Genomic DNA, 144,179 nt, shown 5'->3' with positions numbered 1-144,179 from the left:
TTCCCTTGGAATCCAGTTTGTTACCCTGAGCGACCATCGGTTATCCTCTCTTCGCACTAGATGTCCTGCCCATGTCCATTTCTTCTTAATTTCTACTAGAATGTCGGTAACTTGAGTTATTTCTCTGACCCACTCTGCATGCTTTCTATCTCTTGAGGGATGCACTCAATGCCCATCAGCAACTTACTGTGGAACGCGGTGAGCTGCATTCTATGTATGACTGCACATCATTCAACATCCACTCTTAGTTCGTGTCCCGCATATACGATAGTGAACAAAACAGATAAGATGATTCAGTGTTTTTTTTTCTTTCAGTTTTCTTTACTGCTCCAAAATTTGAGCATGAGCTCAATGCGAATACAGTGGCACAGTTTTTACAAAATAGCCCAGCAAATTTATCACCATATTACGCCACAGTTTCCTCCCACCAGCAAGCGTAGTCAAGTACTTTTTTTTTTTTCACTACGTAAAACTAACACCGACAACGTTGCTTTTCATAACTGAATGGGGTGGGTTTCATTACTGAATCGGGAAGAAATTTTAAAATTCGAATTTTTGAAATAATTCACCGCCGTCAGTACTAGTGTTCAAGCCCTTTTTGCTGAACCACGGCCGCTCGATGGAAGAGTGCGCTTCCATCGAGCGGCCGTGATTGATTGACAATTGATTGAAACTGATTGACAAAACCGAGTCATGGAGTCCGGAAAGCTATCGAAAACAGTCTATAGTATGTTTCCAAATTCTCTCACCAACTGGTCAAAGTTCTACTCCGATATGCGCTTTTTGTCTCTTGGACGACGGACGAAGCCTATACAAATTTAATTTGAATATTTCAGCAGACTGACTGGCCGCTTCTTCAGCCAGTTCTCCTTTTCTTCAAAATTTTTTCACAAACATATAAGAGCGCTTAGGATCGCCGCCTTTTTTAAACTCTAGCCCAAAGCCAGAATTCTTACGTCTCCATTGCATCGTAATTTCGTATCAATTTTCTCATAGAATTATTTGCTTATTACGCCATGAATTTGGCGAAAGAAGCCAACTCCATGAAAGAAGAACCAGCCATGCGCCGTTATGTTCTCGCTTCTATGATTAAATGAGAGAAGTTGATTACAAGGTTTAAATAAATGTGTTTAGGGCAAGATGTAACTCAATGTCTACCAAAGACACTATTCTTCTTACGCCGCCTGTCTATGATAGGTGTTCGTTTTCCTATAAAATACTAGAATCTCGATATTTTTAACACGGTGTGGGTGTATTGAGCTGCGTTTCTCTTATTTTCGTCAACACCTAGCAATTCACGTTTCACAGTACATAGGAGCCACTTTATTGATACCAGAGAAGATGGAATCTTCGTCAATGCCGATTACAGAGAGACGTCCTGCCCGCCGCTTATAAATATATGCCTGAATATAGGCACGCGCAGAACATGTCACTTGAAGTGACAGCAAGTCAACTATAATTCACAACTATCAGAAAAGTAATCCAGCAGAAATCGCGCATGATAGATGAAATATAAAAACGCGAACTATATTGAATGAATGAAGCCCCAGACAACTCCCGGGAGAATAAAAATGACATTATTGGACCAAAATATATTAACATAAATCACAATGGAAGTTTATGTTTTGAATACGTTGCGCATTTGTGCGAATATTTGCAAGATATCGAATGTTTTTTGTTCACTGCTCTAGCTCCCAGCGCCGTTACTCGACTACCGGACAAATATCGACCCTTTCAAGCTGTTTGTGTGCGCCTTGCTGCCAACATGGTCTTTTTTAGGGCAGCTTTGTTTCTATGCGGCCGAAAGTGAATTGTTATACTGAAGTGAAGGTCAAAATTTTCCGTCTTACTGCGTCGTCAGCTCTCTGAGCGGCACCATGATTGTGTCCCACAAAAGAATTTTTAGCAGACATTTTTTCCCTATTTCATGGATTATGCACGGCTCATTCATTACCTTCGTTTATAAAGAAAATACAACTTATTTATTTATTCCTTCCTTGATTGATTGATTGATTGATTGATTAATTGATTGATTGATTGATTGATTGATTGATTGATTGATTGATTGATTGATTGATTGATTGATTGATTGATTGATTGATTGATTGATTGATTGATTGATTGATTGATTGATTGATTGATTGATTGTACCTTTATTACCCCTGGTATATTTATTTATTTATTGTTTGTACCTCAAATATCCCTGGTTGAGGTATTACATTAAGAATGGTCATAATGTCCAAATGAAGAGTGATTCAATTGCAAATAATAACGTATTTATAACGACAAAATATCAACATGATCACAAACACCAAAGAAAATCAGACGTGAGATTCTAATTTGGAGCCACATAGCATGAAGTGCGCACTCTTACGACTAGAGTACAAATCTGGACGTTGAGCAACGCCATTACTGGTGCTTGATTACAATTTTGATTCAGGCAAATGATGGAAACGTATAAATTGGAGCATTATGCGCATGCAACATTCATGTGATATCTCTCATTTAATCTTATGGTGCATAAGCTATGTTATATATAACACGTCAGGCTGCGCCCACTGGGCTTTTTAAACGTGGTATTTGAGGCAAGACACAAATCGCTTCCCTCTCGAAGGCTGGTGGGCAAATTATTCAATATCGGGCAACCATATTCCTCTGCTGATGTCACCAATGGATTTGCAGGCACGCATAATGGAACGCGGATAACAGTTTTAACGCGATAACGTTGAAGTCCCCGTTCACTGAAAACCCGCAGGCAACGACAGCTGTCCGCCTGCGCTGGCGATGTGAACGAAAAATCAGAACCATGGCTGGCAGTCGGTAGATGGTAGTTGGCATGGTAGAACACTAACTGGTACTACACAGCCAACGCAGTAGCACTGTTGAAGTCAACCTCAATGGTGACCCAATACCACAGAAGGACACCATCCGGGTTCTAGGCCTTTACATCAACGACAGGGGCCGAAATGGGTACACCCCCACTCAGCTCAAAAACACCAGTCTGCAGGTTGCGCGTATGATAGCCAGGGTCACTACCAACGACAGGGGTATGCTCGAACAAGACACCCTGCGCCTGGTTCAAGCATTCATCATTACCAGAATTATGTATTCGACACCGTATTTGCACCTCAACACTGGAAACTGTAAGAAAATTGACGTCATAATACGAAACGCAGTTAAAAAAGTGCTGAGCCTGCCCCAAAGCACATCCACGGAGCGCCTTTTGCAATTAGGGGTCCAAAATACATCCGAAGAACTCCTTGCCGCCTAACGCGTCACCCAGGTTAATCGACTAGCAGCAACCCGCACGCGCCAGATCGTTCTTATGGACCTTACCCTGACTAGCCCGCAAGGTCTACTCGTACGCTCGTGTAAAAGCGGTACGCTTGTACAAAAACGGGCTATACCACCCGGGTGGTCACACTCGTTCATGACCTCACCCCGCAATATGCATCCTCTATTTTACCAAGAGCGCCGGAGGGTACCGGAAAGACACTGAGTCCTACTGAGTAGACGCAGCAAAGTCATAATTGGGCTACATGGTAGCAGTTGTGATTAAACAACAACTGGTTGATGCCCTCACCGTCCGCGATGACTATATAGAAACGGCGTAGGAGGTGGCCATTGCTTCAGCCGCCACGCATACCACCTGCGCCTATTTAATCACAGATTCTATGGCTACCTACCGCAACTACATCAAAAGACGAATATGTCCCCAGGCTGCCAGAATATTGAAAAATTCATGGACACCTCGAACATGACATATGCCTCGTCTGTACACCGGGACATCAAGGCGTAGAAAGGACTCGACCCCGGGACTCAACCCCTCCATCCCCCCCCCCCTATATCGGCCCTCTGGCGATGTACGCGGATGAGGTTACAGCACTGCAGACTCTCACAGAAAATATCCACTCCCAGCCAAGGGGCTCTCCAAAGCGAGGGAAGTTAGATGGTGACGCCTACAGACAGGTACATATAGCACACCAGCCCGTTCAAACACAATACACCCCGGGTTCTGCGACCCCAAATGCAAATATTGCGGGGAGAAGGCAGGCCTGCACCACATGGTGTGGATCTGCCCACACAATCCGCCTGCATGATGTCCCAAATGCAGTGCCAAATATTGAGGCGTAGGAGGTTGCCCTATTCAGCTCTGAACTAGCGGCCCAACGGACCGCCGTGACACTCACGCGGATAGCGGCGGCAGCCGCTGGAGTCCCGGACTAAGGACCCCCCCTACACATCCCCCTCCATTATCTCTGCTCAATAAAATTTTTCACTCAGTCAGTCAACTGGATGTAGGCTTCCAGACATTACGTTTAGCAGGATCTGGCAACTCGGACCTCTCCTTTCATGCGGAAGGGTGATACTAGAATCAGTCGGTCAGGACCGTTGCGTTCACGTTACACCTAGGGTACGCAAGCACGTTCTTATGACGTGGCTGGAGCGGGGCTACGCATTTGCGTCATGGTACGCAAGCACGTTCTTATGACGTGGCTGGAGCGGGGCTACGCATTTGCGTCATACCCTGAATAGCGCAATCGATAACTCAAAATAATGAAAAAATCCACCGAAATTGCCCTTAAGTGTTCGCCATAATTTTTTTACTGTATTCCGCACGCGACACGTACCTATAGTGAAATTGGCGAAACTACAAATTTTGTACATACATGCAGGCACACCTACGTAAAAAATACATACATACATACATACATACATACATACATACATACATACATACATACATACATACATACATACATACATACATACATACATACATACATACATACATACATACATACATACATACATACATACATACATACATACATACATACATACATACATACATACATACATACATACATACATACATACATACACACATACACACATACATACATACATACATACATACATACATACATACATACATACATACATACATACATACATACATACATACATACATACATACATACATACATACATACATACATACATACATACATACTGCCAGCCCTAGGACGTACCAGATTGCAAGCATGGTCCTCCGGCTGGCAAAACTCCCCTTCTTGCCATACGCGGTAATCACCTACTGCGTATCCGTGAGTGCACAAGTAGAGGACATCCCGCAGAATCTCAACTTTAGGGTAGTATTAAGCGTAACTCCGTATCAATGAATAGAAAACCACAACTAATGGCTGCTAAGCTCTTTTCTATAGTTTTGCGCGGCTGTTTGCACATTTCACAAGGAGAACTGGGCCCGCTTGCACAAAACAATCTTAAGACTGTCTTAGCTAAGTCCAGACTTAACTGGAGTCTAAAGAATAGGCCACTAGCATGGCCGCTTAAGACTGGAGTTAAGACTGGGCTTCAGTCCTGACTTGAATAAGTCGCTTGTATGATTACGACTCTAGTGCTGTCTTGGTTAAGACACAAGGACGCCAGGTGTCTTAGTAGAGAAATTAGGGAAATACGGGGATGCGATGGCACTGTCTCTGCTGTAAGATGTACACATTCCGTCAATTTTGCGTTGTGTAAAATCCGTGCCATTGCTTTTTGCGGCTTAAGATTGTATTACGAGGAAAAATGCCCCAAGTGGTTGCTGAGGCCGTTCTGGGAAGCCACTCTGGTGAACATGAACCCGAAGCGTTCGACGTTCGGAACACGAGCCGTCTTAAATAAGCTTGGTCTTTCTAAAGACACCATTTAAGTCTGGACTTAGCTCGGACTTTATCGTGCAAGCCGGCCCTGGTATCATCTGGGCGCCTCGTCTGATTTCAACTTCTAATCTCTTCTTTTACAGAAAAGAAATCGATGGTCTGTGTTTTATTCACTAAGTCCATGAAGAAGCTAACCAAGGCGATTATGACAAGGATCAACAACACCTTGAAAAGGGCCGGGTACAAGGGCAACACCACTTGGTTTCGCACTGCTTGCCTGAGCAAGCATGATTACTACGATGTTCTAGGAGACGACCCCCTTCTTTCCCTGTCAACGGATAGCGAGCCCGTGTAAATAAAGCAGCAGAGAAAAATGGCCCCACGCCGATTTTCTTCTGGTCCTCAGCTTTGTCCATCAATAGTAAAGTGCAGTGAGGGACAAAAGTTTGCGGGACGGGAGTTCGTGGAAAAATATTTGATCCTGTGTGACAGGGCAAACATGGTAAATAAAATATGCTGAATCATGAGGGGTCGTACATGCCCCAATCAGAGAAAAACTATCAAAGGAAAAACCAGCAAGGCAATGAAGAAATAAATACTTTTCCACAAATCCGCGTCCCACAAACTTTTGTCCCCGACTGTACATGTTTCACCTAGGACCCTTACGACTTTCTTCTAGGGGATTTCAGCCCTCACGTGGCAGTTTTGCTCCAAACATTGAAACGTCCTGAACTGATTCTTCGGTACTAGGTGTTTCCCTTTTATGTTCATTTCATTTGCTGACCAGACGAGTTTCCGCTTATGGCCTAATTTTGCGGTGCAATATTTGTTTACAATAAAAAATTTAGCGGTGCATTTCTTTTCGTATCTTTAACAAAAAACTGCACACGTGTTATCCATGGACTGGCTTCGGGAACATCTCGTTGATAGCGATAATCCGACACTTCAGACAAATCTTTTACTTGTGAGAATTGTGATCAATAATAAGGGATGGGCTGAACTTGAACTGTCACGTAAAAATTGCTGACTTTAACCAGAGTTCTTCAATGCTTCCCTAACGTAGCCCTTTTCTGAAAAACAGTGTGGGACTCAGGCACCTCAGTGCTTTTCTCACGAGCGTGGTGATTGGACAACGGGAAAGGCAACCATTCGTCAAAGGAGTTGGGACATCAAACTATTATGCTATAAAAAGCTGTTATGTGCCTTTTCTATAAGCAAGGTCACCAGAAACCAAGTATTTTACTGTTACGAAGACGGTTAAAATTGATTTTAATTCCGCTCCAATGAGCCGTTAAATGTTTTTTCTCATGATCGAGAGCCATCGCTAATACAAAAGTCAGTGATGTATGGAGCTAGGAACGATGTCAGTGAATACTTGTGACGTCACAGCACAGTGGCGTGACGTACTATATATCAACGATGACGCGATGCGCGACATCGGCCATCCGCTGCACCAGTGGTCAGTGGGTTAACCTGCAGGCGTCGTCGCCGATGAGACTAACTGACTAGCTTTCCTTCGTGCTTTATTCAAATTACAAATATGTGAAATGATACTAAATTTGGCATATTTACACTGGGATGTTCAGCTTAAACAACGATCGAACTTTAGCGGTCGCCAACGCCCTCCGCGAAGAGTAGGCCTAACGAGTCTGCGAGGTTCGTATGCGCTATGTGCGATTGTGCCGAGAGTGTTCGGACGTTTTAACGAATGCAGATTATTATCTTGTATAGTTCGAACAGCAGTGATCTGAAATCAATGATTCTTTACATCCTCGGATAAACATATAATTAACTCAAAGCGCCTCTCTATGGCTCCGTGGGCCGATGAATGTCAGATGTCCATCAGCCTTTGTCGACTCGTCGATATTACTTATTTGTGGACATATTAGACCGTTTTAATTACTACGCTTATGCTCTGAACCTCTCAATAAACCAATTTAACGTTGAGTATACTCGTGAAATCCGAAAAGAGCAAAAGCAAACCAAGAATGAGTGCGAAACGCCGGCCCACGCTTTCTGAAAAACCGGCTAGAAGAGGCCTCCAGCCGCGCTCGCATTCATATTTTCCCGCCCAGTTAACCCACCGGGTAAACAACTAAACTTACAAACGTTGTGAAAAAAAAAAAAAATCGTGATACGTAAGCGGAATGCAACATCAATTTCAGACCAAACGATCCCGCGCAAAGTTACTGCGTACAGTTGCAGTCGGAGAACCCGAGAGAGTCAGATTTATCCGGAGCTATCCACTACGCCTCTCTCATTGCCTTAGTCTCCTCGGCACGTATACGCACGACCTTTTGCCTGGCGCGTCTACTGAAAGGCCACCATTTCGGTCATAATTGGGATTATAGAAATCGGCTTTAGTTTAAAAAACTGCCATGCCATCCCACCGACTGAAAGGATGCTCTAATATTTTGATATTGCTGGCCGTAATGTATGAATGGCAAAGTTTTGAAGAAATCCGCAGTAGTTTATTACTAAAACTTCCCATCCTTCTCATTGGTTGTAAAACGGCTGTTTGGCCGAGTTGGTTATGCATGTCTTATGAAAGAGCGCATGGAAACGGTTATAAGAAAAGCGAAAAGACCCACCGTCAGACTACGACGCAATGAGTCAACACTTTTCGATTTTCTTTTATTTTTAAATTTCCTCTTGCTCCCTTGTCCATGCGCTGTTTTATAAGAAACTTCCCATTTGGCTGGGGGAACTATCCAGCCCCTCTTTTTTATCTTCGCGTATCTACAAGATCACTAGCTCGTCAAGAAATCGACAGGGCAAAACACTTTTCATTTTCGCTTCATTTTGTGTTCAAGAATATTATTTTGGTATTACTGTGATTTGGGCATCATTTTCTATCAGTTATTAGAGTAGCAAGGAGTATACTTGCTCGAGCAATTCGTTTTATAAGTTATGATCACAAGAGGCCCGGGTCGTGCCTTGGTAGCGCCCGGGCTGGGCTTCACCCCGATCTTTACGGACTGGGGGCAAACTCAGCAGAGGGATAATTCTGCGGGCCCCAGGCCAGGCTGCGGGTATGACCTGGCCCGCATATTTAGGACTGTGCAGGTGTTCACTGCACCCACGCCAGATTTTTCTGCGTAACATGGCATTTATCGCTGTCGCGTTAAGCAAAACTGCATCGCTGAAAGCCCAATGGATGTAAAGATTCATACAAGATGCAGGTGACAAAATATCAGGAGATAAAAAGTTTGGAAATGTAACATGTTCAAAAACCACCATGCAAACAGAGGAAGCCTAATGAATGTTGCATCCTTCCTTTTTCTCTATAGTGCACCCATGAGTGAAAGAAATTTCTCTATTTTTTTAACCACATTGAATCACTATTTTTTTCTTCTCCTTATCGCTATAAGTTTTGGCGTCGTAGTGGGGAACAAGAGTTGTTTGTATTTGAGTAATAATTTCTGCACTTCCAGCTCTTTGCCAGAACATTCTTTCGGTGTGTTCATCTTCTTTGGCACACGCATAATAGTCTATGCTTAATTGCCGTGTTGTTCCGTGGATAAGGAACTTAAGGACTAGTGACGAGATAACTATTGGCAGGTCTGCAGCCACTTACACCGAAAAAACCACAAGGCACTGCAATAAAATAAATAACTGAGCAGCAACAAGTGCAGCTCTGTTGCTAGAACACCACATTCGATGTGTGGAGGCTGTGGGGTCGTTATACCATACAAATCAAACAAACCAAACTTCTTCCTCGGTAATCAATGTCCCAAAAATAATAAAACGTACATATTGATACAAAGTAGTTAGGTAAAAATTTAATTTTGTGCGCTAAACTTCGGTTCTCGGTTTTTGTATTTCAAAGTGGAGGAGCGGACAAAACATTGGCAGTGGCTTAGCTCTGCTATGACTGGATATACGTAGCGTAAAGCATTGCCAGTGATCATAGAGAACCAATCCTTGTTTCTGCTCAATACATTGATCATCTGCAAGCAAGACGTTCCCAAATTCTGTGTATTTCAGCGCGGTTGTTAAATCAGTTTGGGTTTAGCATCGGGACGATGCTTCTTTTCGAAGTGAGGCAGTGCAGCCGAAGAAGAGGAAGCGTGAACGTATTTAAAGAAAGAAGACGCTGGTGCGAGCGGTCTCGCGCATGCGCACACTCACGCGAAATTCGGCTCTGACCCGTGTAGTGTAGCTTTACGCTACAAAAAATGCAGGCCGGACAAGAGCGGAAATGCCAAAGACCACTTTAAAGGGCTGTTTTCACTAACTGCATCCTCTTTGGAATCATCATCATCACTATCGCAGCTATCATCATTACCATTATCATCATTACCATTGTCATTGTCCTCGCTACTACCGTCATTATGGTTATCGCTAACTGTAGCGTAATTATCACTGCTACTATCATCATCATTAACTGCATTATTATTGCCATCGCTATTGTCACCCTCATGCTAGACGAGGAGAAGTAGGATCGCTTTGTCACGAGCCCAGTGTGGGGTAGCGGTTTATACGCTCGGCTAGGGAACGAAAAAGTAGTCCACCTAAGGCTCCAAAATTACATCGCCGAAAACAACATCTTTCCTTCCTGCATGCTGGACTTCCGCAAGGGACTCTGCACGCAAGATGCTTTCCTCCGGATTAGGGAAGAAGTCATCAACACCATACCCCGAAAAGGCGAAAATTTCATTCTGGCACTAGATCTCAAAGGAGCATTCGACAACATTGGCCACCAAACCATATTGCACGAATTAAACAATATCAACTGCGGGGAGAAAATCTTCAAATACGTGAAGGCTTTCCTCTCAGATCGTACAGCCACCATAGGAATTGGAGAGATCCGATCACCAAAAGTGCCCATGCCGAACAAAGGTACACCGCAGGGTTCTATAATCTCTCCAATGCTATTTAACATAGCAATGATAAATTTAGCAAAAAAACTGTTGACTCGCACTGATATTGGCTTCACTTTTTACGCGGACGACATTACCATCTGGGCTACTCAGGGATCCTTGGCGCAAAAAGAAGAACCTCTGAAAGCCGCTATAGACCTAGTTGAGGAATTTGCCGGGGAGAGCGGTCTTCAATGCTCCCCAGAAAAATCCGAACTTATCAGGCTACACAGAAGAAATTACAGGTCCCCAGGAGAAATTCAGCTCTCTCTAGGAGACCAGATAATTCAAGAGAAGGACAAGATCAGAGTTTTGGGGCTGTGGTTGCAAAGCAATTTGAGAGTGGATTATACAATCAAAACACTCAAAACCACAGTCAACCAAATTTCCAGAATGATTAGAAGGGTGACCTGGCACCGGAAAGGGATGAGGGAGGAGGACACCCTCCGCCTAGTACAAGACCTAGTTGTTAGCAGGATTACCTACGGGCTCCCATATCACGAAATTAGATTCACTAATAAAAAGGCCATTGACACTATCATAAGAGGAGCCTATAAAACGGCCCTAAACCTCCCGCCAACAACATCAACGGAACGCCTTTGGGCACTCGGAGTGCACAACAACTTCGAGGAGCTCAAGGACGCGGTTCTAGAGAGTCAGAAACAACGCCTAACAACAACGCAGGCGGGTAGAGAAATACTGTCAAAACTAGGGCTATGGCAGGCACTAAGAACTTCTGAGATCAAATCACAAATTCCGACATCCACAAGAAACAACATCTATGTGAACCCGATACCCAAGCACATGCACCATGAGTTACAGAAGGGTCGAAGGAAAGCCAGAGTCAAATCATTGGAAAAACAATTGACGCGGAAGTTGTCTACTTGGACATAGAGGCTTACGGCGAACCTGGCAAGTTCACAAAAGCTGCAGTTGACCACAAGAAGAGGCCAATTATTCAGGCTTCGATCTATGCCAAGGATCCTGCGGAAGCGGAATCACTGGCAATAGCCGTCACCATAAAAACTCAAGACAACTAAGAGAAGTCATCACACGTAGTGACGGACTCCCAACCAGCTTGCAGGGACTACCTGGCCGGAAAACCTCACAAAAGAGCGTGTGCAATATTACGTTCCATCTCCCAGACGCACACAATTACATGGACACCTGGACACGAAGGCCTAGAAGGAAATGAGGTAGCGAATGATCTAGCCCGAGCTCTCACAAACCGGGCGGATCCCCATCCCTACCTCACCCCTCTCCTAGGACCCTACGGCGACAGGCTGGAACACCTACGGGTAGAAAGAAGAATTTTCTCACCACCACACAAACAACTTCCTTCCTCGGACGCTATAGACTGGAGAAAAATACAAACAAACGCATTCCCTAATCTTCAAATTTTAAATAAGATAAGCCCAACAAAATACACGAGTTACTGTCCTTGGTGCGGTGCAAGCCCCACACTCTATCACATCTCTTGGGAATGCCAGGACAAACCTGACCCAACGTTAAAAGTGCCATGCCCGACACACGAGCAGTGGGAGGCGGCCCTGACCAGCGACAACCTGGACCAGCAAGCCTGGATTATCCAGCTAGTCCGCAAGTCAGCTGCTGCCAGCGGAGCCCTGGACTAGGGGCACCGACCACCCAGCTCCTGGGAATTTTTACTGATTATTATGCTCATTAAAAGTTTTCTCTCTCTCTCTCTCTCTCTCTCTGTCGATTACCGTTGAAGAAAGATTCTTAAGTGTCAGTTCGTGCGAAGATTCCCTGCGACCCTTTACTACGGGTATTTGACCATGAGCCAAGAAAAGCATTCGCATTATAGAATCATCGGGAAAAACTCCGAGTGCACTTTGTACTAGGCCGCTAAAAACAGACCCTTATGCTTTCCCGTGGGCTGCTGCGTTTAGATTGAGGCGAAACGGGGTGGCATCCATGTCCTGTGCGTTGTCAGTGTACATTGAAATTAGTTTTAGTTTAACTCTGATTAAACCTAGTTGAATTGCGATAGCAACGGCGGAAGCTAATTATTTTGCCTGCTACATTATTCTCCTATCACGCCCAATCAATGTAAGGTGCTACATGATTGGGGACACTTAAGCTCATCCTTTAAGAATATGACGCGAAAGCGTACCTTACCAATCTTCTTCTTCTTATCCTTATTCTTACTTTTCTGCTCCTCCTCCTCCTCGGTTGTTCAAGGTCAAGCGTGGCCTCCACCTGGACCACGCGACGGCTCGAAACCTGGCGCAGTATTGCTATCGCAATAAAAGTACCAAGGTGTTCGAAATTTCCGGAGCCCTCCACTACGGCGTCTCTCATCGCCTGAGTCACTTTAGAACGTTAAACCCTACAAACCAAACTAAACCTTATGCATTCCACAGTTTCAGTGGCTGTCATTCCCACATATGCAGTAAAGATTTAAAAAGGAAAAAGGTCGCTGTGACATGCGCGTGCACATCCACCCTTCGATATATTGCATTGCTCAGGTGGCTACAAAAATACATAAAATGGTTTGGTTTGGTTTGTGGGGTTTAACGTCCCAAAGCGAGTCAGGCTATGAGAGACGCCGTAGTGGAGGACTCCGGAAATTTAGACCTCCTGGGGTTCTTTATAAGAGTACAAAAGATAAAACACTCGTTATATGCGAGCCGAATACGCCTTCTCCAACAGCTAACCAAACAGAATTAAGGGGACAAAGCAAGGTCGTCTATATATTTCACTGGCAGTAAAAGCACACAACCCATAGGGCGGAAATGAGATTCTACGCAGTCTTAGCCTCCAGCTCTAAAACTTGCACGGACATAGAGTATGTCGAACACTACTCACACCACAGTATTTTTTTGTGAGGCAGGTCTACCGCAAAATAAAGATGGCACCCGGCCAAAATACAACAGGAAATGCCAGCACCAGGTCTGAATGGTTGGCGTTCATAGCGAACAACTTCTGGAACCAACGTTGCCAAGATACGGAAAATATATCAAGACATTTTACGCAGCTTTCATTCTTGCGACAACATGGCAAACAATTCCATTAAGTTAAGTTATTAGATGACATATCTTGTTGTATCCATAGAGAAACGGTCTATATGCGTTATGTTGACTCCGTGCAAAGAAAAGGCCAGGCAATAATTGGTTCAGGAGACTCGCTATCGTGGATCCGTCGTAGGTGATATCACTTTCCTCTTTCGTCGCTTCCGTTTTCTTTGTCCTTCAGTGGGAGAGAGCGACTTTTTAAGTGCCTCCTTCCGATCCTTGTCGTTCATGGCGTTTTCAACTCGCTGAACCTGCGAAGGCGTTCGTACAAAGACCTCTGGCAGCCAGTGAATCGCCCACACGCTAAGGGCGGCCAACACCGCCGAAACTGCACAGAACGCAATGTACGTATACTCGTTGTGACCGCCGTAGGCGACGAGGATAACTCCCATAAGGGAACCGGCGGAGTTGGATGCCAGGCATAGGCTTACGCCGCCGCTGCGAATATCGGTGGGAAAGATTTCAGCCGAGTAGCAGTAGGCCAAACACATGGCAACGGTCACGGCGGTCTTCGTCCCGAGCTGAGCAAAACGAACCACTGTGCTATATCCTACGGACGTCAGAAGAATCTCCAGGGTAGATCCGACGCATACCATTATCAGGGCTAACGATAACGTATCACGGATGTTGAACTTGACCATAGCCCAGGCGGCAGCCCCCAAAACGGCGAACAATACAGCTGTGTCCAGCATTTCCCAGTAGAGGCCCCAAGCCAACCTGGTGCGGACGAGCGTGAAGTAGACAATGCTCAGAGAAAACCTGGCAAGAAACACTGAGGTCGCTCGTCGATGCGTCTTTGCGGCGTGCAGGAACTGTTCCGCAGCGGCGGCGATGGCCACTTGGGACGACCGAGAGCGGTCCATCTTTCTCAGCTGTCGTCGGATCGTCTCAAACGTGGCCTCTGCCTTGGCCTTGTCCATGCCGTTCATCTGTGCTGCTGCTATAACGGCCGCCTCAGCCAGCTTAGTGTGCCGCGTGGCGAGAAGCCACGCTGGTGATTCTTGCAGTAGAAAACACAAAGCCGCAAGCGTCGCTGTGGGAACAAGGATGAATGCCTGGGAGCGCGCCCAGTGGGGTCGCAGTGAGGCAACTGCCTCGACGACTGGGGGGACCGTTACGCTTGCAATAGCCGTGTGTGTGAGCGTGAACAGCGGCCGCCACGCATCTCCCGTGACCTCGTACAAGATTATGAAGGTGAGCAGGAAGGTTCCATTGAAGCCCACGAAGATCACAACACGGGTGCAGATGTAGAAGGTGACCGTTTCCACGGTGCTACTGGCGATGGTGCCTGCGAGGAGAAGGAACACTGCAAGCAACATTACAGGCCTTCTTCCCAATCTGTCGGACGCCCAGCCGAGGAGGGGTGACGCGATTATGGAAGCGCTAATGGCGACAAGCTCTCGAACACCGGACAGATAGAGGCGATTGCAGACGAGATTCAGCCTGCTTACGGCGCTGTCGCCTATGCTTTCAATGTCGTAGTCCCAAGCATGGCACTGCACCACCGACCTGTTGGCATCCGGACGGTCCTGCGAAAAATGTTTGAGCAGCCACAATAAGTCGGACGTGTGGTGATAGTAAGGCGACAGGTGCCACCGAAAAAGTCAATAAGAACTGAAGGCGCTAATGAAGAAGTTTAATACAGCAGGCGTCCCGCGCTCTCGTACATTTTAAAATAGCGGGTCCAGATTGCGCATGCGCTGAAAATAACCGGGTAAAAAGCATTAGCGTATTCTCGCAATTTTCAGAAGGTGTCCTTTTTACGCACTTGTCGCTAAATTATGGTCGCACGCACACGGAAGGGAGAGCCGCAACATCATTCGATACGGTGTGGACTGTGACATATGTTTACGTAAACGCAGATGGCGCAGTAATTCGCTGTGACAGCCTCGACAGCAAAGTGTAATGTATCCCAGTTATGAAGTGAATGCGTTAAACACCTCGCTGTTGAGAAACTGAGGGGTCAGCGCGCTGTGAGCAAGACATAACCGGCATAGCTCTGCCAGGTGGTAGCTGGCGGCTGTTATGGCCGAGCATTAATTGATCGTAGGGTTGTGTAACGTCACGCGACCACGTGGCATTTTAGATTTGACAGGAGCTCTAAACTTGAACTTCGGAGTTAATATCGGTTGGTTGGTTTGTGGGGTTTAACGTCCCAAAGCAACTCAGGCTATGAGAGACGCCGTAGGGGAGGACTCCGGAAATTTCGACCACCTGGGGTTCTTTAACGTGCACTGACATCGCACAGCACACGGACGCCTTGCTTTTCGCCTCCATCGAAAAGTTGCCGCCGAGGCCGGGATTCGATCCCGCGTCTTTGGGGACAGTAGTCGAGCGCCGTAACCACTGCGCCACCCCGGCGGGGGGGGGGGGGGAGTTAATATCGGAAGGTGAGTGGAATCGAATCTTCCCTTGCATTAATTCCGAGTCACACATGCTGCCCCTGAGCCATATTTCTAAACGGGGCTTCGTACCTATGTTGGACTATCTTTAACAATGTATAGCAGCTCAGGGCTGTATAATGCGCCTTAAGACTGCACGCTAAAGAGAGTTTCTGAAATAATAGATGCAAAAGTGAAGAGATTGGTGATTAAACGAGTGGCAGAGTATATGCATGCACCCGAGCGGGATCCGCAATGGGGAGAGAAATTTACTAAAGTTTGAAAAAGCACTCGAATAATAGTGATCGAATAAGCGCTCTCCTCAACTCAAAATATGGCAGTGGTTTAGCTCCGGTTAAATCTAGTTTAGTCGTGGAAGCCACGGCTGTATGGCTACGGTTAAGATTAGCTCGTGGTTGAGCAGGCAACCACCTCGGGATCGGATGAGTTTAACTTCTCTGCTCTGCTGCGCCGCTGACCAGCAGGCAGCACTCTCCTTCTCCATAGTTGGTAGATTGTTGTTGTTGCGAATGTAGGAAGAAGGAAGAGAAAATGCATGGGCCAGCTACTGGCTCTGCAGCTGAGCCATCTCCGCTGCCTCGTGCGGACAGAAGAGAAAACAGAGAAGGAAGAAAAAGAATAGGGATAGAAAGACGCACGTCGCAACAGCCGTCGTCCACAACCGAAGCGGGGGCGGGTGCAATGGCGGCCTACAACAGATAAAAATCCGGTGGCAGGCTAGCCCCCGCCGCTAGTGGCGCTGACCTACTAGTCCTAGCCCCGTAGGGCCAGGATCAGCCACCACTCCTCTATTCTGGCCGAGCGCTCCTAGGTATATATGCACCACACACACACGCACCTCTCTCCGCATAATCAACTGCGTGATGCGAAGCTGGCGCTGGCTGTGGTGATGACGTCACTTCTCCGGCACCGGCGGAGTCGTGCGACGGCAGCCCTCTGACGCCGCATGACTCCTCACGCATGCATGTGCAGCTTGGACCACGCTGTGCCACGCGAAATGGCTCGACCACCAGCATAGTGCTGCTTTCGCAATAACATTTCAGCTACCGTCACTACCAGCGAAAATATCGACGATCGAAAATGACACTCCTTCTCTTCACCCTCAATTCAACTCACGACAGCGCGCAAGAAAAAAACGAAGCCGTGACAGTGCCCCACTACGCTCTGCTCTGTCCGCGTCGCTTGGCAGCGTCCAAGGAGTGGACGCAGCCAGCAAGACCCGATGACATTACATGTCCGGTTTGCGTCCTAAGGAAAGTTTGCGCTGGGGGAACGTGTCGCCCTAACTGGTTTAACATACTCTTTAATCATCTATTAGGCATGATAACACGAACCACCTGGTCAGCTGAGTTCACGAATCGTCGTTGAAACGCACATCCTTAAACCTCAGCCCGCTAACACTTGCATCCGTCTTTGTGCTGTGGTAGGTTTCGAACCAAGCACTTCCCGGTGCCGAGGAGGGATCACCTCTCATGCTCTTTCAACCTCCCTCTCCCAGTTTGCTTTCTCTCCCTCTCCCCCGAAAACCAAAACAACGAAGTGGCGTCCGTGTGCTGTGCGATGTCAGCGCACGTTAAAGATCCCCAGGTGGTCGAAATTACTCCGTAGCCCTCCACTACGACTCCCCTTTCTCTCTTTCCACTTTCACTCCCACCTTCCTCCCTTCCCTTACGGCGTGGTTCAGGTGTCCACAGAGCAAGTGTGACAGATACTGCGCCTTACCCTTCCTGTGAACCAGCCAACCAACCATTTCCACTTCCCATTTTTTCATCAACCTCGACTGACCGATGGCAGGTGGCGCTGTTGGAGCCAATGTCATCATCAGCACCAGCAGCGTAAAACTCGCGCAAGAGCTAATAAGGGAGAGCATCCTAAAATACTGCAGACATATTCTATGCGCATTAGCTCGGTCACATTTAGCTGGGACATCCGCGTACCGCCCCACAGAATGCCTCAACTGGGAGTGTACGTACTGAGACTGAATAAATGAAAACTTCAAATATATGCGCATTCTTAGATGGAATAAATATAGTAGCTAAAGTACAGTTCGGTAGAAGCCACTCGTTCGACAGCAGCAGAAGCACAGCCTAAGCAGTGCTGGGAAGCGCAATCACATATGTTATAGATACAGAGCTGAGCGCGTGTGCATGTTTCTGGTCGGATGGAGTACTCATATAGTTCTATGGTATCACGAGCATTCGTTGATTTTTCGCACAACTGTTGATATGAATGGGGCTTCTGGCCAGAAGTACAATGTTACATTCAATCATTAGGCTCGTGACCCCTCAACCCTGTTTACAGATCGTAACCCCTCAGAAAAATGCGACACATTGTTCTCACCATAACAGCTGGGTCGTACATCGTGCACTTGCTGAACGTGCCATCAGCCTCACGAGGTACTGACATGTTCTTCCAGGCGTCAGCGGACATGTCTCTGAAGTCTTCAGGTGGACTGCACCAGTGATCCACGGGTCGCTCCAGGAGTCGACCCGAAAGGATGTGCAGCAGGGCCACCATAGTAGCTAGAACCCCACATAAGAGAACGCGGTACTGGTACGGGCCGTGGCCGATGACGATGTAGACGCTCTCCTGGACGACGGACAAGCTGTCCTGGGTCAGGAAGCCAGGCGACAGGATCCCTGAGCTTACCGCACCCGAGAGCACTGGTGATGCTTCCCCCGACATTACTTGCGACGCCGCGGCACCGCTGCTCATTACACTTTGTATGAGGTGCTGCGAAGTATCATCTCCTTGTATTATCGCAGGAGGCGGCATGGCTTCTTACAAATTATAGTGAATGACTACCGATGACCGTGTTCAGGCAGGAATCGAAACACATGGGCTTCTGATCGGCAGTTCTTCTTCTTCTCTCCTCGGTGGTGCATATGGCCCATAACCACAATGGGGCATTGGCCAGAGCTCAGTGCACGTGTAAGAATAGAATTCATGATATCCACTTGCGTATTGCCGTTCCCTAAAAACTCCAGCAACGGAAGTGCTTAGTGCGTCACTGAAAAATAAAACACAACCTTGCGTTTCGTTCAAGCATAAAGCGCAGTACGGAATCTGAAGCTTTCTGGATTGAGATTACTTACTATAATAAGCTTAATACATCGTTGGCGTCCGATGCGCCATTTTTGCTACGTTGAATAGGTTAGCTTGAATATCGGCGCGGCGTAATTCCGTTAAAAGAGTTTAAAGCGTGGTAAACGGTGGTAGTTCCTGAGAGGTGTCTCTGAACAAAACCTAAAGGTAACATACACTCACTGAAGGCAGGAATTTATTGCGGTGAAGGTAATTGTATAGTGTAACAGTTGTCATGCCGTCACATCCTCGCTGTGTTTGAAGCTGGTCTTTCTGCTCTTAGGAATAAAAAACATCGTAGTATCCAACCTAAAGGGGAACATACCCCAGGAAATTGTGTTCTGTTTCTTTAGAATTTTCTTAACAATATATGCCTGTCTTGCTTGGACCCTAAAAAGGGTCTGCAGTATGTACTAAATATAAAATAAATAAAATGTGTTCCTAATTTATTTGAATGTTGCGATTAAAAAAATTGTACATACAGGAATCGAACGTATGTTTTAGAATCAGGTACGTGGGTTATAACTTGCGAGCACGCTTTTTCAGGCTAGTTGGTGCCTAAGCAATCTATTTCTTTGCGCAAAAAACACGACACAGAAGAAACGAGGTAGACAGGACAAGCGCTTACTAACGACTCAGGTTTTTATTGACGGAACATTTGCTTAAATACAGCAGCTGCTCTTATCAACAAGGAGAAGAAAAGAAGGGACTTCGCATACATACATATCAGATCAGCACAGATCCCATCATCGCACGAGTGAATGCATGCTTTGAGTTTTTATTCCTGCGCAAGATAACTGAATTCTTCTTTTTAAAACAAAATTGAAGGATTGCTGACACACGAGCTACCCGATTTTTCTATTTCATTGGCCTCAATTGTCTCTCTTCCGAGTTGAGTCTTGCACCGGCTCAGTACTGACGTTTTTTCGAGCGCGGGAGTGCAGTTGCGGCAATTCCGAATATGGTCAATCATTTTGCTACATGAATTGTTCCTGACATCTCTAGCGTGCTCCCTCAGCCTATCATTAAGGCCCCTCCCAGACTGGCCAATATACTGCTTACCACAGGCAAGCGGTATCATGTACACAACGCTCTTTTTACAGGCCACGAAGCGCTACTGGTGACGCTTCGAACAAGCGACGCCCTCCTCCTCCGCATTCACTATCTTGCAAATCTTGGAGAGTTTTTCTGGAGCGGTAAAAACCACTCTAACACCAGCCCTAGCACCGATCTTCTTAATATTATGTGAGATTCCGTGAATGTACGGAATAACCGCCACTTTCTTCTGGTCAATTTGATCTGGGAGGTGCCTTAATGATAGGCTGAGGGAGCACGCTAGAGATGTCAGGAACAATTCAGGTAGCAAAATGATTGACCATATTCGGAATTGCCGCAACTGCACTCCCGCGCTCGAAAAAACGTCAGTACTGAGCCGGTGCAAGACTCAACTTGGAAGAGAGATAATTGAGGCTAATGAGATAGAAAAATCGGGTAACTCGTGTGTCAGCAATCCTTCAATTTTGCTTTCAAAAAAAGTATTCAGTTATCTTGCGCAGGAATAAAAACTCGAAACATGCATTCACTCGTGCGATGATGGGATCTGTGCTGATCTGATATGTATGTATGCGAAGTCCCTTCTTTTCTTCTCCTTGTTGATAAGAGCAGCTGCTGTATTTAAGCAAATGTTCCGTCAATAAAAACCTGAGTCGTTAGTAAGCGCTTGTCCTGTCTACCTCGTTTCTTCTGTGTCGTGTTTTTCTTTTTTTCCGCAAAAAAAAAAAAAAAAAAAAAACAATACGTGGGGTTAATTCATTTCGCCACAGAGGCTTTTTTTTTTCATTAAAAATGGTATTTATTACACCGAAACAATGTCGAAGGGAACAAAATGTAGCTCACCAAGACAAGGACAGAGAAAGAAGACACACACAGCGCTGCGTGTCTTCTTTCTCTTTCTCTGTTCTTGTCTTGGTGCGCTACATTTTGTTCCCTTCGATCATGTACCAACAAGCCCAAGTATCTACCCTTCTGAAACAATGTCCTATGTACATGGACTATGTACAAATGATTTAGAAAAGAGCATGAAAATAACCCCTACCCTCCCCCCTGACACTTCAAATCAAACTATAAACAAGAGCCAATGTAGAGCACATCACTAATGGCGATTTTCACTGGTCGATCGGAGCTGGGCGCCCGAACCGACCTAAAGCGCTACAGAGCGAATCAGCCTTGGACGACCAGCGGAACGTGTAGAACGCGCGGCGCAAGTAATGCTTAGCCGGTTTCGAAAGCTGTCGCCGCATCCCAGCGGCAAAATTTTTGTGGTTGATAAATAGGTAGGAGTGCGGCCCTCGACAACTTACTTTCGTGCTGCAGACAGTTTTCGATAGACGCATTTTGACATACTCGCGCAAAAAAAAAAAAAAAAAAAAAAAAAAACGGTGATGCCCAGTGTCCTCTGCCAATGTACCAATGTCGCTGAAAAGGCCAAAAACAGCCAAAAGAATCCAGCAGCCTCCGGAAGTGACCGCATCAGCGACAAGGACTTCCGGCGAGATCCGACTCTGGTCGGTAGATCGAGCTAGAGTGTCCCGAGCTGCTCCAAACGACCAGCGGAATACACGCAACCTATCTTGGTCGACCAGTGCAATTCGAAATCGTCCTCCCGGAGCAAGAAAACGTGCTCCGGAGCGACCAATGGAAATCGCCATAAGAGTGAGTGCGACTCCGGTTCAAAGTCAGCCTGTCATCGTTTGTTTCAACGTACTAAAGATGGCACGACGGTTGCAACTGGAACGATAAGAGGATTACTGCAATCAATTTTAATCCAGCAAACTATTTTATTGCGTATGCACGAAATCGGAGAATGGAGGCTTTCCGGCGAAACGAAGAGGCGTCCGTGTGCTGTGCGATGTCAGCGCACGTTCAAGATCCCCAGGTGGTCGAAATTACTCCGAAGCCCACCACTACGGCTCCCCTTTCTCTCTTTCCACTTTCACTCCCACCTTCCTCCCTACCCTTAAGGCGCGGTTCAGATGTCCACAGAAACAAGTGTGACAGATACTTCGCCTTCCCTTCCTGTGAACCAACTATTATTAACTATTTCAGGTAAGTTCCAAGTCCATTTGAAAAGTGCATCCGAAGTTGGGAGCTCCTGCGCTCCTGCCAATGGCTTCGGACAGACAGACATCGACAAAATCTGTCATTGGGAGCTGCCTCGTAAGCTGCATTCCAACAATTGATCGTCTAAAATTTTACTTCTACGTATTCTAAATAAATTACAGCACGGTCAACAGCATGTGGTTGATGTTTAAAGATAGTGTTTCAGAAGGAATTTCAAAAGTGTTGCCCAAGTCGGGAGTTCCTGCTAAAGGAATCGGACAGACTGACAACGACAAAATAGGGGAATGTGGGCTGCCCCGTAAGTTCCATTCATATTTCAAAAGTGCTGGCCAAGTTAGTAGCTCCTGCTAATGGCTTTGGACAGACAGACATCGCCAAAATAGGTGAATAGGGGCTGACCCGTAAGCCCCATTCCCATTTCAAAAGTGATGCCCGATTTGGGAGCTCCTGTAACGACTTGTACATAGAGACAGACAGACGAAAACGGGGAATGGAGGCTGCCCCGTAAGTTGCATTCACATTTCCAAAGTGCTGCCCAAGTTGGGAGCTCCTGTTAATGGTTTCGTACAGACAGAGAGACACCGACGAAAATGGTGAATGGGGCTGCCCCGCAAGTTTCATTTCCACTTCAAAAGTAATTCGAAACTCGGGAGTCCCGCTAACGGCTTCGTATAGAGAGACATCCACGAGTAATTACTCACTCATTACACCACGAAATCAGTGAAGGTGGCTGCCTCGTAAGTTCCATTCCCAAAATTGCTGCCCAATACGGGAGCTCTTGCTAATGACTTCGCGCAGACTGACAGGCATCGACGAAATCGATGAATGGGGGCTGCCCGTAAGTTCCATTCCCATATCTAAAGTGCTGCTCAAGTTGAGAGCCCCTGCTAATGGCTTTGTATACAGACAGACATAGACGAAATCAGTTAATTGCGCTGACCTGTAAGTTCCATTCCAATTTCAAAAATGCTGCCCAAGTTGAGAGTCCTGCTAATGGCTTCGTATAGACAGACATCCACGAAATCAGTGAAGGGGCTGCCCCGTAAGTTCCATCCATTTCAAAAGGGCTGCCCAAGACGGGAGTTTATTTATTTATTTATTTATTTATTTATTTATTTATTTATTTATTTATTTATTTATTTATTTATTTATTTATTTATTTATTTATTTATTTATTTATTTATTTATTTATTTATTTCAAATACTTTCCAGGCCCGAAGACATTACAGAAAGGGGTGGTACCTACAAAAACAAAATATACAGTGCATAGCTATACAATAATGAAGTTATATGATGGCGGAAGATAGCTTTCTTGAAATTTGCAGCATCAGTAATGGAGGGAGGAAGGTCGTTCCAGTCAACGCTTGTTTTAGGAATAAAAGAATAATGACACATTTTTGTTCTCGAAAATGGAACACCAACTTTAAATACATGATCGGAACGGGATGAAATGTATGAAGGGCTCGTAAAAAGATTATTCTTTAACAGAGGGTTATGATGATACATTCTCTGGAAAATACACAGTCGAAAATGCTTTCGGCGCGAAGAAAGGTCGGGTAAGGCGAGTGTGTTTTTCATGGAAGTAATGCTAGCGTGACGGGAAAAGTTAGATAAGGTGAAACGGGCCGCACGATTTTGAATGGATTCTAGTGTGTTTATCAGTGTGATTATATAAGGATCACAAACTGCAGATGCGTATTCTAACTTTGGTCGTACTAATGTTTTATAGAGGGTTAGTTTTATCGGCAGAGTCGCGGTAGAGAAATTTCGACGCAAGTATCCAAGAGTCCTGCTGACGTTATTGGTGACATGTTCGACGTGTCTATGCCATGATAAGTTACGTGAGATATGAACACCTAGGTATTTGTAAGAGTTAACAGATTCAAGGCGAATGTCGTGAAGAACATAAGTACGCTTGTTGTCAGTGATGCTAGTGCGACGCGATGCATGCATTGTTTTACATTTATTAATGTTTAGTCGCATGAGCTATTTATCACACCAGTTAGATATGCTTGTGAGATCATCCTGAAGATAAATAGAATCAGTCTGGTTAGATATTTTGCGATAGATGACGCAGTCGTCTGCGAAAAGCCTAATAGAAGCATGAGAAATGCATTCAGGAAGGTCGTTAATGTATATTAGAAAGAGAAGAGGACCCAGTACCGATCCTTGTGGTACACCCGATGTTACGGAAGTGCGAGAGGAGGAGCAGCCGTTAGCAGAGACATACTGGGTACGATTTGATAAGAAACTTTTAATCCAGTTGAGTACGTTAGGGTCAATGTTAAGCATGCTAAGTTTAAGAATTAGGAGATCATGGGAAACAGTATCAAAAGCTTTCGCAAAATCCAAAAGGCACTGTCTACGCCAATGTTCAAGTCAGTGTGGGCAAATAGGTCATTAGTAAAACATATGAGTTGTGTTTCACATGAAAATGTCTTCCTGAAATCGTGTTGTTGTGCTGAAAAGAAGGAATTCGACTCAAGGAAATCAATCAGATGAGAATATATAATATGCTCCAAAATTTTACATGGTATACTTGTGAGTGATATAGGACGATAGTTATCGGGGGAATGAGCGCTACCTGGTTTAGGTACTGGAACAAAATTGCCAACCCTCTAATCGCTTGGAAGTACCCAGGAACCTAGAGACTGGGAAAAGAGCATCGAAAGCAAAATGGAAGAATATGGGTCAGTGATTTTCAGCATTTTAGAGTTGATTGCATCTTCACCTGACGAAGAAGATATTTTCAAATTTCCAACCAGCTTTTGTATGCCAACCCAGTCTATACTGATAGAGTTCATTGGTAAAAAAGAAAAATTAGTTACAGACGGTACAATATTAGGAACACTTTTGTGGAAAATGGAAGCAAATACATCATTTAAAACCGAACAGCATTGGTTCGGAGGAATCGCGACATTATCAGAACGGGCTAGTTGAATTACCTTGTCTTGTTTGCCCCCAACAACATTCCAGAATTTACGCGGATTAGATTGCAGAAGTGATGGGAGGATGTTATCAAACAAATTCTTTTTTGCATCTTTAACAGCCATTAGATATTCAGCATGAATGCTGATGTGCCTGCTGATGTCTTCGCACAGACTTACAAACATCGACAGAATCGGTAAATGGGCCTGGGGAAAGGGGGGGGGGGCTGCCTTGTAAGTTCCATTCCCATTTCAAAAGGGCTGTCCAAGATGGGAGCTCCTGCTAACGGTTTCGTACAGAGAGGCAGGCATCGACGAAATCGGTAAATGAGGGCTGCTTCGTAAGTTAGATTGTTATTTCAAAAGTGCTGCCCAAGAGCGGAGCTGCTGCTCGCGACTTCGTATAGACAGGCATCGAAGAAAATGGTGAATGGGGCTGCCCCGTAAGTTTCATTCTCCCTTCAAAAGTGCAGCCAAAGTTGCGAGCTCTATACTGACGGCTTCGGACAGACATCGAATAATCGGTAAATGGGGGCTGGCTCATAAGTTTCACTCCCATTTGAAAAGTGTAACCCAAGTTGGGAGTTCCTGCTAATGACTTCGGTAAGACAGACATCGACAAAATCGGTGAATGAGGATGTTCCGGTAGATTTCATTCCCATCTCAAAAGTGCTGCCCGACTCGGGAGAGGCTTCACACAGATGTCAGCAAAATCGGTGAATGGGCGCTCTAATGGTAGTGCACCAAAACAGGCGCAGTAGATGGGGGTCACGAATATATATCAGCCACCTGACATTTTCAGTGCATCTTCGCTACTTTCCAATGTTTATAAATCCTTTTCAGCTCTAGAACGCGCTTCCGAAAGCAACTACGCTTTACTCCTAGGCACTAGATGGCGCGCAGTTCGTCATGGAGCATCCACCACAGGAGCATCGCTGTGAGCCAAAGTGCATGCTCTGTGGGAAAGGCCATATTCTCGGAGACAAGAAGTGCAAGGAAATGTATCGCACCCCACATCACGTTAAGAAGAAGGAATGGGACAAGCTGACTCAACAGCAACAGCAGCAACATCAACAGCCGCAAGCTCAAGACCAACCCCCGACGGGTCGGCGTAGCAGATCGAAGAGCGAGCAAGGGCGAGAGTGCAAGGCCAGGGACGAATCCTTTCCCCGGCTAGACGGCAAGAAGACGGAACTGGTGGAATGTTCCAGCTCACGGGACCCGGCGGACGCCTGGTGGCGGAGCGGCAGCCAGGAGCAGCAGGGGGTGAGTTTCTCAGATATGGTCTCCCCGAAGGAATTGGCAAAACTAAGAGATGAAAATAGACAGCTTAGAAGCATGCTACAAAATCTTAATGGGGTAGTAGATTCCCTTCTAGGTCAAATTCAAAATCTGCAACAGCAGGGGCAGTCCAAATCTGGCACAGCCGCTAATCTCAATATCAGGCTCAATACGCAGAACGCTAAAGAGGATAGCATGATCACTGACACGGCAAGCCCTCCACCTGTAAAACGGAAAGTACGCGAGGATCCCTCCGAGGAAAAGTCAGTAGAAGAAAGGGTGACCCGAATTGAGGGGGCGCTAGATTCGATGGCCGCCTCCCTAAATCAAATCACCTCCCAACTCCAGACGCTTGTGGGGGCAGTGCAAAAACAAGCTGAGGAGTCTCAAGTACTCCGGAACGAGCTGCTAGGCATCAACGCCTGGCAGCAGAACATCGAACAGACCCTTGCGAGTAAACATGGCTGGCAAGGCTAAGTATGAGATATGGCAGTGGAACTGTCGCGGATTCCGAAGGAAACGGCCGGTGCTGCAGCAGTTCCTCACAACGATAGAACATGCGCCTCTCGCATTAGCACTTCAGGAAACCGGGAGCCCGGCTAAACTGTCGGGATACCATGCATTCCACAGCGATAAGGGGGAGCGGGCGACAGTGACAACTTTAGTTAAAAAAAATATGGCAGCAGTGCAACACGACCTCGCATCGCCAGAGATAGAAAATGTTTTTGTGGAGATTATCCTGGGAACCAGTCCTAGGGCCAGTATCTTCCTCCTCAATATTTACAGCTCATCGAGGCAGCGCAAGGCCAGATTCAGGACTTTGCTCAGGAAAGCAGAGCAAGTCAGCGGGGAACATCAGTTAGTAATTATGGGAGATTTCAATGCAAGACACCCTGCGTGGGGATACTGTACGCCTTGCCCAAAAGGGAGGCAGTTGTGGGATGATATGCAAGACCTAGGGTGCACTATACATACAGATCCTACCTGTCCGACACGAATTGGGAACAGTGTTAGCGTCGATACATCCCCTGACCTCACACTATCTAGGCGCACCCTCAGTCCCCAGTGGAACAACACGCACATGAACTTCGGTAGCGATCACTACATAATCGCGCTTAAACTTGGGGGTAGCCCTGGCCCCAAACGTCATGCAAAGCCGGCGATAGTGGAATGGGACAAATTTCGGGACAACAGGACAGGTGACAATGAAGGCAAAATAACCGACCTCTACACGTGGGTTGCACACCTAAAGTCCGACGTCAAGGCAGCGACTAAATATCTCGATGACGCTAACGCGCAAGACACACTTCTGGGAAGAGGATATTAGTAATCAGGATTCCTCCACGCGTGAAGGGATCCTGTGTACAAGTTGATGTTTCCTTGTGCCAACAATGATTCCAGCAAGAGTCCCCTGTGTGAGCGCGGCTCTGAGTCGATCCAGCACAATGTTTTGTTGTAGTTGTTGTTGTTTTTTTTTTCAAGCCAATCTCGCGTTGTACTATCTCGCAGTGTACGGCCCTCGCGCTACGGTCTCTTCTCGTTTATGTGACATCCGCCTTGTGCTGTTTCCTCTGTAGGAATTTCGATCTTTTGTAGACTGAGGATAAATACTTGTGTCGTAGGACGGGTGCCATTCTTCGTTCGATTTCGCATTTCCCCCGAAATGGCTGCTGCATATCTTTGATTTCGCCGAAGGCACCCAATTCATGTCATCTTCGCTGCAGAGATGATTCATAAAAACAGAGGAAAACATAAAAACAAATAAGCAGCATACTCTGCTACGCGCATGCAATGAACGATCTACTGCGCCTTTATCCAACATCATATGTATGTGCAGTATGCATGGCACATGCCTAGACGCTCATTTTGCACATTTTATGACTTTAACAAGTGCCTACTTCTACAGCATGATGTGCTTAAAAAAAAAAAAAAGAAACGGAGCTTAAACGTATATCTTTCGCGACGGACAACGCGAATCCAACGCTGCCGTCGTTCCGTCTCCCAATGCCACGTTGGAAAGCCGTAAATTTTCGTTCCTAGTGTGTCCGACTGTTTGAGTGTGTGACAGTGGAGGTAATTTCGACCTCCTGAGACACGGACGCCTCTCCGCTTAGCCGTCAACGAAACGCAGCCGCCGGCGGTTTGGCTCGAACCCGGGTGCTCTGGCGCAGTAGTCCGGCGACTAAACCAGTGCGCCACCGCGGCGGGGCTCTCTATCAGTTTCCCAATTTTGTTTTGCTGGTGCAGTATTCGGTGGGTCTGTTTGCATCCCCATACTCGGTGAAGGCTTGGCAGCTGTTTTTAGTGCTTTTAATTGCAAGGGAGATTTTAATTTCATCGACATCCTCAGACGAGTCTGAAAAACAATAATGAATCTGAAACCGAAATTGGGGCTAGAAACCATTAAATCATAACAAATACATTTACTTTTTTTTTTCAAAATACATAAAAAAAACATGTATTTGCTTGTTTTAATTTTATGTCACTTGGTATTGAGGATTCATAATAACTAAACTGAATTTTCTTCTTTTACAGTGTGGCTATCATCATCATGCACGAAGGAGCTTGCGGCTACGGTAATGGACGCCTGCAGCTGATGCGTCTCTTTCGTTCCAGTTCGGCGAACTTCAACGTGACGGTTTCCCGCCTTTAAAGTAAGCCTCAGCGCATGGTGACAAGTCACAACATCACTCCAACAACCGTCGCAACATCTCCCGCATTCATCGGAAGCTGACATTCCGCGAGTTATTGCGAACTCGCTGCATTCGCCTTCCGATGTTCTGCAACACCATTCGTCAGTATGGAGCTTTCCGCTCTGGCTTCTGTACAAATGCGTCGATGGCTCTGGACACCGCCTTCTCGCGTTCCAGACTCGAGTCGTGCCTCGAAAACATCAAGAAGGTAAAGCTGGGCACCACTCAGCCGGCGAAGCCCGATTCCGAGCACCGCCGCTCCTCGATTCTCATTCCGCTTTGCACGAGCAATCAGGGCAAGCCATCGATACTGTTCACTTTGCGCTCGAACAGACTGCCCCGCCACAGAGGCTACGTGTGTTTCCCGGGAGGTATGGAGCACGTCGATGACATCGACCCAGTGCACACTGCGCTCAGGGAGACTGAAGAGGAACTGGGCATCAAAAGCGAGAAAGTCGAAGTGGTTGGCGCGTTCCCGACTTTCTACAACCCGCGTGACAAACTGACTATGACCGTGGTCGTGGCGTTTCTTGGCGAAGGTCGGGACATTGACCTTGCAGCAGATCTCAATGTCAATGACTCAGAAGTTCAGCTTGCCTTTTTGAGGACACTCGAAGAGCTTTGCGAGCCGACAAACCTTCGATACACGCAGTTCAGGCACCCGCGCGGCGATTATGCGATGCCGGTGTTTCTGACAGGCCAGTTCCGAGTATGGGGCCTCACAGCCATGGTGCTGAACGTCTTTCTCAGGACATTGGTACCAGATGTGTATCACCACGAAGTGAGGTGTGCGGTGCTTCCGAAGAAATTGTACATGTAGTGCGTGGGGCATGATTATATAAGCGCCGTAAAAGGCGCCCGGATATTTGCAACCTCATGTTTGCTGTTTACGTCGTTTTTGTTGGTGAGAGCACGAAAGGGCACACGGGTGATATGCACGCCGATGTTTGATAATGCGCATATATTTTCTAATAAATGGTAAGTAAAGGGACACGCTGGCGTCTTTTGCGAAATTTTGCAATTATGCCGTCATATTCCTTTCACCATAGTATTGTCATACGCTACAATTACTATCAAAATATATCTACCCTTCTACATTGCAGCGTTGTTAACTTCATCCACGTTTGATTCTCTGAAAACAGCATAGGCAACACAATTCCTCAAAACAGAACGTTCTTGTAAATTGCACTGACCGTCCGGGCGGGAGGAGTTGGTGAAAGGTGGCACTTCCTGGCCCTACGGGGCTAGGATGCTAGGTCAACGCCAATTGCGTCGGGGCCTGGCCAGCCACCGGATTTGTATCTGCTGTAGGCCGTCATTGCACCCGCCACTGCTTAGGTGGTGAACGATGGCTGTTGCGACGCGTATCTTTCTCTCCCTCTTCTTTTTCTTTCTTCTTCATTTTCTCTTCTGTCCACACGAGGCAGCGGAGGTGGCTCAGCTACAGAGCCAGTAGCAGGCCCGTGCAATTTCTTTTCCTTCTTCCTACGCCACAACAACAACTGACCGTCCCGATAATGTGATCGCGAGAAGATCGACGCAGGCTTTGGACCGGACTATTTGTAAGTCACAGATGTCACAATATGAACGATATAAACTATCATTGCGTGTTTCCATCCTCCATGCTTGCGTGCCTGACAGACACAGTAGAGTGCTTCGCTATGGTGCTTCTTGTGCGTTCGCTGGCGTGAATAAAATTGTCCGTTTGCTGGCGCCGCCTAGCGTAGTGCTAAAACAAAAAACTACAGCCAAAGACGGCAAGCCTAAAGAAGGTCCAATGAACATCGACTCGTAGACAACTGCAATGTGCTCTTGCTTTACGTGGCATCGCAGGAATCGTCGCGAAGCCCAGGCTTGAGCCCACCTCCGTGTGCGCCCGATAAATCCCAAATTCCCGCAGCGAAGCTGTGATGGCGCGCAGCATCCGCCCGGAATGATCGTCACAGCGACGGACAGCTGGCGTCGTCCGCGGACGGACCAAGCCCCCTTCAGCGTATCAGCACAAGCGTGAAATCGATCAGGTGAGGCAAGTCGGCGATCATCGTTTCGATGTATCTTAGCTCGCATATATATATTAGTACTCTTTTGTTTCTGTCGTGCGCCCTTGGGAGACGTCAGCCGCCGGCGTTGACGTCCGCCGGTCAAACGCGCAAACGTCGCGCCCCTGTGTCTACTGGCGTCCCCGATGCCACTTGGAGCTTGCGCAGTTTTGGAGGTCGTTTCCTTTCGTTTGCGTATCGCTTTCTGGTCAATCCGTGGTCGCTGAAGAACTGTTCAGTTCGAAATGGACCCCTTGTTATCGAAGTGCGAGGGTGTTTTTTTTTTTTTGCCGGCGTCAGTCCATTTGCGGGCATTGCCGCGATACTGATCCAGGCTAGTAGCTCTTGCTCCTAAGGCCACGTCGTTTTAAGCGACGTGGTCCTCCGCCGTCCTTAACTTCTTCACTGTAACCTCAATGCTGCATGTTCGTTAGTATCTCTTGCTGAAAAAGCTGTGCACAACGAAACTGTAAAAACGTCTCGTCTGACACACCGCCTAATTCTGTCTGCCCTCGACGAACTCGATAGCAGTGCGCATAACCAGTTTTCTGTGAAGGTCGCGTCTTATTTGTTTCAAACTTTCGGCGCTATCTTTGCTTTTCCTTCGCAGACAACGCTAAACAGCTAAGATGTAGACATAGACAACACCTAAAGCGGAATGCAAAGGAACGATAGCATGCGATCTTGGACGTGGCGTTTGATCTCAATCATTTATGTGTTCGTGTCGTGGGTTTTAGCGGCGGGGTTCTTATGGAATAGAGTCATAACGGGGATTACAAGCCGTACGATGGTATGAATTTACGTTTTGGCGGGATTTGTATTAACGACATGGCCAGAAACAGTTTGGTGGTAAGCATGGAAATTATGCCTCTGCAGTCCTTTTCAGTACCCTCATGTCAGCATGTTTTTGATCTGAAAAAGATTGGGTGGGAAGCTTCGTGCAACAACTCTTTTCTGTTCTGCGCAAGCAGGTGTTTCCAGATGTTTCCTTCATTTTAGTGTCAAACAGGGTGGTGGCATTTGAACTCAGTTTTAAAGGTCTATTGGTGAAGGGAAGGAGACTTGTTAGCAGACATTTTTTCATCTTTGTGAGTAAGCATTGTGCTGTGATCAGGTGTGACAAGGCTTCCATTGTGTACTGTTTACATTTCATTTTCGAAGAAGTTACTTGGTGTTACCTTCCACACAGCTTAGCATGCTGGAGCATGTTTAAGGCTTGCAGTACTTTCTAATGAAGCTCTAATTGATTCGTTCTACATGACCTAAATAAATTGATGGTTTATAGTCCCTTTTCTGTGTCATCTGGGGTCTTGAAGAGTCTAAGACAAATAATGTTGATCTTCTTCGGTACGATAACACAGTCTAATCAGGACTAGGCGACTCTCGGCGGAAACTGAAATTTTTAAATTCGGAAAAGACCACAACACCATCATTGGCCGTTTATATAAGCAAGATGCATGTGTTAACACCAGTTTTAGGCACGGGCCCCAGAAGTTACGTTCCTCCACCATTCACTTAAAAGTGGCAGCAATCTGTCATTTTCAGTAGGGACGTCATGCATTTGATTTGACTGACGGGTAGACTTTAACATAAAGTTTTCGAGGTGATAATGTTTTTTTTATTATTACTGTCGGACAACTGTCAACACAGCCAGAAATTAGAGCCAGAGAATCAGTTTTTGCTCCAAACAGTAATTGGACAGAGTCGTTCCCATTGTCCTTTTGAAAGAGCGTCTAAATTTCATAAAGGCCCCCCTGGGTATGCTCTACCTTTACTTCGGCTACTGTGCCGAAGGATGTGGGATCCAATCCTTGTCTCGGCGGCTGCTTTTCGGTAGAGGCGAAGAGCAAGGCGCCCGAGTGCAGTGCGATGTCAGTGCACGTTAAGAACCCCATAGGGTCGAAATTTGCGAAGTCCTCCACTACGCAGTCTCTTTCATAGCCTGAGTCGCTTTGGAACGTTAAACCCCACAAGTGAAACCAAACCTACATTTACTCTTTCCTGACTCACGATTGTGCTTTACAGTTGCATTTCGAGAGACACCTTTGCTGGTAGCAGGTAAGTTGTTAGAGGTGTATTCAACAGTGTAACCTGCAGCATGGAAGAGCGGTGACATCTCTGCAGCGAATCTTGCTAAAAGCGCTGTTAGCGCAGTGCATAAACACAGTCTGCTGAAATTAAAGCATTCATTTGGACATGCAGATTTCTTTTTCACACGATAGCATTAGAGCCCCATTCTGCAGGAATCTAAAAGTTCAGCTTTGGTGTTGTTGGCAATTGTGAGCATAAAATCACAGGCATTGTTCTATCAGGAAGTAATTGACAGGTGGCATGGCTGAGCACTGATTTATCGATGGGTTGTGTGGTGCGACGAGAGCACATGATGTCACAAAGTTGTAGGGAGCTGCCGGCTTGGCTTTCCATCATTAAATTGACTGCAATTCTTTTTCTTGTGTTGCTTGCTCAGTGCACTATTGATTGGCTTTGATGTCTCTTCAAGAGTGCTTTTCGTCGGGTGTGCACGTGTCTGTTGCAGATGCATTGTTAGCGACCAAGGCTGGGCGAGATGCATCTTGGCTCGAGAAGGCGGATGTGGTACCGGGCGTGGTGGTGGTCGGGACTGATGTGCTGCCTGCTGGTACTCGCCCTGCTGCCCGCTCCCTGCAGCTCTGACAGGGCTGGTGGGCACAGTGGGGACGGTACCGGCAAGCGTCACTCCGACGACTCCACGAGCAGTGGCGAGGAGAAGGAAGGGCTGCAGGTGAGGGGGCCTCTCAGCGGCCACTAGAGGTGGGGCATAGAAGAACAGTGTCTCCCTGTCATTGCATGTTTCCTGCGTTACTCACTAATATCTATCCATTTGCTGATGACTGGGTTTGCTTGGGGAGAAAACTATTTCTCTTCTTTTCTTTTTTGCATAGTCTGATATTGTGGGAAAGTTGCAGGTCTAATGTATAATTAGAGTCTAGTTATGTTAAAGGCCCCCTTTTTCAGAAAGTCCAGTTTCAGTGTTATTGACGTCAGCTTTGTGAGCAAAAAATTGCAAGCCATGTCTCTCGAAGGTGGTAGTTGGCGAATGACATGGCGGGGCACTCATTGGTCTCCAATTTGTGTGACGTCAAGAGACTACATGGCATGGTAGAGTTGGTAGGAAGGTTATGGTGATACATGGATCAAGCCATCTAGGACCCTTAGATTCCGACTCGCATGCGCTGCCCCCAATTTGTGCAGCCACGCGGTAAAGGCTTGGTTAAAGTGTGGCATCACGTCTATGTCAGCTGGTCCTCCACATATTGCCATAGCCTACGACTGTGTGTTAATGAATATGTATGGGATAGCAGATGCACTAGTCAATGGATTACTGATTATATGTGTAGGAAAGTGCTTGTATCTGAATAAGGAGTAGCAAGAGGAGCCTCAAATGGCAGCTGTTAGTGATGTCACACCATACCGTTAAAGGTGGAGTTACCTGTCCTTACTGTTGTTGTTTTGTTTTTTTTTAACACCTTGCATAGAACTGGGTCTTCACGTTGTAAGGTCGATAAGAAAGCAGGTGGTTGTACAAATTTGGCAGTAACTGAATAGAGAGCAGTGAAGTGCCGAGCATATGTAGGTAAAAATGAGAATTGAAGGAATGTGACAGCTTAGTTGCGCTGCAGCCAAGCACCTTAGATTCACATGCATTTGTTGTTCTGTTGCTTATAGATCATGTGCACTTAGCGATTAATAGTATGCTTATGTCGATCGGCAGATAATCTTCATTTCTTCTTATTTTAGCTGCAATACTGCAGGCTGTTGACAGCTTACATGTTTGTTTTTTTTTGCAATCGGGAGAGAGTGAGGTTTTTCTGGATATAGACTGTCAAGTATGTTGCTGGGCGAGTTGATTAATCATTGTCAGAGAAAGAACGCTAGCAGCCGACGGACAGTAGACTCTCAGTCATGCTTTGGAGAGGTCGGTCATCGCACTTTGACCCTCACCTCACATTCACAAATGATTGGACAGGCAATGCTGGTGTGAGTGAGCACTTTCACTGACAGGCCATCTGAGATTATTGATTGATGAGATTATTGACGAGTTACTGCGAGCAGTAAAGGTGCAGTAAAAAGTGCCTGGATTGAATTAAATATTTAACAGAATGACTTAGCCATCTCGTGTAAAGATGAATTGATTACATGAAGAACAGTTTGACCTAACATACGCACTTTTTTTAGATAAGTGGTCGCCGGCTTGCATACAAGAGTAGAGGTATGCTTGTTTGAGTCGAGAGATTTACAGCTGCATTAGATCAGAGATGCCTTTTGAACAGGAATGAAGTAACTGCTCAGTTAGCCTTAGCAATTGCTCAGTTGGCCTTTTTTTTTTTCTTCAGGCACCTGCCTCGGAAGTCCACCTGCCGCCGCTGTCCAAAACAAGGGTTGTTGGTGACGACGATGAGACGGCGTCAAAACCAGACGAAAGGGGAGCACCGGAAGCCCGCAGCAAGAACCGTTTCGAACCCATGCCTGCAACACGAACTGTACAGACAGCAAGCAGCGACACGCTCAACGAACAGGCACGAAAACTTGAGGTGGGCAGATTTTATCGTGACTCGACTTCCCACACTGCATTATCAGGATGGGTTGGCAGCTCACTTTTGAGGAACAGGGCTAGTACGCGTTGGTCACACAGACTGTGGATTAATTATTATTTCTCGCTTTCTAGAGCGCAGATGACAATAGATTTTTAACTAGACTCTTGTGAGCCTGGCGATCAAACAAGTACAAAAAACGAGAAACCCCACGTCTTTGGCGAAAAGTTGCCACCTGCCCTCACAGAGGCGCACATGCTGTACCAGCTCCAATGGCAGCCAGTGTGATGATGTGGGGCCGCGTCTAGGAAGAAAGTCCTGGTCTAATGTCGAGGAGCAAGCTTTAGCTTGGATTCTCAGTACGCGCATAGGAGCACAAAACTATTCTCTTGCATGCAGGGGCACCTTTCCAACGACGGGACATCCCATATATGTGCAATCACTGCACATCCATGGGGTGTGCACACTTGACCTTGTCTTGGGTCAAATTGCTGTAAATGGATTTTAGTTGTACAGTTCACTTTGAACTTTCTAGCTTTTCTCACAGTGAATTAAAGTCACTTTCAGCAATACTTGGGTCTTGCTGACTCTTTTTGCAACAGACTGCTGAAATCTCGTGGCACTATCACGGTCTTTTATAACTCCGCTGTATTAGGCCTGCTGTAATATGTCTTCGGCAGATGTTTGAAACCTTTGATCTGTGGTCTTGGTTTTAAAATCGATGCAGAGAAAAGAAGGTGAGATGACATCGACGGTCGATGATGTAGCCGCCGAACAGAGAGCGGTGGACGAAGCTGGTGGTGACGGTGTGCTGCCACCTGCCAAGGGCGACTCTGATCCAGATGCTACCTCTGATGCCACCGACACGCATGCCCCGGAGAAAGCGACCGGCGACGAGACGCAAGCACCACCACCTGAATCAGCTCCTAGAGAATTGACAGAGGAGGAGAAAAGAGGCAGGTTTATTTCTCTTTTGTGTGCCTTTATTTATCTAGCTTTTTCTTATGTTACTATCCCTTTCAGAGGGGCCAAAAGTCACGAAAAAGTGCAAAGTATTTAAAACATACCTATCAATTTATTCACTCCCTAGGTCATTCATTCCTTTTTATAAATTGCAAACGAGCTGAATGAATCCCGTCTCTTTTCATTTTTTCTCTTACCACAAAATTTTGTCCGTTTTCTTGTTTAGGATATCTTCGCGTTTGCAGCAGGTAAATAATAATAATAATTGGTTTACAGGAAGGGAAAGGCGCAGTAACTGTCACACTTGCTCTGTGGACACCCGACCCGCGCCATAAGGGAAGGGAGGAGGGTGGGAATGAAAGTGGAAAGAGAGAAAGAGGGGGCCGTAGTGGAGGGCTACGGAGTAATTTCGACCACCTGGGGATCTTTAACATGCGCTGACATCGCACAGCACACGGACGCCACTTCGTTTCGCCTCCATCGAAACGCAGCCGCCGCGGTCGGGTTCAAACGCGGGAACTCCGGCACAGTAGTCGGGCGTCTTACCACTGCACCACCCCGGCGGGGCTGGAGCAGGTAGAGGAATAACTTTTATTGCAGCACACTTTTAGGTGATCAAACTATGCAATTTTGGGAACAGATTTCTCTTTTTTTTTTCTTACTAATTTTTGCCTGCTTTAATTAAAATGATTCATCAGCCGCTTTTGCCACATCGAACTTGAACAAGTTGTTAAATGACGGATGTTGCCGGGATCAAAAAAAGTAGTTCGTACGTTGTGTTCCTTATACTGTACACTATCTAGCCATATGTTAATGATAGTTTTCTGACGAGTAGTTTCTTTCTTTATTGTTTCTATAAAGAGAAGAATGAAAACGTGAAATATTTTAAAAATCTAATTGACATATAATGGTTACATATTTGAAATCAGTACAAAAAAGAACTTATCAAGATTGCGCATTTTCATTGTATAGAGCCTAAAAATAAAGAGAATTGTTTCCAGAACCCTGTCCCCCCCTTCAGTCCATTTCATGCTGCAAACAAATGATAGAATGTACAACTTATCATTCAAACATTTTCATAACGCTTTATGTCAATTTAAGTGCATCTCGTAGATCTGTTAGCATACCTAGATTAAAGCCATCCCAGTCATCTATCATCTTTGGAAGGAGGATGACTTAAAACACATCTAACCCTTGGAATGCAAGCCAAAGGAGGAGGAGGAGGAAAAAACTTTATTCAAAAAAAAAATATATATATATATAAACACTCCCAGGAGGACCTCTTAGTCCAGGAGCCCTCTGGCTGTTCCTTCTAGCTTAGCCCGCTCGACCAGCCGTAACTGATCTGCAGGTTGCGTGGCTAGAAGGGCAGCCTCCCAGGAGGAGGGGGTGGGGTGTTTGACGGGAGGAACGCGGATTGGATGTGGGCATTCCCATAAGTAATGGTAGAGGGTGGGTGGGGTGGCGTTGCATGTGGTGCAGTACGGTGGGAAGTCCGTGGGGTGAAATATGTGGGCAAATTCAGGCGATGGAAACGAATGTGTTTGGAGTTGTCGCCAGTACGTGCTGTCGATGTGAGAAAGCGTGGGATGTGGTGGCGGGAACGTGGCACGGCAGCGACGATAGTACTGAACAATTGTAGTGTAGTCAAGAGGTTCAATGGTGCAAGCCAAAGCAACATAAGGATGCCGAGGATTCTCCCTCTCGTGTAATTCGCATTCACTTTCTGTGGGTAACAATAGTGGCAAAGGCTGCGAGATGGAATTCATACCAAGTTAGTAGAAGAACGAGGCAGCCCCGCCGCGGTGGTACAATGGTAAGACTCCTTACTACTGTGCCGGAGCACCCAGGTTCGCTCCTGACTGCCGGCAATGGAGGCGAAACGAAAAGGTGTCCATATGCTGTGCGAGGTCAGCACATGTTAAAAACCCCCGGTGGTCGAAATTACTCCGGAGCCCTCCACTATGGCTCCTCTTTCTCTCTTCCCACTTTATCTCCCACCTCCCTGCCTTCCCTTATGGCGCGGTTCAGGTGTCCACAGAACAAGTGTGTCAGATACTGAGTGTTTCCTTTCCTGTGAACCAATTTGAAAAAAGGAACAAGACAATCCGAGAATGCATCCCGCCCTTCCATCCCCAGCCTTGTGTGAGGGCTGCATTGGGCGCTGCTCGTGTTCCATGTTCAATCCGATTGAGTGCTCTTTGCAGGCTACCTTGTTGACATTGGAGAGTGTCTCATTATTGCCCTACTTCCAATGGAAACGATGCACAAGCAGCTAAACTAGTCCGTCCGATTTACTCCATGTAAAACCGAGGTGGCGCTTTTCATGACTGACCAGAACCAATTGGTAGAGACAGTGATGCCCACTTGCGTCTATATCATGCCAAAAAGAAAAAAAAACCTTTCAGTAAAAAAAATTGTCTCAAACAAAGATGAGCGCCTGTTTCAGATTCCTGACATAGGATGGCACTGGACGTACGGGGACGCTTTCATGTACGTCTGTCGGGTTGCCGTGGAAGTTGCCGTTTGAAACCGTTAAACTGCTTAGCAGCGATTCAAAGCCAGGGGACGGACGCCCCATAATTCAGTCTTGCACCTAACAAATGCTGCATATTTCGTCAGTGCTCATTGGTCGTCACCGCATTGGCAGAAGCCGTGCATCTTTTCAACTGCAGTGGAGAGTCTCTTGGTCTCCTTGTTCGTTATAACAGAGTAATGTGGCCATTTTCATCCGAAATGGGGCACCTTAACTACTACGTATTTTGACATTAGCCCCATCCCCGTTTGTGATAAGCAAGCATACGTTAATTATAAATGGGCTCGACTATGCACTGAAAACGAAACTTCGGTTGTTCAAATTACAAGCATGATGGTGCAGAGTGCGCAGGGGGTCTCGAAGTCATCGTTAACCCACTGATTATTCAAGTGTCATCTTTGAGAATGGTGCCTCGAGACAAGAAGAAAACTGTACACTGAAAGGAAAACTTCGGTTGTTTAATTGCATGCCAGATGGCCCAGCAACTCCGAAAGCAGTGTCAACAGGTTTCAGAATCATGCATGATGTCGTCATTAGCTGACTAACGATGCTCAGTGGGCACGGTAAGGGGAGAGTCCAGTGACCCCCATAATGTTTTCTTCATTATCTGCAGCCAGCAGCCTATACGAGGCGGCCCAGGCATTGCTAAACTCAACGGACTCAGACAGGAAAAAGTAAGTCATCACCACACACAATGCTTGTTCGTGCAGCAAGTTTCTTCTCTGCTTTTGTGATTACATTAGGCGCTTTCATGCTTGGTTGCTTCTTATTGATTGCTAAGTAACATTTGATAATTAAAAACATGTTCACTTCTAGGTACATTATTGTCTCTCATACTTCTTATTGCCCTGAAGGAACCTTCAGCTGCCTTTCGATTATGGCAACCTAAAGCAATTTCCTAGTTTATTTCATCATTGTGATCCAACTCTCCTAGAGCGAGGATGCTGCATCTGGCAACAGCGTTTTTAGCCCCAAAGCACTCGTCATGCAGCCAAACCCAACCAAAAATGTTGCGGCTTGCATCTGCCAAGCTAGATGCCTTTCGGAGCAGAATGAATTCAAACCCAGGGATTCCTCGCAAGAAACGGTTACTTAACGTTGTAGCCATCATCGCAGCTGATCACCCCACGTGGGCTACTCAGTTTAACTGCATTAACACCCTACCATCTAGGCGGGGAGGAAGAGAAGGCTGTAGGGATGGAGTGATCTTAAATCTTGCAGTTCCGCCAAATATTTTTTCTGTACTGGCACATTTGGCTCTGGTATGTCACTAATGTGTTCTCACAAATGAAGCCAGCTGTATGGGGCAGCTGGCGCCATCTGTGAAAACATCCTGCAACTAGAATGCAACTCAAATGTGCAATGACCTCCACATAGATTGCCTCCGTCACAAAAAAAGGTTTTCTTGCTACCTTAACAAAAAGCCAGCTGACATACCAATTTCTAAACTTCGGAATTTCGATGCCTCTTGCTTGTTTGATATACAGTAGAACCCCACTATAGTAAGCTCGGACATAGCAAAACCTCAGGTACAGTAAAATTAAACTGAAGTCCCTGTCATCTTCCACAGACGACTACAATTTTCCCCCTTTATAGTAGTCACATTTTTGATAAAGATAGGTTATAGTAAAGTGTGTCTGGCTTTGGTGACGAATTTCTCACGGACTGAAATAGCCGCAGGTGTGTTACCTAGGATTGTGAGGGAACTTTTTCTTTATTAAGAAATAAATAAAATTCACACCGCGCATTTTCTTTTTTTTAATGGGGCAAATTTTTGTTTATTGAAAAATAAAAAAATTTTGATGACTTCACAACCATGAGGAGCAGCCAGCTTTATGTAGGCCTTTCAGCTTTAAGGGGAAGCATGCAATTCTTAGGGAAAAAAAAAAGTAAATCTGGCTACCAGCACAGAAAGAAGGTGGCATGGTCTGTTGAAAAGGTAAAAGAGAGTAAAAGTGCTGCGAGAAATCAGGAAAAAAAGAAACGGCCGAACATTTGCAGCACGAGGCAGCGGTTGCAAGAAGTGAAGGCGCGATGTGTGCCATTTCGCAGTGCAACTGTCGCCGCATTTCTCATCTGTAACCTCTCGAGAGACAAATGGCAGAAGATGACGCAGTGTTGTTCATGCAAGGCTTTCGTTTTGCACATGAAATCAAGTTAATTTGTATTGGTAGCCACGTTGCCTTCATGCTTAGGTACTCCCACAAATTTTAACAAAAGATATTTAACTGAAAAAAAAATGGTTCGAAGAGATGATGAGAGAAATGGGAGGTGTTTGAGTTTTTTTGTTCTTTGATGAAGCAACAAGATGTGTTTAATAAGTAGCCATTTAATTGCCAGCCATCACCTTCAGGACCATGCCGTTACCAACAACTGATATAGTGAAGACCCTGATATGGTAAAGATTTCTGCCGGTTCAAGTGACTTTACTATAAAGCGGTTATACTGTAGTCGAACGTGATTGCATGGTGCAGAAATAAAGGCATAGATCATTGTTACTAACTATTGTTTTTCTAATTTGTTCCCAACTATACCAAATTTGTCGTATACAGTTTTCTTACATGGGTTATTCTGCTCAGTTGATACAGTCAAGTTGGTAATCCCTGTTTGACATCACGGTGTCCTGCGGATCTCAGTTTGGTCCATCACCTTGCCGAAATCTTTTTTCAGAGGCTACGAGTTGTTGGAGGAGGCGGCCGACCTTGGTCACGCGGCGTCCCAGGAAGCCATCGGCGAGGCGTACCTGTTTGGCGACGGGGTTGCCCAGAATGTGACCAAGGCCCGACTCTACTTTGAGGCCCTGGCTTCGATCGGCTCACCAGCTGGCCAGACGTACCTTGGCTTCATCTATGCCATCGGCTTGGGCGTCGACTCGAGCCAGGCGAAGGCGCTCATCTACTACACCTTTGGGGCCCTGGGCGGCAACCCGTTTGCCCAAATGGCACTGGGTTACCGGTACTGGTACGGGACCAGCGTGCTCACGAGCTGTGAGGCGGCACTGACCTACTACCGGAAAGTCGCCAAGAGGGGTGAGTTTTGTGACTGCTGCTAAGTCCTCCTTTTTTCCAGGGAAATGCCTTGGCCTCATCAACTTCAAATATAGTCGCAAAAAAAAAAAAAAACTATGCATAAGGGGCTAAAAAAGCGCTCGGAAAACCAGGCAGTCCGAAAAAACTAATTTGCACTAGAAACATCACTTTATCCATCGGGCAGCTTGGAAAGCTGGTCAATCTGCAGGAAAACTGCACGAGGGGCACAATGTTTATTTATTTGAGGCACCAGACACCAGCAAACCAGTTCAGGCGAAACCTTGCTGCTCCCACGTGACTCAATGTTAGCACTACTTTTTTTTTGTCTCTACGTGAGCGGTGTATTGTTCAGTATTTATCAACGCCCCCTTAATGTCGATAAGAGTCGGTAAGCTCTCCATTCAAAGCTAGTTAGGCCTTGCGCTTATCCACCAGGCAGTTCCTTGACTCCATTGCGGCTACTTCTTTTTTTTTTCCAGTGGAGCAGGACGTGAACAAGGGCGGCTCGACTGTGATCCAGCGAATCCGACTGCTCGACGAGATTGAGAACCCCGGCTCCTCGTCGGGGCTCATCGACGACGACCTGATCCAGTACTACCAGTTTCTGGCTGATAAGGGAGACGTCCAAGCTCAGGTGAGTTCCAGTGCATATCTATCATAACTTGCCGATGTATACATTTGACCTCTGATTTTTTAAAAATTTCTTCGTTAAAATAACTTCATCAACTTCTTATTCCAGTACGATAAATGAAGGGGACATCAGCGGTTCTGTGTGCGTTCCGATGGTTCACATGATTCAGCGCATGTAGTTGGCACTAACGACGGGAAGCAACCACTTTTGTAATCTCGGCTTCAGGATTCTCTGATTTTTTAAAAATTTCTTCGTTAAAATAACTTCATCAACTTCTTATTCCAGTACGATAAATGAAGGGGACATCAGCGGTTCTGTGTGCGTTCCGATGGTTCACATGATTCAGCGCATGTAGTTGGCACTAACGACGGGAAGCAACCACTTTTGTAATCTCGGCTTCAGGATTCAGATTTAATCCTGGTCATGGCAGCCACTTTTTGTTGGAAGCGAAATGCAAGGTACCCGTGTGCAAGATCGAAATTTTAGAGCTTGCCCTCCGCTACAGGGTCCCTCATAGCTGATGTCACTTTAGGACATTGAACTTCATAAACGACACTAAACTGTCGCGCCTATCTCACCGTGATTGGTCCCGTGAAGTTCGGACAAGTCAGTCAGTAAAGATCCCACAAAGAAAACCAAACCAGCTGTGCTTTGTGGTAACGAGCTACTCGCATCTTTCATTGCCATCAGTCTACGAAAGCACATGCGGTACACAGGGTTGCTTGACTTCCACAGCGCCGCTTTGTTTCGTATTCAGTGGAAGTCTCGCTCCGCAGCAGTCGTAGGCGCCAGTGTGCAAAGATTAGGATAATTTTCAGCGATGGCATTTATTTATAGTTGCAGCCAACAATAAAGATGTCGGGAGCTCTACAACTCGATCAGAAAATACTTGGAGGGCGCGTGTGGGGAGCTGCTTGGCTCCTCAGAGAGTATGGACTGAAAGCAGTGTTTTGAGATGTGCGTGATGAAGCTTTTTTGTACTGCTCTCACTGGCGTGTTGCTGACACTGCTGAGGTCGTGCACCGCCATTGTTTGGCACTGCATGTTCTGCGTGTGGTTGCCCCTACATCGTAAAACCTTGGCAATTGAGCTCAAATCTTGCATTACGGCATGCCGTAATCACCGGCCAGACATTGTTCTTTTGTTTCTCTATTACCAACTGACAGCAGCCCTTATATGAGTGCATATATGTATATGAGTGTATGTGAAGAGGATCCATTGCTTTTGCATCAAACTGCAAAAGAAACAGCAAAAGGACTAAACATAATTGAGCAGTCCAGCTTCGTGCTTGTGTGTATATGTGTGGGCGCAGTGTGTATGCGGGCATTAAATGAAGAATTCGATGAAAAATTATACAACCGTGGCGTTTTCATTCCGAAAGCAGGTGACTGTTGCCAGATTTTTTATGAAATTAATCTACCTTGATGCCAATGCTATCGGATGCCTTTTTTTCTTCAATGATTTGATAGTTAGACTTTCAGTTACCGTATAAACGCGTGTAAGGGCCGCACCCGTGTATGGGCCGCACCCTGTTTTTCCGAAGGAAATATTTGAAAAAAAAAATATCCTTGTAAGGGCCGCACCCGCACCCGACCCACGCGGGAATAGCCCTCGCAATGCATGCGCACAGGAGCTTCCACGTGCTGCCTACAGATGACGCCCGAGGCCGCGGGTCATCATCATCGTCAACTTTTTCTCCCTCGCGACCACTATCCATATCGGCATCAGTATCACCAGCTCCATTTTATTGTGGCTGTCAAGGGCACGCGAGTTGTAGCGTGGCAGTTTGTTCTAGTTGTGGCTTTCGTGCGCTGTCTGCTTTTGTTCATGAACTTGCGCCCAGCGTAGCAACTTTAGCACGATGGGCAAGTACCTGAATAGCTACACAGCTGGCTTTAAACTGAAAGTAGTGGAGTTTGCTCTTGAACACGGCAAGCGTGCGGCGGGCAGAAAATTTGACGTGGACGAGAAGTGTGTCCGACGATGGTGCCTACAAAAAGATGCATTGAAGAACTCAAGTTGCAAAAAGCGCGCCTTCCGAGGCAAACCATGCAAGTTTCCGGGACTGGAGAACGAGCTGCTCTGCTACGCCATGGAAGTGCGGAACAACGGCTACGCGTTAACCACGGACATGTTGCGGGTGAAAGCGCAAGCCTTGGCGCGTGCGAAAGGCATACCGCGCGACGACTTCAAAGCTAGTGCAGGCTGGATGCGAAGATTTTTAAAGAGGAAGGGCCTGTCCCTTCGGCGAAGGACCACGCTGTGCCAGCGGCTGCCGCAGAACTATACTGACAAGGTGCTCAGCTTTCAAAAATATGTAATCGGTCTGCGCCACGAGCACAACTACATATTGTCACAGATAGCGAACGCCGATCAGACCCCCGTGTGGTACTACTCTCCCGAGAACTGCACAGTTGACGTGAAAGGGACGAAGAGTGTCGTCGTGCGGACAACCGGCGCGGAGCGCCAACGGTGCACAGTTATGCTGTGCGTCACCGCGGACGGGCGAAAGCTGCCCCCTTATGTTGTGTTAAAAAGGAAAAGGGTTCCTAAAGACGCTTTCCCCAAGGGAGTAGTAGTTCGAGCCCAAGAAAAGGGCTGGATGGACGATGAGCTTGTGCTCGACTGGGTTAAAAGCGTATGGCAAAATCGCCCAGGCGCCATGTTGGCCAAACGGTCGCTCCTCGTCTTGGACAGCTTCCGCGGTCACTTGACGGATAGGGTTAAAGAACGCCTGCGCAGTATCGGCACAGACATGGCCGTGATTCCGGGTGGCCTCACCGGAATGCTGCAACCCCTGGATGTGAGCATTAATCGCCCTTTTAAGGTAGAATTCCGAAGACAGTACAGAGAGTGGATGGCAAGCGACGATCACGAAGAGACGCCGACCGGACGACTCAAGAGGGCACCGCTCGCAACTGTGCTTGGGTGGATTGTGTCCGCATGGAACTCCGTGTCTGCGGACATTGTATCCCGCAGTTTTAAGGTGACCGGAATATCCAACAGTTTAGATGGGACTGAAGACGATTTCTTGTGGAATGACCATGCATCAGAGCACAGCAACAGCTCGGAGTCGGAAGACTCCACGAGTGAAGATTGAGCCTAGAATAAATGCCGTACTGCTCGTTCCCTGATTGGTGTGTTTTTAGTAGAAAAAAAAAAATTTTTTTTCGTATATTCCGTGCAAGGGCCGCACCCCGAAAATTGGCCCTCGAGTCTGGAAAAAAAAGTGCGGCCCTTACACGCGTTTATACGGTAATTTGCCCTTTTTCCCCCACTTCCATCAAGTCCAAATTAATGATGTTTTACTATGCCTGCGGTCATGCACCAGTGTGTAACGTGCACCGATTTCCCACTGTAGAGACAGTGTAGTACATGTCGTTGCTGTTGGTGTGCCCCGTGGTGTTGTTGTGATGAAGGTGTGCAGAAGGCTGTTGTGCACCACTCTTTCCTCCTCCCAGGTGGGCCTGGGCCAGCTGCACTACCAGGGCGGTCGCGGAGTGGAGCAGGACCACTCGCGGGCACTCAGCTACTTCACCCAGGCTGCCAACACGGGCAATGCCAATGCCATGGCCTTCCTGGGCAAGATGTTCCTTGAGGGCGGCTCTGTGGTGCCCCAGAGCAACGACACCGCCTTCAAGTATTTTTCCATGGCCGCCGAGAAGGTGGGCACAGTTTGTAACAACACAGGCTGACCCACCGTGGTGGTGCTGCGGTTCGGACGCTTGACTACTGTGCCGAATGACGCACCATCGATTTCTCGCCGTGGCGGCCGCTTTTAGTGGAGGCGGAAAGCAGGGCGCCCGTGTGCTGTGCAATGTCGGTGCACGTTAAGGACCCCCAGGTGGTCGAAATTTCCGGAGCCCTCCACTACGCCATCTCCCATAGCCATGAGTTGCTTTGGGACGTTGAACCCCATTAAGCAAACCAAACCTTAGCATAGATGAAACATGAACTGCAAACAACAATGCGGAAAGGGTCCTGATTGAGTACATTTCTTCTTTCGCTTATCTATGCCACTGCCTTTCCTAGATTGCAGAGTAAGCTGCCTAGCCGGTTGGAACATGTTAAATTTTGATCTAGCATGTAGAGCAGGTGATCTGTAATCTTGCTTTCTCCTCCCAGGGCAATGCCGTGGGGCAGAGTGGCCTGGGCCTCATGTACCTCCATGGCAAGGGAGTGGATAAGGTAAGCGTACAAATGGCCACTAGTTCAGTACTGCTGAAAAGCACAGCAGGTCAGAGCTGTGGCCGCATGCAAACGAATGCACTGCATCGGAAACAAGTGACATGCTGAGCTTTGTTTACTTATTTTTTGTATATGACAGAGTTGGCCCTGTAGTAGTTATCGTGGCTACACGCTTGTCGCATAAATAAAACATAGTTCTGTGGCAGGTGTAGCAGGTGTGTAGGATGGGTTGCTCTGACTACCACCAGTAGCATGTGAGTGACATTGAGCCGCACTAGTATTTTGCGCATCCACCTCTGCTTTCTCTTGCTCCTGCTGTTCCTGACCCTGCTGTTTCACTCTGCTGCAGGACTACCAGAAAGCGTTCAAGTACTTCACGTTAGCCGCCAACCAAGGCTGGGTGGACGGTCAGCTGCAGCTGGGGAACATGTACTACAGTGAGTACAGCACTCTGCATCTTGTCACCGTAAAGGTGAACGATTTGACCCAAGGTTTTGTGGAAGGACCGTTTACAAAAAATCTTCTGTCAGGGAAGCTTTCAGAGGTTTGCAATGAAAGCTTTTGCATTCTTCATGGTAGCCGCGGTAATAAAGCAAAATCTCGTCAGTTTGGCCCCGTTAATTTTGAAATTTGGATAAATCTGCATGCCCACTCCTTCTCTTCAAAAATGTGCATAGGTCTATGGCAGCAAACATGTAATTCGGCGCGAAATCGTGTGCGCACCAGTTAATTTGGACTGTAGACGGCTTGAAGCTGCTGCGAAAATTAGTTTTTGGAGCATGCATTGCTTTGAAACTTTCGAAAGGCAGCGCTGCTGTACAAAAAAATAAGAAAGATGGGTTTTAGGAGCGCGCATAGCTGCAGCCATCATCTGTCTGTCCATCCGTAACTGCATTCTGCTAATGTACAAAAGGTGGTGCTCGTTACTGCAGTTACTCTAGTTCCTCTGGTGACGAGAGCTTGGAAGGCTGGATAGTGCGGTCGGAGCGAGGTACTTTGTGCGGGTCCGTCTGTGAAATGTGTAGTGCCTGGGGACTCTGTAGTGTTGCCAGTGTTACTGCTTCCTGTCGTGATGCAAAGTACTCGGCTAAGGATCGAGCAACGAAAGTGAAGATCCTTAACTGTTGAAGGAAGGAACTTCCGGAGAACGGGTGATTCATCAATTCAACGTCCAAAGAAGCATTCTATCAACGGGCATCAAGAATGAAGCACAGATAAAGGAAACTTTCAAGTTCATGTGATGCCATGGCTAATGAGAATGTGTACATGCGATGGTGTCATCCATGTTTGTCACATCATAAATGAGTTGAAGAACGGATGATCAAAAGTCTGAGGCCTTCTTATTAACTGCATCACATTGTTTCTGCCCCTGCTCAAGAACACTGGATTTCGCGGCATCATTTTTTATAGCCAGGCATTTACAAGAGACAAACAGCCTTAAGTATAGGGTCGCTCAGTTCTGATGATTAACTGTAGTCCTGCCGAACATCACTCAAGAGTACAGTTTCCACGCCGTAGTGCACTTGCTAGGAACCCGAGAATAGCGGCAACTTCTGATACCGTCTGTGCTTGCTTGTTAATTTGCAAGTAGCCAACATGTGTCTATACATGTTTCACCTTTTAAGTGGATGACGCCATGTATGCGAGATGGCAGAATCAACTGGCTCTGAGGAACTCTTCTGTTTTCAGTCTCTTTGTTGACGTGACCTATATCGGTATTCAAAGAAAATTGAAGCAATTTGTCTCGAGAGCCGTGGTGCAGGACCTTTTGCTGGTGAATCCACGGTTTTCACTTACCATGATGCCCCTCCCCTGTGCAGATGGACTGGGTGTCATGCGTGACTTCAAGATGGCCATAAAGTACTACACGCTGGCCTCGCAGTCGGGCCACGTGCTGGCCTTCTACAACCTGGCCCAGATGCACGCCACCGGCACTGGCACCGTGCGCTCCTGCAGCACCGCGGTCGAGGTGGGTGCCATGTCCAAAGAAGCAGGGTAAAGGCAGTCGCGCAGGTCTGTTTATGGCCGCGGTTTATTACAGTCGCGCAGTCACAGCTTGCCATGTTTCTCCGTGGACTTCTCGCGATGCGTACAGCGTGACAGGACATAGCAGTGTGCGGGTCAAGCGTCTCTGCAAACTGCTCGGAATGCGTACATACAGCACAGCGGACAATCTCAGAATCAATGGCCTAGTACGGGTAGTGCGTAGTGCCCGAGGTTGAGGCCTCAGTTCGCGCATTCGTGTCATCCGAAGTCTGTGTTAACACGAGAAGGAAAGGGGAACTGCAGGCTACGTGCGGAAGCGAAAACCAGGGCTTGCACCGTCGGATGCCTGGCACAATCTAAACTCATCATGAGTAGCCATTTGGCATGGCAATCGCACAAGAAGCTGTCACTGAACCACACATTTCCTTAGAACGGTAACAGGGTGGCTAGTTTGATGGTTAGTTCTTATGGCAAGAGTGGTTAGGGGGGCCCCAGCTCAACTAGTCACTTAGCTGAAGAGCATTGTAGTACAGTAACGACCCAATTTTCCGAACTCCAATTATTCGAACTTGCATAATGTACAGTAAAAGCTCGTTAATTCGAACTTCACGGGACCGGGAAAAAAGTTCGAATTATCGAATGTCCTCGAAAAAACTGACAGGAACCATTTGTATTACAGTAAACGTACCGTATTTAGTCGGGTAACGAACTCGCTCGCATAGTGAACCGACCTAGCCCCGGTTTGTGCCTACGAATCCAATCTGAAAAAAAAAATGAAGGCCTCAGCGCGTCCCTCCGTTTCGCGCTGTCACGGTCCACAACATATTCCTTGGCAGTGCGCCAAGATGCTGCGCAGCGATAATGGCGTGTTTATCTTTTGACTTCAACTCCAGCAGGAGGGAGGGGGGGAAGCGAGTTTGGCAAAATGCCAGCGCTTGTCCGGTTGTGCAAGCCTCCCTTTCAGTACTTTCAGTACGTTCGCTTTATCATGCTATCAGCGACTGGGGCGGGCGCCTGCCACTCCAATCATCGGAACGCGCGATATCAGCAAGCGGCTTTTGAAGCGAAGTGTGCTAAAAGCCAGCGTTATGATCGCGGCTGACTCGTGTGCTTCTGCTGACAACTAATGGGTGAAAGGATGGATGCTATCGCAAAAAAAAAAAAAACGTTCAACCCATAGTGCCCGTCCGAGATCTAGCCTTTCATGGCAATCCGCCTTTTGCGCGAGGATGTGGCGCCATCATGCGGGAGCGGGCGGGAAAGACATTGAGCGTCAGTGTAGCAGACGACGCGAAAGCGCACCATACGAAATGGCCACGCGAACGCTGGTAGAAAGCGAAAGCTTCCCCCCCCTTTTTTGGCCTCGGAGCGGAAAGTAGTGACAGTGATTGCAGCATATCATGTTCACGCAGTATGGGGGAAGGTAGGGCGTTTTCACAATCCACTCATAACGCACGTACGCATATACTATCTTCGTATCGTAAGAGCGTGTAGCGCGGGCCATGTTCGACGTGACAGAATGAGACGCTGTCAGCGTGCAGGTTTTCGGCAGACAGGAGAGCGTGAGGGCAGAGAGAGAGAGAGAGAGGGGATCTCAAAGGGCAAAGCAGCCAGGGGTTTGTTGATGCTGCAGAGCTAGGTGGAATCGTCTCCTGTGACTTTGAGCGGCGCATATGCGCGGGGTGCCTTGAGTTAGCGAGCACAATGCGGTCACCGCGGCGCCGGCATGGTGCAATGGGCGTCGCTTCCTCCTCGCGTCATCTACAACCGTGCAGCTATAGGATTTCATCCACGAAGATCGGCAGAATGCACACCGGCAAGAAACGCGCTGCATTTTTCTGGCAACGGATGATTCAGAGCTGTAGCCGGTTTCTGGCCTCAGGAGTCAGAACGGATGTGGTCGCAGTGGTGAAAAGGTTCTCGGTGCGCAGAGAATGGTCATTCTGTTGTGAAAGGATCTCCAACGTTCATTTCTGCCTCCGCCGCGATTTCTGCGGAATCAAGAACTTGGTGACACATGTGAATCTCCTACATATCGGATGCGCATCTCGGTCAGGAACCAACCCTGTTCTACGTCCAGAGCGATCCACTCTGCAAGTGAACGAGCATGAACCCTCCAGGAGACTCATTTATTGTGCCGGGCGGTTTCCTTGCCGTTGCAAACGGTTGGACGTAGACGACGATTATCAAGCTCCCTAACGAAGTGCATCTGATTGCGTACACCAAAGGAACAAAATCCGGATGCTTTGGCGTGCACGAAGGCGAGCCTTTAATTAAAAAAAAATACTGTGCGTTGTGCAAGAGTGTCAAGTGCGTCATATGCTCCAAGCGGCAAAAACACAGATACTACAGGTATGTATGCATCTAAACGAAATATGCATGATGATGAGTACCTACTGGAGTTTTCACCCAGGCTGTAGCGCACCAGGGATAGCTGCAATAAGGATTTTTTAGGTGCGTGATTGCTTTAGTTGCGCCGAGGCCTGAAGGCGATGTATTTTGTCCTTTCTTTTCTTTATGTGCGAAAGGGCTAGGTAGCCTAGATATCACAGGCGGCTCTGTGCGCTAGGCCGTAATATTTAGCATGTTTTATCGTGACTGCCACCTCACCAAAAAAAAAAATACGGCGTTTTAATGCACTGCCGCTCGCGAGCCTCATGACCAGCTCAACCACTCGGCTCGCGAACGGCGGTACATCACAACAAACGCCCAATTTTTCTTTTCTTTTTAGTCAGGCGGTAGCCGCGATAAAACATGCTAAATATTACGGTCTAGCGCACACAGCCACCTGTGATATCTGCGCTACCCGGCCCCTTCGCACATAAAGAAAACAAACGACAAAATACATCGCCATCAGACGCGCCGAACAAATGCTCATTGCGGCTATCACTGGTGGGTTACAGGCTTGGTGCAAACTCTGGTAGATACTTTTCATTATGCACATTTCCTTTAGATGCATACATACCTGTAACGAAGTGTTTTTCGCACAGTCGAGAGTACGCAGTAGGTAGCTAAGGTCGGCCATTCACATCTTGACGCTTGGTGGCCCTAATTGTAGCTTCACGTCGTTGTTGGCCGCGGCTCGGCGAAGGAAACCTGAAAAACCGCGTTTTGCATCTTGGCGCGCTTAGAGAGTGGCAACCGTACGCGGCAGATCTGGTTGGCATCGCTTTGCCAAGCCTGTGACGGCCACCGTGCCGCCCGGTGCCGCCAGCCCCCGTGCACTGGCGGCGCCGAGAAACGCCGTCGACTTCGCTCAATGTGTTTCCATCGGTCGCCGCTACGACTTCGCGCATGCGCAGAAAACTCGCGCAAAAGGCGGATTGGCTGAGGCCGCGCCCTTATATCCCTATTTCCAAATTAGCAGGGTTGGAATTAATGAGTATTTAGTTGTGAGCTACGGAGGTTGCGCAGAAGAGAGAGCAGGCAGCCGCGGCCGCCGTCCCCTCCCTCCAACGCCGCCGGCCGCCGCGTCGGTCATGGCGCCATTTAAGTTTTACCCACTCTTCCATGGTTTTACCTGGTGTCATCTCCTGTCCCCGTTTTAGAGCCTCTATTATGCCTTCCAATCGCGGAGGTGTTTACTTTTTTTTTTTTTTTTTGCCGCTTGATGTGCGCCGCCGCTCCGCCCAGGCGCGGCGGCGCGGAGTTCGAATTATCCGTAGCGGAACCGACTCGAGTTCGAATTAACAGGCTTTTTTATACACAGATCTCTATGGAGCTTGGCCGGACCAAGTAGTGTAGTTCGAATTATCCGAAAATTAGAATTATCGAGGTTTGAATTAACGAGCTTTCACTGTATTGGCCTTCTACTGAGGAACAGTCGTGCTCCTCTTAGGAATGTGTTCATATTCACAGCCAATATTTTAAACTCTTTAGAGCTTGAAGTTTGATTTGAACTGTATTCAAGTTTAAAGTTTGACTTTTTGGCCTGGAATAGATACTGACGTAGGTAGAGAACAGGGCATGCATTGTGGTGTACTTGCAGCATGACTTGCAGCCCTGTCACAATCTGGTATCAGCGATGTGATATAGCGGTGGCGTAACAAAAGTATGACTCTGTGTTAAGGGGGGAGGCTACCCTTGAACACCAACTTTTTTATTTCTTGAGGTATTTGAATGAAATTTTCAGGGTATGCTCATAGTACACACATTTGAAGAATTACCAAGTTTCATGGAGCTGGGCTCATCGGTTCTCAAGTTAGAGGAGTATATCAAGATAGTTTACATAGGTCCCTAGGGGCGGGCCTGGAGAATTTGCAAAATGTGCTAGCAGTGTGAAATTTGTTATGGTCATTCCTGGATAGTTTCCCCAGGGCAAGACAATTCCCTTTTTCCAAATTTCCTCTCTGAAAATTTTAGTACAGCCCCAAATTTAGTGTTCAAATTTACACCTGACTTAACAATATTTTAATTGACTGCCTCTAATTACACATGAAATATTTTGAAAAAAAACGAATTGTCTTGCCCTCAGAATTTTACTTATGTATATAACAAAAAAACCTCATGAAAATCCAATAAGCGGTTCTTGAGCTATGACTTTCCCTAGCAGCCACACCGTGCAAAAAATTGATTCTGAGAAAACGGCTCTCAAAGGTTGAGAGAACAGTAACTTTTTTGTTTCTCAAGTTATGCTGATGAAATTTTCAAGGCGGGCTCATGACATTAACAAATGAAAAACCACCAAGTTTCATAGAATTGTGCACGGTAGTTCTCAAGTTACAGAAGCATATCAAACTGGTTCGAATAGGTCCTTTATATCAAGCCTGGAGAAATTGTGAAAGGCACTGGCATTGTGCAATTTGTCATGCTGATTCCTAGATAGGTTCCTCAGGGCGAGACAAAGCCCTTTTTCTAAATTTTCTTGCTGAAAAATAGCATAGAATTGGATTTTTTGTTATCAATTAGACCTATGTTGATTAACCAAATTAATTATGGCAAATTCCAAACATAATATTTTGAATACATGGGCTTGCCTTGCCCTCAAAAATTTATTCAGGTACAGTCGAGCCCACTTATAACGGCCCCACTTAAGACGAACACTCGCAATTATCACGAACAAGTCCGGTGCAACCGTCAAAATATACATTAGGGCTATGGCGCTCCGTCGATCTCGGCTACAGCGAACATCTGTTTGACTAGCCGATCAGCTACAGCGAACGCCTTGGTGCCGCGGACCACTTTCCACATGCTGAGATCCGTCGATCCTGTGCTCTGCAAGCCGCGACAATCGGCATTCCCGATTCCCCCACGGCATTTCGCCCTAGCATGATGGGCGGCGCAGACGCAGCAAGCGGTTTCCCGGTTTATCTATCGCGGCATCTCGCCGGAGGAACGAGGAGCGGCCCAAACGCGACAAGCGACTTCCCGGGTTATCTTCCGTGGCATAAGCGCCGAAACGAAAAAAAAAAAAAAAGAAAAATAAGCTAGCCAAGTTTGCACTGAATGCGTGTCGCACCTAGAGGCATCGTGAGCGACCACGCAACATTTAACTTGCATGAAACCGTTCAGAGGGCACGACGAGAGATCGTAAATCCGGCGATCGCAAAAATGGCGAAAGGCAAACAGAACGTACGAAGTACAAGTACAGCCAACAACGACAGCAAGCAAACAGCCGTAGCAGACGACGCGGGGAGGCGGAGACCGATGTGTCAGCGGCCGCAGCAGCCAATAGTAGTCGCCCGATCCCCCGCGTTCTCGCGGAGCACGCGCTTTGCCCAATCGCAGCCTTGAATTCGAGCGCGGGAAACTTGAAAGCCGCCACGAGGCTCTCAATCGGTAGCAAGCCACACCTCGACCGCGCCGCCGTCGCCACCGTCGAGGGTGGCAGAAGAAAGCGCAAGAATTCACAAACAAAACAAGACCAAGATGGCGGCGCTCAGTTCGGCGGGAGAAGAATAGCGCGCGCGCGAGGTTTGGGAATTTTCGGTGCTTGTTAAATAATTAATTTCGAGTATTTCTACGGCGAGTTGGGCATTGATAATTACAGAAATGGTAGTTTATAAGACATACTACCGGAATATATAATCTTCCAAAAATCGACTGTTTCATGATTTTTCGGTTTTCAAAGGTCGCGTCCCCCCTTAAATACAATTTATTGTTGTTACTTGCGCATGGAACGCGAGCGTCAGAGCAGAGTTCACGATTCCTGTCCGAATTTTTCGCAGTGAGAGAACTTTTGAAGTGCTTTTTTTTTTTTTTTTTGACAGTTTGAATATTAAGACCATTTTCAGGGTCCTACAGAGTTCAAAAAATTTGTTACAAAATCAGTTAGCATCTGTTGTTGTGGTAGTTGAACTCCACAAACCAAACCAAGAGTTAAGCTAAGAGGAAGAGGAGAAGGGAGAAGAGAGATAATTGAAGAGACTTCACAGCTATGGCTGTCTTTTGACTAAGTTGAAGTCTAGTTTAATTAATCTTCTCCATCTTTTCTGTTTTCATTTCACCACGACCGCAAAATTAACAGGGACAATTTGCATAATTACAGGAGCCTGCTGGAGGGAGATCCTTTTGAAAACACAGAAAACTCATCTTTTCTCGTGATTAAGGTGTTTTGAAGTTGTGGAAAGATGATTCTTTGAATACAAGGTTTATTTCTAAAAAAAGGCAAGTAAACAAAACAGGTACCTAGTCTGGTGTCCTATAAGCCTTCGGTATTTAAGACCATGGCATATACAAGTTTGGGTAGTATACAGCCTTGTTCAAACACTACTCATCCACACTCAGTACAGTTTGAAGGATGAGTTTGTGTGTGCCTCTCTTTGCAGCTCTTCAAGAACGTGGCGGAGCGTGGTCGATGGAGTGAGAAACTGATGCAGGCATACTCCGACTACCGGGATGGCCGGGTTGATGCCGCCCTTGTGAAATACGCGTTCCTCGCCGAGCTCGGCTATGAGGTGGCCCAGAGCAACTCGGCGTTCATCCTCGACAGAGGTAAGCCAACCTTTTCAAACATTAAGCATTCTCTGACAGATTTCGGGGAGTTTTGGGAGCACGTTAAATACGAATAAATCAAAGGCCAAAGATTGTAATCTACAGCACAAATAGATAGTAGCCAACATCAGCATTTGCTCGAAAATATGACTTGATGGGACTCTAAGAAGTCGAGGTTGCTTCGTACTGGTTTGTTGGAGTGCTTCAATTTCGAAAACATTGGTTTTCCTGGAAGTTCAGCTTAAAACTGTAGATGAGTTTTGCAACCGGAACCAAAGGCTTTTGAAGTTTAAGGGCTAATTGCAACGAAATTTTTGCTCAGTAAAAGAAGCGTTTTCTAGTATATACCGTATTTACTCGCATAATGATCGCACTTTTTTTTTTTAAAATACTGACGCAAATTTCGGGGTGCGATCATTACGCGGGGTAAATTTTCTACAAAAAATTTTTGAGCACCGAAAACGCAAACAAGTTGCAGGTCAGACGTCTTAGAACAGAACATATATCTCGATTAAAACCAAAAATAAAAGCTGAGTAAGGCTTACCTTCGCAATAAACATGCACATTAAGCATCACATGGAGTGCACAATGCCCATTTATTTTTTTTCGTCAGTACTCTAATCAAAGTCTGAATCCTCGCCATCCTCGCTTTCACTGCTGCACGACTCATCGGAAACGGCAGTGTCGTCGCTGGGAGCATCTTCACAATCCCACAGGAAGTCATCTTCCGTTCCATCCAAAGCGTTAGATATGCCTGTCTTCTTAAAACTCTTAGCCACTACCTCGTCGGGGATACTGCTCCACGCTTCTGTGATCTACGAGCACAGCATCTCCATGGATGCTGTCCAAAACCAGAAGCGAGGGAAGCAGAAATGCTCCTGGTCTTCTTCCCCAAACAGTCTTGATCCAGTCGACCATCAGGTCTGCAGTCATCCACCCTCTCATCTGTGCACGTATATGGATGCCACGGGGAAAGTTTCCCTTCGGAATAGTCTTCCGTTTGAAGATCACGTATGGTGGCAGCTTCCGCCCGTCGGCCGTCACAGCAAGCATGACTGTGCATCGCTGTTTTTCTGCGCCAGACGTCTTCACGAGGACGCTCCGAGCACCCTTCTCGTTCACAGTTGTATTCCGGGGCATGTCGAACGTCAGTGGAGTTTGATCGGCGTTTCCAATTTGCGACATGAGGTAACCGCATTTTTCGCGAAGCCTAGTGACGAAGTGATGGAAGTCTATCACTTTGCTTTCATACGCGGCTGGGAGCCGCTGGCACAACGACGTCCGCCGCCTCAGGGAAAGTCCATTCCGTCGCATAAAGCGAGTCGTCCAACCGGTGCTAGCGCGGAAATCCTTTGCGGCGATTCCCAGCTTCCTGGCAGTTGTGCGCGCCTGCGTCTGTATCATTTCTAATGACACTGCACAACCATCCTTGCGCAGGTCCCTCACGTATTCTAGGACCGCCTCCTCAACACGAGGGAACTTGCCCGTTTTGGGTCCACGGAAAGCCCGCCGTGTCTTGTTCGTAGCCATCAGCTTCTCGCGCTGCTTCTTCCAATAGCGTATTCTCATTTTGTCCACGCCGAAATGCCTACCAGCAGCGCGGTTGCCATGATCCAGTGCATAGTCGACAGCCTTGAGCTTGAACGCGGCGGTGCAACTGGCATACCGCCCCATGGTGAAATGGCGTAAACTCGCACAAAAACACAAAGCACGCTACGACGCTGCCGAATTGCAAAATGGCGAACGCCGCAAAGCATGGAATCATGGGAACTGCAACGTTACTAGACTAGGTTGGGAACTCGTCGGAATGCATTCGCTGCGGGATGACTGCAGATCAACCGCCAGGCGGCTCCATGTTCGGGGTGCGATCATTACGCGGGGAATTAAAAAAATGGAGTTTAGACCTCAAAATTCAGGGGTGCGATCATTAAGCGAGTAAATACGGTACTAAGATGGTTTACATAGGTCCCTTGGGACAGGTGTGGAGAATTTACAAAATGTGCTGGCACTGTGAAATTCATAATCGCTATTCCTGGACAGTTACCCCAGAGCAAGACAAGTCCCATTTTTCAAATTTCCTCGCTGAAAAATTTCCCTCAAAATCACTTTTATTAATCAGACCTGCATTAAGAAATTTTAGGTAAATTGTCGTTAATTTTAGATACGACGTCATGCAAAAATTAAATTGTTTTGCTCTCAGAAATTTATTCAGGTATGTAATAAAAGAAACCGCATGAAAATTTGATAAGCGGTTCCCGAGATACGGCTGTCCTAAGCATTCATTGAGAAAACTGCCCTAGAAGGTTGAGAGAGCGCTAACTTTTTTGTTTGTCAAGATATCGCAACTAAATGTTTAGGGCAAGCTCATAGCACGGACATTTGAATAACTATTAAGTTTCTTCAAGCTGTGCACACTGGTTCTCAAGTTACAGGCATATATTGTATGGGGCACATGGGTCCAGGCTTGGAGAATTTACAGAATATGTTCGCATTGTGAAATTCATTGTAATTTCTGGATAGGTATCCCTGGACAAGACAAGGCCCTTTTTCAATTTCCTTCTTTTCTAAGTTCAACTGTAACAGATGCTAGGATGCTGCACGCATCGATGCAGTTGCTGGCAACGCGCTTTGCCATGTGGACAGCCTTTGCTTTCATGCACTGAATGCGTGTCACATCTCGAGGCATCGTGAGTGACCATGCAACATTTGATACATTGCACGAAACCATTCAGAGGGCACGAGGATAGATCATGACGACAGCGATCGCAAAAACGGCGAGAAGCAAAGGGAACACACGAAGCACAAAGACAGCCAACAATGAGAGCAAAGAGCCGGAGCAGGCGACGCGAGGGGGTAGCCGGTGGTGACAATCGCGTCAGCAGGCGCAGTAGCCAATAGCAGCCGCCTGATCCCTAGCGTTCTCGCGAGCTTTGTCCAATTGCAGCCTTGAATTCGAGTGCGGGAAACTCGAAAACTGCTGCCGAAGGTGACGAAAGAAAGTTCAAGGATTCACAAACAAAACAAGGCCAAGATGGCAGCGCTCAGTTCGGCGGAAGAGGATTGGCTCGCGCCAAGTTTGGGAATTTTCAAACGCTTGTTTACAGCTTCGCGGCTGCAGCCACTTGTTATATAATTTCCAGTATTTCTACGGCGAGTTCGGCATTGACAATTGCAGAAAGAATAGTTTATAAAAGATATACTGCTAGAATGTATAATCTTTCAAAAATCGACTGTTTCGCCATTTTTTGTTTTTCAAAGGTCGTGTCCCGTTAAGGAGGCATTATGTTTTGTTTATCTCATGGGATCCAGCAGTGATAGGTGTATGCTGAGCTGAAGATAATAATTAATGTGAATACAGTTCATTACTCGTAACGAACCTTTGTTACCGTGCTCCATTTTTTTTGGTTCATGTAGGATTTCTGTTGACCTGCTGTTTTCTGATTTTTCTGCGAGGTGAGGTGTAAGGTAAAGTGGTCCTAAATTCAGACAAAGTACAATGAGCGTGACGCACTTTTGCTTAGCTGACCTTGTTGTACTAAAATTACATTACCTATGGCATCACAAACAGCAAAGCAGGCTCACATTCTCCCTTTGAAAGCTACCATATTTTTCCTGGCTATACATCTGCATTGTACGATACGGGGAGAGCCGTAAGGGGCACATAACATTGTAAACGGTGTAGTGTCCGTGATACCTCATTTGTGTCGCCTTTGTTGATGATGCCATGCTTTAGTTTCGATTGTAAGTGAGCCCTCTTTTCCCTCTTCAGATTCTAAAACTTAAGGGGGGAGGCTACCTTTGAATACCAACTTTGTTGTTTCTTGAGATAATTGAATGAAATTTTCAGGGTAGACTCATGGCACAGCCATTTGAATAACTGCAAAGTTTCATGGAGCTGCGCACATTGGTACTCAAGTTAGAGAAGTATATCAGAATGGTTCACATGGGTTCCTTGTTCCATGCCTGGTGAACTTGCAAAATGTGTTGGCACTATGAAATTCATTATGAACGTTCCTGAATAGGTACCACAGGGCAAGACAGAGCCCTTTTTTTTAATTTCCCTGCCGAAAAATTTTAGCAGTGCATTGAGGTTAGTGCCACTAATTGGACTTGCATTAGCCTAATTTTGATTGTTTATTATAAATTCCAGACACAATAATTTGAAAAAATGAGCTTGTCTTGCCCTCGGAAATTTATTCAGGCACACAATAAAAAAAAACCAGGTGGGAATCCGATTAGCGGTTCCAGAAATACTGCGGGAATAAGCAACCATACCATGAAAAAAATTCATTCTGAGAAAATGGCCCTTAAAGTTTAAAACAGCATTTTCAAGTCTAAAGTTTGTTTTTCACTGCAGCACGTTGTGCTTCCACCTCCCCGATTCCTTCGGAAAGTGCATTTTCATGCGAACAGCGGACGACGCTGACGACGCTTTATCTCTTGCGATGACAGACGCGATACGGGAGGCCGAGATCGCCGAGGTTGATGGTCGGTACAGCAGGCACGCTTCAAACGCCGGCTCCTTACGTTCACGCGAAAGATACGCAGTTGGAAGTGGCAGCGCAGTCGGCCTAGTAGGGATGTAGCAGAAGCAGCACTAATAGAAGCGTCTCTGCGCCCGTTGACGACGCTTTTCGCTAACTTCGCGATTCGGACGGCATTCACAGAACGACGACGTATGCAGTGTTTTGAACTTCTTAGCGCGCATCGTGGCCGACCGTGCAATAATCCACAAAGTGCACATAACCGTTCAAAACACGCCACCAGAAATCGTAACGAGCGATGATCACGGCGATCTCAAAATGGTGAAACTTGAAGCGATTCAGCGAGCGTACAAAGAACGCCAGCTCAGTAGGCAGTCGGAGCAGACGACGCGCCGGGGAGGGGCCACTGCGTCAGCGCGTGCAGCAGCCAATAGCAGTCACGCGATCCCCCGCGTTCTCACGGAGCGCGCGCTTTGTCCAATCACAGCCCGAATTCGAGACGCGGGAAGCTCAACAATCCCTGTGAGGCCCCCAATCACACGCGAACCATGCTTCTGCTACGCCGCGGACGCCGCCGGCGAAGGCAATATGGAAAAGGGAAAGCATTCACAAACAAAACAAGACCAAGATGGCGGCACTCAGTTCAGTGGCAGAGAAATGGCGCGCGCGAAGTTTGCGTACTTTTGCCGTTCGCTCGCGACTCTGGGGCTGCCGCGCCCAGTTGTATATTTAATTTAAAGCAGTTCCACGGTGAATTAGGCGTTTATAATTAGAGGAAAGGTAGTTTATAACATATACAGCCGAGATATGTACTTTTTGAAAAGCAGACTTTTTCGCGATTTTTCGACTTTCAAAGCCCGCGTCCCCCCTTAAATATTGCGTAGATAGAGCCTCCATGGCCCTTTCCATGATTGTTTTTTTTTTTTTTTTGTTTGTTTTTTTTTGCAGGTGAGAGCAAGCACTTCCCTAAGAATGAGACCTTCGCCTGGGCCCTCCTGTTCTGGAACAGAGCGGCAGCACAAGGTGAAGGGGGCCTTTTGTTTCTGTTCCTTTTATTTTTGTATTTATTTATTTATATATTTGCAGTTCGGTGTGGCAAAAGGGGGGAATTTAAAGTATTCTGTCTTTTTACCCTTATTAGTTTAGAAGGATTGAATAGTTTTCAACAAGTACACAATGCAAAGGGAACGAAAGAAACCTCCTCATGCAAAAGGTTTGCTTTGCTGAGACCTCCGTCTTCACATTTTCGCAATGAAATCACCCAACACTTGCCTTCCACATTGGAACTTAAAAAAGACCAGCACGAAAACAATGGGGACAAAGGTGCACAAAACGAAGGGAGGGCACTCGTCCTGTCGTTTTGTGTTTCTTTGTCCTTGTTTTTTCGCTCTGGTCTCTTTTATGTGCCAAGTACTATGAACCAACTGGCCCAAACAACAATTTTGTTCCAAATTGGAGTCTGCAAGCCCTTATGGAGTTTTCAAAGGCATGTTAATGGCCCAGAGTACAACTTGGTATCCGGCACAGAGATCCACATTTCATGGACAGGTGATGAGGCCAAATGCACCGTACAGTACAACTTCGTTAATTCGAAGTCATCGGGACCGCGAGAAATCTTCGAATTAAGCGGGTTTTCGAATTAACCGAACACACCAAGAAATAAGACTTAGGCAAAAAAATTCGTTGCAGGAATGTGTTACCTTTATTTGGCATATTTTGAATTACTACTGAAAGTAATCAGAGATGCTGGTTTGCCGCGTCCGGTAGTTTGCGGCTCCTAAGGTCATGCTCTCGAGTTGGTCAAATAGACGAAACATCTCTGAACTTCCACCGCGGCACTCAACAAAACTGCGGATAACGTTCAGCGATGCGATAACTTCACCAAGAGCAGGTGCTCGGGGAGGCTCGTCGGTGTCGTCGTCGCTATCGTCGCTGTCATCGCGCATGTTCGTACCAGCAGTGATCTCACTCTCCAAGTCAGAGTAGCCAGTCTGCTCTTCGCTCTCAATGTTGATATACTCGGCGAAGCCGACTGTGTTGGACTCATCCTCTGCGCAGAGCGCATTGATGCGGTCGCAATACTCTGCTCCTTCTTCGTCAAGAGTAGTAGTACATGGGTGGTCTGCATCGGCATCAACAGTGCTTTCACTGGAAAAACCAGCGTGTTCAAAACACCGCCTGATCAATGTGGGCTCCACTTGTTTCCAAGCGTACACCATGAGGCATATGGCTCCGAGGAGGTCGATGGAGTACTCCTTGCCATTGTCGTAGCAAAGGAGCATGCGCTTGAGCAGGTGGTACCGATAAATCTTCCTAGTGTGGTGAATGACGCCTTGGTCCATCGGCTGTGAGATCGAAGTGGTGTTTGGAGGTAAAAATACCATCCTGATGGCCTGGAGATGTGGGATGTCGCCATGTGCCGGGCAGTTGTCGACGACAAATAGGACATTCCTGCCCGTGGCCGCGAACTTGCGGTCAAGTTGCCGCACATACTCTTCAAATATTGCACCTGTCATCCAGGCTTTCTTATTGTGCCTGTAGGCGAGTTCATCCTTTGGCGGCAGCCGCGCATTTTTGAAGCAGCGAGGCTTCCCCGTCTTCCCGACGACCAGTAGCGGCAGCTTGTGTTTACCGCACATGTTTGCGCCGAACAGCACAGTAATCCTGTCCTTGGCCTGTTTCCTACCCTTGATGGCGGTGTTCTTCACTGCGAATGTTTTTGTTGGCAGCATCTTATAAAAAAGTGCAGCCTCGTCAAGGTTGTAAACGTCTGCACCGTACTCGCTAAGCAGCGGCGCCAATGTGTGGTTTCTCCAATCCTCGACAACGCTCTCATTAGTGCTGCCGCTCTCACCACAGACGGTGAGAAAGGTTAAATTATTGCGTTCCTTAAAACGGCAAAACCATCCATTGCTGCACTTGAATTCCTCGTGCCCAAGTTGTAGAGCTAGGTCGTTGGCCTTCTCCCGCAGTAGCGTTCCATTGACGGGAAGGTGGGCAGCGTTTGCTTTCTGCAGCCAGCGAAGCAGAGCAGCTTCCACATCTTGATACGTGGGAGCCCGCACTCGTGACCGCTTCGAAGAATAGGTCTTGCCGTAAGCCTCTAGTATTTTTGACTTGTTGCTCAATATTTTGGACAACGTCGAGAGGGGCACGCCATGCCTTTTGGCCAACTCGGTCTTCGAACAAGCGCTCTTGCCTGCTTTCTGGATCAAGCAGAACTTCTGCTGCAGCGTTAAAGTCTTGTACTTTGGCATTTCTGCACTGCTACGGTCACAAAGCTAGCACTTCTGCACAGTCCCGCCCAAAAAAACGGCACAGTAGCCGACCCCTAACCACAGCGCACAACACAAAGAATGGCGCAGGCGAGACTGGCGCGGCGGTGGTGGTGGCGTACTTGCAGCGTCGGAGGCACGGGGGAAGAGTGGGCGAAGCACACCAAGGGATGGAGTGGGGGCGAGGTCACGTGATAAAAACCGGTATGCCCGCCGTGTTGCAGTGAAGCACGTCTTCTCCTCTGCAGGTGCGTGTTTCGGCGGTGCGCGAGGCGCACTGTGGACCGCTTTTTGTGCAGAGAGTGCTCCGGCAGGGGCGCTTCGCCTATAAATCATCACCATTACTATGTGGCTTTGCCTCGCGGCTCCGTAGGGCCGTCGTTTCGCCGGGTTTGCGGCGAAACATGGATCAGGCATTGCCGCATAGCAGTCCAAATTTTCGAATTAACCGGGCTGGCGCAGGCCGCCTGTTCGAATTATCCGGCCAAATTTACATTGGAAAATACGGGACCGCAGAAAACCTTCGAATTATCAGGGATTTCGAATTAACCGAGTTCGAATTATCGAGGTTGTACTGTATTTACTCTTGTAATGAACCCACCTTTTATTCAGAAAAGTTGGCATCAATTTGGGGGGAGGGTGCATTATGCAAGATCTTTTTTTTTATTATTATTATTTTTTTTTTTTATGAAAGGCCAGATTCTAGGCTTGCATTGGACTGGACTGCCTGACCCTTTGCCCATCCCTTCATATGTCAGTCATCAATAAAGGCATGCTGTCTGGTGCGATCGTGTCGCCACTTTTCAGCATTGTTTTCAGCTTGTTATAATGATGCAATCTAACAATTTCGTGATGGTGGATGATGGCATTGGTTTCTGTCTCGGGTTGTAGGACAAAGAGGCTGGATTAGAGATGACCGATGAAAAATGATGAATAAAAGTAGCGATTAAAGATGAAAGCAGAAGACTAGAATTAGAATTGGAATAGGTTCAGAGCTGAATCAGGATCGGGCTAAATTGGTGCGTGAAAGAAAACTGCTACTAAATTTCCTCCGCATCAATCCAATCGATTCACCCTTAAATTTCTCTCATTTATAGGATTGTAAACAGTAAATTGGTTTATAGAAAAGGTAAGGCGCAGTATCTGTCAGATTTGAGGGAACAGAGGAAGGTGGGAGCGAAAGAAGTCCCATAGTAGAGGCCTATGGAGCAATGTTGACCACCTGGGGATCTTTAAAAGTTCAGGGAGTCATTGTGCTCTTCATTCAGCTTTACACAGCGGCTGGCCCCTTACACACCTATGCCTCAGTGGCTTTGGTGTACAGCCCGTCACGCAAAGGCTGTGGGTTCAATGGTGGCGTTAGAAGCTATATTTAGATGCAGGCGAGATGCACGAATGCTTGCGCGCTGTCTACACACCCCAGGGGATTGCAATCAATTCTCATAGGCCACATATTAGTTGAGGACGATAAAAGCTGCAATTTTACAACTCCTGGCTTTTTTAGGCCTCTGAGTTGTCGGAAATCGTTAATCTGCAGTTGCATGTGGCGCGGCTGCCCTAAAATGGGGTTCTCGAACAACTGCTCGCAGGCTACTCGGTGGCACGGGTGAAGCTGGGCGACTACCACTACTACGGCTACGGCACCAGCATCGACTACGAGACGGCGGCCACCCACTACCGCATGGCCTCCGAGCAGCAGCACAACGCACAGGCCATGTTCAACCTTGGCTACATGCACGAACAGGGACTGGGGCTCAAGAAGGCAAGCCCAATCCACATCATAATCCAATCACTTAATCTATGTCATAATCCAGTCGCGACTCTCTTTTGAGCCAGAGTGTCAACCACTCTCTAAGCCGTCATCTTCAGACATTTTTTTTTGCACTGTAAGCTTGCGCCTTAATCCTAACGCCTACTGTAAACCCTTGTTGATTCGGAATTTCAGCGAATGCAAGAGATGTCCAAATTAGTATAACTGTTTTACGCTGATAATGTATCCGTGATCGACTCCAGCATGCGACATGATAGAGCTGCAGCCCTAGGGTTGCTGCATGCAGTGAGGCTTCACCAGACAAACAGCACCTAACTAGTGCGGTTTCTGAGTGCTGAAAGGATGAAAATTCCATCCAGATGAGAGCGGCAGAAGTACCCATTTCACCATAGTAGCAAGGTCCCTTAAGGAAAGTAAAAAAGAAAAAAAAGAGGTCATTATCAAGGCAGTAGTTGTTTTGAGGCTGGGAGCTGCTATTGCTGCAGAAAGCGAAACTGCTTGGCTAGAATCTCGTGTTATTAACGGCGCCACGTCAGGGAACGGTCCTACTTTTGCATGCTCATCAAAGGTGTGCAGAAAACAATTTATTTGCATTTCAATGCATTTCAAGGTGGGCGATGAAAATTTCGATGGTCATTTGTTGAGCTGGTAAGAGTTTGATGCGGGGCTGCTTCGGCAGGCCATCCAAATGATCAATGCAAGCCCCGGGCCGTGCTAGTAAACATGGTTTCAATGCAGTATACTCATCTGACCGTTTGACGGGACTCGTGCACAAGCCTGAATTTCCTAATTTAATGAAGGTCGGTTAAAAAGGTTTTTTTTTTTACTATTGAATAGAGGGTATTCGATTTTAATGGTAATTTATTTTACTGAATGACACTTTAGTCCTTAATAAGTGATGTAGTACGCTAGTAATGAGTTTATGGTTTCATCAGCTAGGCATTTTCACGCACAAACATATTAAGAAAATGTCAGAGCTTGCATTTTTGTGTAGTCACATTTTATAGCAGTTTCTGAAGTAGAACACAGAGCTGTGGTTGTTTGAACATACGCTCCATGCGCATGGCTACGTTTGGGTTCCAACCTTTCCCTATCGCTACATTCTTTCGATTGGCCTGCTGGTCTATTTCTGCGAAGTGAAATCGTTGACCCCCCCTGGGCTTCTGACTGTGCCATTTAGACCCAGTGTGTTAATCGTGACCTTGTTTGACCACTCTACCCTTGTGCTGTTAAAGCGAACCAAGCAGTCAAAACACAAGACAAAGCCAGAATAGCTTGGCTTTTCTTGTGGGACACTCGAGTGCAGTTGAGGGACACAAGTTTGCAGGACGTGAGCTCATGGAACATTATTTATTTCCGTGTGACTGAGCAAATGTAGTGAATAAAATGTGCTGAATCACGAGAGGACATGCACGCCCCATTCGGAGAAAAAAAATAATGCAGGAAAAACTAGCGAGGCAACAAAGAAATAAATGTTTTCCTGCATACTTTTGTTTCTGAGTGTACCTGCACTGGCATGGATTTTCCCCCTTTTCATGATTTTGATAGGCCGCCATAGTATAATGCGTGTCTGTGGTGTGCCGTCTGGGGCCTTTTTGAATTAGTACAAGTTCAGAGATATGTGTTTCGTGTTAATGAATCGACGATGAGTGCTTAGCAGCATGTTCACAATTGTTCTTGCAGGACATTCACTTGGCCAAGCGCTACTACGACATGGCGGCCGAGACGAGTGCAGATGCCCAGCTCCCCGTCGCACTGGCACTCGTCAAGCTTGGTCTGCTGTATGGGTTTGCTTACCTCAAGGAGGTGAGGCACTTGCATTCCCAGTTCATGTTACCTTCTTATTTGTTCTCGCGAGAAAACCTTGCCGGTTTTCATAGGGTGATAAGGAATGCATACTCTTGGGATCTCCGTATCTTTCTGCCCCAACTTTTTCCCTAGAAAAGAGCGTACTTGCACTAACATGCACATACACAGGCTTTCAAAAATGCTCCGATTCGGTTACTAATGGCTGGAGCCCCATAGTGAAGTAGTCTGGTGTAAGCAATAGTAGGACTGTCATTATCAAAAGAAATGAGAGAAGGCTTAAGCGGCCGTTGCCGTAACGCAGTGGTAGAGCATCGGGTGCGAAATTCGGTGGTCGTGGGTTCGGATGCCGCCAGAGCCATGCAGTCGTTTTTTTCTTGTACTTTAGTTTCTAGTCAGTTATCTCCAAGTTTAAGTAATACTTCATATAAATTTAAAAAAATGCCTCCTTTGCTTTGCCTTGTGTGAGTGGCTGTTGGCTGCCCCTTCTCATGTATGTTGTAATGAGGCCCCCTAGTAGTTTTCTGCGTGGCTTAGTGTCTGTTTACTTGTACTCTGTACGCCACAGTTCTGGGCAGTTCGTTTCACTGTTAACTGGCTCAGTTGCAGCAGTTAGTGCGAGCTAAACCTTGCAAATTGTGAGGCTCAGAGTGCAACCTTGCAAACCTTGCAAACTGTGACTCAGGAATGAGTGGAAGTGGGAAAGTCACCTGAAGGTTGCACATGCGAGTCACACCCTTTGAGATTACTTCTGCTGTATATATGTTCTTTCCTGTTTGTATTCATTAGTTCAAGCTTCATTTTCTTTTTTCTTTCAAATTGCATTGGCATCTCGATATTGTTCGAGCTAACAAACTTTTACTGTTTAGGGTATCTGTTTTAGGCAACATAGAGGGAGACAAGGATGCAATAATGTTTTGGTGGTAGTATTATGTGCCCTAAACTTTTGGCTGGAGCTATATATCTGTTCACAATGGCACTAACTGTGATGCTTTGACGCGTCGTTGGCATGGGTGGCAGACAGATGGCGTGTAGTTCATATTGTGCAGTTTTCATTTTTTTCTTTTTCCATTACAATTCATGTCGACAGGGCCAGAGCATTCCGTCCAAAAAAAAAGAAAATATTGAAAGCTTCCATTTCAAATCAACTTGAAATTAAGGATAGTTCATAGTACTTTGTTCTCAAATGCTGGCTTTGCACCATATTTTTCCCACTCCCTCTTGCCCCTCAGCAACAGTGGGACAAACTGCTGCCCAAGTTCAGCCCCAGTGATGCCCTCGGTCCCGACTGGGACCTCTACGTCATGACCGTGATGGCCATTCTCCTCGGCGTGCTTGTCTACTTCAGGCGGGCATGAGCGGCTGGCCTTCCTCCTCTTCTGGGGAAGACTGCGGGCGAAAAAAAGACTCTCCCAGCCGCAAACGCCGCCACTGCCGCCACCGCTTTTACGCCACGTGTCTTCTCGAATTGTGAAACCAACAAACTGCTGCTAGTCGTACGGGGATGTTCCCTTCCAAGCTCAACCTGTGTGTGTGCGCGTTCACGAGGAAAACTGTTCACGCGGACGAAGCGGAAATTACCGTGATCATGGTGCAAGATTCACAACAGAAGAGCAAATGTTCAGCGTGGGTGTTGGGAGGGTGTTAAATTGTTTTTCTCCTTTTATTTTTTTTTCCTTCTCTTTTGGCCTCCCTTTTTAGTAGCACAGGCAGAATTGCCGTGTTGTTTCAAGAAGTTGCGAGATTAAAAGCAAAAGATGATAGTTGAAGGCTAGCTCTGCTGTGTGATGGGTTGCTTTTGCTGGTCACATTGCTTGCTGCAACTGCTGTAAAGAAGCAAGCATGAGAAAGTTCTGCTCTGATCACTTCAGCTGAGCCTGTGTTCTCCCAAATGCGTTTTACTCAGGCAAGCTGTTAGTGATAACAGGGTGATCAGTGATGACAGTTAGTGATAGTGGATGTTAAAGCTGGTCGAGCCATTGTTGTATTTGGCACTGGCCATGCTTCTTCATTGCTACCACTCAGCCTTAATATTTCTGTCAAAGTATTGAAAGTCTAACTAAAGACTGGCAAGCTACATCTTTAATAGTAAGATGACTGAACTTGTGAGTGCTCAGAATATAAACACTTAAAGTTCATGTTCAAGAAAGCTTTGGGAAGAAGCCTCAGAGAGCAGCCATTAGGAGAATTTTACATCAAAAAGAGGTGATTTTGTCTCGCATGGTGGTGTCGAAACTTAACAAAGTGATAGCAGAGGATTGGAGAACCTGCAGCAGGTGGGTGTCACCTTAAAAGTTCTGGCAGTACTGAAGGCTTTCTCAGGCAATCTTTTTAAAGGTACACGTCTGGCTATTGCTGATCTGAAGAAATCGTTGTCTTAATCTCTTCCTTAGCAGCACTCGTGGCTTTTGTGACCCCCTACAAAAGCAGTTACTAGTTTTTCAAGCATTTCAGGGTCTTCAAGTCAAGTCTCATCACACGAGTGCTATTGTATTGGAACCAGCATTCAGTCATGCTACCTTGGCCTTAGTAGTCTAAGTAGCTGAGGCAGTGAGGCAGGCCTAAAAATTCGTATTTCTCACGTTTGGCGACACAGCGAAATCGTGAAAGCCATTTTTGCGGTCTGCTTAGTTTCTTTGACTCTCACAGTGATGTTTTGGATTTTCAGAACTTTCCACTGCTACAAAACTGGATCCCTCTTGCACGTTGGTTCTGCCTTTTAAAGTGTGCTACATGGACTCTCTCATTTTCTCTCACACATACTGATTAGCATACAGTCCTAAGCTACCACATTTTGGAAAGACTATGGTATTTGCACAATAGAAAGTCAACCCCCATATATCATGTCCAGAAAAAAAAAAACGTACTGGTAGATGAATTTATTGTCTAGCTGGACAACTCAACCCCGCTTCAGATCACGTTTTAGGTCATATAGGCTGTACACTTCGCCTCTGTATCTGGAAAGCGTCCCAAATGCATTCCACGGAAGCCTCTTCACTTTGCATCAGAGTTGCAATGTTTTTCTCACTGCCGCCGCCACTCGCACATAATCTGTTTAGAAGCTGCATTAAAACTTCCGGCCTACTGCTCACTTTGTTTCTTCGGCATAAATGATGGTCTCCCTCGTGAATGCTGGGAATGAGCGCCAAATGCATTTCGGATATGGAGAGCTCGTAACGAAGCATATGACCACCCATCAAGTTAAACCTGCCAGCTCTCTGCGCCGCACTAAGGAACAAAACCTGAGGACAAATTATCGGTGTCAGCTATTCCATCAACCAGTGACACTCCTCGGAAGAGCTGCAGTGTCACATTACCCGACACAGCCAAAGTGCTAAAAGCAAGTGTGTCGGTGTCTCCATGATCGCAGTAATGGTAGTAGCGACCATTCCATGCTCATAGGCAGGGTGTGCACAGTAAAATAAAAAAATGAGAAATGTTTCCTGAGAAACGTGCACGATAACAATTCTCACAGTTCCGAGTTGACATCTCCTGCCATGTCATGATTTATTTGTCACATACAGTCAAACCCGCTTATAATGATACCGTTTTGGACAATGTATCGAATATAACAGCGGACAGCAGCAGCACTGTCAGTTTTACCTTATGTTCTATTGTAAAATAACCAACATATAGCAATGCTGTAATGGTAGATTATTGGTTATAACAAGGAAGAGGAGGAAAATGAGGAAAGGCAGGGAGGTTAACGAGTAAAAAAAAAACTGTTTGCTACCCTGCACTGGGGGAAAGGGGTGAGTGGATATAAAAGTTGTGAGAGGGATGGGTGAAGTTAGTACAGTCATATCACAGACATGTCACATCTCAACAAGTCAGTCAAATCACTTAACAGCAAACTCAGAGTCTCGATTAGGCATGTGCTTTTCATAAAGAGGAGCAGTGCGTGGGAGGCCTCCACTGCAGACAATCGCCGTGGCCAGGGGCCTAAAATCTTAATTTCAGTTAATGGGCGTCCATCTAGATGCTGCAGCGCACGGCATAGACACTGTCTTTCCTCACTGTATATAGGGCACTCGCAAAGAATGTGGCCTATAGACTCGTCGCACCCACAGTTTGTACATGCAGGGCTGTTTGCCATGCCTGTCATAAAAGAATAAGAGTTTGTGAATGCTACGCCAGCCCACAGGCGGCACAGCAAAGTTTCTTCATATCGGGGTAGGCCAGGTGAAAGCCGGAGCTTCAGGTCAGGGTTCAGGGATTTTAAGCGGCAGTTCGCAAACTGCTGGTTATAACAAACTTGGTCACTGAGCACCAACGCTAACAAAGAAAGGCTTGCAAACAATGCCTCCATGCAGCTTAGCCCTGTTATAACAGCGATATTTTCTTGGCACTTCAATGTTGTTATAAGTGGGTTTGACTGTAGCCCGTTACTTTGTCGGTTCCTGGCTATGTCACCTTCAGAGGCTTCACCTCTTGCGTTCTTCTCACATTATCTTGCCCATAACATGTGTCGTCTAATGTTCACGCATTAAAAGTGTATGGGGAAAAAACGGGGCAGATACAACATTTTCACAATATTGAATCCTAGGACTCCCTCTTATGCGATTTACTCCGTGGCTCCATGTGTGTTCATTGGTGCAAGTTTAACAGGCAACATCTGAGTGGTTGGGGCTGTTCCTTACATATACTGTTGCATTTCCTTGTCTAGTACTTCGTGGCACCAGCTGCGAGAATGTTGTTTTTGATATTGCATAGGCTAATTTGAAAAGTTAAACCTGTGTAGCTAAGGGCGTAGGTATATGAAAGCACTGCTATCCAAGTATTTCATATTGAGGAGTAGCTTATGTTTCAGGAGGGAGTTATCAATTACTGTGTCAGCTATTCAATACAATTCGTAGGCGATTGGTGTGAATAATATGTAGGGGAATGCTTTAACATGTCGGTTCCAGATTCATGCATGTTTTTCGGAGGCAGAATTAAATCACAATTCAAGTACTTTGTTATCATACAGTTGCGGTTCATACCTCCGACAAACCAGCCACGAGCCACAGTTTTAACTTGGGCTTGCAGATATACAAATAGCTGCGTGCATTAGCATTTCGGCTGACTGCAAGGACGGAAGACATTTGATGGCCTTCAGTATTCAATTAAGCGTAGCACAAAAACGTGGCGGTTTAAAGGGACACTGAAGAGAAAAATGAATTCTCCTGGATTTGACACAGAAAGAGGGAAATAACTTATTCGCACCCATAAAAAATGACTGGGAAGAAGGCTTTAAGCCTAAACTGATAAGCATTGAAACCAGCTCCTAATAACCCAAATGCCACTGAGAACAAAGCAACAAATATAGGCATTAACTCACCCTAGTGAAAAAAGTTCTGTGGTGCAATAACCTCGGAGTTTTGTGAAAAAATAACATGCATATATCATATAATCGCACATGATAATAAATTATGGAAGATATTTTATGATAATGACACCGCATGAGATTCTATGAGATTTGTATGATACTGTGTGAGGAGACTGACAAATGTGCAATTACTGCTACATATCTGAATTGTTGCGACTCGTTTCAAAACTGCATGCACACTTTTATCATTGAAAGAAGACAGGAGAAAGACTGTAAAAATGCTGTAAGGCTAAAGAAACCTACGGTTAGTGGTGCCACAGGTAGCCAGTTTTGTTTCGGTATGTTTTGTTTTCAGAACTTCGCATCACAGCTGTGCACACCTGACCCACATGCATGGTTTCGTTTTTGGTGTGCCTCGGTTACAAGCGCGAAGTAGCAGGCCAAGTCCACATTCTTCTGGGACGAATTTCAAGTTTTGGAAAGCACTTGCCTATTGAAAATATGATGTGAAATTTATATAGGATTAGGTATATCAGTTTACTGCACAGTATCAATCGGCACGAAGCGTGGTTGCACTCTTGACATTCAGAATGATATTAGTGGTTCCTGGCGGGAGCTTGCACATTATTTTTAATGGTAACAAAAGCGGACATGTGTCGCCTAATTCTGCTGAGGCTTTTTAAATAGAGCATTCTTAAATCAGCTGCTGCATGATTGCAGCATTTACATTGAGTCTGAAATTAATGTGAGCCATATTATTGGCACCTGGTCACGATGATCGGGTGTGGGTGATTCTTCTGCCAACGAGAGACGCAGAAAGGCCGAGGCAGGACATAAAAATGAGTTTTATTCCTCGCATGGTGTCCGTGGCTGAAGTCGGAGGGATCGCGGCCAGCAGCAGGCAGGAGCGTCAAGAAGAATCAGTCTCACGAAGGGTCAAGCAGAGTGTATACCTGCGAGGCTGAGGGTGAAGGGGTTTACGGGGGCCACGATCGGGAAGTCCAGGATATGCGCTCGGCATTTGTCGTTGTCGCGCACCGTTCGAATAAGGATCCGGCTGTCGGGAGCGCCAGCGAGAGTTGGCGCGCGAAAGGGTACAGCGTCGTTGTGCGAATCCAGAAGCCCGCACGCAATTGGATGCCGAAGCGAGAGAAGCCAAGCGCGGATATGATTGCGAGGAACCATGCGCTACCCCCAAAAAACTGCCCAGCAATATCGGTCGGCAAATGTATGCTTTAGTGGTCGGAAATATGGGAAAGAATTAACGTGCCATAAATATAACCGCTCAGCCAATCGATCTGCTGGCGTTGAGTTCTATGAAGTTCACCCTTGTTAATAGGTAACGTGCCAGGCGCTAGCCTGTTAACCATTAGCGTTCGGGACGTTAAATCAATGAAGATGGGCTATTTTTTTTAAGGCGAAAGCTTCTAATGCCTCATCGCTGTCGACAGAGGGTTGTCAGCAGAGGTGTCATATACTTTCGAGAGCGAACTTTTAAAATAAATAAATAAACCTTGCCTCCACCGGGGATCGAACCTTCATTATCTGGATCCCCAGCCCAGCGCTTTACCAACTGCACTACGCCCCGGGGTTTTCTTCGAGCAATTTAACCAGGCCGCATTCCGTAACTTGTCAATACACAGTTGCACCAGCATCGAGCTCTCACTTTGACCGCACATTAATATTCCGGGAGACATATACATGCATCAAGTAAAGGTAACCAGGCACATTGTTCACATTGCTCTCTGAACAGAGACCTCGATGAATGTGGTGGCTCGAGGCGCGTGGAAATCTGTCATGCGGCTCTTCCACAGGCTAAAAGGTCCCATGAGCACAAAAAGGTCACATTGCGCCTCAGAAGCTTCAATTGTAGGCAAAAATCTTATAGTATAAAGGTGTAATATCAGTGTCCTTCCTGAGAGTCCGTTGAATAATCTCCCAAAAAAACACTGCATCACGGCAATACACAAGCCAATGATCTATTGTTCCTGGCTTCTTACACAGGCGACATTGCCATGGCACAAGTCTTGTTTGCACGAAGCACGTTTTAAAGGTAAGGTTGACGTGTGAAGTTTAAAAAAAGAGTCTGCGGCTGATTGTCTATACATCCATTGAACTAAACAATAATATTTTTTCTGACATGGTAATTATTACACGTGGTTATGTACAGAAAGGGTTATGTACACAGACTATTTATAAAGCACTCAGCCGTTGCTGAGCTGCACAACAGAAAACACACCTAAAAGGCAGGCAAAGATAAACACCGTGTCACCAGCGGAAACCAGTCAGGTTGAAAGTCCATTTATGAAGGTGCCCCGCCCCGGATCGTGAAACGATATAATTCCCCTTGACTACGACGAGGATGACAGCGGGATTCTGTGAGTGATAGATACTGCGCCTTTCATTTTCTGCAACGAATTATAGAACGCAGGTGAACTTTGATGTCTTCAATGAAATGCGGTTGTGTTCTACAAGGGGCCCACTACAGGTCATGACGTCACCAGGAGATTCTTGAAAGTTACAGGTTAAAGAGAAGACTGGTGCCACCATCGGATAAAAGTATAAACTATAAGGAGGCAGTAGCATGGTGGCGCCTCCAAGCTGGGAACTTTGCAAACCCGGTCTGGGCATATTATGTCCTGATGGACGATAGAAAATATATATGATAGAGGGAAACTCGACCATATAATCTGGGAATGTGCTAGCTCCCCAGGGGTTAAAACAAAATATAAATTGTAGAGAAGCCTGGGAAAGCCCGCTGCGGAGCGAGGTCCCTGCTCCAAAGTAGAGTCAGTGGAAAATTTTCAGAGTACCGCATTCGTTTTCCCCGCGCAGCCGGCTCGCCTACTGGCTGATGTGTGTCACGTGACTTTGCGTTCCATAGAGTTAATACAAAGTCGTTGTATTAACTCTATGATTCCTTCCAAGCGCGTGCGCCGAATACGTGTCTTGCGTGGGAGTTCCTGTTTCTCGCCGTGTACACTTGAGAAATTCTGCTGTGCCTTGGTGCGGCATCAGGCCTGAGTCTGGAAATACGTTTTCTCTGTGCCTGAACGAAAAGAGTGATCTGCATCAGTGGTAGGTATGGCTTCACAGAAACGACCAGGAAAAAGTCGTGCCATCAAGGAACACCTTCTTGTGCGAAATTCGTTTAGCCGCGAAAGAAGCGCTCGAAATATTCTACGTGAACATTGTTCGCGTGATGGCAACATGTGTTCACCTTCCAACGTCGTGTGCCGCATGTGCGCAGCAATATGCAGCGTCCATTTTACTTGCGGAATTTTGCACAAACTACCCTCAAATTAAGTTAAATACCCAGCCAGCCGGCATCAGATACATCTATATTCAGTTCTGCGAAATCACACACATACTGCTCGTGCATGCGCATGCGTATACGGGCGCCTGTTCGTGTGCGGTTCGATGACCACCCGCAGCTCTTCCTTTTTATTTTTATGTTAATCTAAATGTACATAAAACTTTATGCACATATTTATTAGTTATTTATTTCTAGTTGTACGTGAAAGGAACCCAGGTGTTGAAAATTTCCGGAGCTCTCCACTACGGTGACTCATTGTATTAGCTACTTTGGGATGTTAAACCCCATAATCTAAACCAACCAACCATAGTTGTTTGTTCGAAGCTGGAAACTTTTGGAAAATGCGTGTCAACCAGAGATGACATCAATTTGCGATTTCATTTTAATTTTTGACGGCAGTTAATAAACGAGGCTGAAGAGCCAGTGCTATTTCAGCCTCTTCAGCTGTCTGTACCGATATTGATTAAAAAAATTGCTGTTTCCCGTTTGCCATTGACTGCAACTGCATTCATTTTTCTTTCGCCGCAGTATGCAGCGTCTGCATATGCAATATTGTACCTAGATTTTCTGCCTCGAATCTTCGTGTCTGCTTTTCTGCACTTTTCTCTCGTCATAGGGTGCATATTCTTTGGTGATAACGGATCCGTTTCCGGTGCATCCACTCTCATTTTCTGTCTTGTCCCAGTATTCCTTCGGTTATATACCTATTTCCCTCAATATGTTCCTTCCACCCTTACTTTTTCTAACCTTTTTTGTTGTGTAGCTATAGTGTTGCCTCAGTTATTTCATCTAATATGTTATGTATTCCCAGCATAGCCTGTCTGTAGAGGTACTTGCCGGGAGGTGTAGTGCTCTTTTAATGCATTTTCTGATCATGCTATCGATCCTATCTTTTTCGGCCTTCTTCAGGTCTAAGTATGACATGGCATACCTAACCCTGCTTATTACGAAAGCTTATATGAGCCTTAATAGGTTACTTTCCTTAAGGCCTCCTTTTTTATTGGCTATTCTCCTTATAAGGTTTGCCGTTTGTATGACCTGTCCTTCCAGTTTCTGTTTTGTTTCTTCGTTGTATCCGTTTGTTTGGAGGACCATTCCTAGCACCCTCATTTGCTTGACCTTGGGGACCGCTTGTCCCTCCACTTATATATCTACGCCCACTTGTTCTTTTTGCCTTAGGTGCATCGGATTTTATATATATAAACAACTCCAATTTTTCTGAAGAACATTTCATGCCACTCTGTTTTGCATATTGTACAGTGTTGTTTGTGTTGTTTGCCGCCTCTTGCAATTTGTGCTCGATTTCAGCATCGCTACCTTTGTTTGTCCAAATGGTTATGTGCTGAATTTTATGTCTTCTATTTTCTTTAGCTTTTCTGGGAGTCCGCGCATAGATATGTTGAAAAGTGTGGGCGATAGCACCGCTCCTTGTGGTTTGCCCCTGCTGCCTAGGTCGAATATCTGAGGTTATATCCCCTGATATCTTATTTTTGTTTTTCTGTCCGTTACAAAGTTTCTTATATATCATACATCCTTTCCCCTGCCTTTAGTTCATTGATGCCCTGTAGGATAGCATCGTGTTTTACACTGTCAAATGAATTCTTCAGGTTCAATCCCAAGATAACTTTACCATCTTTTGATCTTGATTTCAGTATATCATGATGTAGCCTGAGCATAATACCTTGCGTACTAAGATGTTGTCTGAACCCTATGACCTCCTGGTGCCATCGCTTATTCTCTTCCATGCATCTTGTCAGTCTTCTCTGAATCACATGTTCGAATAGTTTACCTACACATGATGTGAGTGATATTGATCTCAAATTATCGACCGCAAGAGGTTTTCCGGTTTTAGGTATTAGCGCTATATCAGCAAATTTCCATTGCTCTGTGATTTCCCCTATTTCCCAGAATATCTGCATGAAATTAGTTAGCTTCACTATAGAGTCGTTATCAAAGTTCCTTAGCATTTTGTTTGTTATCCCATCCGGCCCTTGAGCCGATTTCGTCTTTAGTCAGTGGATATCTGCTAACACTTCAGCTACTGTTACGGGGGCATCTAGTCGCTGGTTTAGACGTCTTTTCTACTTTTCTAATTTATCTTTCCTTACTTCTCCGATATATTTATTTGTCTTTAAGTTTTTTTAAGGAAGTCCCCATCGCTGCCTCCATGATGGTGCCTAGCCTTTATCAGCTTAATGGAAGTTCGCGTTTTAGTTTTCTCTGGGTCTAGCAGGTATCGCATTATGTTCCATGTCTTAGCCATACCCATTTCGTTTTCTATTTGATTGCATCTGTCTCCCCAGTTTTGCTTGCATGCGTTTTGTGTGTGGTCTTCCATTTCTTTGTTTAGCTTCGCTATCCTTCTTCTAAGACACCGGTTGTATTTTTGTTTCTTAAGTCTTTTATCGAGACTCTGTTTGGCTTCCCACATTTGCAATAACCGGCTGTCTACCATCTCTGGCGCATCCTCCCCCTGTAAAATTTTGGTGTGCTTTTGGACGTCTTGTTTAAGCCTGGTACAAAACTCCTCGATGCTGTTTATGGGTGGAATTTCATGGGCGGTTCTCGTCTCTAAACTTGTTCCACTAAGAGATTTCGCTTTTCTTGATTTTTCGCGCTTTCGGCCCTCCTTCTATATTAATTACTATAATATAATGGTGGCTGCCTAGGCTTAATTCCAGGTTGTACCACTCTAGACCTTCTATGTTCTTTGAAAGTGTGAGGTGCGGAGACGCGTCCTTGCTGACACTATTTCCTATCCCGTCGGGATGTCTATGCTGTTATTCAGTGTGAAGCCTCGCTCCTGAATATCTTCCCATAGTTGCCTGCCTTTGAAGCGTTGTCTGCTTCAACCCCATTCTTGATGTTGTGCATTGAAGTCACCTACTATTAGTAGCTGTTGCCTTCCGCATATATTTTAGCCTTTTTTTATTTTTTTTTCTGCTTGGGCGAGCTGTAGACGTTGAGTATGAAAATATTAGGCTCTGTGATGCTCCCGGCTAATACCTCCACGAACACGTGTTCTATGTCCCTGGATACTATGTCGTGCTCCAGGGCTGCCACATTTCTTTTTACTAGCGTTGCCACCCTCGTTTTGACTCCTTTTGTACTATGAAAAGCTTGATATCCCGCCAATTTCACAGGACCCCCTGTTTCCTGCAGCGCTATGCGAGCGGTTGATTTTATAATTGTTTAAGATGTTACTGTAGCACCGGCCTGATCCTTCTAAAACCTCTGCTATTCCACTGCCAGATTTGATTGTTAATATTCTTCGTTCTGTCCATCTTGAAGCTGAAGTATCGCTTTTTCTGCTTTTTTTTTTGCTGCCCCCTTTTGTTGGCTACCAACTCCACCAGTCTTAGGCTAATATTCTCTGCATGCTCTTGATTCCCTTCATTTAGCTTCTGAATCTGTGCGTTTTTTGTGCATTCATTTCTTCGATAAAATCTGTGAAATTTGTGATCACACCACCAAGTTTCGTGAAGCCATTCTTCAATCTTGTGACCCTATAGTATCCAGGTCTTGCGAAAACCCCGTGTCATTGCTTTTGCGTTTTGCCGGCGGCGGCTGTATAGGTCTCACGTCCTTGTCGCTATTAGCTCCCGCCTCGTTTCCTGCTGCTGTTCCTGCCACTGCTGTGGGTTGCTGCTTCTGTGTTCGTGCCTGCGTTGGATTCTGCTGTTTTTCAAGTCTACGTATGGTTTCGTTTTGCTTTTCTATTATCTTTTGCATTTCCTCGATTTGCCTCATTAACCTATCTATTTTGTCATCCTGACTATTCCCCTTACCTGATTGCGACCCCTCTGCGAAGCTGACGCTTTCTCTCCCGGCGTCTCTTCTCTTCCCCGTGGATTGCTGGTTTCCTTGAGGTTGACTCCGCCCTTGGTCTTTTCTTTGGTTTGCTGTCGGCAACTGGAGCTGCTTACCCTCCTCGGTTGACTCTTCACTTGCTTCTCCCTCTGGCTTGATCTCCTCCCCTTGCGGTTTCCCTCGAGTTGTGCCCTCCACTTGCCTCCAGTCTTGGGAAAGAATCATCTCTGAATCTGTATTCGGATCCGTTTCTGTGGATCGGCTCTTGGCTCCATCCTTGTTCAATTGCCTCCATCGTTCTTCCATCTCCATTATTTTCTCTCAGCGCCGCTTCTTGACGATATATGGCGTACGGTAGATGGATTTGCATTTGCTGTCCCCTAAGATGTGTCACTTGCCGCACACCTGACATACTGGTTCGCACGTGTGGGCATCCGGTGGGTTTTCCTTTTGGCATCCTCTGCATTTGATGTTCTTCGGATTCGGGCATACGTACACTCTGTGTCCCAGTCTTCCGCATAACATACCTCATACTTCTTGTACAGCCAGAATTTTACTGGAATTCCCCCGAAAATGATCCATTTCGGAACCTGTTCCTGGGCGAACATTATCATCACAACCTGGGATTCTTTCCCTAGCCTTCTGACACCGTAGTTTTCCGGATTGTCTTCTCTATTCAGTCTTATCTACTGAAAAACTAAAAGTTCTACGGGGCAATAACCTCATAAAATCTCATTTAATCGCATAGTCTCATACGGTGCACTTCATTATCATAAAATGTACATAATTTATGATAATGTACAAGAAACTATGAGAACTTATGCAATTATATGCGACTTGTACGTGATTCCTTATGTGAATTAATTGAGTGAGATTGTATGAGAAAATGTGAGCTAGGTTATTGCCCCTTACAGTTTTTTCAGTAGGGATATATGCATCATATCTTCCGTGTATAATAACCTGACGCCGTATATAGAATAGAATAGAATAGGATAGAATAGAATAGAATAGAATAATGTTTATTTAGCATCTTGAGGATGTTGGGTGCGCCGGCAAAAAGCCAGTGGAAAGGCTTGACGAGGCAGACACACCCTAGAGAGGCATTGCAGTGGTACACAGATCATATCACTTTTGCAAACATAAACAAACAAGAACAAACATATATGTCTCCCTTGCCGCATTTCTCCGGTGTTGCGAGATACGCCGTAATCTCCGTGTCCTCCCCGTTGACCTTCAGTTTCGTCAGGCTCAGATATTTCAATTTTCAGCTTTCGTTTGTCGTTGCTATCAGAATCGTCTGTTGCTTCAGGTTTGGCGAGAAAAAGTCCTTGTCTCCTTCTTCTTTCGGATTTATACCCGCCGCCAGCTTGATTACGTCGCCCAACGCCAGCGTTCCGTGCGTCGTAGGAGGAGAAAGTATAAAACTCGAGGAACTTGAGATGCCAAACAGAAGCTGCAGACCCAGATGTCCAGGAGGTGTTCGAAATTGATTTACAGGATAGAAAAGGCACAGTACCTGTGACAATTCTCAGCGGACACATGTACCACGCCGTAAAGAAAGGGAGGAAGGTGGGAGTGAAAGAAGAGAGCGAGATAGAGGTGCCGCGCGTAGTGGTAGGCAACGATCCACCGCGCTATAATGGCTTTCGCCTCATGGCACTTTAGTGGTCCAGAGTGCCCTTTAGAATTTTTCTGGCAATTTTGGAACGATACCATGTTTTCCTCTGACAATTCTGGGTTATAGCGACGGCTTTTGGCACAACCAGCCCAGAACGTCTATGTTGTCAGGTAAAACACCTGTACGAGTTTCAGTGACGAGGAGGACGATAAAAATAAATAAATATTAAAGAAACAGTACAAGTCAGTACAAGAAAGATTTCATTCACACAGTTTGGGTAGTCATACTAGATGTTGAAAATTGAGTAAGTTTTTTAAGGAATCGCTTGAGCTTGGACTTTTAATCGACATGAATGCGGATATATATCGCATGGATGTTTTCAACAAAATTCATATAGTGATGAGCTACAGAATGTATTACTTTGAGTATTTTATATCGTCAGCATAAAAAAAGGAAAGAGGAGTTCTTGATCACGGACGAAACGTCATTATAAAAGTAGAGAAGAGAACCGTGCCTAATACAGAACCTTGAGAAAGACCACTAATAATGTTAATATAAGCAGACACAGGATAAACGCTCTACAGGGGGCTTTTGCGAATTTTTATGTGGGATCAGTCTGCATGCACTCTTTCTAGCATTCTCCCACATCCTCTCTCTCCCTATGTCTAATGGCCAGCAATAGAATAATAGAACAAAATACCACCTGTGATTCCCGTGTTCAACGAATCTCGTATAGACTCCAACAATTGCCTGCGCTCGATTTGCTTGGATGCATCGCATACTGACTACTTCTTCACAAAACTGATTTGAACAGCTGTTCTCTTTGTTTGACATAAGGTGTGAAGACGAAAACGATCTGCTCCCACTTCTGCTAGCATTACGTTTCTAGGAGCAGTGCAGAGTTCCTTTGCACGCCCCCCATTCCCTGCTCAGACTATTTTGAGGTTGAAAGGTCAGAACTCCTATCTGTTATTTCTTCCATGCAATCCTCGGCTCCAGGTTGGGACGGAATTACGGTAGGTATGCTCAAAAGTTTAGCGAACGAGTTCACTCAAAATCTCCTGGATCTGATTACCGATTCATTAAAATCTGCATGGCTGCCGCACGTCTGGAAAGTGGCGAAAATTATATTACTGTTGAAAGACCCTGGGAAAGGATTTCATGTTGAAAACATTGGGCCGATAGCTTTGACTTCAAATCTGGCAAAATTAATGGATACAATTGTGCATAGCCGCCTCTCAAAGCATATTTCAGAGGTCAATGCTTTGAGTTCTGCCCAGATTGGTTTCCGCAATGGATGCTCAATATGGTCTGAGCATGTAGATTTAGAAAGCAGAATTCGCCTTGCTATGTGCAACGATGAGGTGTCAGCGTTAATGACGCTCGATATTGCTAAGGCCTATGACAGCCTTGACCCTTCCATTCTACTAAACAAGTTATCGTTATAACGTACCCCGTTCTACATTTATGCATGGATCAGGGAATTTTTGTTGAAAGCATGAGAAATTTTTTGCACTGATGGCTCATTAATCTCAGATACCGATGCACAGACAAGAGGGGTGCCCCAGGGCTATGTGCTCTCGCCACTCCTTTTTAATATATTAATGTGCGATATTCTGGTTCATCCTGATGTCACTATATATGTATATGCAGATGACATAGTATTCTTCACCTCTGCAAGATATTCATGACCTCTATCGTTCACTACAGGCTTACCTAAATGCACTTGAGGTCTGGCTGGACAAAAGTAAATTGGTTTTAAATGTGTGCAAAAGTAGTGTGCTAGCTAATAAAACCAAAAGCCCCTTATATGTTTCGTGAAACTACCGCTCAGATGTCATACCTCAAATGGAATCTGTGCGGTATTTAGGCATTACATATGATGCTAGTATGGATTGGAGGCTTCACATCAAATCTAATGTTCGGAAAGGTGAGCGTGCCCTTGGTATAGGCTCATACGGATAAGTAACATGAAATTTGGAATACGACGACATACTCTTCTACTTCTGTACAAAGCCTATGTGAGACCGATTTTAGAATTTGGCTGCATTCTTTTTTTTCTGGTTGTCCAAAATATAAGCTCAGTCCTTTACTGCTTTTAGAGCGACGTGCGCTGTGCCTCTGCCTATGGCTTCCACAGTCAGTCTTCACCACTGTTCTGTACTTAGAGGCCCGCGATCCGGACCTTAACTCTCGTTTCCGCCTTGTAACTGTTAGATCATTCTTTCGGTCATTTGAGGCAACTCCCGGTATGGCAATACCTATTTTTGTCAAACCCGGCCCTCTTTCTCACTCACCAGTGGCCAAGGTTCTCCATGCCCCAGGTAGTTTTCACGCAGAGCATTTTAGCAAACATTGGTGTGGACCTCGGTTCTATAAGTCCTATTGGTTGCTCAACGTCCATTGTAGATATATATTTCCATCTTATGTGGAGCACTGACTTTCAAGTCTAATATCCAGTCTCCTATTGCTACTGATGCATCTGTGTCTGCGCAGAAAGCAGCGATTGGAATTTTTTCAGAGTCTCTTTCCTGGAGTTTTTCGATGCGTGTCCCGGATTACACACCGATCTTTTTAGCAGAGTTTAGCAGAGTTTATCAGCGTTTAGCAGAGTTTAGCAGGGGGCGGCAGAAAGTTAGGTGGGCGGATGAAGTTAAGACGTTCGCAGGGGTCAAGTGGATGCAGCTAGCACAGCCCTATTACAAAAACCAGTGTCTCAAGTGCGAAACCAGTAAGATTTTCGCGCTGGTTTTGCACTGGATCTGCTGGGCACGCGGGAGCTCTGCGATAATTACTGGAGCAGCAACGGGAAGACACTAGCTGCACTGGTGCGATGGGAGAAAAACGCTGGGATTAGCCTTTCGACGCTGGGTGTGTCGCTGGCACCCGCGATGCACTGGGAGAAGCGCCGTATGTGCGCTGGGGCCGCACTGGTCCCAGTGCCCCAGTATAGCCGGTGCGGCCTGCGGCGTCAGCCGGAGTAGCATCCCTCAGGGGCCAACAGGGCAACAGCGTACTTTCAATTGACCATCGGGGGGCATATGAAAAATATGGTTCAAGCAAGCGCTTTTTGCTGCGAAGTCGTTGCGCATTTGTAAGAAAACAAAGGCAGTATCTTTTTTCTAGAGTTTCTATGTTTCGATAGGTCGTTTCGAGCGTTTCGAGAGCGACAACGATCGCCGCGCCTCGATCTCATGACAGACTGACGATTAACGCACTACTAAAGCTGGAATTGAATAATGTGGGCTACCATGCATAACCAACTTCACAGCTGATCTTAAGGGCACTCTAACACAATGATTACTGCCAAAATGTTCAATACGGGCTCAATCGCAGGCGAGCGTAGCCTGCACCGCGGCCCAGTATCAACAGCAGAAAGAAAAACTAAAACGAGGAGGAGAGTAGTTTACCGATGGATGGGTCCATGAGAGAAAAAACAACAACATACAGCGCTTGTAATACATAATATTTGGCGCGTTTCTCAAGCTTTTGCGCTCCTTCTTACTCTGCGTATCAAGCAGCCGAGCCCTCGGTCATCGCAACGCTTCCCGCAATGTTTACATACAAATAAGGTTTAGTTACACGCAATTAGGGTCGTCGCTGCGGCGCTGGCCGGTATTGAAGCTTGGTCGCACGTTTTTCCTTGAAGGCTTCTACTAAAGCTCCGTGTTCAGCGAAAATTACGCCCACGGTAGAAGAGCACCACCCAAGAGCCGGCGTTAGAAAATTTGCCAGCGATGTCAAACTCCACATGTTAAAATGATTTCAGTGCACAAAATAGCGCGCATAGGCACCCAGAACATTAGTTGCAAGTCGTGAGAGCAGACAGCAAGCTAAAATGATCAAGAAGTTGCAATTGTTAGAGCGGTAGCAATGGCCTGTAGACTGCGAAACATGAAGTCCAAACTTTATAAATGCGGGTTATGACATAAAATGCAAAAATGTTTATAAAAAGTCCAGTTCTCGGCGTGGCCGAGTGGTTAGCGTGCTGAGCTAGTGATTGGTATGTACCTAGGGACTTAGTTCGAGGCACGCTTGGTGTGCTAATTTTTTTTGTTTTTTTTTTTTTACTTTTTTTAGCTTTTTTTATGTACCTAACTTGTTTCGTTACTTTTTACTTTTTAATTTTTATCCCACGCTTTTTTTTTTTTTTCCGGGCGAACAGTGCCGCCAGCGCGGAGCGTCCCAGTATGCCGCGTCCCAGTGCGCCCAGTGTCCAGCGTCATACTGGGACCATAATCAGGTATGGCGCTGGGGCGCTGGCTCCCAGTGGCACTGGTTTTTGCAATAGGGAGAACCGGGTTAATTGGAGAAATATGTGAGAGGCCTTTGCTATAGTGCCCTTTGCCCTGCAGTGGGTATAGTCAGGTTGATGATAATGGCAATTGGGCTAGCACTACTAAAAAGTTCCCTGCAATCAGTCAAAAATAATTTTGCTATTAGACTCTCTTTCTGTTTTGTTTCCACTGGAGTCAGCACAGGATACTCTTTTGAGCCGCTCACTAAAGTAGTTCATAACGGGATGGGTGAAAGAAATACTCTTCATCTGGGTCCCCGGTCACTGCGGTATTTTCTAGAACGAAGCTGCAGACTTCTTGGCTAAATCAGCTCTTGATACACCTGTTCCATGTACCATCCCTAATATCATCATGCAATGATACAGCAGAATGCCGACATCTCGTATACTCATGGGAAGCTCGTTCAGGTAAATCAAGGCAGTGTGAGGTAACAATGACTCTCATGAGATACAGGATTCCCCGCCCAAATCTTTATTTATGTAGATGCGGGTTCAGCCCCACAAACCTTTGTGAGGCTTTTGGTGAGATTGAAAACATTGATCATTTCCTTCTCGCTTGTCAAAGGTTTTCACATCAGAGGAGGGTACATTTAGAAATTCCAAGAGCACAATTGGGATTCACGTTGTCGGTTCCGCTTCTGCTCTCCTTCGGTGCGAGTGAGAAAGTATTTGCGTTGTCTCAAATTTGTCACTATTTACAAAACTACATCACAGCTACGGACAGATCCCCTTGCTAATTGTTTTCCAAATTTACAATCTTCCAAATTTTTTGCTCCGTATTTTTTCCTTTCATTCAATTTTGTGATCTTAAATCTTAGGTTTTTGTGTGGTTGATAATTAATTTAATGCACTAATTCAGTATGCGTAGCACATTTGGCAGTCCACACTGCCAACCCTGGCCAATCCCCCTTCGTGGGTATGTGCCATTTATCAAGGCAGAAGAAGAAGAACCCGCTGAAACCTCGCGCCAGAACGGCTTTTGCGACTGAATGAATTTTTTTCGACAATCTATGGAATTGTCCACAGCAATGCCTGCAGAGATTCCTACGTCCCGAAATCCAAGTTTCGTCAGCAGTGCGGCGGCTTCGCCGTCTCTATCGGTTGTGGCAACAGCAGGGACCCCGCAGCCAGTACCCGTCGCCTCAGACTTCTCCGCCATAGAAGAGGGTGTCTACGTCGCCATCGGCCACGGCCCGTACCAGTACCGCATCCTTCTGTGCGGCATCCTAGCCTCGAGCGTGGCGATTCTGCACATAATGTCGTCCACGTTCCTGATGCGACCCGTGGACCATTGGTGCAAGCCACCTCTACACTTGAGCGACCTCCCAACTGAAGCCTGGAAGAATATGTCGATCCCAGTAGAGGCTGACGGCAGCTTCAGCAAGTGCACCATGTTTAACCCTGCCGTCGCGGTGAGTAGATGTTGGCTTTTTTTTTAAAAAAAGAAGAGCAGTTAATCTGTGATTTGTTATCTCAAGCGAATTAACTACTTTTTTTTTTCATGGCTAGTTTGGTTGGGAGTACACCATGCAAAGCATTTACCGTTTTGCCTAGGTATGTTGTGCTGTTGTTGCGGGACTGCCAACGGGCTGTATAGCTGAGCGTCCACCACTGCCTCGTGTGGACAAAGGAGAATTGAGCGATGAGCAAAAAAATATATATACAAATGTGCGTCACAACAGCCGTCGTCCGCCACAAAAGCGGCAGCGATTGCAAAGACGGCCTGCACAGCAAATACAAAAACGCCGGTGGCAAGGAGCCTCCGACACAGAGGCGAAGGTCCTAGGTTCCCAGGCCTGGAGTGCCGAGAGCAGCCACACATCTAGACTGCCTTGCTATATGAGTAAATTATTTTATATACGCTACAGATGCACTGTTTTCATTAAAACTATCGGCGTTAAAATGTTGTTAAACGAAAGTTTGGAGGGATAGTACCGGTTAAAGGTTTTGAGGGTGTGGAATGAGACAGCTGCACATAGATGGCGAAATTGAACTTGAAATTTGTTTTGTGTAGGTATATTGGATTCAGACTGCTCGCATATAAATTAGGCAGCTAGGTAAAGCCGTCAAGAGAGAGAGAAAAAGAAAACATGCTGCAGCGCAGCACCATGTTTAAGTTACGGTAGATAAAAAAGGACACAGCAGGAAAAGCAAGAAAAGGGAAAGAGGACAGCAAGAAAAAGTGCGTTTCAATTACGTCTAAGAATAAGAACAGCAAAAGCGAAACAAGACTCCCCATGTGTCCTAATTTTGTGTTTTGTACTGCAAGGAAACGAATGTTCCTCTCTGATATGAATTTAGATTACGAATGTAGCCCGTAAGGACAGTAGCCATTTAAGCGAAAAGAGAGGCAATTGTCTTTTTAAATTGTCTGACAATTTCCTATGCGCTGGAGTTTGAAATAGATAGAAGTGCAAAGTTCGTCGCTAATGCCGCAATGGCCAGCTAGCGCACCGTGTCAGGTGTTATTTCCACTTGCTATGTGTTTATTTGCCTTGAGTCAGCTCATTACCGCCAAGTCTGGCGCTGATAACAAGCTGCACGAGCAACTCGTACTACTCATATTTCTTTGTTTCCTTCACAGCACATTTTTTATGAAACCTCTCAGTTTTTAAAAATGGGAAAGTATTTCTAATAATGGGGCATCAATGCAGAATTCTACAGATTTACAGCACCGGTCAACCTTCTTACCAACGAGCGATTGGGGGGCACGGTTACGTCACAGTAAAGAGCAACCGAACACATAATTTTGAGAACGCTTTGTTGATGTAACACGGTTTCATTTCCTCGCGCATAGGAACCAGCCAGTTTCGCGGCTTTGCAACTGTGTAAGGCTTGCGTGTGAAACTGTTTTGCAGGGTAACCTCAGCTCTAATAGGTCAACAGTGCCCTGCCAGGGATGGGACTACGATATCGTGAACAAGGCCGACAGTATCATCAGCCGGTACAACCTCGTGTGCGGTCGCCTCTACCTGTTGAAAGTGCGTTCCTTCGTTGCCCTTGCAGGTCCGGTTCTGACGATATTTTTTTTCGGCTTCGCATCCGATACCCTGGGACGGAGGCCAGTCTTGCATCTGGCTGCGTTTCTGTTCGTCGCTGGTGCTGTCAGCAACAGCGTTGCTCAAGCCATCACTTTCGATATCTTCACTCGTGCTGTCATGTACGTGGGCTTTAACTCCCTATTCATGCTCACCTTCATGCTCCTGTACGAGGTGACTGGAAGCGCCTGGCGACCGCTTTTCGTCCTCATCGACACTGCTGTGGCAGGAGCCTTGGTTCCTCAAATAGCGCGCGCCATCTCTTTGGTTGAGCCTAGCTGGGTGATATCCCAGACACTGCTTCTTGCTGCCACGATGGTGACCGCAGCCTTGTCCTACAAGCTGGGTGAGTCGCCCGTGTGGCTTCTTTGCGTGCGGGACATGGAGCGGGCGGAGCTGGCCATCCTTGACGCAGCGAAAGTAAACGGCATGGACACCACCAAGACCAGTGCAATTTTCCATACGATCAGGAAACAGCTGAGTAGGATGGATCGCACATGGCAGACATCAGGTTCTACTGCATTGGTTGCAGAAGATTTGTCAGATACAGCCAAGATGCGTCGACGCGCAGCTTCCGTTTTCTTCGCAAGGTTCACTCTCAGCGTCATCTTCCAGGCGTTCCTTGGTGGTCGACAGGGTGAGCGCCGCGACTGGAACACGACGGGAACCTTTCTGCTGGTCGCCTGCTACGTGGCCGTCGGCTGGGCCATGATCAGACACGGCCTTCGTGAAACTCTCTCCGCCCTCCTGGTCATCGTGTGTGTCTGCTCCGTGGCAGAGGCCCTGTCCTTGGGTCCGACTGGCACAACGAGTCCTTTATTTGACTCTGTAACGAGGGCTATTATATCCGGCGCCATGAGTGTCGTCTACTGCTACTCGGCGCAGGTGTTTCCCACGCGGATTCGCGGCGCCGGCATGAGCCTGTCTTTGTTGTGCAATGCCGCCGGCATGCTCGTGGGGATATTCCTCCTCGCGCTCAATAGACAGAGGGGCGGCACTCTACTTTCGACGCTGTCGGCTGCAATGTCCGCCCTGAGCGTGTGGGCTGTCCAGTGGCTTCCCGACATCGCTGTCCAGTTGCCAGCGCTACGTCGGTCGCAGTCAGCCCTGAATGAGCAAGAGCGAAAGGAAGCCCTGAAGAGCTCGCTTTCGCCAGCGGACAGTCAAATAAGACGCAAGCGCCGCAAGAGGAAGGTGAAGTCACCACGCATATAGTGTTCTAGAATTGAGAAGTGTGCCGTCTGCCGCCGGCGAGCTGGTCGTTTCAGCGATGACAGGAGAGAGGGCGCTGTGTGCAGGAGGAGCGCAGTGAGCGCGGAGCAGACAGCTGGGTGAACCGCCTTCGTCACCGCTAGTTCAATCGGACTCCGAAGGTGCGTAGCAATAAATTGCGCCGCTTTAGCTCCCACACGCTTGTCTAAATGTATTAAAACGGTTATGTTCATGAACAAAACAACTAGTTCCCTATAAAATAAGCGGCCGTCGTCAGGGAACGGCAATACAAATACAGGCAATGTAAGATACAGATTGCCGACGAACTGACAAGCGACGGCAAGATATATTTCCTGAACGTATTGGGTGCTTTATTTCTCGAACACTAGCGGGAGGTTCAATGACGAATGTCTAACGTATTTCTATGATCATGTAAAGTTTTAATATTGGATGCACCGGTTTATGCGGGCTAGACTGAAGTCTTCCATCGAAGCTCGCACGTACTGAAAACGTAGTGAATGGTGTTTTAGGCTAGGCTAGCGTAATTTTTGAGCCACATGTAAATAGAGGTATGCGAAGATTGCTTGCAGACAGAAATTATGCCAGCGCTTACTGATGACTTTATTTAAATGTGGGCGAATACATATGAACTGGCAGTCCTACTCAAAACGAAATGAATGAATGAGAGCACATAGCAATGAACGAAACCACATAATGGACGACATGAAAAAAAAAATCGCGACTTAGTGCAAGAATATGGTACAAACGTATAAAACTGTACAGAACTATATGAGAATATTAATGAACTTTACTAGGCCGTGAGTAAATTAAGCTGCTAAATTTGAAAACACACAAGAGAAAGGCAGAATGATTAAAGTCCTCAAACACGATTACTTGCTCCTCCTCAGCTTTAGGTGCTTTACCTGCTCTGCTTTAGAGGTCTGCTCTTGGTTTAGCGACTTGGCATAAAAACGCAATCGCATGAGGACGTAGAACTTCACTATGTTAAGTGTCATTTCTTTGTCATGAGTAGGGCAACCAAACTTGGAAACCTCTGCGCTTTGCAAAAACAAAGCAAATTCACGCATGCTATTTGCGTTAATCTTTCTTGAACTAAAAAAAACCGTGAAAGACTCTTCCAGCGTGTTCACGAGCTTTGCAAGCTCCGAGGACGGATAAAGAAGACCTCCGTGGTCGAAGTTTGAGATAAACTGATTTTATTCTTTTTGTGGCGCGCGATTTGCTTGAAATGAGATAAGCGGAGCAAGTACTGCATTTTGACTTCTTCATGAACTTTCTAGCGACATATCCTGCAATATAAGCTATGAGACGGCTAGAACTGTGCCTAGTGACGTATCTGTGGTCATCTGAAAGAATGGAATTCAAAGTAGCTTCGACGTCTTCGAGCCTTCCCTCGTAAACCAAACGGTCAAGCTCATCAATAGGATTTGAAAGACGCTGGGTAGGTTTCTCGCTTGTACGGCTAATTCCAAGTAAGACATTTACAATTTCAGCATTACAATTTCCTGTCTTTGGGGGCTTCGCTAAGTTGTAAAATGCCAGGGCATTAACTGACACTAAAACTTGAGCCGGCGTGGGATGATCGTTGCAGCCATTAAATTGCCTCACGATGCCGAAGAGGTTTTCTAGTTTGTCTTGGATTAGTCTCGATGTGATAATGTATGTAAAACCGCATTTTGCAGATAAGTAGTCAACGAGGTCGACTGTGGACTGCAAAGTTACCCGAAGGCCTTCCGCGGTGCTGTTGCTTAGGAAACCATGCTTTGAGTCAACCATGCTTTGAGTGTATTTCGAGAAGGGAAGGGTTCGAATAGGGAAGGCAGCAGAAAGAGCGCGCAATGAGCAAGAAGAAAGAACGAAAGGAAGGAAAAGAGCATTCAGTAAAAGAAGGGGGGGGGGGGGGCGAGAGTCATACGAGACGGACGGAACTGTTACTGTGCTCTCGGCAAACATGTGTTTTCCTGCTTGACCAATCATCGCTCTTCGCTCAACAACGCGCCATAGTACAACAGCCAGAGAAGCAACGCGATGAAACAAAATTCACGCAGGAAACAAGCCGCAGAAGCAGACGCCCCAAGCGTTTCCTCTGCGGCGCGCGCGCTTGTGATGCGCTCCTACGACTGACAGCGCCACCTACGCTTTTCATCGCTCCGGCGACCACGTCGCTCCCATTGCCGCGCGCCGAAGACGGCACACTTCCCAATTCTAGAACACTATACCACGCACGTCCCCTGAAAAGTCCCCCTCTTAGCGGCAATTTTCGTATTAATTCGTATAGAGCTCTGTTTTACTAGAGCCAACATTAAATGTGAACCGGCACTCCATTGCGGACAAAATCTTCAATTCTTTCTTCATATGTTAGGACAACCAGCGATGGCAATTTCACTTTTGATTAGTAAATCCCTACTGAAAAACAAAAAAGTTCGACGGTGCAATAACCTCACACAATCCCATCTAGACACATAGGCTCTCATACGGTGCACGTCATCATCATAAAATATCTTCCATAATTTATGTTAATGTACAAGAATTTATAAGATCTTACGCAATTATATGCGACTGACTTGTATGCGATTTCTTATGTGAATTGAGTGAAACTGTGTGAGAAAATGTGAGGTTATTGCCTGATGCAATTTTTTCGGCAGGTATATTATTCAAACTGCTCTTGAATTAAAATAAGCTCGTATCAACTAACGGTCCTTACTTTACTGACTTTACTAGCAAACTACTTCGTTCCCAATCGATTAAATCATTAACACCATGCCCTTCTGTGTATAGACCAACACCGTGTTTACAAACAGGGCGGGCGCTCGCGGCGCCGCAACCGACTGGGGGTGAAAATAGGCTTAGCATCCATAGGAATACATGGAATCGAAATATTCCAAAGCAGTTTTCTCATTTCACGGGGCACCTGTGATGTCGTTATTCGGTACAAAGCAACTATAAACATCCTAGAACAGATCGTCAAAATATGAAATCTCGTCACCGAGGCGAAGTATTTTTAAAACACCGCGAAACATCTTGGTGTGCTAGCTGAGAGGGAGACCCGTAGAAACTCTACTGAAAAACCAAAAGTTATACGGGACAATAACCTCATAAAATCTCATCTAATCACATAGACTCTCATATGGTGCACATCATTATCATAAAATATCGTACATAATTTATTATAATGTACAAGAATCTGAGACCTTATGCAATTATATGCGACTTGTATGTGATTTGTTATGTGAATTGAGTGAGATTGTGCGAGAAAATGTGAGGTTATTGCCTCATACAATTTTTTCAGTATAGGGAATACATGTAAACACAACTTACCGGAACATTTTTCTTATTTCGCAGAACATCAGAAGTGGTGGCTGGTCATTAAACGTTGACCAGCGCTTTGAATAAGTGTGTGATAAAGTATGGTGCGTCATTACGGAGGCAGTCTACTTTTAAAACTCCCCGAATAACCTGTATTACGAATCCAGACACCGCCAAAAGGCAAGCTGGGTGTATCGCATCGTGTACGTAGTTTTGCTTACAGTCTGATATGCTGCCGCATAGGGTAAATAAGCTTGATAATACTGTCGCTCCAGTGATACGTATACGTGCTAGACAGAATTACCTTTAAAAAGCAGTTTGCAAACGCCATACGACAATATGAACCGAACGAGATTCGCGCATTGTAGCAGACGACAGCGCAGCTGGCGATACCCACCGCGGCCGCCTCCAGCTCCGGAGCGTCTGCTAGCGACAGCGCCGGTGGTGCATGGTCGTCTGCAACTGTGCGCGGTCAGTTTATCGCGCTGTGAGCGGTCCCGCAAGTCGTGAGACTTGCATTAGTTGCAAGAGAATGTAGTGTGTCATGCAACATGACCTCGGGGAGTCGTACAAGACGTTCACCAAAAAAATGAGAAGGGTTCAACGCTGCTGAACGGAGCACAATGTCGCCATCTCAACACGCACCCCCATACGTTTCGCGGTGTTTTAAAAATACTTCGCCTGGGTAATGAGATTTCATACTTTCACGATCTGTTTTAGGATGTTCATGGTTGCTCTGTGCTAAATAACATCGTATGTGCCCTGTAAAATGGGAAAACTGTTTTGAAATCTTTCAGTTCCATGCATTCCTATGGGTGTTAACCCTACTTTTCACCCCCAGTCGGACCACGCTAGCGACAGAAGCGCCACCGCATCGTTTTTACGTCACAGATCGGTGTTGGTCTAAACCAACACCGATCTGTGACGTAAGCCGGATGCGGTGGCGCTTCTATCGCCAGCGTGGTCCGACTGGGGGTGAAAAATAGGCTTAGCGCCCATGGGAATACATGGAATAAAAATATTCCAAAGCAGTTTTCTAATTTCACGGGTCATCTGTGGTGTCGTTATTCGGTACAGAGCAACCATGAACGCCCCGGAATAGATCGTGGAAGTGCGAAATCTTATTACCGAGGCGAAGTATTTTTAAAACACAGCGAAACTTATCGGGGTGCGAGTTGAGAGGGCGACCCATAGAAATACATGTAAACACAACTTACCGCAACATTTTGCTCGGTTCAGCAGCGTTGAACCCTTCTAATTTTTTGGTGAACGTCTTGTACGACGCCCCGACGTCATGTTGCATGACACACTACATTCTCTTGCAAGTAATGCAAGTCTGACGACTTTCGGGACCGCTCACAACACGATAAACTGACCGCGCACAGTTGCAGACGACCATGCACCACCCGCTGTCGCTAGCAGACGCTCCGGAGCTGGAGGCGGCCGCGGTCGGTATCGCCAGCTACGCTGTCGTCTGCTGCAATGCGCGAATCTCGTTCGAATCATATTGTCGTATGGCGTTTGAACACGCTTTTTAAATGTAATTCTGTCTAACACGTATCACTGGAGCGACAGTATTATCAAGCTTATTTATCTTAAGCGGTAGCATATCAGACTGTAAGCAAAACTGTGCGATTCGCTACACCCAGCTTGCCTTTTAGCGGTGTCTGGATTCATAACACAGGTTATTTGGGGAGTTTTAAAAGTAGACTGCCTCCGTAACGACGTACCATACTTTATTACACACTTCTTCAAAGCGCTGGTCAACGTTTAACGACCGGCCACCTCTTCTGATGCTCTGCGAAATGAGTAAACTGTTCCGTAAGTTGTGTTTACATGTATTTCTATGGGTCGCCCTCCCAACTCGCACCCCCATATGTTTCGCGGTGTTTTAAAAATACTTCGCCTCGGTAATGAGATTTCATATTTTGACGACCTCTTCTAGGATGTTCATAGTTGCTTTGTACCGAATAACGACATCACAGGTGCCCCGTGAAATGAGAAAACTACTTAGAAATATTTCGGTTCCATGTATTCCTATGGGCGCTAACCCTACTTTTCACCTCCAGTCGGCAGCTGCGGCGCCACGAGCGCCCCCTTTGTAAACACGGTGTTGGTCTATTGCTTTAATTCGCCAGGGGCCCCTTGGGGTATGACATAATAGCCTAGGCTACCAGCCGACACAAAGTTTCGCTTTGAGGAAGCCCTATGAATGTGTCTGCGTACCGTTCTAGTAAATTGAATGCAAGGGTCTTGGTTGGCCGATTCGGATATCATCTTACCATATGAAAGGGGAGGTACGAGTTCACAGCGGCTGCCAAACGTAACGCCAGGCAGCGTTATGTCGGCTATCGCATGCCAGTGCTATGCTCCTAATTTTTCGCTCACAACGCCAACGCTGGCGCCGACGCCGTATTTTCGGTGAATGTGACCTCTAACGCTATCGCGTAAATAAAATGGCTGATTTCAAGTAATTTTATATGGAGGCGGGCCTTTCGAGACCATAGAAGTCTTCAGTGGTAGCACCCGGCAGCAGCTGGTTTACACTGTTCCAAAAACAGACACGACAGAAACTAGGAAGCGTTCTAAGTTCATGCAAAGAAAAACGCACAAAAGGAGGAAAACATTCCACTGAAGAGTAAATGGCAACGTAATTACACCAAGAACAATTTCAACTTATTACGAGCATTAATGGAAATATTGTCACGGGTTCTATCACTACCCGGACGGCAGTCCAGAAGGACAGGGTCAAAGGACGGGGTTGAGGCACAGGAGGCAGAGAGCAGGCGCTTCACCAGGCAAAAGCAGCGGCGTCCCAGAACCACGCGCACTCCGCAGAACTTCGTCTTCTTCTCCCTCCAGAACTGACACGGTTAGCGCGGGTTACACTACTCCTCCCCCTGAAAGGCGCATCGTCCCGATGCGCGCTCCAGCGTTACTGAAACGTTAAATCGAGCAGAGCTCAGAGTCAGAATACGTGGTTCTAGCGTTCACAGTAAGTTTTGAGGCGAACCACATGCACCACTTCAGGATGAGGGGGCCGACGAGATGTGCTCGGAACAATCGGAATCACCTCGTAATTCACGTCGCTTACACGGCGAACGACCTCGTATGGGCCAAAGTAACGTTTTAGCAGCTTCTCGCTGAGACCGCGACGGCGAACGGGAGTCCACACCCACACTTTATCACCAGGTGCAAAATTAACTTCACGATGCCGGAGGTTGTACCTGCGTGCATCGACGTGCTGGCGGTCTTGGATGCGTAGTCGTGCCAACTGTCTGGCTTCTTCTGCGTGCTGGGTTACCAGTTGGACATCGTCGTAAGAGTAGGCCTCCGGCTCATGGGGAAGCATGGCGTCAAGCATGGTAATCACCTCTCGGCCATGCACCAGGCGGAACGGCGAAAACCCGGTTGTTTCCTGAGTTGCGGTGTTATAAGCGAAAGTTATGTAGGGAAGAATATCGTCCCATGTACGGTGCTCGACATCCACATACATAGATATCATGTCGGCCATAGTCTTATTAAGGCGCTCTGTGAGCCCATTCGTTTGGGGGTGATATGCGGTAGTTTTGCGGTGGTGCGTGTTGCTTAAACGCAAGATCTCTGCCATTAGCTGGGACACGAACGCGGCACCGCGATCTGTGATCAAGACTTCGGGAGCACCGTGACGGAGGACGATGGACTCGACGAAAAACTTCGCTACATCAGCCGCTGTTGCAGAAGGTAAAGCTCGCGATTCGGCATACCGTGTGAGGTAATCCGTAGCAACAGCAATCCAGCGGTGTCCCGAGTTGGACGTAGGAAAAGGTCCGAGCAGGTCCATGCCTACCTGCTGGAACGGAGTCATAGGCGGCGGAATGGGGTGAAGATGTCCTGCGGGTTGTAAGGGCGGAGTCTTACGTCTTTGACATTCGCGGCAGGTCCTGGTATAGTGACGAACAGTCTTAGCAAGTTGAGGCCAGTAATACTTGGAACGAATTCGTGCGAGTGTTCGGCTGTATCCCAAATGCCCGGAAGTTGGGTCGTCATGACAGGCGTCCATAATTTCATTACGCAGGTCAGCCGGAATAACCAGTAGCCAAGACCTCGCACTCGCTGCGAAGCTCTTTTTGTATAGCACATTGTTGCGAAGACGTAATGCGGGCAGAACGCGCAAGAAGACGCGTGGAATGGTGCCTTCTTGACCTTCCAGATGGGCGATTACTTCACGGAGTTCAGTGTCGTGTCGCTGCCGCGCTGCCATATCGACCGTGCTTATGGTACCTATAAAAGCATCTTCATACTCGTCGTCTTGACCGTCAGATACTGATTCTATAGGGGCTCTGGAGAGGCAGTCAGCATCTGTGTGCCTGCGACCGGACTTATAAACTATTGTAGCATCGAATTCTTGCAACCGAAGTGCCCACCTTGCAAGTCGCCCTGAAGGGTCTCTCAGAGTGCTGAGCCAACACAGAGAGTGATGGTCGGTAACCACCTGAAATGGGCGTCCGTACAAGTAGGGTCTGAACTTATTAATCGCCCAAACTACCGCGAGGCATTCTTTTTCAGTGGTCGAGTAGTTAGTCTCCGCCTTCGATAATGTTCGACTTGCGTAAGCGATTACACGCTCGGTCCCGTTCTGTTTTTGAATGAGCACGGCTCCGAGGCCCTTGTTGCTGGCGTCTGTATGAACTTCAGTCTCGGCGTCCTGGTCAAAATGCCCGAGTACAGGGGAGGTCTGTAAACTTTGTTTAAGGCGGTCGAATGCACGCTGCTGTTCATCCGACCACTGGAAGGCGACGTTCTCTTTCGTGAGATGAGTAAGCGGTGCAGCGACATGAGAAAAATTGGGAACAAAGCGCCTATAGTAAGCACAGAGGCCCAGAAACCTCCGTACGGCGTTCTTGTCTGATGGTGTAGGAAAGGAGGCGACGGCGGCTGTTTTATCGGGATCTGGACGAACACCCGCGCTACTGACGACGTGGCCAAGAAATTTTAATTCATCGTAGGCAAACTTGCACTTTGTTGGCTTCAGAGTGAGGCCTGCGCTTCTTATAGCTTGCAGTACTGCTCTCAGGCGAAGAAGATGATCGGGGAACGTGCTTGAGAAGATTACAACATCGTCAAGGTAGACCAGACAAGTTTGCCACTTCAGTCCGGCCAAGACGGTGTCCATAACGCGCTGAAAGGTTGCTGGGGCGGTACAGAGGCCGAACGGCATCACTTTAAACTCATATAGACCATCCGGGGTGATAAAAGCAGTCTTCTCTCGGTCGCGCTCATCCACTTCGATTTGCCAGTAACCACTTTTCAGATCTATGGATGAAAAGTAACGGGCATGTCGTAGATGATCAAGTGCGTCATCAATGCGAGGAAGGGGATAAACATCCTTCTTGGTGACGTTGTTGAGACGGCGATAGTCAACACAGAATCGAAGAGTACCATCCTTTTTCTTTACTAGTACCACTGGAGCTGCCCATGGGCTGTGCGAGGGTTGGATTATATCGTCGGCCAGCATTTCTTGCACTTGGTTCTGAATAACTTCACGTTCTTTGAAAGAAACTCTGTAAGGCGACTGACGAACAGGGTGAGCAGCGTCATCGGTAATTATTCTGTGTTTGGCAATGGTCGTCTGGCGAACTCCGGATGACGTAGAGAAGCAGTCTTGGAATTCTGCAAGCAGCGCTATCAATTTGGCCCTCTCGCTCACAGAGAGATTAGGTGCAATGCTTACACCCAAAGGTGCATCGTTCTGCTGCGAAGAGGAGGAGAAAGCACCTTCGGACAGGGCAACAACTTGTATAGGGGCGGTAATGCTCTCCATGGTACCGAGAGCCGTGCCTTTCGTAAGGCGCTGTGGGGTGCCACAAAAGTTGGTGACTAGGACGTGTACGCAGCCAGTATCCAGCTGCGCGATACCTCGAGCAACACCAAGACCCCGTTCAAGAAGCAGCTGAGCACTTCCTTCCAGCAGAACTTCGCCAGAAGCAACGTGGTTGGACGTGACAGGGAGAAATACGCTAGACTGGGGCGGTACGGTTACGTGCTCCGCCAAGACGCGTGCCGTGCAAACTTGGGGCTTTGTTTGCGCCGAGGTATATCGAGGTTGACGAAGCGTGAGGCGGTGGTCGGTAAAGTCGATTACAGCGCTGCAATCACTCAAAAAATCCATTCCGAGAATAATGTCTCTGGAACATTTCGATAGTACAACAAAGGTAACCGGGCACCTGAGACCGTTAATCTCAATACGAGCAGTGCATCTGCCGATTGGTCTCACGAGGTGGCCTCCAGCGGTTCTGATATCGGGGCCATCCCACTGCGTCGTTACCTTGTGAAGTCGGCGGCATAGCTCCCCACTCATAACAGAATAGTCTGCACCAGTGTCAACGAGTGCCGTCACGTCGTATCCGTCGATCACAACATCGAGGTTATTGTACACTGTGGCGCGACGGTCGTCGGAAGCTCCGTCGGGGAGTTCGTCGTGAAGTTCGTCAGAAAGCTCGTCGGAAAGCTCGGCGGGAAGCTCGGCGGGAAGTTCGGCGAGAAGTTCGGCGCGAAGTTCGTCGGGAAGGTCGTCGGGTTGATCGTCGGGTCGCGTGGGGGAGCGGGGCGAAAAACGTGGAGGCTCTTTAACAGGAACGGGTTCGGCAACGTCACCTCCAGACGTCGCCGGGCTTAGTTTTCCCGATGAGGGGACAGGCTTTGCCGTCGATTGCTGCGAAGGGGAGAATCGTATCGGCGGGACGGTGTCGAGCGAAGGTCGCGACGTGAAGACCGGTCGGGTGGTGGTGAACGGCGCAGATAATCCGCGATGTCGCGGGGTTGCTCGCCGAACTCCGGGCGGGGAGCATTCCGCTGGAAACCGCGAAGACCAAGCTCGCGGTAAGGGCAGCGACGGTAGACGTGGCCTGCTTCTCCGCAGTGGAAGCATAGTGGGCGTTGGTCGGTTGTCCTCCACACGTCAGCCTTGCTCATCCATTGCTGCTGCGGACGAAGATCGTACACAGGGGTACGGGGTTGTGCAGGCAAGTACTGTCGACGAGCAGGCGGCGGTGGTGGCTGCTGCGGCGGCGGGCGACTAGCAACGGACGCGTAAGTCTCAATGGGCTGAGTAGGGGGCTGAGTAGGTGAAGAAGCAACGGAGCACTGTGGATAAAGGGCACGCTGTACTTCTTCGCGGACAGCATCAGTGAGGGTGCAGGATGCAGTACCATCAGCAGGTGGAAGCAGCTGCCGTATTTCCTCGCGTACAACTTCGCGGATGATCTCGCGTAGGCTTGCGGTGTCGAGGGAACCAACAGGGAAACGAGCAGCTGAAAGGTTCGAAACGCTGGGACCTCCAGCAAGGCGACGATAATGGTCCGCTCGCGTAACCAAGGCTCGCTCGATGTTCGTCGCCTCATTTACAAATTGTGCCACTGTAGTCGGCGGATCACGAATAAGCCCGCCGAAAATGTCACTCTTGACGCCCCGCATGAGTGCACGCACCTTTTTTTCCTCGGTGGCACGGGGGTCGGCACGGGAGCTAAGTCGTAGGACGTCTTGAACAAAACTCGTTACAGTTTCGTCGGGTCGTTGTACTCGTGTTTGCAGAAGGTCTTCTGCTCGCTGTCGCCGATACTGATTGGCGAACGTCCGTCGCAGCTCTTCCTTACAGGTGTCCCAGGATGTAAGGGAGGCCTCGTGGTTTTCGAACCAGTGCCGAGCCGTACTGTCCAGGCAGAAATACAAATTCTGAAGACAGTTTTCGGCATTCCAGCCATTGTGGCGGGCCACACGTTCGTACTGCTCCAGCCAATCCTCCACATCTTCGGAGGCATCGCCATGGAACGTGGTAGCCGCTCGAGGAGCCATTGGCAGGTACACCACGGACGGTGTGAGAAACGAGTCCGTCTGTTGACATTGGGTCGTGGTACTCCGGGCCATTGTAAGTTGTGGTGAGCCGGAGTTCGGCAACAGACCAAATTCAGGAGCAAGTCCTTGAAGTCGCCGGCTGGCACGTATCTCGGCCTCCTCGTCGAAGGGGCGGCGGCTGAGACTTGGGGGCGAACTCAGAGTAGCGGGTTTTGAGGGGCTGTGCTGCATTTACCCCGCACCTCCACCAGAATGTCACGGGTTCTATCACTACCCGGACGGCAGTCCAGAAGGACAGGGTCAAAGGACGGGGTTGAGGCACAGGAGGCAGAGAGCAGGCGCTTCACCAGGCAAAAGCAGCGGCGTCCCAGAACCACGCGCACTCCGCAGAACTTCGTCTTCTTCTCCCTCCAGAACTGACACGGTTAGCGCGGGTTACAATATTTCTTTAGTTTTTTAGTTAAGTACTTGCTGCACAAAATACTTCCGAATGCGCATGCCATATCTGGGGCATGGTGTAGGTACTACAAATTGTCACGATTACGAAAGTCACGAACAGGGGCATAAGGTGTAGAACACGTACTTTCGTCCATATATAAGCATGCACAAAGAACAACTGGTATTCTATGCACAATAATCGTGAACACGTCTACACCGATGGCTTAGTTGCTTCAACAAGCTCCGCGGGGTCCGTAGTGATACCGTCGAGGTCCATCATGCTGAGGATCAAGACGACGTACCCCACCTCTTCAACTGGTGCGGAACTGGCTGCCTTACGTGCAGCTATTGAATACATCGGCCAGGAACTTCCAGGTGTCCGGTCCATTTTTACGGACTCGAAAGCAGCGCTACGTCGTGGATCACATGAACAACTAACTGCAGAGATCCGCGTGCTATACCACGACGCTACATCAAAAGGTCATATAATTTTCCAGTGGCTACCTGGACATTTCGGTATTGAGGGAAACCACCAGGCAGACCAAGTTGCCCGTTCTGCACACAACGACGGAACTACAGTGAACATTCCATTATCTAGAGTTGACGCAGCTTGTCGACTTCGTTCCTTAGCGGCGGAGCTAACGCTTTCAGCCTGGAACAAAGGAGAATTTTCCAATCGACGCCTCAGGGAACTAGACCCTGGGCTGCGCTTTCGTGTTCCCCCTAACAAAGGGCGGCGCGAAACAACACTGATGTGCCGTATGTGGCTTGGTGTTGCATTCACCAAAAAATACGCTTATGTGATGAGAATGGCGGATAGCCCTAACTGTGAAAGATGCGGCTGCGAAGAGACCACACAGCATCTCCTTTGCGAGTGCCCTGCTTTTTCAAGTGAAAGATATGCGCTGCGTTCGGCTCTGGACCATCTTGACAGCCGTCCTTTCACAGAGAAGAAAATCCTCGGCCCATGGCCACAGAAGGCGTCTAACGGCAAAGCCTTCAAAGCACTTATGTGTTTTATGAGAGACACAAACTTGATTGAGAAACTGTGATTGTGCTCCTCGCCGCCTTACCTTTCCTATCATTCTCTTCTATCTTTCTCCTTTAAACTCCTCATTCCCCTACCCCAGTGCAGGGTAGCAAACCGGAAGCTTTCCTGGTTAACCTCTCTGCCTTCTCTCTCTTTCTCTCTCTCTCTCTCAACAGAAATTGAAAAAAAAAAAACTTCAATCCTGATCACGAGGCATACCACTCGAATACTAGAGGCATCGCTCAGCTCCCCTTAAGAGACTACTAATTATTTGCTGTGCGACACTGCTTAACTACCCTACTGAAAAAATTATATGAGGCAATAACCTCACTAATTCTCACACAATCTCACTCAATTCACATAAGAAATGACATACACGTGGCATATAATCGCATAACGTCTCATTGCTTTTTGTATATTATCATAAATTATGTAAAATATTTTATGATAATGATGTGAACCGGACGAAACTCTGCGATTAGATAAGATTTTATGAGGTTATTGCCACGTAGAACTTTTGGTTTTTAGTAGGGTGTATTGGAGGGCGTACCGTACTGGCATCCGCCTACATCGAACCAATCCTCCAGCGCATTGTGATCAATGACACTAACCAGTGCTAGTAGAAAGCAGCACTGTCCCCGCAATAGTGTCTTCGTATTGTGATTTAGTAGAATTTTAAATAAAGCGTCACGCCTGATGCGGACTATAGTGCGTTCGACTAACTTGTATGATACTTGTGGCATGTGGAGAACCACAACGGTCAGTGTTCAGACAAATGCATCGTTTTAATGGTGTATTGGTCATATACCCACGTCTAGATAAACAGGACATTAATGAGGAATGATATGACATTCACAAAATGTTTGAGTGCCACATATATTCACTAATCTGAATTCTCTTTCGTAGCGCACCAAACGCTTTGGACACATACCGAAAATTCCACACGGTATCCCAAAATAGTCAAGGGGAACACACTGAGGAATCGCTGTGAGGCGTATACACTGAAATCACATGTCCACAGTCCAGTTACACGCACCGTGTTCCACAATGCATACTGAAATTACAATAACCGGTTGCATACAGTGATGCCTGTAGTGGTCCAGCATGACTGCAGGTGACTCTGGCAAGCACATGCAGATCCAGAGGAAGCAGGTGGGTTGGTGTGTGGCACATGGAATGCTTGTAGCATTGGTCCTTGAGCGATAATTTCACACCACCATACAGACTGGAAGGCAGCCTGCGGAAACGTCAACACGGTGCAAGCTTGGCAAGGTTTATCTGAACCGGCCAGATCAAATAGTGACACGTGCCCGCAGCCCTGCATTTGAAGTCGCAGTGCGCTTTAGAAAGACATCGTCCCTGATCGTGAGGACGGCTAATGGTTATCCGCCCCCCCCCCCCCCCCCAAAGTACAGCTAATTGCGTTGTGCTTGGGTATCGTTTTAACTAGAGCGAGAACAACTTAGCCTTGGTTTGCGTAACAACGCCGGTTGGCATCACATGGCACACTGGATGACAGATGAACAGGTAGGCAAACATGTTATCTACGAAATACTGTTGCGTTCGTTACAAGTCCAAGCTGTAATGCCATCTTGATAATTAGATGGCTTAGAATTGTGCAAAATAGGTGCCTTGTTGCCAAACAGTGCGAAAAAAGATGAGCATCAGGCGAATTTTGACAAAAGTGGATTAAGGTGCAGCACAAGATACTCTAGGACGTGAAAAATAAAAAAAAGGTCTGGTATTTTGCACGACACATTTAGCTCTAAATATCTTTTTCCTATAACCAAGTTCCTACTAGGCAAATTATTTTCAATGCAAACTATCCTAGCTTTTCGTCCTGTTGAGTAGTTTCGAACGATTAAACCTGACTTAGGAAACAACAGACAAAAATAATACCCCAAGGCGAGATTCACAATAAATAAGGTTGGGTCACTCCGAGTAAATGACATGACAGAAAAAGAAAGGACCGAAAAAGGATTAAAATTTCGACAAAAGTACATTGTTCTATCTCTGCGAACCTTCAAGTAAATCCTTTTAGAATATATAAACCTTCTTGAGATAACAAAAACGACCAAAGCAATATAAAATAAAGATAATAGGAAGAGTAAAGAGTGAAAACCGATAAGTTGGCATCAGTTTGTTGTAACTCTTCTAGGCCGGTTATAAGGGCTCAGTGACCGCTGGCTGGAAATGCTGGGCTGACTGGCAGAAGAAACTGAGCGTCGCATCCGGCGAATCTTGCTTTTGGGCCGAGGCTCCAGAGACATCTTCATTGTCTCCATGATGTCGCCTGTACTGACTGCGGTTACCCGAGATGCCTCCGGATCGAATGGACCGACGTCCCTCCGAAGCCACTGAATCATTAGCGCTGACAGGTAGAGCACTGCTCCCGCCATCGCCGCCATCAGGTCTTCCCGTCCCGCCGGGCGGAGGTTAGAGGCGGCTGCCGCGAACACGCCGCCCAGTCGACCACTGGCGAAGCCAAGACAGACGCATAGGCCGCGCCCCATCGATGGAAATGCCTCGACACCGCAAAGCAAAGTGATTACCACGGTCACTGTACAGACGGATTTGGCCAGGATCAGCATGACCGTGGATAATACCTCAGGGGCGCTGCTCACTAGAGTGACGGCCAAGAAGCAACAGTTGGTACCTGCAAGTAGGTATGCTGTGGTGGCTAGTGTCACCCTCTTGACCTTGTCCACCACGCGTAGGTAGAGTGCGAATGACGTGGCGTCAGCGACCAAGGACGTCCAGCTCATCCAAGGTTTTTTTCGGGCCGCGAACGCCAGGAGCACAGTAAAGTACGAGCTCATCACGGCGACACACGACGAAAGGATGACCACAGCGCGACGTCGCACTTTGCTCGGAATGGGCCTCTCAGATGAAATAGTGGACGTTCGCTTGGCGGCGTGCTCGAGATCCAGGAGCCTAAGGCGCTGGATGAACGCTGAGGCCTCTTCCGGTGAGAAACCGTTCCGCTTCACAGCTTCTTGAATTACTGCTTCGGCGCCCTTAAGGTCCCGCCGCGCTATCAGCCAGCGAGGTGACTCTGTGATCACGGTGCAGCCTAGGGGGATCAACAGCGTGGGCGCCACCATCACAAGCTGGAGCAAAACCCAATTCAGGCGCACTTGCTGAAGACCTGCGAAGCATACCTCGGCTAGCAAAAGACCGGCAATTCCGGAAAGGCTGACGTATACCGCCCGGTGCTGGTTCGTCGCTACCTCTGCCACCAGGACGAAGGCCACCATGGTGAGCGCACTGGAGGTGCCAGATATGAAGAAGCGGCTGCATAGGTACATGAGGTATGTGTTGGCGAAGCAGCCTCCAAGAGCAGCCATCATCAGGACGCTAGCCGCACTCAGGATTATTGGCCTGCGGCCGAAGGCATCCGTAGCATACCCGGATGTGACCAGAAGCCCTAAAGCTCCTGCCATAAAGACTGCGTTGGCCATGGATATGAGCCAATGTCGATGGCACACCAGGTCCCACAGGCTCACAATGGTGGTGTGAGCGAGCTCTTGGTCGTAGTCCCATTGATCGCACCTGACGACCGCAGTATTGTTGAGGTCACCCGGATTCGCGTATACGGTGCAGTGGCTCCTGCGCCCGTTGTCTTCCACAGGGATGGCCATATCCTTCCAGGCTGCGGTCGAGAGATTGATGTCCGCCGGCTTCGCGCACCAGTGGTCAATCTCGCTGGAGATGAGCGGGAAGGCGAGCGTGCTCGAGTGCATGACCCACATGCACAGTATGGCGAATAGCAGCGTGCCTCTCTGGAAGTTGCCGTAACCGAAGGCCTCGGCACAGTCGAAGGCCTCGCTTGGCTCTGATTCGACAGCTCCAAAGTGAGACCCTAAAAATCTCACCATGTTGGTCACGGCGCGAGCCTGATGATTGAAATCGTGCCCGCAGGAATGCTACCGCCGTAGGACTGACTTTAAGCATCCGTCTTCTTGCTCTTCTTCCTCCTACGTCTCGAGGTGGCAAGTTGCACGTACCTCGCGCCGATTTCAAATTTGAGCCATAGCCGTAGATAGTCAACCGGTATGCATAAAAGAAGTGTACAAGAGAACTGGAATAAAAGCTTAAGGATTGCACTTAAGCCTGCTTAATAGCGTAGAAGGCGACAGCCACTTTCAGGAATGTTTTCACTAAATAAATCGCCTTTGTGATTCCTTCTATCATCATCATTACTATCGCTACTATGATAATTACCAACTAAACTCAACTCATTGCCATCGCTACTATCTTTATTATCACTGTGACTGACTATATCATCGTTGCTATCATCGTCATTATCCTTACGCTGGACAAGGAAAATTGCGGTTTCTCACGAGCCCGGTGTGACCGACTTTTATTTTATTGCACTCAAAATATGCAATATTCCACAAGAACCCGCAGCCGTATTTGACTTAGGCAACATGGCTAAAACCCACGCTCAACCTACGGGGAAGTGGCCCCTAGCATGCACAATAGTTTTTATTCGTTAACTGAGACATGAAGCTGGTCACTAAAAATGACGGCCCCTACTACTTTGTCAACAAAGAAATCAAAAATGGAAATTTTCCAAGCTAATTCAGTCTACATCGAGGCTCCGTGCTCAGCACGTAAATATACCGTACCTAGGTTTTAACTGACTCGCACAGTAGACAAGGTAGCGCATATAGTTTCTTCGTGCGAGATTGTTTTCTTTTAGCTACAGTTGAATTTATTTGTGAGACTTCGCCTCCGTAACGTGCTGTTCGTATTGTTGTAAATACTGTGAATAGATTTAATTCTTCCGCATCATCGCCTCCTGCTTCAACACCGCAAAATCACCACTGTCGGCAAGGTCTGAATCCCTCCAATGAAAGACGATAATGAACCATCCAAAATTACTTTCTCCTTACTCATAACAGCTTTGAAGCCCCGACTGAGCATCAGGATTTAAAAACGATGCGCCCTTTGCTCCGGATTAATATTGCTACGAAGATGACGAAGCGGGCAGTGGCGCGGGGCGGAGCGCTCGCGCCAGGCCCGCTGGCCATTAAAGCATATTTCATTGTAATCTCATTATGTCGTTCTGTTTCTGTTATGTCGCCGTGTTCCATCGCTTGTCATGCCACCACGTAACATTTGGTGGAGGTGCGGTTCATCCCTATCCTCGCCTTGCACCGTCGAAGCCAACCGTACGCCGGGTTCATCGGCCGAGAGCCCGTGGAGATCGCCGCCCAGCTTTGCCTCAGCCCTTTGTGTTCAGACCCGACCAGCCGCTCTCCCCAGCCCCGTCCCCAGCCCTGACCACAACACACGACGACCAGGAAGAGCCCAAAGCCGACCCGACCGACCCCACGACGAAGCGACCTCACGACCACTAGAACGAAGACAGCACCCCCGTCCAAGCCGTTCGGCGTGTCCATGAGCCTTGGCCTTCGGCAGACGGTGACGATTGGACCTGATGCTCCGGGGCAAGCATTCATCCCATCTTTGCATTCATTGTGGTCTTCAGCGTTTCATGTCCTAATCCTGTGTCTGTATTCATCGTCACTTCATGCAATGGATTTCTAGCAATCGATCGGGACGTGGTGGCATGACAAGCGATGGAACACGGCGACATAACAGAAACAGAACGACATAATGACATGACGATGAAATATGCTTTAATGGCCAGTGGGCCTGGCGCGAGCGCTCCGCCCCGCGCTACTGCCCGCTTCGTCATCTTCGTAGCAATATCACCCCGGCGTTTCGCATTAGCTAGATCAGCGCCCTGCATATTCGTATATTAGGGCCATTTGTTTAACCTACACCAGATACACCAGTGTAGGAAATCACCTATACCTAGAATGATTTTTTGCTGCACTGGTGTAGCTGGTGTGGATAAAAAAAAATGGCCCTACTATCTTCTAGGTATTTAAACTAAGGTGCTGTGGACACAAAATCAAAGCGATAGGCATACAGAGCGGCTGCATGATTTGAAAAGCAGGGCGCAAAATGACTCAGCAGCAGCGCGCATCTTATGCAGGTACTTCACGCTCCCGGTGGCATTAGAGAGCGAGGTTTTTGTCACTGGTGATTTTCATATGTGGCAATTCTTGAAAAAAGTTGCGACACAAAATATTTGTCAGAAGCGGGATTCGTGTCCACGCTTGGACGACGGAACTTGAACCTGAATGCTGCGGCTTGGATCGCTCGGCTACACTGACTTTTTTTTTCTTCATTGCATGGAAGTACTTGAAGCCTGATTTAACCAGGTCGCATCCCACAACCTGTTATACACAGTGACACCAGTATCGAGCTCTCACTTTGCCTACACATCAAAATTCCGGAAGACTTATACATGCGTTGAGTAAAGGTAACCATGCAAGAGGTCACTCCTGTGCAGTGTATACCCCCTGCACCATAGCACACTGTTCTCTTTCGATGACCGTGGTGGTTCTACATGGCAATCTATCATGCGGCTTTTACACAGGTTAAACAGTCCCATGAGCACACAAAGATCACATGGAACTTCAGAAGCTTCCATTGTAGGCAAAAGTCTTATAGTATAGGGCGTAATCAATGTCCTTTTAAAGAGTGCGTTGTAGAATCTTAAAAAAAAAAACAACACTGCATCATGGCAATACACAAAGCAAAAACTTGTAGTTTCTGTCTGCGGACGCAGGCGACAGTCCACTGACTATGACTCAAAAGTCCCATTTGCACAACGCTACGTTTTGACAGGTAAGGTTGGCGTGTGAAGTTAAAAAAAGAAAGCCTTTGCGGCTGATTGCATACACATCCGGTGCACCGCTTTAATACACTATTGTCTAGAAGGAGGAGGTAAGGCTGCCAATACATTGGTACAGGAAATAGCGTGTCAATCAGAATTTTTGTCATCTGTCTTCTGAATAGACTGTATTCTAAGGAAAACCTTACGGTGAGGAAATGGATAGTGTTTATAACTTCTTAAGAAAACCCCACCATCGAGCCTCACAACTATGACTAGTGGGCGCAAACAAATGGGCCCTTAATAGTCTATTAAACACAGCTAGGATGAAGTTATGGTTTGCTGTTTAAACAAATAAAAACTGAAATAAGTTGCTGAACAAACAAGTGCCGAAGACCAGCTCCACCAGCCTCCAGAGGGAGAAACAAATTGTCTCGACACATATGCTCCCATTGAGAGCGCCACACAAAAGTAGCAAGAATCCTATGCATGGACTGTACTTTGTTTCTTGCACAATCTTACACCTGCATGACAAAGACAAGCTTCGAAATCAAGAAGACATTGCAAACTTCTGCTCGTGAAAACAGAGACATCTTTCTTCCCATCCAAGCCTGGGTTTGTCGCCTAACTGATGAGATCTGAGAATCCCAGTAGGGCCCACTATTGCGATTGTGATGCAAGGGAACCTCCCAAATACTAAGTATTCGCAGTCCCGCCTGATGCCGGCAAAACAAAATAGGTATTGTACAACCAATTGACCTAACCTGAACCCCTTTGATTTATCAAGGTTCAGAGGCGCCCCCTATTAATCACAAAAACGCTCAGTTACGCGCAAAACCTCGATCACGCTCTTTCTACCAGAACAGAAAAGGGCAATGCCATCAGCATAAGCCAAAATCTTAATTTCGCAATGCGATAGTTAGAAGCCATGAACTGCTTTATCAGTGATAATACTACGACATAGGGGCTCAATATAAGGAAAATAACAAAGGCGAGCGTGCACAGCCCTGTCGAACAGATGATTTAAGCAGAATAGGCTTGATAAAATTTTGATTCTGTTTACTTATTCCATGAAAAAGCTACCGAGTAATAAAAACATAATCGGCACATGCCTCAAATCACCGGGCTGCATAATGCAATTTCCCACCATAAGAAATGTCAAAATACAGGAAGGTACGCACAAGCATCGAGGTGCTGATAACGAATTCAGCTTTTTTTTTACTTTTTTTTTTTTTTTTGCTTTGGTGTAGGGAGTGTATGCTGCCCTGGAAGAGGGCCTAGTTGGCTACATCCCTCAAATATTGTGTATTTGGAATGCTGGAGCCAACTAGGCGCCTCTTCCATGGCAACAGACATTCAATGCACCAAAGCACACTGCTCTTGGGACAGACTTCGATTATCGCGACGGTTCAGCATGACGGTCCATAATTCAGCTTTTCCATAAGCTAAACACAAGCAAATTACGAGGCATATCTCACAATTATTCCGAAAAAATATTATATGGGTCAAAAAACGAATTTTATATGGCATGATGATAATGTCCTTCAGCGTCTGTTGCAGTATATGCCAGAAAAACGCAGCATCATGGCACTGAATGAAACATTTGTCAATGCTATCTGGCGTATTACACAGGCGGAAGTTCACCAGTCGTTGCAAAAACATCTGCTTGGCCTGAAGCCATGCCTTAACAGGGAGCGCTGATGTGTGTAGTTTAAAAAAAAAAAAAAGAATGTTTTTTCAGCAGACCGAATACACATGCGCTTCATCGTCGTCTTCGTCGTCGTCATCATCATCATCAGCTGGGTTATGCCCACAGCAGGACAAAGGTCTTTACTATATTACTCACACTAATACCCGTGTCACAAGATCAAGCAAAAACTCTTTCACCTAAGCAGTCTCTTATCCAGTTGAAAGAGTTTTGTTCAAAAGGAGTTGCATAGCAGACACACGGCGCTGTCAATCTCTTTTTAGCGTTTCCTACCGAAGATGCTGTCGAAAGCGTGGCGCTAGATCTTGAAATAAAACCAGTTGGTATAAACCGACGTATCGAAACATATCAATCAAATGCGCATGCTATTAAGTATAATACTCTTTCTTGTAATGTGCAAACGTGACTCAAAACACACTTTTGTAATCACTGCTGTCCACTGGGTTGGAGGCTACGCCTTTCCAACCGTAAAAGAGATCGGCGATCTCCGCTTTCGGAAAAGACCACTTCTGGAAAGGCGATTAAACTCTGTCGTGTGTCTGCAGATGAAACACTTTTTGGGGAGATGTATTTTTATTCAAATGCCTTTACAGTGCCCAGTGTGACCCTGGTATAACCCGGTCCTGTGCTAGCTGCATCCACTTGACCCACGTGAACGTCTTGACCTGCTTGAACTGCTGCTGGGCGCTTGGCAGGACAATGGGAAGGGTGTCCAGGCAGCGCGTGCTCTTTGCCGTTTTTTGAGCGCCAGCGGACTTGATTCGCGCTTGTAAAGCAAGCTGCTGTGTCTGTATATGTATTTCATATGCCTTCTCCCACATCGTCACCCATCATGACCTTCTTTCTTCTCTCCTTCCCCTTCCCCAGTGCAGAGTAGCAGGCCAGATTTGAATTATTCGGGCCAACCTCTCTGCATCTTCCTTTCAATAAATCCATCTATCTATCTTGACTTCATCCGCCCGCCTAACTTTCTGCCTCCCCCCGTTGCGCTTTTCTTCCCATATAATTCAATTAGTTACCCTTCGCGACCATCGGTTATTCTCTCTTTGCACTACATGCCCTGCCCATGCCTAATTCTTTTTCACGAGTTCCACTCGAATGTCATTAACTCGAGTAATTTCTCTGATTCAGCGTGCATGCTTTCTATCTCAACGTTACAACTACCCTCCCTTTTTCGTTCCATAGCTATATGCGTTGTCCTCAGCTTAAGTAGAACCTCTAAGTAGATGAGTACAGGTAAGTACGCAACTGTTACGTACTTTTCTCTTGAGCGATACCTGTAAGCTGGTAGTCATCATGTGCGAGTATTTTCCAATGCGCTCCACTCTAATCTTATTCTCCTGCTTATTTCCCTTCCATAGTCCGGATCTGCAGTCACTACCTGTCCTAAGAATACATAATCGCCTACCTCTTTCAGTGTTTCGCTACCTGTTACAGACAGCTGTTCCTTCCCTAGGCTGTTGAATATTATCTTAGATATCTGCATATTAATTTTTAAGCATGCTTTCGCCTTTTCCTGTGTAGGTCATCAATAATTATCTGCAATTCATCCCCTCAGCTGCTTAGCAAGCCAATATCATCAGCAAATCGCAGATTGCTGAGGTATTCTTTATTAATCCTTATCACTAACTGCTCCCATTCGTAGTCCCTGAATACTTGCTCTAAGCAAGCTATCAAAGCACTGGGCAGTTCGTGTCTCCTCCTTTTCCTCATGAGGATTTTATTGCTTACCTTATGCCGAACTGTTGCTGTGCAGGCACTATACAGGGTGTCCAAGCAAGCTTTAGGCAAGGGGTTAAAAATTAAACATTTGAGGTGGGCCAGAGAACCCACCTGTATACAGTTGCCAGCCATCTGGCGCACCACTGGGAATTTTTTTCTTTTGCAAATAACTAATGAGTATTTAAGATAATTTTTCTTCCAGAACACTTTAAAAAAAACCATTCCATTTATTTCCGATAAAGAAAATCTCGCATGTATCGGTTTTTCAAGCTCAAGTCGCTGTAAGCCGTTGAATGACACCTGCTACGTATCATCAGCGTTCTGCCTTTTCTGACCAAATTAATATTTTGCCCTCAAAAAAGACCCCTCCCAGCAATCTATAAATAAATGATCAACAGTCTCCGGCTTTCTAACTAAAATACAGTTCACATCCCATGGCATCAAAATTGCTTTCTTCGTCATCTGTGCCTACACAGGTAGAACCCCTACATGCAATTTAAAGAACGTTTTCAGAGCAGCCTGCACAGGTATTCTTTTTACACGTTTCAACACAATTTACCCCAGTTCAAAAGAGTATAATGACCGGTATACAGGAACAGGGGAGGCTATTTCAGTAAAGTCTTCGTGCAACTATTTCTGGTAACATTGATTAAATATTCCAAATAAAATATAGTACATAAATTTTTTTGTTGCTTGAACAATTTCACAAAAAATAAACAAGTGCTCCACCAGCGGCGTGACAAGCAGTTCACACAACCAACATCGGCAATGGTCTTGCCGAGCGTAATTGACAAACGGTACGCAGAAAGGGATCCTTTACATCTCGTAGCAATAAGAAATGGTTAACAACTTCACGTGAAAATAAGTGCGACAAAGACAATCCACCATAGGGTACGCGGGGAGGATGGTTGGTTCGACTCGTTTTCTCACAACTTCAAGCCCAGGTAAAAATTACAGAACCTTGTGTATCTTTTGTATATTTATCCTTGCACAGTGCAAAACCTGCATCACATACCACACCTTGCTGACAAAACATAAATTGCATGTGGTTGCGCGAGCAAACACTGACATTTGTTTTGGGCCCTCCTCCTACATGTTTCAGCCTTGTTTCACAATTCATTTATCTGCTGTCGCAGTATGGGCTACTATTCCTGTAGTTCTTCACTGAGAATCGGAGATTATTTGTGGGAGTCGATAACCACGTAATATACTCACATAATGGAAGCCTTGTGTTCCATTCCCCATGCCAAATCCCCGAACATTTATGCCAATTTACAGCGTTCACACTAAGCTTACAAAACTCCTTGAATGTATTTGCTGCCCGACTAACGCTTTTCTGGTCTGTACATAATATGGCTATACCGTCAGCGTATGCTAAAAATCGTACTGCACGGGCCTGCAGTACAAAACCCAGAAATTAAATTACTCTTGATAAAAAGCCTGCAAAAAGATTCCATATATTTACCAAAAAGCAGCAGCGACAATGGACAGTCCTGCTGAACTGAAAGTTGAACTGGTATCCTGTCACTGAGTACTTTGTTCACGATTAGTCTAGTACTACACATCCTGTACGCCATGCGTACGCCCTCCACCAGGACCGATCCGACGTTTATGTACTCCAGTATCGCAAATAACACTTCATGCGAGGTGGTCAAATGTTTCCTCTAGATCAATATGAAGCACAGCCACGACGCCATTCATATAATGTTGATTCTTATTTATTTTCCTTGCTGTTGCTCTTCAAAACTTCAACAGTAACACACAGGGAAGCGTTCACAAGGCGCCTACCGACAACTTGGCGGATAATTTTTCATATTAAAATTTCCGAAGCATTGCCAACGGTTCAAACTGTGCAGCCAATTCTTGTGTACATGACTGCATATTCAGTTCCTCTAAAAATCGTCATACCCACCCCCGAAAACGCGTGTTCGAAAGCCCTGCATCGGGGTCGCAGTTTTAACCTGCCATCCTCGAGTTGCATATAGAATGGAGGCCCACCAGCATGATGTGGTTAAGAAAAAGGTAGTCCATCCTCGTTCTCTGTGGGCAGATACATAATGTCATATTGGTAAATAGGCAAATCCCAACAATGGATAAATAAGGGGTCTATGATTCCAATCAGCTTACAGATGAGATAGCGCGAACCCCAAGGAACTAGAAATCATTTTCTCTTCAAAATTGTTTTACCGCCTAATTTTCTGTGCAGCTTATGTCAGGTCTTTACTGCAGACTGCACATTCATTCTTGTAAGCCTCTTTAATACATCATCATCGGTGCCACAATCATCCTGACTCTTTTTGTCTTTTTTTTACATAACATTGCAGGCTGGCCGAATTTTGCTCTTCAAAACTAGTGTACTGGACGCAAACTGGTTCAGTTTTGAAAAACCTCTCGGCCATCCTGATGTTTTTGCCTTTATTGCCTCTATTTCACAAACACTGCAAGATGGGCAATTTTTTAAGTGAGCCTGTTTATAAGCAATGAAAAAAGGAATCAATTAGACCGCTCGGCCATCCAGACAGCCTGGCAGCAACAGAATTTTCAGAGGATATCAAAAGTGCCTCTTTTGCTAGCAGTGACCTATTTGAAACGAAGATGATGGTGATGAAAATGAACAAAGGTAGAGAAAATCATACAAAGGTTAGTCGGATTCTTTGTCCGAGATTTTGTTGGCAACGCCGCCACCCTCGATCTTTTCACGAGGGCTTGCTGGCTCTCGGAGTGCAAGCTGGACTGGGCTGCCTTCGATTCTTCTGACGTTTGCTGTTTTGTAGTTTCTAAGGCAATATTAGAATAGTAAGCCCGTACTGTCCGGTATAAATCTGCTTTTTGTCAGCAGGATTTACATTCAGCTAAAAAGTATTCTGGCTCGATAGCGTGAGGCCTTACTGGGTTATAAATGACAATTTGTAATTGGCGCGAATTACACTGTTTTTTTTATCTGTATCCTTGGCTGGCCATTTTGCTCTTATGCTATAATATTATATATGCATCGCATTTTAAGAGAGGATGAAAGGTGGCCCTACATGTTTAGATACGTCCGTTAATATCATCGCTTTTTTTTTTTCGAATTGAGCTGAAATTTGAGTAGCTGTTTGCATTTAAAGCCTAGTAGAAGCTTGCGAAATATGACAAAAAAGTTTTGAAACTATCTTAAAATATTATTATCAATATGCTTCTATTTTTCTTCTCTGCTGAAAGTACATTTTTGGAAAAGTTTATATCGCGACACCACTGAACATTTTCTTGATGCTCTATAGACGTCGGGCTTTCTTCTGAATCAAAACAATAATAGTTTCTGCAACCATTGCTCTTTGAAAAATATACCTAACGGACATTCAAATTTAAACCATTTTCCTCCGAAACAAAGTATCAAGAAAGAAATTATTGCTGCACCATATTTTATTTCATTTAGAATGGTCTGTTAGCAATCAGAAACAACTCATATAATAGTTGTACTAACTAGGACATATGCAAAGAAAACGTTCTTTTTCTCAACAAGAAACGTGATTTCAGAAAAGATTTACCTTCTGTCAAGCTATCCTAAAATGCTCCTGATACCTAGTATTTACCATTATCGCTTCGGATCACCTGATAAACCCTTTTCTTTTTTCTTTTTTCTTTTGGTCTGCGTTCGGTCGTTCTGCTTTAGCGGGCGTAATTCATTAACATTTACCGTGTCGCAGGGGTTGTGTAATAACTGTACTGTGCAATTGGCAATTCTCGATTTTAGTTTAATTCATGCAAGAAGCATAAATTGTGTGGAAATGAGCACACAAAACAAGCCCCATCTTGTCAACCAATTTAAAATAAAAAAGGCAGGCTTTAAAGCCACTGCTGAAAGCAAGAAAAGAAGGAAGGTGAATTGTTGGTTGGTTCGCAGGAAGGGAAAGTGTGGCGCCTTTCCCTTCCTGTGAGCCAACCACCAATTCACCTTCCTTCTTTTCTTGCTTTCAGCAGTGGTGGGGCCTTTCCCTTCCTGCGAACCAACCAACAATTCACCTTCCTTCTTTTCTTGTTTTCAGCAGTGGGTTTAAAATTACTCCGTAGCCCTCCACTACGGCTCCTCTTTCTCTCTTTCCACTTATACTCCCACCTTCCTCCCTTCCCTTACGGCGCGGTTGAGGTGTCCACAGAAAAACAAGTGAGACAGTTACTGCGCCTTTCCCTTCCCATAAATCAATCAATCTAAAGCCTGCCTTTTTTGTTTTAAATTGGTTGACAAGATGGGGCTTGTTTCGTGTGCTCATTTCCACACAATTTATGCTTCTTGCATGAATTAAACTAAAATTGAGAATTGCCGCTTGCACAGTACAGTTTTTACACAACCCCTGCGACACGGTAAATGTTAATGAATTACGCCCGCTTAAACAGAACACCCGAACGCAAACCAGACACACTAAAAATAACGGCTTGAGAGGCTAGTTGGTGCATCATCGTATTCAGATATGTGGCGCAAACAAAGACAAACACAGGAGAAGATCCACAACACACGCGCACACTATCAACTGTAAGAAGAACCGGAAAACACTTCCTCTTCTACACTCAGGCACGTCTCAACTTCTTCTTCTCATCGTCCTCGTCTTTGCCAAGGGGAAAATGTCACACTCTTCCTCGCAGACCATAACCTTGTCCAAACATGGCGGTGACCAATCTCTTCTTTCTTTTCTTCTATTCTTCCTCTTCTTTACCAAGGGGAAATTGACACTTTCTTCCTCTCAGCCCAAAAAACATCGACAAAACATTACAGTCACAAATTCTATACTGTCTTGTAAATCCACACCACTGCATTGCCCATTAACTCCTACCACACTGGACAGGTAAATATCACCACATAGTCACAAATCATGCACTAAAAACACCACCACACAAATACAGCAAATACAGTAGGACATGTCCATCTACACACCATAACTTAAGTAGTCCCTATCTATTGAGAAACTATATCTTGCCAACATCTAAGAAGCCACGAGGCCCATGTACTTAAGGGGGAAAAAATTCTGCAAACTCCCATGGCCCTAAAAACGTAAGATGAGTCCAATAACAACTTTAGGCCAAGAATAACAACTTGAGGCCCGATAATAATCTCGTTCTTTGCATAACTCAAGAGAATTGCTCAATAAAATTTAGTTCTTTTCTACGTAAACTCAACGAAGCTTCACTAATGCATCTTTCATTTTTCTTCTGTATCCAATATGCCTCTAAAATTTCGCGTGCCATCTTATCCCGACTCTTGCCTAATATGTTTAACCTACTAAACAATGGCTCACACTTGCACTTTTGGCAGTGCAAGGCTAAATTTGACCCTTTGCCATTTTCTATGGTCTTCTCATGTTCCCTCATTCTATCATTAATACATCTTCCTGTTTGCCCAATATATAGATTACCGCACGTCAGAGGAACCTCATAAATCACCCCCACCCGACATCCAATAAAACTCTTAACATGCTTCTTATCGCATTGCCCTTTGTTTTTTCTCCCTATTATTGCACATAACCCACCCAGTTTATTGGGGGCAGAAAACACAACTGGCACCTCAAACCTACTAGCCACTTTTTTCAGGCCGTGTGAAACTCTATGTATATAAGGGATCACTTGCGGTCGTTTATTCCTCAACATATCTGGCGATCTTTTTTTCCCTTTCATTTTTTGAAGCAATGACTCTGCCACCCCACATATAATCATACCCGGGAAACCAGCCGCATCAAGTCTTTGTAATTGATTATTAAAGCTTTCCTCTGCCATATGTACACATGATTTCAACAAGGCCGACTCCAAACAAAGGGAAGCTATCCCTCTTTTTATAGTCTTTGAATGGGCTGATCCATATGGAAGTAACTCTTTTTTAGCCCTGGGAAAATATTTCCAACACACTTCGCCATTACAAATTTTTATATTTAAATCAAGAAACTGCAATTTGTTGTCCACCGGTAGCTCATGAGTAAACGTGAGCCCTTTTCCTTGTATCTTAAAAATAGAAAGCACACTTTCCACACTTTGACTCACTGCAGCGCCCTTATCCACAATGACTAAGAAATCGTCAACGTATCTAAATATTTTAAAACCTGATCCATTAAGGGCTGTATAAATTGCTCTGTCAACACAGGATAAAAAGATGTTACATAGAACTGGGGCAACACATGACCCTATACAAATGCCCCTTCTCTGCACATACAAATCAGACCCAAACGATACAACAGTGGACTTAAGGTAAAACTCAAGTAGGGCTAGAAAATTGTCCACATTGACACCAGAAGAGTTCTGAAAGTCTATAGTCCCATTACTTTCAATGCATTCCCGCACCGATTCAAACAATTCTAAATGTGGCACCGAATAAAACAAATCCTCTACATCAATAGAAAAAAAGTACCCAAGATTGGTTTGATCTTTTAAAAAATTGATCACTTCAAAAGAATTCTTAGTAGCAAAGGGATCATGAACCTCCAAACCTTTTAAATGTTTAAGAAGATACCGGCTGATCTGATGCTGCCACGCATCACGTTCAGACACAATACATCTGAAAGGCGAGTCCGGTTTATGAGTCTTAACAGTAAAGAACACATCCAAACAGGCCTTCTTGCATTCACTGATCCCTTTTGCCAACCTGGTTAGCTTCATATCATTACATAACGCAATAGCTCTTGTTCTAAAAACTTTCTTCTTCACTTTAACAAAATTTTTCTCAATTGCAATTGTCGCCTTCTCTTCAAAGAGTCCAGCCGGTATCACAGCAAAACCCCCTTCTTTGTCCGTTTGAAGTAATCGAAGGTTATTCTTTTCAAAAAACTTCACCACTTCTGCAGTACATTCCTTTGGTACGTTGTCCTTGTTCCAAGACGTCCTCATAATACTATCAAGCCCATCCAGTAAGCATCGGTCCCGATCTTCACCAGCTTTATCCGCTATCTTTCTGTTCAAGGACAGAAGCTCACAAGCTGGAATCTTGGGCGCCACACTATATTTCGGGCCCTTCTTTAGGGTATCAGCGACTTTTTCTGGAATAGCGATATCCCCCAAAACAACCAACTGCCTTGGCTTTCCAGTATGCTTTTCCATTTTTCTTGGCAGCAAGGCCACATATCGTAGCCACAAAAACTCTGTTGTCTGGGTCACTAGACGCCATGTTTCCTTCAATTTTCTTTCCGCAACCCACACAGGGTGTATTGTGTAGCATATAATACGAATCCAGTCTTTGAACATCCGAATTTGCCTCCATAACTCTGATTTCAAAATTCGGCAAATCCTCTTAACGTGACCAACAGACGGCTGAATCACACCGAAAAAAACACTCACTTCTGCTGGAACCAAACCCTTTCGCAAACAGAAGCTGATGCATCTTGCCCGGCATGTCGAAGAAGCAATCCGAGCGATGAGCACATGTACCTGAGCGTAGTTAGGATGAGAACACATAAAAGGGCCCACAGTACAAGAAAGGTATCTCAAAATAACGGCTTGAGAGGCTAGTTGGTGCATCATCGTATTCAGATATGTGGCGCAAACAAAGACAAACACAGGAGAAGATCCACAACACACGCGCACACTATCAACTGTAAGAAGAACCGGAAAACACTTCCTCTTCTACACTCAGGCACGTCTCAACTTCTTCTTCTCATCGTCCTCGTCTTTGCCAAGGGGCAATGCAGTGGTGTGGATTTACAAGACAGTATAGAATTTGTGACTGTAATGTTTTGTCGATGTTTTTTGGGCTGAGAGGAAGAAAGTGTCAATTTCCCCTTGGTAAAGAAGAGGAAGAATAGAAGAAAAGAAAGAAGAGATTGGTCACCGCCATGTTTGGACAAGGTTATGGTCTGCGAGGAAGAGTGTGACATTTTCCCCTTGGCAAAGACGAGGACGATGAGAAGAAGAAGTTGAGACGTGCCTGAGTGTAGAAGAGGAAGTGTTTTCCGGTTCTTCTTACAGTTGATAGTGTGCGCGTGTGTTGTGGATCTTCTCCTGTGTTTGTCTTTGTTTGCGCCACATATCTGAATACGATGATGCACCAACTAGCCTCTCAAGCCGTTATTTTGAGATACCTTTCTTGTACTGTGGGCCCTTTTATGTGTTCTCATCCTAACTACGCTCAGGTACATGTGCTCATCGCTCGGATTGCTTCTTCGACATGCCGGGCAAGATGCATCAGCTTCTGTTTGCGAAAGGGTTTGGTTCCAGCAGAAGTGAGTGTTTTTTTCGGTGTGATTCAGCCGTCTGTTGGTCACGTTAAGAGGATTTGCCGAATTTTGAAATCAGAGTTATGGAGGCAAATTCGGATGTTCAAAGACTGGATTCGTATTATATGCTACACAATACACCCTGTGTGGGTTGCGGAAAGAAAATTGAAGGAAACATGGCGTCTAGTGACCCAGACAACAGAGTTTTTGTGGCTACGATATGTGGCCTTGCTGCCAAGAAAAATGGAAAAGCATACTGGAAAGCCAAGGCAGTTGGTTGTTTTGGGGGATATCGCTATTCCAGAAAAAGTCGCTGATACCCTAAAGAAGGGCCCGAAATATAGTGTGGCGCCCAAGATTCCAGCTTGTGAGCTTCTGTCCTTGAACAGAAAGATAGCGGATAAAGCTGGTGAAGATCGGGACCGATGCTTACTGGATGGGCTTGATAGTATTATGAGGACGTCTTGGAACAAGGACAACGTACCAAAGGAATGTACTGCAGAAGTGGTGAAGTTTTTTGAAAAGAATAACCTTCGATTACTTCAAACGGACAAAGAAGGGGGTTTTGCTGTGATACCGGCTGGACTCTTTGAAGAGAAGGCGACAATTGCAATTGAGAAAAATTTTGTTAAAGTGAAGAAGAAAGTTTTTAGAACAAGAGCTATTGCGTTATGTAATGATATGAAGCTAACCAGGTTGGCAAAAGGGATCAGTGAATGCAAGAAGGCCTGTTTGGATGTGTTCTTTACTGTTAAGACTCATAAACCGGACTCGCCTTTCAGATGTATTGTGTCTGAACGTGATGCGTGGCAGCATCAGATCAGCCGGTATCTTCTTAAACATTTAAAAGGTTTGGAGGTTCATGATCCCTTTGCTACTAAGAATTCTTTTGAAGTGATCAATTTTTTAAAAGATCAAACCAATCTTGGGTACTTTTTTTCTATTGATGTAGAGGATTTGTTTTATTCGGTGCCACATTTAGAATTGTTTGAATCGGTGCGGGAATGCATTGAAAGTAATGGGACTATAGACTTTCAGAACTCTTCTGGTGTCAATGTGGACAATTTTCTAGCCCTACTTGAGTTTTACCTTAAGTCCACTGTTGTATCGTTTGGGTCTGATTTGTATGTGCAGAGAAGGGGCATTTGTATAGGGTCATGTGTTGCCCCAGTTCTATGTAACATCTTTTTATCCTGTGTTGACAGAGCAATTTATACAGCCCTTAATGGATCAGGTTTTAAAATATTTAGATACGTTGACGATTTCTTAGTCATTGTGGATAAGGGCGCTGCAGTGAGTCAAAGTGTGGAAAGTGTGCTTTCTATTTTTAAGATACAAGGAAAAGGGCTCACGTTTACTCATGAGCTACCGGTGGACAACAAATTGCAGTTTCTTGATTTAAATATAAAAATTTGTAATGGCGAAGTGTGTTGGAAATATTTTCCCAGGGCTAAAAAAGAGTTACTTCCATATGGATCAGCCCATTCAAAGACTATAAAAAGAGGGATAGCTTCCCTTTGTTTGGAGTCGGCCTTGTTGAAATCATGTGTACATATGGCAGAGGAAAGCTTTAATAATCAATTACAAAGACTTGATGCGGCTGGTTTCCCGGGTATGATTATATGTGGGGTGGCAGAGTCATTGCTTCAAAAAATGAAAGGGAAAAAAAGATCGCCAGATATGTTGAGGAATAAACGACCACAAGTGATCCCTTATATACATAGAGTTTCACACGGCCTGAAAAAAGTGGCTAGTAGGTTTGAGGTGCCAGTTGTGTTTTCTGCCCCCAATAAACTGGGTGGGTTATGTGCAATAATAGGGAGAAAAAACAAAGGGCAATGCGATAAGAAGCATGTTAAGAGTTTTATTGGATGTCGGGTGGGGGTGATTTATGAGGTTCCTCTGACGTGCGGTAATCTATATATTGGGCAAACAGGAAGATGTATTAATGATAGAATGAGGGAACATGAGAAGACCATAGAAAATGGCAAAGGGTCAAATTTAGCCTTGCACTGCCAAAAGTGCAAGTGTGAGCCATTGTTTAGTAGGTTAAACATATTAGGCAAGAGTCGGGATAAGATGGCACGCGAAATTTTAGAGGCATATTGGATACAGAAGAAAAATGAAAGATGCATTAGTGAAGCTTCGTTGAGTTTACGTAGAAAAGAACTAAATTTTATTGAGCAATTCTCTTGAGTTATGCAAAGAACGAGATTATTATCGGGCCTCAAGTTGTTATTCTTGGCCTAAAGTTGTTATTGGACTCATCTTACGTTTTTAGGGCCATGGGAGTTTGCAGAATTTTTTCCCCCTTAAGTACATGGGCCTCGTGGCTTCTTAGATGTTGGCAAGATATAGTTTCTCAATAGATAGGGACTACTTAAGTTATGGTGTGTAGATGGACATGTCCTACTGTATTTGCTGTATTTGTGTGGTGGTGTTTTTAGTGCATGATTTGTGACTATGTGGTGATATTTACCTGTCCAGTGTGGTAGGAGTTAATGTTTTGTCGATGTTTTTTGGGCTGAGAGGAAGAAAGTGTCAATTTCCCCTTGGTAAAGAAGAGGAAGATTAGAAGAAAAGAAAGAAGAGATTGGTCACCGCCATGTTTGGACAAGGTTATGGTCTGCGAGGAAGAGTGTGACATTTTCCCCTTGGCAAAGACGAGGACGATGAGAAGAAGAAGTTGAGACGTGCCTGAGTGTAGAAGAGGAAGTGTTTTCCGGTTCTTCTTACAGTTGATAGTGTGCGCGTGTGTTGTGGATCTTCTCCTGTGTTTGTCTTTGTTTGCGCCACATATCTGAATACAGACACACTAGACGTAATTGATTGATTGAAAACTTTATTGTCACCGATATAGGAGGTTCCCCTACTCTCCCACTCAGGTACGCAGATCTAAAAAGAGGGCTGGGATTCCGCTTCTAGAAGCGCTCAAAAATACTTTCGTTTTTCGAGGCCTCAGCTGCCAGGCGGATCACTTTTTTGGATTTCAAGGTTTTCGCTTTGTAGAAGGGACTCCCAAGCTTCCGTGTCTTGAATGTTGGCCATTGCCCCAGGCGTAAAGGGGCATTGCTAGGTTATGTGGTGTAATGTACTTTTGTGCGCAGTGTAAAGAAGCGTTTTGGGTCAAAAGCGCCTTTCATCGGGTTAACGCAGCGCCGTTTGCGGTGTTACAGAAAACATTATGAAAGTATAAGCTTTTACTTGTTTTTAAATAAAGAGCGACAACAAAAAAAAACAAAAACACTGCCAATCGCACAAAACATGCATGCAGTGAGTAGGCTGGGCCACGGGGCTGGGTGTACGTATGGCGCTACTTTTATATAACTTCTGGTGCGTATCTGAGGATTACAATTGGTGGAAATATCCAAGAGTTCTTGCATATTTGTCAGTGACATTGAAAAACACAATTTTTAATAAATTGTGCCTTCCACCCTCTCTTAAATACTGCGCTACCGCGGCGGGGCAGTGTCAATCGCCCCGCCTGAATGGCGCAGTAGTTAACCTGTCCGTCTACTGAGTTGGAGTAGGCGGGTTCGACCTGATCACCAGCGGCTGCTTTCCGATGGAAGTGAAACGGAGGGACGTCCGTGTGCTGTGCGATGTCAGTGAACGTTAAAGGTTCCCAGGTGGTCGAAATAACTTCGAAGCCCTCCACTACGGCTCCTCTTTCTCTCTTTCCACTTTCATTCCCACCTGCCTCCCTTCACTTACGGCGCGATTCAGATGTCCGCTGACATCACACATGACTTTGATTTTGGTGGAAAAGAAAGCACAGAATAAGTCTCCTCGGTGGTTACCTATACTTCTCCAAGCGGCATACCAATACAAGTCAATTACTGGTAGTACATGTGTCGTCGGCATGCACCGTTATCGTTAGATGGATGCTAAATGGGCAGCAAAATGGTATTACACCCCTCTGAACCCTGCGCATAGCATATGGCTGAGTCACAACGTAAATGCGAAATCAGATGCTGACTTTTACGACGTGTGTAAAACAATGGCAATGCTTTTCAGGTTACGGTGGCGATGACTTTGCGATGGAATGAGCTGTATAAGTTATTGCATAAAAAGGCTTTTATTGACCGCACAAAAATACTACTGTAATAGGAGTCCTTAAACAGGGCGCTACGCCGTCAACAATCAATGGAACGTCCTGCGATCAGTCGTTGCACTTCTGTAAGCGCACGCCCGAGCGTCGGAGAGAGAGCTTCGTTGTCGTCTTCTTTCCTGACCGTCACGCGCGTTGAACATGATTGTCGCTCTCTTCAAAGCATCAGGCGCTGAACATATCGGAGCCCAATACCTGTTTTACAACTTCCCCCGGGCGAAAAGACGCCATCCTGGCGGATTATGGCGATGTGACGATGGCAGGGTCGTAGTAAGGCTTCAGGCGGTTACTGTGTACTATTTCACGATTGCGGCGACGGTGGTCAGTGGATGGCGTAAGGGGTTCGATGAGGTAGTTGACGGGGGATGTTTGCTTGACAACACGGTAGGGGCCCTGATACTTGCTCAGAAGTTTGGATGAAAGGCCGGGACTGGAGGAAGGCACCCATAGCCAGACCAAAGAGTCTGTACGGTAAGTAGGAAGAAGTGCAGATTGATCTCGGGTGGTTTTCTGCTGTTGCTGGGCGTGAGAAGTGAAGGACCGGGCAAGCCGGCGGCATTCTTCGGCATAAGTTGCAGCTTGTGAAACAGTCGTGAATTCGGAAGAATCCGGTCGGTAAGGGAGGATGGTGTCCATGGTACAAGAGGGCTCACGACCGTAGAGAAGGAAGTATGGCGAGAATCCTGTGGTTGCTTGAGTGGCCGAGTTATAAGCGAATGTGACGAATGGAAGAACGCGGTCCCAGTTGGAGTGGTCGGAAGCGACATACATTGCCAGCATGTCGCCCATGGTGCGGTTAAAACCCTCAACCATTCCATTTGTTTGCGGATGGTACGCGGAGGTGGCGCGATGAAATTCTCTCAGAACAGCTTCGACAACTTCAGAAAGGAAGGCAGGACCTCTGTCACTTAGCAATTCTTTGGGAGCCCCGTGGCGAACAATCATGTTATGGAGGATGAAGGAGGCAATGTCTTGGGCTGTAGCAGATGGCAAAGACGCCGTTTCGGCGTAGCGTGTGAGATGATCAATTGCAACGATGATCCAGCGATTGCCTGTTGATGTGCTAGGAAGCGGGCTGTACAGATCGATTCCAACGCGCTCGAAGGGATGAGCTGGGCAGGTCAGCGGCTGCAGAGGAGCGGCGGGCTGGCGAGGTGGGTGTTTTCGGCGCTGACACTCTTGGCAGGACTGGACGAACCGACGAACATAACGGTACATCCCATGCCAGTAGTACCGCTGCCGCAGGTGACTGAAGGTTTTCAATAAGCCTGCGTGGGCGCACTGGGGATTGTCGTGGTAATGGGAGCAAATCACAGAGCGCAGATGGGTCGGAATTACAAGCAGCCACTTTCTACCATCCGGAAGGTAACTCCTACGGTAGAGGAGCTCGTCTCTGATGGCGAAATGGTGAGACTGGCGACGGAGAGCGTGGCAAGGAGGTCGTGAAGCGCGGCCAGATAAAACATCCAGGAGTGAAGCGATCCATGCGTCTTTGCGTTGCTCGGAAGTCATATCAGTGGGCATGTCGGTGGGATGTAGGAAGGATATAGCAGGAGTGGCTTCAGACGGCAATGAAGAACGTGAGAGAGCATCAGCACCGGCATGTTTACGGCCAGAGCGATAGATGACGTTAATATTGTATTCTTGGAGCCTCAGAGCTCAACGGGCCAGTCGACCAGAAGGATCTTTCAGAGAAGACAGCCAGCAGAGGGAGTGATGATCGGTGACGACATCAAAAGAACGGCCATACAAGTAGGGGCGAAATTTTGCTATTGCCCAGATGATAGCGAGACACTCTTTCTCGGTGACGGAATAGTTTGCTTCAGCTTTTGTTAGGGTCCGACTGGCGTAAGCGACAACGTACTCATCAAAGCCAGACTTCCGCTGAGCAAGTACTGCGCCGAGGCCGACGCCGCTGGCATCAGTGTGGATTTCCGTGGGAGAAGAAGGGTCGAAATGACGCAGGATTGGCGGAGTCGTCAGAAGGTGGCGGAGTGTCGCGAAGGCATCATCACAGTGTGGAGACCAGGCTGAAAGATCGTGGCTGGACAGAAGCTTGGTGAGAGGGTTGATGATTGTGGCGAAATTGCGAACGAAGCGGCGGAAGTACGAGCAGAGGCCGACGAAGCCGCGGAGTTCTTTCACATTAGTTGGCTTGGGAAATTCTGCCACAGCGCGCAGTTTTGCCTGATCGGGAAGAACGCCGTCCTTGGAGACGACATGCCCGAGAATTGTTAGCTGTCGTGGTCCGAAACGACACTTCTTTAAATTTAATTGGAGGCCAGCGTCGGTCAGGCATCGCAGAACTGTCTCAAGGCGCTGGAGGTGAGATGGAAAATCTGGGGAAAAGATGACAACGTCGTCCAGGTAACAAAGGCAAGTGTGCCATTTGAGCCCTCTGAGTAGGTTGTCCATCATGCGTTCGAATGTGGCAGGGGCATTGCATATTCCGAATGGCATGACATTAAACTCATAGAGCCCATCGGGTGTGACGAAAGCGGTTTTTGGGCGATCGGCCTCTGCCATCGGCACCTGCCAATAGCCGGAACGCAGGTCTATTGAAGAAAAGAACTCAGCTCCCTGTAGGCAGTCAAGAGCGTCATCGATACGAGGGGGGGATAAACGTCCTTGCGCGTAATCTTGTTCAGTCGGCGGTAGTCTATACAGAATCGGATGGAACCGTCTTTTTTCTTGACCAGGACGACCGGAGACGCCCAAGGGCTGTGCGACGGTTGGATCACGTTGCGCTGGAGCATGTGAGTCACCTGTTCGTCAATAATGCGGCGCTCGGCGGCTGAAACACGGTACGGACGCTGGCGCAAAGGGGCATGCGTGCCGGTATCAATGCGGTGAGTAACGGCAGTTGTGCGCCCCAACGAAGGTTGCTGGGAGTCGAACGAAGCCGCGAAACGTTGTAGGATGGCGACAAGCTGGGCTTGTTGTAAGGGCGTCAGGCTAGCTTCGATGGACCGGTGGAAAACTTCGAGGGAAGATGGAGTGGCAACAGGAAGAGGCGTTATGGCGCTGATGTGAAGGCCGGCAGTGTTATCGACGAAGGGATAGGTGGGAGTGGAATCGAGCAAAGCAACGCTACCCAGTGACTGGCCACGGAGCAAAGTAGTTGGGCAGGGGCACGGGTTACAAACAAAAATAGCACTTGAGCTGCGAAAAATTGTTAGCACAGCATGGGGCAGCAACACGGCTTTTTGGTCAGCGCATCGTAACGAGGGTGTTTAGATAACAGTGGCGTCGGAAAGAGCAGCACAATAAAGAGGCACAAGCACTGAGGAGAAAGGCGGAACGTCGGTGTCCTCTGCAACGTGCACGGTAGCGGCAGCAGCAGCGGACGCGTCGAAAGAAGTTTCACTGAGGGGTGATAACTCAAGTTGAGCACGGGCGCAGTCTATTATGGCGTTATGATTGGAGAGGAAGTCCCAACCAAAGAGGAAGTACCAACCAAGGATGACGTCGTGTGATGAGCGGGCGAGGACGAGGAATTCTATTGTGTATTGAACGTCGTCGATGACAAGGCGGGCGGTGCAGGCGGCTAATGGTCGAATGTCCTGAGCGCTAGCGGTGCGAAGAGAAACGGCAGGAAGCGGCGTCATTACCTTTTTGAGCTTGCGACATAGGGTGTAATTAAGAACTGATACGGCTGCGCCAGTGTCTACAAGTGCTTCGACAGGAATGCCCTCAATGAATACGGTAATAATGTTGGCTGGTAATGAAACAGGTCTTGTGTTAGTCCCTGATGGCGCAGTTCTTGCCTCCGGAACGGCGGCCGTTAGTTTTCCGTGTGACCGGCTGATTGGCGGCGAAGCATTGGAGAACGGGAACGACGGCCTGGTGAAGGCGAGCGGTGGGATCGGCGATCGTAATTTGAAGAGGACTGCGGAGGAGGCTCAGGGAACATGGGCGGGGGGGACGGGGTACGATTGTACATCGGCTCACGTGTATAGTTGTAGGGACGAGGGCCACGATTGCGGCACAAACGAGCCACATGGCCGGCGACTCCACAGGCGTAGCAAATGGGTCGGTTGTCTTGTGTGCGCTAGGGGTCGGAAGGCTGTGGCTGTAATCGACGGCGGAGAACCGGACGATAAGGGGGGATTGTAGGCTGCGGAGGTTGCTGATGTCCCTGAGGCTCGTATAGGAGGGGAGGCCGGCTGTATACAGGGGCGGCAGGGGGTGGTGGCCGCACCAAAACATCAGCGTACGTGAGAGGAGCCGCCACCAGGGGCTGCTGAGGAGGTGAAGGCAGAACCTCAGCGACCTGGTCTTGTATAACACGCTGCAGGGTGGAATTGAGTGGCGGCGCAGGCGCAGGTGCTGGGGGGCAGGTAGACAAAGAAAGCTGGCGTGCGACTTCTTCACGCACAAACTGTTGAATCTGCTGAATGAGCGACTGCTGATCCAGGGCACCGTCCCCGGAGAGAGCCAAGCTGGAAAGGGTGGCCTGCTGAAGGCCAGCACGTCGTGTGGAAAGCCGCCTTTTGCGCAGCTCATCGAAGCTTTGGCAGAAGCTGATTACATCGGACACAGTTTGGGGATTTTGGGCGACGAGCATATGGAAGGCGTCATCGTCAATACCTTCCATAATGTGCCCGATCTTCTCGGCGTCGCTCATGGTAGGGTTGACGCGCTTGCAGAGGTCGACGACATCTTCTATGAAACTGGTGAAGTTCTCGCCGGTTTGTTGTGCCCGACTTTGCAAGCGTTGCTCGGCGCGAAGCTTACGTATAGCGGGACGGCCAAAAACTTCGGTCAGGCTGGTCTTGAGAGCCGCCCAGGTAGAGATGTCACTCTCATGGTTGCGAAACCATAGATTGGCCACGTCGCTCAAATAAAAAATGACGTTTGTGAGCTTCACGTTGTCGTCCCTTTTGTTGTACGCACTTACGCGTTCATACGACGCCAAACAGTCTTCTACATCCGTGTCATCGGTGCCGCTGAAGATTGCTGGGTCACGCTGACGCGCTGCACCGGGACAGATGACAGGCGATGGGGTTGGCGGTTGGTAGGCGGTCTCAGGCATCGCGGAAGTTGTAGGCAACGCTCGGCTGCGAAGCTCCAGGTTGAGGGGATTGCTGTCACCTCCACCACTTGTAATAGGAGTCCTTAAACAGGGCGCTACGCCGTCAACAATCAATGGAACGTTCTGCGATCAGTCGTTGCACTTCTGTAAGCGCACGCCCGAGCGTCGGAGAGAGAGCTTCGTTGTCGTCTTCTTTTCTGACCGTCACGCGCGTTGAACATGATTGTTGTTCTCTTCAAAGCATCAGGCGCTGAACATATCGGAGCCCAATACCTGTTTTACACTACCTTTATAGTTCTTTGAAAGTTCTATTCCAGCTCTCACGTACCCTCCATTTCTGCAGAACGGTTGACTCTTGCCGACTGACTGACTGAAAAACTTTATTAAGCACCGGGACTCCAGTGGCTGCCGCTGCTATCCTCACCGAATATAGTCCGAATTTGAAAGCGCCACCAGCTACATGCAAGAAGAGCTCAAGAAATAAGAAAAAGAGCAAGGAGGCGAATGTCCAATCTCCCCTCGTGATTATTGGCCATGAGTCAAGGAAGAAGAAGAACAAGAACGTCAGGCTTGCGGCGGCGGCAGCATTTTTGTGGGCACAGTTCCAGTCGCCAGGCCTGCGCCATGTCAGACATGCTGAAATATATCAGGTCTCGCTTCAGAGCTGTCGAATCAGAGCCAAGCGAGGCCTTCGACTATGCCAACTCCTTCGGTTACGGCAACTTCCAGAGGGGTGCGCTGCTATTCGCCATACTGTGCATTTGGGTCATGCACTCGAGCACATCCGCCTTTCCGATCATCTCCAGCGAGATCGACTACTGATGGCGAAGCCGGCGGACAATAATCTTTCGTCTGCAGCCTGGAAGGATATGGCCCTCCCTGAGCAAGACAAAGGGCACCGGAGCCACTGCACCGTTTAAACGAATCCAAGTCAACAATAGTGCAGTCGTCAGGTGCAACCAATGGGACTGCAACGAAGAGGTCGCACACATCATCGTGAGTCTCTGGAACTGGGTGTGCCATCGACGTTGGCTCAATTCTCTTTGCCAAAGCCGTTTTAATGGCTGGAGCCTTGGGGTTTCTGGTCGCTTCCGGGATTGCTACGGATGTCTTGGGCAGCAGTGTAATAATTATTAGTTTGACGAACGTGCTAATAATTTATTTATTTTTAAATAAATAAATAAATAAATAATACATAAGAAATATACTCGCCTGTCAAACGTTTTCTGTTCGGATGTAGAGATAACATCTTCATCCCATAACATCTTCATCGCCGACCTTCTTCCTCTCCCTCGAAAATCACCAATTCTAGCACTAAAACCAAAAAAGGTCACCTAGTCATCAGCGTAAGTTGCAGCCTCTCTAATTTTACAGTAATTAAGAGGATGGCTAAAAATTATGCAGTGGAATTGCCTTGAACTGCTTCTTCGTTTCACGATTTACAGAATCTTATCTCGAATTTCGGCCCGGATATAATGTTACTTCAAGAACAATGGCTTCCACCAAATCGGTCATTTTCTAAAAAAACATTTCCGACCTTTTAGATCCGATCGCAGTAGCCCTGGGTGGCCGTTTTCAAGCGTTAATTTCCTCAAAACCATTTCATACGGCGAAGGTGTAACAAAATTCTATGCTCAGACAATCGCAATTCTGGTGTGCTCCACTTACTAGTGCAAATGCCTGCTCCCCAGCAGGTGTCTGTACCATAGATTGTTTAAGTGATCTATTGCGTTATAACAGAGTGATCATTGCTGGTGATTTTAATCTTCATCATGTTCTTTGGGATTACCGTTCATATGTATGTGGGCAGTGCCTTTGAAACTAGATGTCTGTAAATGATGTGCGTTGCTATAACAGTTCGGGCATAGCCTATATGTGGGCCGCGTCTAGGTCAGTCATTGATTTAATGTCAGCAGCAAATTAATAGAGATTCTCATCATTAGCTACAGTAGATTGTGGTATGCCCAGCGACCACTCCTCATTTACGCTAAATATAGTGTCCTCTATCCTTCGAGTAACTACTCCTGAACAGAGATTCATCAACTATGAACTCTTCAAGAAGCTTGCAAAATCGTCGTCCTCTTCGATGGCATCACCTGAGAACTCTGAACGTGCTTTAACAAACTTTCTTCTGTGTTAGATGCCACTGAGTGCTAGGTGTTCACGGTGAAATCGCCGGTCAATAACAAAATGTCGTGCCAGTGGTTGAACAATGAATGTGAAAAGGAATACCTTCATAGAAAAATTCATGGAAGAGTTTTTCTGATACCCAGAGTCCATAAAATTGAATACATTAGTTGTTTACGGCTTCATTTAAAAGAACTATCGATGAAGATATCTGCAAGTATAATGCTGATATGAAGATCTATATCTCCAAACCAAATAATCGGAAAGCATTGTATAGGTTTTTGGTACACAACCAAAGTTCGTTCGCATCTCATATAACAGAGTGAGTGGTGTTACCGCCCCATAAAGCAAAAGATAAAGTTGATGAGACAGCGCAAGCCCTTCCTCATTTCTTTCAAGCGCAAACGATGGTTGCGTTTGTTCGACCTACGCCATGTGACCTATGGCAGTTACGTCATCTCAATTACACTCTATAGACCCTATTCACTATCAGGTTTAGCAGGCGGCAGTTGTGGCAACCTTGTATTGTGGATAATAGGTGGTTCGAAACTAAAAGCACACAAAAAATGTTTCCGACGCGTCGGCGCTGGTCCACCGGCGTCCTCCCTGCTGCGCGCCTTTCATTTGTGGGAGCCTTGAGACGCCGTTTGCAACTCCGTCTAACCAGACCTCAGATTTCGCCGATGCCGTGTCATGATTTGCCGTAGGCCATCTCTCTCTCTCTTTCTTTCCCCCTCTCCGATGTTGCGTTGTGCGTGCCATGCATGTTACCAGTAAAGCTACAATGACGTCACGTGAATAAACTCTATAGCTTCAAGCCTGGAACCTGCAGCTCCTGGGTGTGGTGGTACCACAGTCGGTACGCTAAGAAAATATTGCAAGGCCACATCTTGGAGGTGTTGAATATTATAAACGTTTCCCTGGAGACAGCTTGTTTGCCTGAAAACTGTAAAGGCCCTAAAATTATGAATCTTCAAATATCTCAGGAAAGAATTTGATTCGAATAATATTTGGTCAATTGCTCTAACGTCAAAATTACTTAAATTTATTCAACGCTATTATGTTAATACAGAGCTAGAAGCACGGATAGATAGCAAGACAAACACACATTGCACTGAACTCAGAACTGAAATTCTGTTCATGAAGCATGTCTTTATATACACAGAAAGTGATAGAAAGTGAACAACCAGATCCATCGGGTGACACCGCATCAAACAGCTCTGCCGTTACCTACAAGCGACCTCGCAAGTCTCCATGCGCATTCAGTGGACCCTTATCACATCACTCACAGGGGACCCGGAATAGGTCACGAGGCCGCTGGCGCACAGCTACAGGAATATAATACTAGCTATGAAGATATACAGTAATCGGGGCAACACAACATTGTATTCAAATCCTCTTGTTTTGCTGATAAAACGCATTGTCAAATGCATTAAATGCACTGCACAGCTACAATTCTAAAAGCGCTAAACATTTTCCACAACCATTCTCGATGCATTCTAAAATGAAATGTGTCCATTGTCTTCAATGTATCCCTTGAAAGTACAAATAGTTTTTAGTGAGGAACAGAATAGAAAGGATTGTCAGCGTTAATCAAAAACGCATATCTTATATCCTGGTTGCCTTTTAGAAACTGAACCACGCCCGATAAAATTCCGAGCAAGCACCTCCCTCCCCCTCTCACACGTCGAAATTACCCGAAAAGTGGAGGGGGCACTTTCTCAGAACAGGACCGAAATTCAAGATGTCGGAAAAAAAAAAACTCAGCGCACATCGATTCAAAATTTTATTTATCTTTAGCAGCATCAACTTTATTGAGCGAAATATTTTTGACTGCTATGTCAATCACTCAAAACCATCGAAAGACTTCTTTTATCTCCGGCGGATATAGTAGGAGAAAGACAAATGAGTCACGATGCATATGCATCGTGACTCATTTCGCATATACTTGAAGCCATATGGCTTCAAGTATATGCGACTTCTAAGAATTCAAGATGCCTAGGGAAATTATTGCTAAATCATTAGGATACGATGGGCTAGTGGATGTGAGGAATATTTTCAGCAAAGCAGCGCTGCAACAAGAAAGAAGGGTTCAAGTTCAATATAACATTCAAAGGGGGATGTTGCACTATTGACCAACAAATGTACCCGACGTTCCGGAAGATGTACGAAGTCGAGAGGATCTGTCGAGACAAAAATGGCGGAATGAGGGCGTGCTTGCTTCTAACTGCAAGCAGATAAGTAGCACGTCGTTCTACAAAGCCCACATACCCACCTGAAGAACTTTTCAAATAAACAGAGAAACGTCGCTGGTTGCCTCTTCTGGCTGGTGGGATCTGTTTAATGTATAAAAAGAGAAGGCACCTGACGCGGGCAATTTTTTTAGCGATAAAGCAAGTCTTAAGTAGTAAGGTGTCGGTCTCACTTGTTTTAACAGAAGCATTTATTAAGTAATTAACTCCGCAGTAATCTTGCTATTGATTTTCTATCACTATGACAGTTGGCATATTACTTTTGCAAGTGTCTTCGTAGAGTTTAGCGTGCTCAGTAACTTGGCAGTTTTTTTGGTACACTTCATTACATTTTTGTGGTATGCCTGACTCCAAAGAATCTTCTCTCAGCCACAGCTGGCAGTCTGAAAATAATGACGCACGTTAAAAACAAGACATTGGTTCTAAATTATAAGGCAGTACAGATTTTTATGTTACATCCTAGCAGTGGAACCCTTATTCACGCCGCGCATATTGCAATGTAAGCCTCTTCGACGCACAATTACTGTTAGCGCATCAGATGACCACGAGTAGTCAGAGATGCAGCGATGAATGTAACATATCTCGTTTTTGCATATCGAAGGTTCCGCAATACTCAGTGTCATTGAAACAGTTAGGAGCTACTTTATAAGATTTTCAAATGTTGCTGAGGAAGCAAGGGCCTCTCAAGAGCAACATGAATTTTATCCGCGGCCTAATGAGCACACTTGCTATAGCCGCTGAAACCATGTTGCTTCCTATATGTGGGCATAAGTTCATTGGATGCTGTTCTAATCTTTCGCCGACTTGTTTGCTGAATACGCGTCGATCATCTGCAACCCCCATCAAGCAATTTAACAAACACCATCTAAGCTGTTCAAACCAGGGCCGCTAGATTCATTCACTCCTCATACTCGTACGACGTAAGCATATCATCTCTAAAGGCACAATAGATTTCCGTAATCTTTCTACACGTCTTCGCATTGCCAGTTTTGTCTTGTTTTAGAAGTTTTTATATTCGATACTATAACAGGAGCCATAAAATTGCCCCCTCTCTCAACGCAGAACCTATCAGAAAGGTCCCTTTCTTCAAATTTCGCGTCCACTTGCCAGTACCATCGTTTTTTACAGAAAATGTTTTCCAAAGTGCCAGCTGACGGGAACGGCCTTCACCACCCTATCCCCTTCGGGCGCTGTTTTCCTATACGGGGACGTGAACTTTGTGCGGCCTGCTGTGCAAAAAGGCGATGAAAACGCCGTTTTGAATGTTTCAAAACACGCGCCCTGAACCGCTTTATTGGACAACTGGCACCACCTTAAGCGAATTAAAAGAAATCCTGCCTGAAAAGCCCGGCAAAAATGGACACGGCTGCGTTAAACGAAACATGAATAGATGCTTGTTTTTGTCACTTTGCACTGTTAAGAATCTGCGCTGACCGCATTATTAGCATTCATGTATTGGAAGAAGGGCCGGCGGCTGTGAATTAATGGATATCATTCTTGTTACGAGCGTATTCAGCCTTGCATGCACTTCTGAATATTAGCGCCCCTGTTCAGGAAGAGGGCTCAAACCGCCTCTGCCGGCAAATTTTTTTTGTGAGTATTCGGCGTCACTTTCTTACTTTATGCGCCCTGCTATGCAAAAGGGCTTAAAAGCGCTGTTTTGGATGTCTCAAAACGCGCCAAACTCGACAAGTCGACAAACTCGAATTCCATATGTCACTGTACCCTCTTAGGTCAAGAACAACAAATTGGCCGGTGACGGTCATTTCTCACTTTCCATGTTTTGCGCTTTGCAACAGTTTGATAGCGTACCTTTGAGACGCAAGTGCTGAGGAAGCTTGAACAGAAACATATTTTGGACATGACGGCCTTCCAAACTGAAGTGGCGAACAAGCTAAACGCGTGCAGCAGAATACCTGAAAAAATAGCGCTGTCGGCCATGTAGCGAGTAACCAGAGCCTGTTTCGATAAAGGTTAGACCGCATTTTCTACTGACAGCTGCGATTAGGTATGACGACTGGAATACCGCTGGGGTCGTCGTGTTTAAATTAGTTGCTGACATCTAGCTCTAGTTCCAGCCTTTTTAGGGACCCACAAAATAATCGCCGTATAATAATTCATTCACTTGCCTTTATTGCGAACTAAGATTGCGCACTTCTTCTCGCCCAGGTACATGAGCTTACGCCAAAGTGGATCGTCACCTGGAATTACGGAAGCACAGAAAAATAATTTATGTTTGCTCTCGTCTAGAAAATCAATCCTAAATCTTGTTTTACCATTGTCTTACGGTAGTATTCGCACTGCGCGTAGAGGGGCATGGAATTCCTCATCAGTAAGTTTGGTGGCGCTGAGAAAGATAGATTTCATCAGATGCGTAAAGGCTTTTCGTAGCAGATAAATCTTCATAATGGCGGCAAGAGAGAAAGAACCTTCTTTGATTCTTCTACCAGGGGGCTATGAAATACTGCTGGAGAGAGATGACCAATTTCAGCACTTCGTCTTCGTCTGCGCTCACATTGTAGCCATGGTTTCCTCAGTGAAAATAGCCTACGTTCTCAGTTGGTTGGCTGCGAAAATGTTCGTGTAGGTACATGGTTACGTTTCAATTTATCAACACTTAAGGAACGGGCGGGCGGACGCGTACGATGCTTGATTCGGTCGTCTTAACAATGCCCGTACAGTGGATTTCTATGTTGACAAAGTTCCTTTTAATAACAACGCGACGTTAACTTACTCTTTAGGTCTGATATTAACAACTTCCGTGATCAACTTGAAGTCGTTTTTTGTGTCGTGCCGCAGCCTCCAAGAGACAGACGCAAAGCAGCAAATTGCAAAAGCTACAAATGGTAAAATGTACAAAGAATAATAATTTAATATTGCTGTTAGCAACTAATTCTCAAAAACTGGTATGTCATAGCCTTTAGCTTAGAACTGCGAGCATGGTACGTGTAGCAAGGATACGGACTTGTAACACGAACCAGCAGCTCGAATACGGTAGATAACTTGCTTGCTCGAAGCGGGATATTCATGAAGTAGTGGGCTGCTGACCAGAATCTAAATAGTAAGTTTTGACAGCCAAGTCAGTTGGAGGGCTCCCTTGGAAAAATTTTTTATTCAATGCTGATTTAAAAGTTGTTGCTTCGACGTCTTTTTGGACTAGATCGTTTTTATTGGGCATGAGCGCATGTTCTGATTAAACGCGGCTGCTGTATCTTCAGCGCACTCTGTGCGGCGTTGATTCGAAATCTGAAATAACGATAGTATTTCACATTTCCCTGATCATCAATTTCCGATTCAAGTTGCGTTGCCGAAGTTTGGTAGTGCGTGCAGCCACCTGTCTAAATATATCGAAAAAAGCTACAAGCTCGCGGTATAACGGCGACACACTGCATAAAACCTATCTCAATCATATTCTTTGATTAATTTACCAAACAACTTTGGGCCAGTTATCCCGATTGGTTTGATGGAACTGCCGCCTTGTGGCACAGCGTTTACAGTCTGTTATAGTCCACAACAGTGGAAGTAATGGTGAGAAAGTTTAATATGGACAATGTAGATTTGACTCCATATTATTGCCTCGAAAATTTACATGATTTATAGAAGATTCAATTCCTCATACGTTGCTGCGTGCATTGTCCTCTAAATTCCTCATTTTGCCAGCGCAATGTTACTGTTGGAGGTAGCATACCTATGCTACTGTCACGGGTAAAGGTCAAGATTCATCGGTTTTCAGTCGAGAAAATGTAAATTTCATTTCGGCAATGAAAAGGCGCCTGTTTCCACAAGGGGGATATAGGAAGCAAGAACATGAAAGGTGAGGGTTAGATAAGCCAGACTATTAGTTTCCGCAAGGTTGAAAGGCAAGTTTAGTTCGGACACTGCCAAATATTGTTTTCGAAGGCGGCTACTCTCCCACCTTTTCTTAGTGCACGATAGATACCGAAGAAGTGACCGCCTGGTAGCCGAAAGCGATAGCGAATTACTGCTAAATGGTTGCAATGCTTGCGAATATGTACTTCGGATGTTTACGTGAGTAACATGAAAAGCATACTTCACCAAAAAATGAAAAACCGAGAAACCTCTGACAAAGTACCGCGCTCATTGAAAAAACTACAATCCCTTTCTACCCCGCCGGGGTGGCGCAGTGGTTACGGCGCTCGACTACTGTTCCTAAGGGCGCGGGATCGAATCCCGGCCTCGGCGGCCACTTTTCGATGGAGGCGAAAAGCAAGGCGCCCGTGTGCTCTGCGATGTCAGTGCACGTTAAAGAACCCCAGGTGGTCGAAATTTACGGAGTCCTCCACTACGGCGTCTCTCATAGCCTGAGTCGCCACAAACCAACCAACCAACCAACAATCCCTTTCTAAGCAATTCCAGTTCTTTTAATGATCAATTTCTTCTTAATATGAAAAGGTAGGGCCCCGCCGCGGTTGTGTAAGGCTTAGGGCACTCGTCGTCTGTTCCCGGGGAGCGAAGATACAGGATCAAATTCGTACCGCGGCGGACGCTTTTCGATATAAGCGAAAAGCAAGGCGATCATGTACTGTGCGATGTCAGTTTACGTTAAATGGCCCCATGTAATCGAAATTTTCGGAGCCTTGCACTAGAACATCTCTCACAGCTTGAATCGCTTTAGAACGTTAAACTCCACAAACCAAACCAACCATGAAATAGTGAAGCGCCATCGTGGTTCTTTGCAAAGACCTGGCCATTTCTCATCGAGATGTACAGGGTCATCCACTTCTAGCTATAACACGGTCACTGGTTTCAAAGCGACAGTACGTCCAATCCAGCTGCATATCGATGCGAGGGATGCAAGCACAGGGGGACCCGGAAATGCTGCTTCACGTGGACTGCCAGTTAGCTTTCCTGCATGGACAGTTCTGACGTATTGGCGCTTCGAAGGCAGTGACTATGTTATAGCTAGAAGTGGACAAGGCTGTACATGAAGGATGTTTCCTTTACTTTCTTACGAGCCGTCCAGGACAGCTTGTGGTTCGCTCTTATGAGATTTCCTTTGAGACACAATTGCGTACAATAACATTCAGACCTAGTCCTTGCAAATCTTTCTGTGCACACAACTACTGCTCCTTCGTGCCTATAGAGCACATCTGCGCAAGAATAGGTGGCGCAGCATTACCGCTACTGGTAAGACGGTGAGTAGCAGTGAGTTCAGCTTCTTCGAAGTTGGATACCTACAGTTTTACAACAAGATCCATGAGTGAAAATGCGGGTTCTCAGTTGGCTTGCTGGAAGCCCGTGAGTCTGAAAATTTTTTCTTTATCTTATTCCATTTCGTTCATCCGTTGAATCATTTTCTCAATCATGTTCGACTGAGACTGGATGGTGGTAGAAAGACTCTAAATTTTGGAGGGCGATTTCGCGCTTTTACTCTTACTGATATTCACACTCTTCAAGGAAAGAAATTCGATTGAAGTATGTATTTCTTCTACTGCACTCTCAGTCTTTTCAACCGTATCTTAAGATGTGCCCGTTAGCTGGTTGCTACGCAAGTGATTATTTTGTTTCCTGAGTCAAGCCTCCTTTTTTACTTTTCTCTGGTCCACATGGCACAATCAGTATTCATTTCACACACAAAAAAAATCAAATCTCTTGCAATACAGACAACGTCACGTGCACCCGAGTAATCGCAACGAGGGTAAACTTAACAAGGTAAACGGGCAATTCTTGTGGCGATTACTATTTCTTGTTTAAAGACATCTTTTTGGTGTGATTCCTCTATGAACAAGATCGCCGTTCTGACTGCCGAAACTTCTACATCGAATGTCTCGTTACTCCCACCGTCCCTGCGTTTCTTTAAATGAATCCCCCGGGCAAACAATATTCCATCGACTTATGGTGAATTCGGTCGTTCCGGCTCAGATACGTGGCGTGGCGGCAGTATGCCATGGCGAATAATCCGTTGTCGCTTCTTTAGAGGAAAAGCGGCTTCTTGACCTTGAGGCGCATTTTCTTTGAGAATTAGTGTCTACACTTGGATACAACTAAGAAGGCTGCAGTTTCCCCTCAAAGCTGGCCCCTCAGCCAACGCCGTCAACTGATTGCGATGGTGCTGCATTACGTCTGGTTATACACTGCTCAACCGATTTTTACCTGCCACTCCCCGCACTGTCCGCCTAGTACTCTAAAATCACTGCCGTGAAGCAATAGGGGATAGGGGGCTTCCTTGAGAGAAAATGATGTTTTTTTTTTTCACATGTATCGGATAATAAGTGATCAGTAATTAACCATAATCGGATCTTGCTATGAAGCATGCATGAATATGACTGACTCTATGCGCTCAAAGTAAACGATTAATATAATATAGTCCGCACTTCGCAAATCGCGCGAAAGTTCAGTTGGCGTTACCGCATAAACGCAAACACTCCACAAAAGTGCGCCAAACAATTTAAATGATTAGTTTATATGAGATTCTATTTTATGGCATGTTTCCCTGCAGCAGGTTTGTGCGCTAACTCCTCACGGTACGTGTGCAACTATATAGTGGCTAATTTTTCGTGTCACATGTTGGTCACACAAGTGCTAATAAAAGAGAGAATGTAAACAATTGCTTGAAGAGCTAGCCTTGGGTGGTCGTAGCCTTATAGAACATCGGTAGTGGACGCCTCATTCGAAAGAGAGCTTCTACTACTGGGGAAAATCACCGTGAAATATTTTGGTTAATACATTACATCGCCGAACGAAAGCATTATAAAAAAATTCGCACTATTCATATTATTGCGGAAGAGGAAGAAGCGGACAGTGGCGCAGGCAAGAGCGCTCGAGATAGTTGTCAATTACTTTAATACACTAATTCAGTTTGTGTAGGACATTTGGCAGACCACACTGAACCCTGGCCAATCCCCCTTCGTGGGTATGTGCCGAATATCAAGGAAGAAAAAGAAGAAGAAGAAGAAGAAGAAGAAGAAGAAGAAGAAGAAGAAGAAGAAGAAGAAGAAGAAGAAGAAGAAGAAGAAGAAGAAGAAGAAGAAGAAGAAGAAGAAGGAGGAGGAGGATAGGTCCGCCGCGATTCATTAAGCAATCTCAACAGTCATCGGCCATCTCTCTGTTCTCCTGTGCTCATCGGCTTGCCGCCTGTACCATTTCGGTTGGAGATGTAGGATACGTCATCACCTTTCGTCATCCTGGCCCGGATCTTCGGCGCCCTGTGTCTGCTTGCACCGTCGGTAGCTGGTTTTATGGAGCTTATCGCTGAACTATTCACAGCCTGCCAGATCTGACGCAAACCTTGCCGTTCCTCCGCCCTGAACACAAGACACAACCAAGGAGAGACCAAATGATCCCACCGATCTGAGACACCAGCCACACGACCACATGACACTACGAAACCTGACGAACCAACTGCCGAGACGCTGACCAGAAGAGCCCACCGACTCAAGTCGACACCATATATGAGGACATCGCCCCACCCATGTCTTGCGGTGCGTGCATGCCTGGGTTTCGGCTATCTGTTCTTGGATACCTATGCTCCGAAAGCGTGCTGGACCAGGATTCATCTGGAATCGTCGTTGTTTTTGTTGTTGTTGACCAAATAAGATATGGCACATACCCACAGAGGGGGATCGGCCAAGAATTGGGTAGCAAAGAATATGGCGGCAATCTGCTGTCTTCTTCCTTCTTCCTGTTCTCCATCCAGTCAGGCCCATCGTAATGCCATGGATCTCATCGACAGCGACACACTTCCTCTTTCACGATCGGAACGATCACTCATGGTAATGTTACGGACACGAAAGAAGCGGGAAGTGGCACAGGCGAGAGCGTTCAGCCTAGGCTCGCCGCGATTCATTAAATCATATCACAATAATCTGCCTTCTTCTCCCTGTTTTGTGTTCATCGGCTTGCATGCCGCCTCGTAACAATATGGCTATTACGTCGTCACGTTACAGTAAGAAAGTCGTGTTTAATCTGAACCTACTCGAGTGGACGAGAATCGTAACGAACAGCTGCTGTAGAGCTTATGGATGCCAGAATGAAGGAAATGGCGTCATTTGCAGCAAACGTCCGACGTAAAATGTAGGAACTGTACTTCACACCACATTAACCTAAACCAGCTAATTCGTGACCCCATAGTACTTCGTCTAGTATTTAGACCTCTTTTTTACAACTGACTTTTTGTCTCCCCACCAACATACTAAGAAGGAATCAGTTACTGCTCTCTTTTTCACTTGGCAATTAAGAAGAGAGTTTGTTTCATGGCAGTTGTTTAAAAGCGTTTAACTAGAATGCCACATGTACCACATCCATCACAGCTAACTTAGTATCATTCATTAATGACTACACTACAAAATTAAAATGATAGAAAAAAAAATAGATCGCTACAATGTCGTTTACTAAGACTCTGAACCGCCTATGCAACAAAAATAATCCTAATATTCTTCGCGCCAGAGCAACTAACCTTCCTAAACGCTGGGCAGCATATGATCGCATTCGTGCAGATTATATAATGAATATTGAAGACGCAAAAAAAATTTAACGGATGGTAAAGGTGCAAAAAAAAATTTCTTTTCGGAAGATGTTTTCGTGTGAAACACAACTGATTGGCATTCCTAATGACGCATTTACTTATACTGACGTGAACGCCGACGTAGACTGCATGTTTTTGGAATTTGAGAAAGATTGTGATACTGTTTCCCATGATCTCCAAATTATTAACATTGACCGCAACATATTGAACTGGATGTTAACTTTGTTATCAATTAGAAACCGGTACGTCTCTGCTAACGGTTCTTCCACCTTTCACTTCCGTAATATCGGTTGCATCCTCAAGGAGCGGCACAAGGACTTCTCGTCTTCCTGATTTACATTAACGACCTTCCTGAATGCGTTTCTCATTCTTCTGCCAGAGTTTTCACACGCAGGCGACTTCGTCATTTACCGCAAAATCTAACCATACTGGTTCTCATTACATAAAGATTAGCTCACAAGGTTGTCCCACTGATGCGATAAATGAATCTTAATAAACCTTAATAAATGCGAAACGATGCATATCTTCCATCGCAGCAGCATCACTAATAATAGGCGTAACTACCTCCTTTATATTTCACTTGGATCCATCCACCCCTAAAATACCTAGGTGCTAATATCTCCCGTAACTTGTATGCATAGGCACGTCAAATACGTCACTAATAACTGAGACCGGATTCATGAATACTTGCGTCGAAATATTTTTACTGCACCTCTGCCGATAAAGCTATTCTTTTACAAGAAAGATAAGTATACCGAAGGATAGACTATTCCTCTGCTGTATGAGATCCTAATCAAATCATACTGACAAGCACGCTAGAATGCATCCATGATGGCGCAGCACTTTTCATCTTACCTAACTATTCTCGTTGTACCAGGATTCGTCATCAGGCGGACTATAACCATTCCAAAGGGAAGGCCTCGCCTACTCCAATTACCCCGGTCTTATGCTAGCTGCATTCAATTAACCCCTGTGAACTTCTTAACCTCCTCCGCCCACTTCACTTTCTGCCACCCCCGTTATGGTTCCTTCCCTTGGAATCCAGTTTTTTACTCTAAGCGACCATCGGTTATCCTCTCTTCGCAAACTTGTTCCACGAATGTCAATTTCTTCTTTTGACTTCCAATAGAATGTTATTAACTCGAGTTATTTCTCTGACCCACTCTGAACGCTTCCTATCTCTAAATGTTACACCTACCATTTTTCTCCATATCCCTGTATACTCCATATCTCCATATCCTATACTCAAGTTGAACTCTTTTCGTCCACCTCCACGTTTCTGCCCCATAGGTGAGCACAGGTAAGATGAACTCGTTATATACTTTCCTCTGGGTGATAACGGTAAGCTGGTAGTCATAATCT

At 46.3% G+C, this 144,179-nt stretch overlaps 5 protein-coding genes across 5 annotated transcripts; 3 read left to right on the top strand and 2 right to left on the bottom strand.

The window, feature by feature from the left end:
- Window positions 1-13,682: 13,682 nt before the first annotated feature.
- On the bottom strand, window positions 13,683-18,656 carry LOC146173697 (organic cation transporter protein-like). The gene is made up of 2 exons (XM_084585249.1): window positions 18,312-18,656; window positions 13,683-15,098 (listed from the first exon to the last, which is right to left on the bottom strand). Exons 1-2 carry the CDS (start codon window positions 18,654-18,656, stop codon window positions 13,683-13,685), a joined length of 1,761 nt encoding a protein of 586 aa, XP_084441375.1.
- Window positions 18,657-28,930: 10,274 nt separating this feature from the next.
- Window positions 28,931-30,067, top strand: LOC146173696 (mitochondrial coenzyme A diphosphatase NUDT8-like). Its single transcript, XM_084583302.1, has one exon. It carries the CDS (start codon window positions 29,159-29,161, stop codon window positions 29,894-29,896), a length of 738 nt encoding a protein of 245 aa, XP_084439428.1. The 5' UTR covers window positions 28,931-29,158; the 3' UTR covers window positions 29,897-30,067.
- Window positions 30,068-30,824: 757 nt separating this feature from the next.
- LOC146173695 (protein sel-1 homolog 1-like) lies at window positions 30,825-69,062 on the top strand. The gene is made up of 16 exons (XM_084583432.1): window positions 30,825-31,097; window positions 33,652-33,876; window positions 35,489-35,686; window positions 36,414-36,646; window positions 39,803-39,859; window positions 41,856-42,214; window positions 42,694-42,848; window positions 46,307-46,510; window positions 46,971-47,033; window positions 47,383-47,470; window positions 48,854-49,002; window positions 55,787-55,952; window positions 61,385-61,459; window positions 65,301-65,473; window positions 67,166-67,288; window positions 68,521-69,062. The coding sequence occupies exons 2-16, from the start codon at window positions 33,682-33,684 to the stop codon at window positions 68,644-68,646; spliced, it is 2,364 nt and encodes a 787-aa protein (XP_084439558.1). The 5' UTR covers window positions 30,825-31,097; window positions 33,652-33,681; the 3' UTR covers window positions 68,647-69,062.
- Window positions 69,063-86,665: 17,603 nt separating this feature from the next.
- On the top strand, window positions 86,666-89,890 carry LOC146173694 (organic cation transporter protein-like). The gene is made up of 2 exons (XM_084585248.1): window positions 86,666-87,049; window positions 88,496-89,890. The coding sequence occupies exons 1-2, from the start codon at window positions 86,666-86,668 to the stop codon at window positions 89,888-89,890; spliced, it is 1,779 nt and encodes a 592-aa protein (XP_084441374.1).
- A 14,760-nt stretch (window positions 89,891-104,650) lies between these two features.
- LOC146173693 (beta-alanine transporter-like) lies at window positions 104,651-106,393 on the bottom strand. The gene has a single exon (XM_084585247.1). The coding sequence runs from the start codon at window positions 106,391-106,393 to the stop codon at window positions 104,651-104,653; it is 1,743 nt and encodes a 580-aa protein (XP_084441373.1).
- Window positions 106,394-144,179: the final 37,786 nt, after the last annotated feature.

The sequence above is a fragment of the Amblyomma maculatum genome, chromosome 11 (genome assembly GCF_055883805.1).
Source record: "Amblyomma maculatum isolate TAMU_Amacu chromosome 11, ASM5588380v1, whole genome shotgun sequence".
In the NCBI taxonomy this organism is placed as follows: Eukaryota; Metazoa; Arthropoda; class Arachnida; order Ixodida; family Ixodidae; genus Amblyomma; species Amblyomma maculatum.
This window is presented reverse-complemented; position numbering and strand designations above follow the sequence as displayed.

What these genes read in the sequence shown, in the direction of transcription:
- LOC146173695 (XM_084583432.1), top strand. Translation starts at nt 33,682, where the DNA reads ATGCATCTTGGCTCGAGAAGGCGGATGTGGTACCGGGCGTGGTGGTGG. An exon ending in TTTCCATGGCCGCCGAGAAG is followed by an intron (nt 46,511 to 46,970) that starts GTGGGCACAGTT and finishes TTCTCCTCCCAG; the next exon opens with GGCAATGCCGTGGGGCAGAG. An exon ending in GGTTTGCTTACCTCAAGGAG is followed by an intron (nt 67,289 to 68,520) that starts GTGAGGCACTTG and finishes CTTGCCCCTCAG; the next exon opens with CAACAGTGGGACAAACTGCT.
- LOC146173696 (XM_084583302.1), top strand. Translation starts at nt 29,159, where the DNA reads ATGTTCTGCAACACCATTCGTCAGTATGGAGCTTTCCGCTCTGGCTTC.
- LOC146173693 (XM_084585247.1), bottom strand. Translation starts at nt 106,393, where the DNA reads ATGGTGAGATTTTTAGGGTCTCACTTTGGAGCTGTCGAATCAGAGCCA.
- LOC146173697 (XM_084585249.1), bottom strand. Translation starts at nt 18,656, where the DNA reads ATGTCGGGGGAAGCATCACCAGTGCTCTCGGGTGCGGTAAGCTCAGGG. An exon ending in TGTACGACCCAGCTGTTATG is followed by an intron (nt 15,099 to 18,311) that starts GTGAGAACAATG and finishes CATTTTTCGCAG; the next exon opens with GACCGTCCGGATGCCAACAG.
- LOC146173694 (XM_084585248.1), top strand. Translation starts at nt 86,666, where the DNA reads ATGCCTGCAGAGATTCCTACGTCCCGAAATCCAAGTTTCGTCAGCAGT. An exon ending in TGTTTAACCCTGCCGTCGCG is followed by an intron (nt 87,050 to 88,495) that starts GTGAGTAGATGT and finishes ACTGTTTTGCAG; the next exon opens with GGTAACCTCAGCTCTAATAG.